The 137,333-nt window shown below is 43.8% G+C and overlaps 4 protein-coding genes across 5 annotated transcripts in view; 3 read left to right on the forward strand and 1 right to left on the reverse strand.

Moving 5' to 3' along the window:
- scarb2c (scavenger receptor class B, member 2c) overlaps positions 1 to 7,485 on the forward strand; it is a 43,336-nt gene extending 35,851 nt beyond the window's left edge. Inside the window, exons 11-12 of the mRNA XM_031826079.1 lie at positions 2,524 to 2,676; positions 4,620 to 7,485. Coding sequence (XP_031681939.1) covers positions 2,524 to 2,676; positions 4,620 to 4,658 — 192 coding nt within the window. The 3' untranslated portion in view covers positions 4,659 to 7,485. The remainder of the gene's footprint in view (positions 1 to 2,523; positions 2,677 to 4,619) is intronic.
- An 8,397-nt stretch (positions 7,486 to 15,882) lies between these two features.
- Positions 15,883 to 78,368, forward strand: LOC109892292 (lysosome membrane protein 2). 2 transcript variants are annotated; one of them, XR_004210172.1, is made up of 13 exons: positions 15,883 to 16,442; positions 38,241 to 38,398; positions 46,017 to 46,164; positions 46,264 to 46,455; positions 46,929 to 47,020; positions 51,803 to 51,922; positions 57,260 to 57,438; positions 68,338 to 68,456; positions 68,835 to 68,908; positions 69,150 to 69,201; positions 69,325 to 69,477; positions 73,789 to 76,246; positions 76,283 to 78,368. XR_004210172.1 is itself a non-coding variant. In XM_031826078.1 (12 exons), the coding sequence occupies exons 1-12, from the start codon at positions 16,320 to 16,322 to the stop codon at positions 73,894 to 73,896; spliced, it is 1,518 nt and encodes a 505-aa protein (XP_031681938.1). In that variant the 5' UTR covers positions 15,883 to 16,319; the 3' UTR covers positions 73,897 to 78,368. The 2 variants fall into 2 exon arrangements, 1 of the variants encoding a protein (XP_031681938.1); XM_031826078.1 differs by having other exon boundaries at positions 73,789 to 78,368.
- A 5,042-nt stretch (positions 78,369 to 83,410) lies between these two features.
- Positions 83,411 to 85,765, reverse strand: LOC109892293 (tubulin alpha-8 chain-like). The gene is made up of 4 exons (XM_031826080.1): positions 85,618 to 85,765; positions 85,082 to 85,304; positions 84,660 to 84,808; positions 83,411 to 84,459 (listed from the first exon to the last, which is right to left on the reverse strand). Exons 1-4 carry the CDS (start codon positions 85,618 to 85,620, stop codon positions 83,485 to 83,487), a joined length of 1,350 nt encoding a protein of 449 aa, XP_031681940.1. The 5' UTR covers positions 85,621 to 85,765; the 3' UTR covers positions 83,411 to 83,484.
- Positions 85,766 to 108,953: 23,188 nt separating this feature from the next.
- On the forward strand, positions 108,954 to 124,272 carry sdad1 (SDA1 domain containing 1). Its single transcript, XM_020484742.2, has 19 exons — positions 108,954 to 109,252; positions 112,038 to 112,142; positions 112,444 to 112,542; positions 112,647 to 112,757; positions 112,871 to 113,043; positions 113,136 to 113,268; positions 113,403 to 113,504; positions 113,612 to 113,681; positions 113,796 to 113,899; positions 113,998 to 114,055; positions 114,459 to 114,594; positions 114,944 to 115,041; positions 115,203 to 115,279; positions 116,684 to 116,813; positions 117,016 to 117,119; positions 117,397 to 117,581; positions 123,361 to 123,445; positions 123,777 to 123,941; positions 124,043 to 124,272. The coding sequence occupies exons 1-19, from the start codon at positions 109,151 to 109,153 to the stop codon at positions 124,088 to 124,090; spliced, it is 2,085 nt and encodes a 694-aa protein (XP_020340331.1). The 5' UTR covers positions 108,954 to 109,150; the 3' UTR covers positions 124,091 to 124,272.
- The last annotated feature ends 13,061 nt before the right edge of the window (positions 124,273 to 137,333 follow it).

Consider the following 137,333-nt stretch of genomic DNA (forward strand, 5'->3'; position numbering starts at 1 on the left):
TAGGGGTGCGACTGCATCTAGGGTATTACGCAAGGTTACATTTAGATCCTAGGTCTGATCAGATTATTTGTTGTGATTGCAAAAGTATTAAAATGGTGGTCCGATAGTCTAGGATTATGATGAGAAACACACAGATCCACAATATTTATTCCACGGGTAAAAACTAGATCCAGGGTGGCAATGACTTGGTCCGGAGACATATTAGACAAAACCCACTGAGTCAATGATTGTTCCAAAATCCTTTTGGAGTGGGTCTGTGGGTCTGTGGACTTTTCCATGTGAATATTGAAATCACCAAAAATTAGAATATTATCTGCCATGACTACAAGGTCCAATAGGAATTCAGGGAACTCGGTGAGGAACGCTGTATACGGCCCAGGAGTTCTGTAAACAGTAGCTATGAAAAGTGTTTGAGTATGCTGCATAGATTTCATGACTATTTTTGCGTTAAGTACGGGGGATATTGTAACTAGTGTAAACAGGAGGAGAGGCCTCATTTAAACACAGTAAATTCATCAGGCTTGAGCCATGTTTCAGTCAGGCCAATCACATCAAGATTTTGATCAGTGATTAGTTCATTGACTATAACTGCCTTTGAAGTGAGGGATCTAACAGTAAGGGGCCCTTTTTTTTGAGATGTGAGAGATCACAATCTCTTTCAATAATGACAGGAATGCAGGGTCTTTATTCCAGTGAGATTGCTAAGGCGAACAGCGTCATGTTTAGTTTTGCTCAACCTAGATTACGGCGCAGACAGTCTCAATGGGGATAGCTGAGCTGATCTCACTGACTGTGCTAGTGGCAGACTTCACTGGCTGTCTCATTGTGGTGGTAGAGGAATTTGAGCCCTGTCTATGTTGATAAGATGAGAGCACCACTCCAGCTAGGACGGAGTCTGTCACTCCTCAGCAGGCCAGGCTTGGTCCTGTTTGTGGGTGAGTCCCAGAAAGAGGGCCAATTATCTTCAAGTGCTATATTGAGGGGCAAAAAAGTTTTCAACCAGCGATTGAGTTGTGAAACTGCTGTAGAGCTCATCACTCTCCTTAACTGGAAGGGGGCCAGAGACAATTACTCGATGTCGATACATAGTTCTAGCTAATTTACGCACTGAAACTGTGTTGCGCTTGGTGACCTCTGACTGTTTCATCCGAACATCGTTGGTGCCGACATGGATAACAATATCTCTATACTCTCTACACTCACTAGTTTTATCTTTAGCCATCACCATCTTCAGATTAGCCTTAACGTCGGTTGCCCTGCCCCCTGGTAAACAGTGTTTGATCGCTGGATGATTCTTTTAAAGTCTTAACACTGGCGGGTAATAGAGTTGCCAATGACTAGGGTTTTCAATTTGTCCGAGCTAATAGTGGGAGGCTTCGGCAGCTCAGACGCTGTAACGGTTGGAGGAGAGACCTGAGAAGGCTCAGACCCCGTAACGGGTGGAGGAGAGACCTGAGAAGGCTCAGACCCCGTAACGGGTGGAGGAGAGACCAGAGAAGGCTCAGACCCCGTAACGGTTGGAGGAGAGACCAGAGAAGGCTCAGACCCCGTAACGGTTGGAGGAGAGGCCAGAGAAGGCTCAGACCCCGTAACAGTTGGAGGAGAGACCAGAGAAGGCTCAGACCCCGTAACGGTTGGAGGAGAGACCAGAGAAGGCTCAGACCCCGTAACGGTTGGAGGAGAGACCAGAGAAGGCTCGGCCTCTGACTCCGACTCGTTGCTTCATGGGGAGAACCGGTTGAAAGTTTCTGTCGGCTGAATGAACGTCACCGGTTGAACAGCATTTCTTTCCAGAAGCCTTGAGAAAGTTGTCTGGCTGCGGGGACCGTGCGAGGGGATTTATACTACTATCTGTAGTTACTGGTGGCACAGTCACCGTTTCATTCTTTCCTACACTGAAATTACCCTTGCCTAGCGATTGCGTCTGAAGCTGGGCTTGCAACACGGCTATCCTCACCATAAGGCGATAGTTCTCCTGTATATGAGTACAGCGACAATTCGATGGCAAAGTGTTAATGTTACTACTTAGCTTCGGCTGGTGGGGGTCCTGTAGAACCTTGTCCACATAAAGTGTCCGGGGTGAAAAGGTTGAATGACAAAAGTTGGGGGGGGGGGCAAAGATGTTGGTAAATGTGTTAAATCTATATTTTTATTAAAAGTACAAAATAAAATAAAAGTTTTGCAAGTATCAACAAACAGCCTTAGCAGCACGGAGACAAGTCCGGAAGTCATGACTTTGTCACCACGATCTGGTTTTGTCAACAGAACATCACAGGTTATCTTGCACACAGACACACTTGATTATGTTGTTGTTAGCACATCGCCTGACCAGTTATAACTCAACTCTGCCTCAATATAAGAGAACAGAGTTGAGCGTTCCTCAGCTATTTAACTCTTTACCTGTTACCTCTTACGTGTTACATTTTAGCCTGCAGGTATAATGCATTATGATCCAGTTATAATGCATGGTATGACTTGACATAAGCATGTATGACCCCCTTATGTCTTCTCTTCTCCCCACAGAGTGTTGTGATCGATGAGGTATCGGCCAAACAGCTGCAGGTGATCGTGGCGGAGGGCAACATAGTGGTCAACATACCCTTTATGCTGATTGGCTTAGGCATCCTCCTGGGCGTGATCTTCATGGTGGCCCAGTGTCGTCAACGGATCCCAGAGGTGAGAGGTCATAGGTCATTCATGTGTCGTAGGGCTCAGGTCCAAAGTAGTGCACTTTTTTTATTTTTTATTTATTTAACTAGGTAAGTCAGTTAATAAATAAAACGTATTTATAATGACGGCCTAGGAACAGTGGGTTAACTGGTCTAGGAACAGTGGGTTAACTGGCCTAGGAACAGTGGGTTAACTGGTCTAGGAACAGTGGGTTAACTGGTCTAGGAACAGTGGGTTAACTGGTCTAGGAACAGTGGGTTAACTGGTCTAGGAACAGTGGGTTAACTGGTCTAGGAACAGTGGGTTAACTGGTCTAGGAACAGTGGGTTAACTGGTCTAGGAACAGTGGGTTAACTGGTCTAGGAACAGTGGGTTAACTGGTCTAGGAACAGTGGGTTAACTGGTCTAGGAACAGTGGGTTAACTGGTCTAGGAACAGTGGGTTAACTGGTCTAGGAACAGTGGGTTAACTGGTCTAGGAACAGTGGGTTAACTGGTCTAGGAACAGTGGGTTAACTGGTCTAGGAACAGTGGGTTAACTGGTCTAGGAACAGTGGGTTAACTGGTCTAGGAACAGTGGGTTAACTGGTCTAGGAACAGTGGGTTAACTGGTCTAGGAACAGTGGGTTAACTGGTCTAGGAACAGTGGGCTAACTGGTCTAGGAACAGTGGGCTAACTGGTCTAGGAACAGTGGGCTAACTGGTCTAGGAACAGTGGGTTAACTGGTCTAGGAACAGTGGGTTAACTGGTCTAGGAACAGTGGGCTAACTGGTCTAGGAACAGTGGGTTAACTGGTCTAGGAACAGTGGGTTAACTGGTCTAGGAACAGTGGGTTAACTGGTCTAGGAACAGTGGGTTAACTGGTCTAGGAACAGTGGGCTAACTGGTCTAGGAACAGTGGGCTAACTGGTCTAGGAACAGTGGGTTAACTGGTCTAGGAACAGTGGGTTAACTGGTCTAGGAACAGTGGGCTAACTGGTCTAGGAACAGTGGGCTAACTGGTCTAGGAACAGTGGGCTAACTGGTCTAGGAACAGTGGGCTAACTGGTCTAGGAACAGTGGGCTAACTGGTCTAGGAACAGTGGGTTAACGGCCCACAGGTGACATCTTCATGAAGTCATAGGCTACGTCAAGGTTTCCCAAACTCTGTCCTGGCCCCCCCCCCCCCTCCGGGTGCACGTTTTGGTTTTGCCCTAGCACTACACAGCTGATTCCAGTAACCAACTCCTTATCAAGGTTCATTATTTGAATCAGCTGTGTAGTGCTACGGCAAAAACCAAAACGTGGCCCCGGGGGGGGCCCCAGGACAGAGTTTGGGAAACCTATGACTTCATGAAGATGTCATCTGTTCCATTTTGGGAGTAGTTATGTAAGTCATAAACAACTCCACCCTGTAGCTACATGTTAGTGTAATAATACCAGGAAACTGGAGGAAGAGAAGGCTCCCGACACGTTATCAGGGGCGGTTCCCACAAAGAACTGTATTCAGCCAATCAGAATCGAGTATTCAATAATGTTTTGGTATAAAAAAAAATGTAAAGTAACCTTGGCAGCATCCGGAGAACTCCCACACAGCTTTCTATGATGGATGCATGTTCCCCACTCAGGATGTTATCAAAACAATATGTGCTTAAAGAGAGTCATTACTAGGTATAGCTGGCTGGCTGTTGGTCTGTTTTTTCTTATCTAACGATGTACAAGGGCGAAATCAACCATCAAGAACACATGTAGGTCTCGTCAGTCAAACTTCTAAGTCAGAGTTGAGTCCCTAGACCCTTGCGTAAAACTCAGCCCTTCATACTCAAGTCCTTTTTTCTCGAGCCAAGTCCTTTTATACTTTATACTTGAGTCCTGGGGTACACAACATGTAAGGCTCGTTATCTGAAAACAGATCTGAAATCAGATCGGACTAAATATTGATTTTTTTTTTCTTAAAATGTTCTCCTCAGAGCTCTTCTGCCGAACGCCAGCCCCTTCTGAAGTCCTAGTCCCACAAGAAGTAGAATTCGCTCCACCGGATATAGTGGTATCCTGGGAGGACAGGATTAGGATTGCCATCCATGTTTTTGTTAACAATATCAAGGGTTCTGACTGTGTACTATCTCCACTTTACCAGATTGAATCAGCTTCTACCCTGTAACCATAACCTCACTATTGACTCTACTGTAAGGCTAGATCAGGAACCGGATTGAGAATGTTTTTTAATCTTTGAAAATGAATAGTTAAAATTATTTCTAAAGTCTGACATTTTAATCTGTTTTTTATTTTTATCCAAAATTGTGTTGTTTTTTTTTTACATGAATTACACGGAAGCTGACTGTACATTTTATTTAATATTTTTTCTTGCTTTTAAATGTTGTGTTTTAGGGTCATCCAGAGAGATGGAACACTGATAGTAGGGAATGGGAGAGGATAGAAGCTCGGGCAGATTGCCAAGATCATGTCAGCCATTGAGAGGCTGTTGAAAAGAATTGCAATATTATTATAATCTATCACTGTCATTATTAGGGTTCGGAATGTTGTAAAACTTCAATTAATAGCCTGGGTGTTTATTTGCTTAAATCACTTAACACAACAGATGTATATTAGAGACAGGCTTCTATTTGAGCCAGGCGTCTATTTCCTTAATGCACACAACTTTTTGTTAATTTCCATAGTTAATTGTTTAATTCCAGCATTCACTTCCAGCATTCTAATCATTTACATACTGTCAAGTTTATTTTCTGTTAGTATGCCTTTTATTTAGAGAAAAAAAATGTTTCCTTGACAGAATAATGATTCTCTTCTTTGACTGTGCATTTTCGGAAGATCTTACTTTCACCACTAACTAGAGGGCGATCTGACCGGGGCTCTGTACTCCCGAAGTTGTTGACTGTTTTTGTGCTAGCCAGTTAGTTAGCAGTTCTCAGCTGTTAGCAGCCAAATGCTAGAGGTTTCTTTTAATGACGATTAAAGACGGATGATTGCTATAATTTGAGTCGTTACCGAATTGTTTAATGTAACAAGTCAAACCTCGTAAACAATTCATGTCAACCTCGTAAAATAATTCATTTATAGCCCAGCCGTTTATTTGAAATGGCCGTTTATTTGCTGAAATATGTGCCGTCGCCTGGCTATTAAAAGGGACAGGTGGCTATATGAGACTTTTAATTGAAGATTTACAGTGTATCAAAACATCCCCCAATTGGACTGCTGGCGTCAGCGCAGGGAAGTTATTCTTATATTACACACCCCGGTGACATTGTCACTTATATATGTTTTTATACTGCTTGTCAGCCTATGAGGAATGATCTGTCTGGTCGGCCTATGAGAAATGATCTGTCTGGTCGGCCTATGAGAAATGATCTGTCTGGTCGGCCTATGAGGAATGATCTGTCTGGTCGGCCTATGAGGAATGATCTGTCTGGTCGGCCTATGAGGAATGATCTGTCTGGTCGGCCTATGAGGAATGATCTGTCTGGTCGGCCTATGAGGAATGATCTGTCTGGTCGGCCTATGAGGAATGATCTGTCTGGTCGGCCTATGAGGAATGATCTGTCTGGTCGGCCTATGAGGAATGATCTGTCTGGTCGGCCTATGAGGAATGATCTGTCTGGTCGGCCTATGAGGAATGATCTGGTCGGCCTATGAGGAATGATCTGGTCGGCCTATGAGGAATGATCTGTCTGGTCGGCCTATGAGGAATGATCTGTCTGGTCGGCCTAAGAGGAATGATCTGTCCGGTTTGTGTGAAATAAGAGCTACAGGGTAGGGGTCAATTCCATTTAAATTCAGGTGGTTAACTTATTTTTTTTTATTTATCCTGGGTTGACTGAATTGAAATGGAATTTTCACCACTTCTGATTATAACTACATACCTACATACGTATAGGGGGATGTTATCAACATTTTATCAAACATCAGTGAATCTGTACATACATTAGGACATGTATTTAGTCAGCAGGCATTAGAATCCACTGTTAAATATATCATTGCTAATTGATACCGTGTCAAAACAGTACTAAGTAAGAGTGTAGACGCATGAGAAAATACTGGACAACAATGTTCTGCTGCCTGGGCTTGTGATCACTGAGAGAAGTGGCAAATCATATGCTGATATTCCTGCTTCTGGGAATCTGCATTTGAAAACGTTGTTTCCAATTTCTTTATTTTTGTGATGAACCAATTTCACAACGGACAGGCATGTGTATTCTGGTCTATTTTAGCGTGATAAAAGAGTATCGGTTAACATTCAACTAGCAATCTACTAACCCTAAACTTTATCCTTACCCTAAACGTAACCCTTACCCTAACCTCTTAGTCTAAAACTAGTTAGTTAACACTAACCTTAGCAAGCAGTTATAACCTTAGCAAGCAGTTGCTTATCAACAGATGGTATATCAACAGGTACTTTGTTGATAGTATGACCATCTGTGGAGCATCCAAGTAATGTTCACAACTCTATGTTCCGATCACTGGTATGCATAAGTTGCAGACTACTTTTTTTCGTATTCATTTTTCTGTCCTTCATCTGAACTAGTATGAGTTATAATTGTTATTGGACATGTGTGGTATTATGTTTGCTCTATAAGAGAGAGAACCTGCATATGGGTTTTTTGTTGTTGTTGTAAGAAACAATAAAATACTTTCACTACCATGTCACAAAAAAATGCAATAATATATTTTAACATTATTTACATTGTGTGTGTACAATCTTGACAATTATATACAAATAAATAATTTACAAATAAATAATGTCTCCATGGCATCGTCACAGTTTTAAACATATCTTCCGCAGACATTCTTTTTTTCTTGTCAATAAACTGCTTCATGTTGGTTTGAGTGCATTGTCTGTATTTAGTTTTAAAACATTTTGTTGATTGGATAGATGAAGTATCTCCAATGGGAATGCTATTATCTGATTGGACATACTGACACAGGGTTCACGTAACTTTACAACATTTACAGCTTACTGTTAGACTGTACCTGGTACATTATTATTAAATTTTTTTATCAGTTAGGAAGTGGTTATCGAGCTATTCAAATTAGTTGGTTAGCTGTTTTTACCAAATATTTGGCGAGCCAATTAAAATCCTGTGACATCAGTTTGTACAGTTAGGCATTCCATTGACAGGCTCCATTGATTGTTGCTTCTCCATTGATTGTTGCTTCTCCATTGATTGTTGTTCTGGCTGTGTCCAGAGTTATATATTTCAGTTCAAGAAATAAAAACCTGGAACGAACAGATCTTTTTCCTGTAAACAAATGGGTCAAAAATATCCAAAGATTAGAAAATGTGTTAAAAATGGAAAGAATTGTTTTGAATAGGAGCATAGCACTGGAAATTAGTATAAGCTAGTGTTCTGGTTTGATTTATAGCTCTCCCTATTCAAATCCAGTACCTGCAGTATTTGGTCCCGCACTCGTCGTGCTCTCTGCAGCTTGTGCCAACGGGCTTCAGAGTATTCCATCGCCAAAGGAGAGAGCGCTTGGCTCGGGTGATCAGGCCCGTCCAATCCTCAGGCACAGGAGCGGTTTGCACCTTAGGAAGGTGGAGGAAGGCGTAACGTCATTCTCCTTTATAAACAAATGCAGTGTGCATGATTTTATTTTCAGTCTCATTGAAACATGGTTCGTTCACTGAAACAGCCTGACGGAAGTCATTCTATAGATAGTCTGTTACAACACAGACAGACACTGAAGTTACAACCTGCAGTAATCTGAACCTGCAGCAATGCTAGCAAATTTCCCAATACAATTTTAGACCTTGATCCAAAAGGCAAAGGACTAAATAAACTTCATGTTAATGCCAAGCTGATATATCATCAGATCAGATATAGGCTAACCTCTTCCCAGGCTCCATTGTGTATTGCATAGAGTGAACCGGCTGGTGGACAAGATCAAAGACCTAGCATCCTACCTGGATTGGGCAGAGCAGAGTCAGGAACATGAAGAGGGCAATGTACTGTGCTGTCCTCATGTTGAAGAGAGCAGAGACTAGACTCCTGAATTCTGTGTAAATGAGACTAGAGGAGCCTCGACCGGCCACTTATACTAGAGGTGCTAATCTATCTGATAAGGGTTGCCAAGGGCAACGATCATCGGTGGGGTGGGGGGGGGGGGCGTGTTCTAAGAACACTTTACCCGGGGTCAAAATGAGGGCATCTCCACGTCTGCAAGGTAGGTCACTGACACCTTTTTACCATGCTATGGCTCCTATCCTCTCGGAGTTGGGTGGGTCAGACTTCGGTTCAAATAGTATTTGGAGTTTTTTTTTCTCCCATCGAATTTGTTGCTTTACTGAGTCTGCCTGGAGTTCCAGATAGATGGTGTTTGTACTTTTAGGACTAGACTATTCCATTGCACCAGACAACCTCCGTCAATAGCAGCTAAATTATTTGCAACAAATCAATTACTATTTGAACCCAGAACTGGTGTAGACAGAGCTGGTGTAGACTCTCACATATGCAGAGTTCAGGAGCACAGTGGTCTCACATATGCAGAGTTCAGGAGCACAGTGGTCTCACATATGCAGAGTTCAGGAGCACAGTGGTCTCACATATGCAGAGTTCAGGAGCACAGTGGTCTCACATATGCAGAGTTCAGGAGCACAGTGGTCTCACATATGCAGAGTTCAGGAGCACAGTGGTCTCACATATGCAGAGTTCAGGAGCACAGTGGTCTCACATATGCAGAGTTCAGGAGCACAGTGGTCTCACATATGCAAGGTTCAGGAGCACAGTGGTCTCACATATGTAGAGTTCAGGAGCTCAGTGGTCTCACATATGCAGAGTTCAGGAGCACAGTGGTCTCACATATGCAGGGTTCAGGAGCACAGTGGTCTCACATATGCAGGGCTCAGGAGCACAGTGGTCTCATATATGCAGGGTTCAGGAGCACAGTGGTCTCACGTATGCAGAGTTCAGGAGCACAGTGGTCTCACATGAATTCAGCAGCAGTAGTTCAGTGGGGGTGGTTCAGTTTATAGTCTGGTGTGTTAGTGGAAGATCCAACCATGCAGAGATATATGATTATGGTCAGTCCCAGATAAAAGTCCATGGTTCTGTGCTAGGGGTTTGGTCTAGTTCTGCCAAACATAGACTATATTCCATTCTTCGTCCATTGGTGTGATTTTAGCAGACAATCCTACAAGTGTAGGAGGTTTTTTTATTTTTTTTAAATGTAACCTAGGCAAGTCAGTTAAAGAACCAATTCTTATTTACAATGACTGCCTACCCTGGCCAATTATCTGTCACCCTATAGGACTTCTAATCACGGACGGATTTGATATTTTTTATTTAAATGTTCCCTTTATTTAACTAGTCAAGTCAGTTAAGAACAAATTCTTATTTTCAATGACGGCCTAGTGGGTTAACTGTGTTGTTCAGGGGCAGAATGACAGATTTGTACCTTGTCAACTCGGGGATTTGAACTTGCAACCTTCCGGTTACTAGTCCAACACTCTAACCACTAGGCTACCCTACCGCCCCTGGAGTTGAAGAATTAAGAGGTTTCATTGTAACACAGAGAAAGGAAAAGTCCCTGAATCAACACCTTCTGTTGCAGTATAATAGATTAGGGGTCAAGACGGGGGTCATGGTCTGGTGCAACAGCTCTAGTCCTCTCTCATCATCCCCATCCTGTTATTCACATACAGTACAGTAAACCAACCTATGCGGTCATCTAGCCTGGTCCTAAGCCTGATTGTGCTCTTGCCAACTCCATCGCTGTCATTTGTCATCGCTGCCAAACATGGCGGCCTGGTTAGTAGTCATCCGTGTCAGCCACAGAAGGTGAGCCAAGACTTGGAGCTTGGGGTCTGACTAACAATATGAACTAGTGAATGGAGCATTCCTCAACACTGTGGGAAAACTATCACCCCCAACCTCGTCTTTTGTTAATCACACCATTTGTGACATACGGTGCATTCGGAAAGTATTCAGACCCCTAGACTTTTTTTCACATTTAGTGATGACTCCCATCAATCTACACACAATAACCCATAACGACAACGCAAAAACAGGTATTTGGACATTTTGCTCATTTATTAAAAAGATCACATTTACATAAGTATTCAGACCCTTTACTCAGTACTTTGTTGAATCACCTTTGACAGAGATTATAGCATTGAGTCTTCTTGGGTATGACGCTACAATCATGGCACACCTGTATTTGGGGAGTTTCTCCCATTTGACTCTGCAGATCCTCTCAAGCTCTGTCAGAATGATGGGGAGAGTCGCTGCACAGCTATTATCAGGTCTGTCTAGAGATGTTAAATCAGGTTCAAGTCCAGGCTCTGGCTGGGCCACTCAAGGACAATCAGAGACTTGTCCCAGAGCAACTCCTGCGTTATCTTGGCTGTGTGCTTAGGGTTGTTGTCCTGTTGGGAGGTGAACCTTTTACCCAGTCTGAAGTCCTGAGCAGGTTGTCATCAATCTCTCTGTACTTTGCTATGTTCATCTTTGCCTTGATCCTGACTAGTCTCTCAGGCCCTTCCGCTGAAAAACCTCTCCACAACATGATGCTGCCCCAGCATGCTTCCCTGTAGGGATGGTGCCAGGTTTCCTCTAGAAGTGACACTTGGCATTCAGGCCAAAGAGTTCAATCTTGGTTTCATCAGATCAGAGAATCTTGTTTATCATGGTCTGATAGTCTTTAGGTGACTTTTGGAAAACTCTAAATAGCCTGTAAAAAAAAATAAAAAAATCCCCCAGATCTGTGCCTCGACACAATCCTGTCTCGGCGCGCTACAGACACATCCTTTGACCTCATGGCTTGGTTTTTGCTCTGACATGTACTGTCAACTGTAGGACCTTATATAAACAGGTGTGTGCCTTTCCAAATCATGTCCAATCAATTGAATTTACCACAGGCGGAATCCAATCAAGTTGTAGAAACATCTTAAGGATGATCAATGGAAACAGGATGCACCTGAGCTCATTTTTGAGTCTCATAGCAAAGGGTCTTAATACTTATGTAAATAAGGTATTTCTGTTATTTATTCATTTTCAGACATGTCTAAAAACCTGTTTTCACTTTGTCGTTATGAGATATTGTGTGTAAATTGCTGAGGATTTAAAAAAAATCAATTTTAGAATAAGGCTGTGATGTAACAAAATGTGGGACAGTATGTGTGTTTGGAGTTCCATCGTTGTCGGGGGAGATAGGACAGTGGTTCTGTTCCAAATAACAACCTATTCCCTATGTAGTGCACTACTTTCACTAAGGATCCCAGGGCTCTGGTCAAAAGTAGTGCACTATATAGGGGATAGGGTGCCATTTGGGACACTGAGAGTGGTTGTTGACAGAGATAGCAGGGTGGTTAGGTACCTGTAATAACAACATCTCCAGACTTCTTTTAGCCATGTTCCAAAAACCACACGAGGATGCATATGTAGTCCTACCGGGGAACAGTGGGTTAACTGCCTTGTTCAGGGTCAGAACAACATTTTTTTTTTTTTACCCTGTCAGCTCTGGGATTCAATCCAGCAACCTTTTGGTAACTGGCCCAACGACCTAACCACTAGGCTACCTGCCATCCCTACATATTTTGGCTGATTTTGTTATGGTCAGGATACAAATCAATCAATTTAAGAAATTGTGAAAAAAATAATAATCCGTAAAGAAAAGTCAGCAGCAGATATGTGGTGATACCAGGAATTTCACACCTGCCCTGTTTTGCTACACAGTAGGTATCACTAGCTACTGTAGTGTGTAACATGTACCTCTTTTCGTCAGAAGACTGTCATGTGTTGTGCAGTCCACTAGATGGCGTTTACCTTGTTTTACTGTAGTCTCACTGACCAGACGTGTTGCTCCACACAGCAGCGGTGGGAAGAACACATCTTACCCTATTGGCCAGGACAGATCAGAGGCTCCTGTTAGCAGTGTTAAGGGATGGGGTCCATATTGATTAACCCTTTTTGCTGATACTCTCACTAACCACGAGGCTAATTTGACATTTATAAGAGTTCCCAGTTCCAACCCTAAATTTCCCCCTATAGTTTGATCCTTAACACTTCATTTCAAGACATCTTTATTACAGTGTAATGAATTTAGTGGAAACTTGCCCGTTGATGACGAGCATTGTAACAAGCATAAGTCGTCCAATTTAGTGTTTAGTTTCTTCTCAGCTGCATCCGATTTAGTAATAACTGTCACAAGGTTCTAATGTCTTGTGGACAGATTTGCTGGGTGTCCGAGATCAAAGTTTAGAGGCTCAAAAGGATCTAACTGCCTACCCGTGAATGCCCACTCTTCATAATCTCCACTCAATGTTGTTGCTAGCACTTGTGCCCCAAAAAGTCTTCCATTTGGGTTAACCTGGTTTAATTTACAAAAACAGATCAGATATAGGTTAACCTCACTGACAGGGGTCTACCATACGGGTGCCATCACAGATTTTATTTTTTTAAACATAGGATTAATGTATACGTTACCCATTAGGACAACCTGAACCTCGTTGACATCCAAGTGAAAGGCTAAACCCGCTATAGGGGGGGGGGGGGGGGGGGGGGCTTCCTTAATCGACATTCATGTCTTCAGTGCATGGGGAACAGTGGGTTAACTGCCTTGCTCAGGGGCTGAACGATAGATTTTTACCTTGTCAACTTGGGCATTCTATCCAGCAACCTTTCGGTTACTGGCCCAACGCTCTAACCACTAGGCTACCTGCCGCCTCTACACTCAAACCACTAGGCTACCTGCTGCCTCTACACTCTACCCACTAGACTACCTGCCACCTCTACACTCTAACCACTAGGCTACCTGCCGCCTCTACACTCTACCCACTAGGCTACCTGCCACCTCTACACTCTAACCACTAGACTACCTGCCACCTCAACACTCTACCCACTAGGCTACCTGCCGCCTCTACACTCTAACCACTAGGCTACCTGCCGCCTCTACACTCTAACCACTAGGCTACCTGCCACCTCTACACTCTACCCACTAGGCTACCTGCCGCCTCTACACTCTACCCACTAGACTACCTGCCACCTCTACACTCTAACCACTAGGCTACCCTGCCGCCTCTACACTCTACCCACTAGACTACCTGCCGCCTCTACACTCTACCCACTCGGCTACTTGCCGCCAAAAACAGAGCCATAAACACAGTAATACACCACAGAGTACATATTTGTAATATCTGCATAAGTACAAGGTTGTCACTACTTGTTGCACAGGATTTATGACTATGAAGACTATGAAGTACCTAGTTGGTACTGTAGGCCAGCTAACGTTTGCTACCTACAGTTAGCCAGCTAGCGAACACTAGGCTAGTTAACTACCAATGCTAAATCGTCCAGCAGAGTTCATGTATCCCAAAAAAAAGATAATAAAATTGCATGGAAAACTTACTTTCCCTCTCCTGTGTTGAAGTTTTTGATCTACAAGACTGTTTCTTTCACAGCAATCTTTCATGTCTGGATTTTTCACAATGACGTTCTTCTCGACCCCTTTCTTTTCTCCCTGTTTACATGGCGTCAGTGTAAACACACGGGCTTCTTCGAGGTCATCGTTATTTGGAGCAGATTATGACATGATGCCTTGCACCAATATATCCCATCCAAAAGTGAGGATGTTCCCTCGAAAGTGAAACCCTTGCAAGGTTACATTATGGAATAAGAGTTTGCCGTATGATCATTTTAGGTGCATTTATAAACCATCATTCAACCAAGCTTATTAGAATTTGGCAAGTACTAATGGCTATTTCACCATTTTTACCATCACTTTTTTATGTGTCAATATTTTTTAAATTGATGGTTAATGTAATTGATCCATTATCAAATGCATCGTAAATGTATTTAACAATTTAAAGTTTTTTTTTTCTTCATGCGAACAGTTTGTGAGCACGTTTTTGCCATTGAGCCTGGGCATCGGAATCCGGAGCTCTAGCTCTTTATTGCAGGGTCCGTGCTACCTGGAATCCTTGGGATGTCCCTACCAGAAACCCTAACCTTAATTTTTAGTCAAAAACAACTTTATATCGAAAGTAGTGCGTTTGTTTGACGGCCTGCACATGCGCAGTTCGGCACTAGATGACAGTTAGACCCCGATTACTTATTTCTACACATCAACTAAACTAGCCAATGTCACCATGACATCACCTACAAGTGTCATCTGAGATTTCTATAGAGCTCATTAGCTTGTAGTCTGGTTCGTCCAGCCATCCCTTTGCGAAAAATGTATGGGGAAAGAATAGGGTTTTGAAATGAACACAGAAAATAAGGTCTGAGGTTAACACAGGCTTAGGAGTTCTTATAAGTTTTGTTCTATGAAATAATAGCACTCAGTTAACACAACCTGTCATTTAGCAGACGCTCTTATCCAGAGCGACTTACAGTAGTGAGTTGATACATTTATTTTTGATCTATATGAATTATGAAGCCTTTCTGTTTCTTTATGTGATTTTAATATGACTCAAATTCTTCAGAATTCACAAAAATTGATGAAGATTAACTCATAGAACAACCCAAAGGTTGCGAGTTCGAATCTCATCACTGACAATTATAGCCAATTCATTTTCTTTAAACTTCATACTAGTTTTTTTTAGCTACTTTGCAAATAGCTACTTAGCATGTTAGCTAAACCTTGCCTTTAACCCTAACATTAACCCGTTTAGCTAAGCCATTCCCCTAACTTTAACCCTTTAACCTAACTCTTAAACTTAACCCTAACCACTAGCCTAGCTAACATTAGCTACCTAGACACCTAGCTAGAATTCGTAACGTATAGAATGTTTAGAAAATGTGTAACATATTGTATGTTTTTCTAATTCGTAACATATTATACGAAATGGGTGATGGACGTCCACAAGTGAAGACATTTCATTCAAAACGTAACATATAATGAATGGAGTGACTTGGATTGACAGAGCCTACAGAATAATACGACCACAGCCTCAGTTTAGCAAATTCATAAAATATAATTAGGCTACAATTTGTATTATATATTACGTATTGTAGACAAATTCGTAACATATTATATGCAATGGGTGATGGACATCCACAAAGTAATACATACCATAGGAAACGTCATACTAAATGGAGTGTCTCGGATGTATGTACAGAATAATACGACATGCTCTGAGACCACAGCCCCAGCCTGTAACAGCACTGACACACGTGTTGAGGGGAGACAACAGCCGTTAAGTTGTGACCAATCAACATTCGCTAACGCACGGAGGGCACAAGTGTGACCTTGTAGGACGCTACAAATATCCACTGGCATGTTTTATACAGCTTACTACACCTTCACCACCCCGGACTGCAGTCCAACTCCTTTTTGCTGTGAAATATCTGTTACACTATTAACCAGAAAGCGGATGGTTAATTAAAGTTAGCTTAATTCCCCTTTCTTGGACCGCCTATAAACTAAGAAGAATAAAGAAACGATTACCGTTATTATTCATTTTGTCGACTAAAAAACGGTCGCTCCTGCAGAATTAGAAGTTCTGTCACATCTTGCAGAAACAGAAAAACGGACCACAAAGATCAGTCAACAAGGTCAACTTTCAATAAGTTTCTTTGTTACCGTTTACACAGTGAAGGGAACTTGCAGATAAAACCACAGCAGGCTCAGTAGCCACGTTTCAACGGCATCATCCTCCGCTTCTTCTACGCAGTGGTCGAACTTTTACGCACTGTTGTCTCGGAGTCACCTTTATCATGACGCGAAGATCTTGTGCGATATATGGAGTCGGGATTGTTTGCGCCAGTCTACTGATCATCGGGATTGGCTTGGTTGTGACTCAAGTATTTCAAACTTTGATCCATAACCGGTTAAAAAAGGTAAATGTATTTATTATACAAAAGTTAAGTCATTTGTATTTTATATTTTATAGTGTTATAACAATGGTTTAAGTCACGAGATGTTTTCATTCATAGGCCTACACCTTCAGTGGAAATAATATTTGTAGAGACTGAAAAGCCTCTGGTCAGAGTAAAAACATTGATGAAAGTGTTGCTGTTCACACGGCTTCTGCATGAACTCGGGTCTGCCTCTCTCTCATATATCAGCCCAGGGTAGCTATGGTACATCAGCTCTGTACTAAAGAGCGAAAAATAGGCGTCAACATTTATCTCTGCAGGGAAGGAGCAGTACCCTATACTATTATTTACACAGATGATGTTGAAATTATACTGTATGTTGACAACTACTATGATTTTAGATATCATGGAGGGCACCTTGTTGTTGAACAAGAGGGTAGCTAGGTACATGCATGTGAATATGCATTATATACCCTTTATCATCATTACATTGTCCCAGTTTTCAGTCAATCTTGTCACAAAGGGTGTATAATTTGACACACTAAACTATCCAGGAAGCCTAACAAGCAAAACATTGACTTATCTAATTCAATAATACAGATTTGAGTCCTTTGTTTACAATAGCATTCAGTCCCTATTGATATGATAAACATTGTAAACCCCTATAAGATTACATGATATATCATCACTTTGTTGTTGTTGTTGTTGTTGTTGTTGTTGTTGTGATTAGTGCTACTGTTCAATGCTATCACGTTTCAATACCCAGATGCAGACAATGTCGAAGTATCAACAGTTTACTAATCCCACAAGGGCAGGCAAAAGACAGGTCAAGGGCAGGCAGGGGTCAGTAATCCAGATAGGTGGGGCAAAGGTACAGGACGGCAGACAGGGTCAGGGCAGGCTCAGGGTCAGGGCAGGGGCAGGGCAGGCTCAGGGTCAGGGCAGGCAGAAATGGTCAACACCGGGAAAACAGGAACAATCGAGAGACAGGAACAGAGGGGAAAACGCTGGTAGGCTTGACGAAACAAACTAACTGGCAACAGACAAACAGAGAACACAGGTATAAATACACAGGGGATAATGGGGAAGATGGGCGACACCTGGAGGGGGGTGGAGACAATCACAAAGACAGGTGAAACAGATCAGGGTGTGACAAATGCCACTGATATGCATTTTCCATGCTCTCATTGAAGAACCTCAGTCAGAAGCGTTTTCCTGAGCTGGATAAGGACGAGGCATCTTCTCTGTGCATCCCCAAATGGCACCCTGTTCCCTATATAGTGCACTACTTTAGACCAGAGCCCCTATGGAACCCTATTCCCTATATAGTGCACTACTTTAGACCAGAGCCCTATAGAACCCTATTCCCTATATAGTGCACTACTTTAGACCAGAGCCCTATAGAACCCTATTCCCTATATAGTGCACTACTTTAGACCAGAGCCCAATGGGGTCCTGTTTAAAAGTAGCACACTATGTAGGGAATAGGGTGCCATTTGGGAGGCAGACCTGTCTCACATGTGGCAAACAGCATGGCATTATATGTACAATTATCCACCTGTTGTGTGTGTGTGTGTGTGTGTGTGTGTGTGTGTGTGTGTGTGTGTGTGTGTGTGTGTGTGTGTGTGTGTGTGTGTGTGTGTGTGTGTGTGTGTGTGTGTGTGTGTGTGTGGTCAATCACATAATACTGCATGTTCCTTTTCACAATTCAACCTCTTGTAGTTGAAGAACTATACAATGACAACATTTAATATAACTTAGAATACGTTTACAGTAATGCCTTTTATTAAAACCATTTTCAGTTTTTAGTACGGGATGTAGAGAATGAGAGTGGACAGTTCTGTGTTCCAAATATTTATGATTCTAAGGTGATTTTGTTTAAATCTGTTCATACAACTTTCCCCATGTGTCAGAGGAGGTTCCTTGCAGTTGGTTGCAAAGGATTGATTCCACAGCTAAGAATAACTAACCGTGCCTTAGCCCATGCAGACAACCCTGTGGTGCTCCAACCCAGAGCTAGGCCACTGCCCAAACAAATTACTTTTAGGCAGAGGGAGGCAGTGGGAGGCAGAGGGAGGCAGTGGGAGGCAGAGGGAGGGAGTGGGAGGCAGTGGGAGGCAGAGGGAGGCTGTGGGAGGCAGAGGGAGGCAGTGGGAGGCAGAGGGGCAGTGGGAGGCAGAGGGAGGCAGTGGGAGGCAGAGGGAGGCAGTGGGAGGCAGAGGGAGGCAGTGGGAGGCAGAGGGAGGCAGTGGGAGGCAGAGGGAGGCAGTGGGAGGCAGAGGGAGGCTGTGGGAGGCAGAGGGAGGCAGTGGGAGGCAGAGGGGCAGTGGGAGGCAGAGGGAGGCAGTGGGAGGCAGAGGGAGGCAGTGGGAGGCAGAGGGAGGCAGAGGGAGGCTGAGGGAGGCAGAGGGAGGCCTTGAAGCAGAGAGAGGCAGAGGGAGGCAGTGGGCGGCAGAGGGGCAGTGGGAGGCAGAGGGAGGCAGTGGGAGGCAGAGGGAGGCAGTGGGAGGCAGAGGGAGGCAGTGGGAGGCAGAGGGAGGGAGTGGGAGGCAGAGGGAGGCAGTGGGAGGCAGAGGGAGGCTGTGGGAGGCAGAGGGAGGCAGTGGGAGGCAGAGGGGCAGTGGGAGGCAGAGGGAGGCAGAGGGAGGCAGAGGGAGGCAGTGGGAGGCAGAGGGAGGCAGTGGGAGGCAGAGGGAGGCTGAGGGAGGCAGAGGGAGGCCTTGAAGCAGAGAGAGGCAGAGGGAGGCAGTGGGAGGCAGAGGGAGGCAGTGGGAGGCAGAGGGCGGCAGTGGGAGGCAGAGGGAGGCCTTGAAGCAGAGGGAGGCAGAGGGAGGCAGTGGGAGGCAGAGGGGCAGTGGGAGGCAGAGGGAGGCAGAGGGAGGCAGAGGGAGGCAGAGGGGCAGTGGGAGGCAGAGAGAGGCAGAGGGAGGCAGAGTGAGGCAGAGGGAGGCAGAGGGAGGCAGAGGGAGGCAGTGGGAGGCTGAGGGAGGCAGAGGGAGGCAGAGGGAGGCAGTGGGAGGCAGAGTGAGGCAGAGGGAGGCAGAGGGAGGCAGTGGGAGGCAGAGGGAGGCCTTGAAGCAGAGGGAGGCAGAGGGAGACAGTGGGAGGCAGAGGGCGGCAGTGGGAGGCAGAGGGAGGCCTTGAAGCAGAGGGAGGCAGTGGGAGGCAGAGGGAGGCAGTGGGAGGCAGAGGGAGGCCTTGAAGCAGAGGGAGGCAGAGGGAGGCAGTGGGAGGCAGAGGGAGGCAGAGGGAGGCAGTGGGAGGCAGAGGGAGGCAGTGGGAGGCAGAGGGAGGCAGTGGGAGGCAGAGGGAGGCAGTGGGAGGCAGAGGGAGGCAGTGGGAGGCAGAGGGAGGCAGAGGGAGGTTGAGGGAGGCAAAGGGAGGCAGTGGGAGGCAGAGGGAGGCAGAGAGAGGCAAAGGGAAGCAGAGGGAGGCAGAGGGAGGCAGTGGGAGGCAGAGGGAGGCAGAGGGAGGGAGTGGGAGGCAGAGGGAGGCAGAGGGAGGCAGTGGGAGGCAGTGGGAGGCAGTGGGAGGCAGAGGGAGGCAGAGGGAGGGAGTGGGAGGCAGAGGGAGGGAGTGGGAGGCAGAGGGAGGGAGTGGGAGGCAGAGGGAGGGAGTGGGAGGCAGAGGGAGGCAGAGGGAGGGAGTGGGAGGCAGAGGGAGGCAGTGGGAGGCAGAGGGAGGCAGAGGGAGGGAGTGGGAGGCAGAGGGAGGCAGAGGGAGGGAGTGGGAGGCAGAGGGAGGCAGTGGGAGGGAGTGGGAGGCAGTGGGAGGCAGAGGGAGGCAGTGGGAGGCAGAGGGAGCGATCGAAGGGGGTAATACACCCCTTGGGTTAAGCAGCTGTTGATTGAATCAAGATGCTACACAGCCTGTGGGTTCAATGGCGGGAAGGACAGGATAGATAGTGTGACTGAAGCTAGGTTCATGGAACTATGGGTACATCTCAAATGGAAGCCTATTTCCTATATACTATAGTGCACTACTTTAGACCAGAGCCCTATGGGGTCCTGTTTAAAAGTAGTGCACTATATAGGGAATAGGGCTCCATTTGGGACACAAAATGCATAGTGTGACTGATGTTCAGATTCCACAGATACTTCCTGCCTGGTTTTGTGGATCGGGGTGTGGGGGTAGGCGACTAGATTCAGCCACGAGCCGTGATTTTTGTTGGAACAAATAGTCCAGGGGACTGGAAAATAATTGTAATAATTTGTACACTGCAAATTGACCGCAACTTAGATTGTATTAGAAAATAACAATAATTTCACACCTTGATTACATTGAGACACGATCACATCTCTTTTAATTTTATTTGTGGGAGTAGTTTTTTATTTTATTTTGTATTTATTTAACTGGGCATGTCAGCCTACCCCGGCCAAACCCGGACAACAGGTTTCCTCAATTATTTAGATTTTTTTGGCTGAATCCCTAGTGAATTTATACTTTTTTGACCAAAAACTATAATAAAAATAATAAAAAATAGATTACAAATTTTGGGGTAGGGGGCAAAAACAATCCCCCGCGGGGCAGTTTTGGCCCACGGACCCACCTGTTACCGACCCCTGGTGTAGAGGATTTCTTGGCCTTGTTACAGAAGTCATAAGTCAGTCACAGTTGTAAAACAGTGGATGTGCAAGGTCAAAGATAGCTTGTAACTGTACATAAATAAATGAATATGAGTATAACCTTTTGTGCTTTACTCACATACACAATGTCCTTCTCACTCCTTTAAGTGCCAAACCAGCTGGATGTGACAAGTGATTTGTAACAGTTAGGAAGCAAGTGAGGAAAGGTTCCTGGAAAATCTTTGGGTGAAAACTGTAGTGTAGGACGGGTTTAATAAATAATTGAATTCAGAGGTTAAATTGTAACATATTCCACTAATCTCTGCACACCTAATCTATTGAAATATACTATACTGTATATATGGTACAGAAAGGTTTAGCATAAACTATTTTGTTTTTTACTGTACAGAGTACCTTCATAAACTATTCATATTGTGTTAAATTCATGTCATCATTAATCACAGTAAGATAAATACAGTAACGTTCTCTCTTCAGGGCATCTCTGTTTGTTGGTGTTAGAAGCCCAGGAAATTCTGTTTCCAGTAACGTTCTCTCTTCAGGGCATCTCTGTTTGTTGGTGTTAGAAGCCCAGGAAATTCTGTTTCCAGTAACGTTCTCTCTTCAGGGCATCTCTGTTTGTTGGTGTTAGAAGCCCAGGAAATTCTGTTTCCAGTAACGTTCTCTCTTCAGGGCATCTCTGTTTGTTGGTGTTAGAAGCCCAGGAAATTCTGTTTCTAGTAACGTTCTCTCTTCAGGGCATCTCTGTTTGTTGGTGTTAGAAGCCCAGGAAATTCTGTTTCCAGTAACGTTCTCTCTTCAGGGCATCTCTGTTTGTTGGTGTTAGAAGCCCAGGAAATTCTGTTTCTAGTAATGTTCTCTCTTCAGGGCATCTCTGTTTGTTGGTGTTAGAAGCCCAGGAAATTCTGTTTCCAGTAACGTTCTCTCTTCAGGGCATCTCTGTTTGTTGGTGTTAGAAGCCCAGGAAATTCTGTTTCTAGTAACGTTCTCTCTTCAGGGCATCTCTGTTTGTTGGTGTTAGAAGCCCAGGAAATTCTGTTTCCAGTAACGTTCTCTCTTCAGGGCATCTCTGTTTGTTGGTGTTAGAAGCCCAGGAAATTCTGTTTCCAGTAACGTTCTCTCTTCAGGGCATCTCTGTTTGTTGGTGTTAGAAGCCCAGGAAATTCTGTTTCTAGTAACGTTCTCTCTTCAGGGCATCTCTGTTTGTTGGTGTTAGAAGCCCAGGAAATTCTGTTTCTAGTAACGTTCTCTCTTCAGGGCATCTCTGTTTGTTGGTGTTAGAAGCCCAAGAAATTCTGTTTCTAGTAACGTTCTCTCTTCAGGGCATCTCTGTTTGTTGGTGTTAGAAGCCCAGGAAATTCTGTTTCCAGTAACGTTCTCTCTTCAGGGCATCTCTGTTTGTTGGTGTTAGAAGCCCATGACTTCAGAAAACACAGTGCTTTTAACATACAATGTTTTCATTATACATATTTGACACACAGTGATGCTGTGCACGTTCATTTATACAGTAAATATCATTCTGCGCACCCTTACCTGGGATTTGGACTCACAACCACTTGGTTTACGGCATTCCGATCCTCCTGCCACACCACCATGCCCGGGTCAGTTATCAGTTATTCTGACAGTTTCCTCAGTTCCAAACTGCCTCTGCAAGCAACGTCAACAAAATAACTGTTTGTCGGGAGCTTCATGAAATGGGTTTTCATGCAGCCTAAGATTACCATACGCAATGCCAAGAGCTTGGCTGGAGTGGTGAAAAAGCTTGCCGCCATTGGACTCTGGGAGCAAGCATTTTGCTACACCCGCAATAACATCTGCTAAACACGTGTATGTGATCAATTGATTTGATTTGAGCAGTGGAAACGCGTTCCCTGGAGTGATGAATCACGCTTCACTACCTGGCAGCTCGACGGACTAACCTGGGTTTGGCGGATGCCAGGAGAACTCTTCCTGCCCCAATCCATAGTGGCAACTGGAAAGTTTGGTGGAGGAGGAATAATGGTCTGGGGCTGTTTTTTGTGGTTCGGGCTAGGCCCCTTAATTCCAGTGAAGGGAAATCTTAACGCTACAGCATACAATGACATTCTAGATGATTCCAACTTTGTGGCAACATTTTGTGGAAGGCTCTTTCCTGTTTCAGCATGACAATTCCCCCGTGCACAAAGCAAGGTCCATACAGAAATGGTTTGTCGAGATTGATGTGGAAGAACTTGACTGGCCTGCAACAGAGCCCTGACCTCAACCCCATTGAACACCTTTAGGATGAATTGGAACACCGACTGCGAGCCAGGCCTAATCGCCCAACATCAGTGCCCGACCTCACTTTATGCTCTTGTGGCTGAATGGAAGCAAGTCCCCGCAGCAATGTTCCAACATCTGAAGAGTGGAGGCTGTTATAGCAGCAAAGGGGGGACCAACTCCATATTAATACCCATGATTTTGGAATGAGATGTTTGACGAGCAAGTATCCACACACTATTGGTTATCTTGTGTATGTAGTTTGAAAATATTGTATGTTAAAAGCAGTGTGTGGGTGCTACTCACAACATTTTTAACTTCATTTTCTCAAGTTGGAGCTAAATTTGTGCCAACTAAACATTTAAAACAACAACAAAATGCCCGTGGAACCCATTACTAAATTAAACTTACTTGAATCAACCAGATCATTTTTGACAGTGTTTGTTGGTGTGAGAATCCCTTGAGATTCCATTCACAGTGGTGTTCTATCTTCATGGCACGGTTCTAGCCTGCATCATAAGATAACTACTTTGTTGCTTTTCTCACATTGAGATCACACTCAAGGTTGTGGTTATGGTCACATGCAGTGTGTAACAAGCCACATTGCCACAGTTCCCACCGAATGGAATTTCATCCCATTTAAACTGTCCTAGTACTGTGCCTTCCATATATGGAGAAAGAGTGCGAAAGAAAGACAGAGAGAGGGAGAGATCCTGAGAATTTAACACAATATGAATAGAATATAATGTATTAAAGGATGAAATACTGTTACGTGTCCAGCAGTACTAATCTGTCAGCTGTCCAGCAGTACTAATCTGTCAGCTGTCCAGCAGTACTAATCTGTCAGCTGTCCAGCAGTACTAATCTGTTGTGTCCAGCAGTACTAATCTGTCAGCTGTCCAGCAGTACTAATCTGTTATGTGTCCAGCAGTACTAATCTGTTGTGTCCAGCAGTACTAATCTGTTATGTGTCCAGCAGTACTAATCTGTTGTGTCCAGCAGTACTAATCTGTCAGATGTCCAGCAGTACTAATCTGTTGTGTCCAGCAGTACTAATCTGTTGTGTCCAGCAGTACTAATCTGTTATGTGTCCAGCAGTACTAATCTGTTATGTGTCCAGCAGTACTAATCTGTTACGTGTCCAGCAGTACTAATCTGTTACGTGTCCAGCAGTACTAATCTGTCAGCTGTCCAGCAGTACTAATCTGTTATGTGTCCAGCAGTACTAATCTGTTGTGTCCAGCAGTACTAATCTGTTATGTGTCCAGCAGTACTAATCTGTTACGTGTCCAGCAGTACTAATCTGTTACGTGTCCAGCAGTACTAATCTGTCAGCTGTCCAGCAGTACTAATCTGTTATGTGTCCAGCAGTACTAATCTGTTGTGTCCAGCAGTACTAATCTGTTGTGTCCAGCAGTACTAATCTGTTGTGTCCAGTAGTACTAATCTGTTGTGTCCAGCAGTACTAATCTGTTGTGTCCAGCAGTACTAATCTGTTGTGTCCAGCAGTACTAATCTGTTATGTGTCCAGCAGTACTAATCTGTTATGTGTCCAGCAGTACTAATCTGTTGTGTCCAGCAGTACTAATCTGTTGTGTCCAGCAGTACTAATCTGTTGTGTCCAGCAGTACTAATCTGTTATGTTTCCAGCAGTACTAATATGTTGTGTCCAGCAGTACTAATCTGTTGTGTCCAGCAGTACTAATCTGTTGTGTCCAGCAGTACTAATCTGTTGTGTCCAGCAGTACTAATCTGTTATGTGTCCAGCAGTACTAATCTGTTGTGTCCAGCAGTACTAATCTGTTGTGTCCAGCAGTACTAATCTGTTGTGTCCAGCAGTACTAATCTGTTATGTGTCCAGCAGTACTAATCTGTTATGTGTCCAGCAGTACTAATCTGTTGTGTCCAGCAGTACTAATCTGTTATGTGTCCAGCAGTACTAATCTGTTGTGTCCAGCAGTACTAATCTGTTGTGTCCAGCAGTACTAATCTGTTATGTGTCCAGCAGTACTAATCTGTTGTGTCCAGCAGTACTAATCTGTTGTGTGTCCAGCAGTACTAATCTGTTATGTGTCCAGCAGTACTAATCTGTTGTGTCCAGCAGTACTAATCTGTTATGTGTCCAGCAGTACTAATCTGTTGTGTCCAGCAGTACTAATCTGTTATGTGTCCAGCAGTACTAATCTGTTATGTGTCCAGCAGTACTAATCTGTTGTGTCCAGCAGTACTAATCTGTTGTGTCCAGCAGTACTAATCTGTTATGTGTCCAGCAGTACTAATCTGTTATGTGTCCAGCAGTACTAATCTGTTGTGTCCAGCAGTACTAATCTGTTGTGTCCAGCAGTACTAATCTGTTGTGTCCAGCAGTACTAATCTGTTGTGTGTCCAGCAGTACTAATCTGTTATGTGTCCAGCAGTACTAATCTGTTGTGTCCAGCAGTACTAATCTGTTATGTGTCCAGCAGTACTAATCTGTTGTGTCCAGCAGTACTAATCTGTTATGTGTCCAGCAGTACTAATCTGTTATGTGTCCAGCAGTACTAATCTGTTGTGTCCAGCAGTACTAATCTGTTATGTGTCCAGCAGTACTAATATGTTGTGTCCAGCAGTACTAATCTGTTATGTGTCCAGCAGTACTAATCTGTTATGTGTCCAGCAGTACTAATCTGTTGTGTCCAGCAGTACTAATATGTTATGTGTCCAGCAGTACTAATCTGTTGTGTCCAGCAGTACTAATCTGTTGTGTCCAGCAGTACTAATCTGTTGTGTCCAGCAGTACTAATCTGTTGTGTCCAGCAGTACTAATCTGTTGTGTCCAGCATTACTAATCTGTTATGTGTCCAGCAGTACTAATCTGTTGTGTCCAGCAGTACTAAAATGTTGTGTCCAGCAGTACTAATCTGTTATGTGTCCAGCAGTACTAATCTGTTATGTGTCCAGCAGTACTAATCTGTTGTGTCCAGCAGTACTAATCTGTTATGTGTCCAGCAGTACTAATCTGTTGTGTCCAGCAGTACTAATCTGTTGTGTCCAGCAGTACTAATCTGTTGTGTCCAGCAGTACTAATCTGTTGTGTCCAGCAGTACTAATCTGTTATGTGTCCAGCAGTACTAATCTGTTATGTGTCCAGCAGTACTAATCTGTTGTGTCCAGCAGTACTAATCTGTTGTGTCCAGCAGTACTAATCTGTTGTGTCCAGCAGTACTAATCTGTTGTGTCCAGCAGTACTAATCTGTTATGTGTCCAGCAGTACTAATCTGTTGTGTCCAGCAGTACTAATCTGTTAGCTCCACCACCTCTACCTTGTTTATCAGCTCTGAATACATTATAACCGTCAATATCCAAGTCCAGAATGTCAAGATTCCTCTGCATAGTCTAGCTCTTGATGTAGTCCAGTTTAGGAAGTGTGCTCCTAATATTCAGATACATCAACCCAAGTCCTTTATGATTTTTTAAAGTCACATGGAGTGTCCGTCTCAAACAAACTACGTTCAATATGCAGATGCTGGCCCTGTCTGATGGTTGATATTGATATACACTTGAAGTCAGAAGTTTACATACACCTTAGCCAAATACATTTAAACTCAGTTTTTCACAATTCCTGACATTTAATCCTAGTAAACAATTCCCTGTTTTGTGTCAGTTAGAAACACCACTTTATTTTAAGAGTGTTAAATGTCAGAATAATAGTAGAGAGAATTATTTATTTCAGCTTTTATTTCTTTCATCGCATTCCCAGTGGGTCAGACGTTTACATACACTCAATTACTATTTGGTAGCATTGCCTTTAAATTGTTTAACTTGGGTCAAACGTTTTGGGTAGCCTTCCACAAGCGTCCCACAATATGTTGGGTGAATTTTGGCCCATTCCTCCTGACAGCTGGTGTAACTGAGTCAGGTTTGTAGGCCTCCTTGCTTGCACACGCTTTTTTCAGTTCTGGCCACAAAGTTTCTATAGGATTGAGGTCAGGGCTTTGTGATGGCGACTCCAATACCTTGACTTTGTTGTCCTTAAGCCATTTTGCCACAACTTTGGAAGTATGCTTTGGGTCATTGTCCATTTGGAAGACCCATTTGCTACAAAGCTTTACCTTCCTGACTGATGTCTTGAGATGTTGCTTTAATATATCCACGTAATATTCTTCCTCATGATGCCATCTATTTTGTGAAGTGCAACAGTCCCTCCTGCAGCAAAGCACCCCCACAACATGATGCTGCCACCCCTGTGCTTCACGGTTGGGTTGCGAGTTCAAACCCCCGAGCTGACAAGGTACAAATATGTCATTCTGCCCCTGAACAGGCTGTTAACCCACTGTTCCTAGGCCGTCATTGAAAATAAGAATTTGTTCTTAACTGACTTGCCTGATTAAATAAAGATTAAATAAAGGTAAAACATTTATACATTTAAACAATAATAATAATAATGTGCAGTTGCAAACCATAGTCTGGCTTTTTTATGGCGGTTTTGGAGCAGTGTCTTCTTCCTTACTGAGCGGCCTTTCAGGTTATGTCGATATAGGACTTATTTTACTGTGGATATAGATACTTTTGTATCTGTTTCCTCCAGCATCTTCACAGGGTCCTTTGCTGTTGTTCTGGGATTGATTTGCGCTTTTCGCACCAAAGTAAGTCTAGGAGACAGAATGCGTCTCCTTCCTGAGCGGTATGGTTCCATGGTATTTATACTATACTATTATTTGTACAGATGAACGTGGCACCTTCAGGCGTTTGGAAAATGCTCCCAAGGATGAACCAGACTTGTGGAGGTTTTCAAATTTTTTTGATTTTCCCATGATGTCAAGCAAAGCTGCACTGAGTTTGAAGGTAGGCCTTGAAAACACATCCACAGGTACACCTCCAATTGACTGGAAATGGGATTAAATGGGTTGTGGTTGCAAAGATCTCAGAAACAACACCTTTCTCTTGCTGTTTCCCTAATGGGTAATTAGTCCTTCTGTAATTTGCCGTTATCAGCTTTGTGCTTTCTGTCAAAATATTTAAAAAACTCCTCAACTATAAACCTATAGGGAGGGAGGGTTTGGCCGGTAGGGATATCCTTGTCTCATCGCACACTAGCCACTCCTGTGGCGGGCCGGGTGCAGTGCACGCTAACCAGGTTGCCAGGTGCACGGTGTTTCCTCCGACACATTGGTGCGGCTGGCTTCCGGGTTGGATGCGTGCTGTGTTAAGAAGCGGTGTGGCTTGGTTGGGTTGTGTATCGGAGGACGCATGGCTTTCGACCTTCGTCTCTCCCGAGCCCGTACGGGAGTTGTAGCGATGAGACAAGATAGTAACTACTAACTATTGGATACCACGAAATTGGGGAGAAAACGGGGTAAAATCCATTTTTTATTTTATTTAAATAATGTCAAAAGTCACCTTTGAGATTGAGTTTTTAGATTGACCATAAGGATTGCCTCATGCCACCTGAGCAGAGCCACATTGTGACAATCAGCTAATACAGTCCATAATACAGTCAGCTAACACAGTCTACAATACAGTCCAGAATACAGTCAGATAAAAGAGTCCAGAATACAGTCAGATAAAAGAGTCCAGAATACAGTCCAGAATAGAGTCAGTTAATACAGTCCAGAATACAGTCAGATAATACAGTCCAGAATACAGCCAGTTAATACAGTCCAGAATACAGTCAGATAAAAGAGTCCAGAATACAGTCCAGAATAGAGTCAGTTAATACAGTCAGATAATACAGTCAGATAACACAGTCCAGAATACAGTCAGATAATACAGTCCAGAATACATTCTAATACGGTCCAGAATACAGTCAGATAATACAGTCAGACAATACAGTCAGTTAATACAGTCCAGAATACAGTCCGATAATACAGTCCAGAATACAGTCAGATAATACAGTCCAGAATACAGTCAGATAATACAGTCAGATAATACAGTCCAGAATACAGTCAATTAATACAGTCCAGAATACAGTCAGAAAAAAAAGTCCAGAATAGAGTCAGTTAAATACAGTCAGATAATACAGTCAGTTAATACAGTCCAGAATACAGTCAGATAATACAGTCCAGAATACAGTCAGATAATACAGTCCAGAATAGAGTCAGTTAATACAGTCAGATAACACAGTCCAGAATACAGTCAGATAATACAGTCCAGAATACAGTCAGATAATACAGTCCATAATACAGTCAGATAATACAGTCCAGAATACAGTCAGTTAATACAGTCAGATAATACAGTCCAGAATACAGTCAGATAATACAGTCCAGAACACAGTCAGATAATACAGTCCAGAATAGAGTCAGTTAATACAGTCAGATAACACAGTCCAGAATACAGTCAGATAATACAGTCAGATAATACAGTCCAGAATACATTCTAATACAGTCTAGAATACAGTCAGATAATACAGTCAGACAATATAGTCCAGAATACAGTCAGATAACACAGTCCAGAATACAGTCAGATAATACAGTCCAGAATACAGTCAGATAATACAGTCAGATAATACAGTCCAGAATACAGTCAGATAATACAGTCCCGAATACAGTCAGATAATACAGTCAGATAATACAGTCCAGAATACAGTCAATTAATACAGTCCAGAATACAGTCAAAAAAAAGTCCAGAATAGAGTCAGTTAAATACAGTCGGATAATACAGTCAGTTAATACAGTCCAGAATACAGTCAGATAATACAGTCCAGAATACAGTCAGATAATACAGTCCAGAATAGAGTCAGTTAATACAGTCAGATAACACAGTCCAGAATACAGTCAGATAATACAGTCCAGAATACAGTCAGATAATACAGTCCATAATACAGTCAGATAATACAGTCCAGAATACAGTCCAGAATACAGTCAGTTAATACAGTCAGATAATACAGTCCAGAATACAGTCAAATAATACAGTCCAGAACACAGTCAGATAATACAGTCCAGAATAGAGTCAGTTAATACAGTCAGATAATACAGTCAGATAACACAGTCCAGAATACAGTCAGATAATACAGTCAGATAATACAGTCCAGAATACATTCTAATACAGTCCAGAATACAGTCAGATAATACAGTCAGACAATATAGTCCAGAATACAGTCAGATAACACAGTCCAGAATACAGTCAGATAATACAGTCCAGAATACAGTCAGATAATACAGTCAGATAATACAGTCCAGAATACAGTCAGATAATACAGTCCCGAATACAGTCAGATAATACAGTCAGATAATACAGTCCAGAATACATTCTAATACAGTCCAGAATACAGTAAGCTAATACAGTCCAGAATACAGTAAGCTAATAGAATACAGTCCAGAATACAGTCAGACAATACAGTCAGATAATACAGTCCAGAATACAGTCCAGAATACAGTCAGATAATACAGTCCAGAATACAGTCAGATAATACAGTCCAGAATACAGTCAGACAATACAGTCAGATAATACAGTCCAGAATACAGTCCAGAATACAGTCAGATAATACAGTCCAGAATACAGTCAGATAATACAGTCCAGAATACAGTCAGATAATACAGTCAGATAATACAATCCAGAATACAGTCAGATAATACAATCAAGAATACATTCTAATACAGTCCAGAATACAGTCAGATAATGCAGTCCAGAATACAGTCAGATAATACAGTCCAGAATACAGTCGGATAATACAGTCCAGAATACAGTCAGATAACACAGTCCAGAATATAGTCAGATAATACAGTCCAGAATACAGTAAGCTAATACAGTCCAGAATACAGTCCAGAATACAGTCAGATAACACAGTCCAGAATACAGTCAGATAATACAGTCAGCAAATACAGTACAGAATACAGTACAGAATACAGTCAGACAATACAGTCCAGAATACAGTCAGATAATACAGTCCAGAATACAGTAAGCTAATACAGGCAGATAATTCAGTCCAGAATAGAGTCAGTTAATACAGTCCACAATACAGTCAGTTAATACAGTCCAGAATACAGTCAGCTAATACAGTCAGATAATACAGTCCAGAATACAGTAAGCTAATACAGTCCAGAATACAGTCAGATAATACAGTCCAGAATTGAGTCAGTTAATACAGTCCACAATACAGTCCAGAATACAGTCAGCTAATACAGTCAGATAATACAGTCAGCTATTACAGTCCAGAATACAGTCAGATAATACAGTCCAGATTACAGTCCAGAATACAGTCAGCTAATACAGTCCAGTGGCCTGATATGCTTCCACTCAAAGTAACCTGACCTTTCACCCCATGTTCCACGAGCTCTTTCAACGACCTAGGCCAAGTTGCTCAAACAAACCGACCCATAACCCACATTATCTGGAGTGGTGATGAAGTAGTGCTCCCCAGGGTTCTAGATCTCAAGAGTCAGCCAATGAGGCCACAGACAAGGGTTCTAGATCTCAGGAGTCAGCCAATGAGGCCACAGACAAGGGTTCTAGGACTTAGTAGTCCGCCAATTGTGAGACAAGCATGAAATAAACCAGATGTGACTAACTGGTAACGGTTGTGCCACCCTGACATCATGACATGCCATCCTAGGTGCATCTGTCTTTCCATAAACACACCAGTAGAACAGACTTGGGATCAGTGGTGTAAAGTACTTAAGTAAAAAATACTTTAAAGTAATTTTTTTATGTATCTGTACTTTACTTTACTGTTTATATTTGTTTTACAACTTTTACTTTTACTTCACTACATTCCTAAAGAAAATATTGTACTTATTACTCCATACAATTTTCCTTGACACCCAAAAGTACTCATTACATTTTGATTGCTTAGCAGGACAGAAAATAGTCAAATTCACACACTTAATATAAGGAATTTGAAATGATTTATACTTTTACTTTTACTTCACTACATTCCTAAAGAAAATATTGTACTTATTACTCCATACATTTTCCTTGACACCCAAAAGTACTCATTACATTTTGATTGCTTAGCAGGACAGAAAATAGTCAAATTCACACACTTAATATAAGGAATTTGAAATGATTTATACTTTTACTTTTACTTCACTACATTCCTAAAGAAAATATTGTACTTATTACTCCATACATTTTCCTTGACACCCAAAAGTACTCATTACATTTTGAATGCTTAGCAGGACAGAAAATAGTCAAATTCACACACTTAATATAAGGAATTTGAAATGATTTATACTTTTACTTTTGATAAACCAGATACTTTTACACTTATACTCAAGTATAATTTTACCGGGTGACTTTTACTTTTACTTGAGTCATTTTCTATTAAGGTATCTTTACTTTTACTCAAGTATGAGTAAAAACTTTTTCCACCACTGCTTGGGATATTTCCCAAATGGCACCCTATTCCCTATGGAGCCCTGGTCAAAAGTAGTGAGCTATGTAGGGAATAGGGTGCTATTTGGGAAACAGTATTGCCAAACTGTCTTCTGAGCAGACCGAGACAGTAGTGTTTAGTCTTCCTCGGGGTTACATGTTCTCTCATGGCTCCCTATACAAACGCTTTAGCCAGTAACTATATAAATATTGATAACTAAGAATAAATGCCAGCCAGGCAAACAAAGGTCCTTCCCTCACTATCCTGCTGTGAGACACAGAAACACACACACACACACACACACACACACACACACACACACACACACACACACACACACACACACACACACCCGCATGCACGCACGCACACACACACACACACACACACACACACACACACACACACACATAGAGACACACATACACACACACACACACAGACACACACACACACCCGCACGCGCACACACACACACACAAACACACACACACACACACACACACACACATAGAGATACACACACACACACATACATACATAGAGACACACACACACACACAGACAATCCTGATGTGACTGACCCGGTCCAAAAATAGAACACACAAATCAGCACTTATATGTCATGACAGTATCTTACAAAATATAGATGTTGAAACAACTGATCTTTATTTAGCCTAGTTTTAGTATTTGTTTAATTAGGTTACTTATTAAAGGTGGCTTCATCCCAAATGGCACCCTATTCCCTATATAGTACACTACTTTTGACCAGAGCCCTGTGTTTATGCACTAAAAGTGCACTATATAGGGAATAGGGTGCCATTTGGAATGCAGACAGTGTATCTTGTAACTGTGCGGCCCCCTTGTCCCATTTGTTGGACATGTATTACCTAACATGGGGTTTGAACTGATGAAAGACCCTGAGTTAACTTGATTTGAATGAGTTGTCTGCCATTACAGTGACAAGGCCATTACTCGCATCAGGGTTGATGTGGCCATAAAGTGAAGCGGGCAATTCCATGGTAACAGAATGACACTGAGACTCATATCTCTCGCTTTAAAATGTCTGTCAAACCCCCCCAAAAAACTATTATCGCAACGTTAAACAAACCGTACAACTCTATGAAGCAATGATTACTTTCAACTATTTACACAGAAAATGTTATAAAGACACATTGACTTGAAGAAGAGTGGACATGCAAAGTTTGTTTTCCACCATAATTTGCAAATAAATTCATTAAAAATCCTACAATGTGATTTTCTGGATTGTTTTTCTCATTTTGTCTGTCATAGTTGAAGGGTACCTATGATGAAAATTACAGGCCTCTCTCATCTTTTTAAGTGGGAGAACTTGCACAATTGGTGGCTGACTAAATACTTTTTTACTGTATATTTAAATATATAGATATAGATAGATAGATAGATAGATAGATAGATAGATAGATAGATAGATAGATAGATAGATAGATAGATAGATAGATAGATAGATAGATAGATAGATAGATAGATAGATAGATAGATAGATAGATAGATAGATAGATAGATAGATAGATAGATAGATAGATAGATAGATAGATAGACAGATAGATAGATAGACAGATATATATACAGTGTAAGTCGGAAGTTTACATACACTTAGGTTGGAGTCATTAAAACGTTTTTCAACCACTCCACAAATATCTTGTTAACAAACTATAGTTTTGGCAAGTCGGTTAGGACATCTACTTTGTGCATGACACAAGTAATATTTCCAACAATTGTTTCCAGACAGATTATTTCACTTATAATTCACTGTATCACAATTCCAGTGGGTCAGAAGTTTACATACACTAAGCTGACTGTGTTTTTAAACACCTTGGAAAATTCCAGAAAATTATGTAATGACTTTAGAAGCTTCTGATAGGCTAATTTACATAATTTGAGTCAATTGGAGGAGTACCTGTGGATGTATTTCAAGGCCTACCTTCAAACTCAGTGCAGCTTTGCTTGACATCATGGGAAAATGACAAGAAATCAGCCAAGATCTCAGAAACAAAATTGCAAACCTCCACAAGTCTGGTTCATCATTTTGAGCAATTTCCAAACCCCTGATGGCATCATGAGGATGGAAAATTATGTGGATATATTGAAGCAACATTTCAAGACATCAGTCAGTCAAGTTAGGCTTGGTCGCAAATGGGTCTTCCAAATGGACATTGACCCCAAGCATACTTCCAAAGTTGTGGCAAAATGGCTTAAGGACAACAAAGTCAAAGTATTGGAGTGGCCATCACAAAGCCCTGACCTCAATCCCATAGAAAATGTGTGGGCAGAACTGAAAAAGCGTGTGCGAGCAAGGAGGCCTACAAACCTGATTCAGTTACACCAGCTCTGTCAGGAGGAATGGGTCAAAATTCACCCAACTTATTGTGGGAAGTGTAACTGTATATATATAGATAGTTGTTAATCATATAGTAATACCAACTTTCAGGGCCAGTTTCCTGGACACAGATAAGCATAGTCTTGGACTAAAAAGGACTTTCAATGGAGATTCTCTGTTGAGCTTGCTTTGTAGTCCAGGACTAGGCTTAGTGTGTGTTCCGGGAAACTGGTCCTAAATGTGTAGAATATAGATTAACACAAGATTATTCTCAGCGTGCAAAACTGGTGGAAACATCATTAAAACCAGTTAGTTTACAACCAGAGCTGGTAGTAACCAGGTAGTAAACAGGTAGTAACTTGGTTGTAACCAGGTAGTAACTTGGTTGTAACAAGGTAGTAACTTGGTTGTAACCAGGTAGTAACCAGGCAGTAACCAGGTAGTAACTTGGTTGTAACCAGGTAGTAACCAGGTAGTAACTTGGTTGTAACCAGGTAGTAACTTGGTTGTAACCAGGTAGTAACTTGGTAGTAACCAGGTAGTAACTTGGTAGTAAGCAGGTAGTAACCAGGTTGTAACCAGGTAGTAACTTGGTTGTAACCAGGTTGTAACAAGGTAGTAACTTGGTAGTAACCAGGTAGTAACTTGGTTGTAACCAGGTAGTAACTTGGTTGTAACCAGGTAGTAACTTGGTAGTAACCAGGTAGTAACCAGGCAGTAACCATGTAGTAACTTGGTTGTAACCAGGTAGTAACTTGGTTGTAACCAGGTTGTAACAAGGTAGTAACTTGGTAGTAACCAGGCAGTAACCAGGTTGTAACCAGGTAGTAACTTGGTTGTAACCAGGTAGTAACCAGGCAGTAACCATGTAGTAACTTGGTTGTAACCAGGTAGTAACCAGGTAGTAACTTTGTTGTAACCAGGTTGTAACCAGGTAGTAACTTGGTTATAACCAGGTTGTAACGAGGTAGTAACCAGGTATTAACTTGGTTGTAACCAGGTAGTAACCAGGTAGTAACTTGGTTGTAACCAGGTAGTAACTTGGTTGTAACCAGGTAGTAACCAGGTTGTAACCAGGTAGTAACCAGGTTGTAACCAGGTAGTAACTTGGTTGTAACCAGGTAGTAACCATGTAGTAACTTGGTTGTAACCAGGTAGTAACTTGGTAGTAACCAGGTAGTAACTTGGTTATAACCAGGTAGTAACTTGCTTGTAACCAGGTAGTAACCAGGTTGTAACCAGGTAGTAACCAGGTAGTAACTTGGTTGTAACCAGGTAGTAACCAGGTTGTAACCAGGTAGTAACCAGGTAGTAACCAGGTTGTAACCAGGTAGTAACCAGGTTGTAACCAGGTAGTAACTTGGTTGTAACCAGGTAGTAACCAGGTAGTACCTTGGCGTCATTTCATCCTCTTTATCTGTCGGCGTGGGTTAAGATAAGGTGAGTGATAGCCATGACAACATGCTGGAAAACATTCAACAGGTGCACAGACACACACACACACACACACACACACACACACACACACACACACACACACACACACACACACACACACACACACACACACACACACACACACATGTATACACACACACACACACACACTTTTGTTATTGTCTCTGACCTCTCGGCATAGCAGAGTCAGACCATTCCTCACATCACCTCATGGCAGGACAGAGGGTTGTCTCTCAAATGGCATCCTATCCCTTACACTGTATGGTGTACTACATTTGACCATAGCCCACTGTCAAGGGAATAGTTTGCTATTTGGGACAGAGTCAAGCTCATTACTGAAACCACAGAACTCAGCAGCAGGCCCTCTTTGTGTGGTAAGCCTCAGAGCATGGCAGGCAGGCTTATTGGGTAACAGTGAGAGCTGGTCTGCATTCCAAATGGATCCCTATTCCCTATGTAGTACATTACTTTTGACCGGCGCTCATAGGGACCAGTGCATCCATAGGGCATCTGGACAAAAGTAATGTACTACATAGGGAATAGGGTTCCATTTGGAATGCAGCCCTGAAGTGTTTTGCAACTCCACCACTTCTATCTGGGTTACTGTAGTAAAGGGTCACCACAGGTGACCTTGGCCAGACCAGAACAATGCCTTCCAACACTTTAGAGACGGCTGTGTAGCAGCAGGACTGGCGTATGATATGAACAACCTTGGTTTCAACCTCTAGCAATGTGCCTGTGTAGAATAAGTATGTAGACGCAAATGAAAACATCAACGCCTCAATGTTTCCTCCTGCCCTTGCAAATGCTGTGTCTTTGTTGTTGTGGAAAGTGGTTTAGAAATAACAAAAGTGTAAGCATACTGGTATGCTATAGGTGGAGAGTTAACTTCTCATCTTCCACGCTGGAGGTCTCCAGTCTCTGTTCTCCTTCTATTTAAGATGACAGGCACATTGTCCCAAGCTACTCAGCTGGACATTTTGTCGTTGGAGAGGCTGAGAGACTGATCTCTTAACCCCTCACACGCCACCCCTTCCTCAGGCCCCCTGGTGGCTTGGGTCTTTGTCCCTGTGTTTGGGGTCTTTGTCCCTCTTTCTCCCCACCCCTTCTCTCTCTCTCTCCCTCTCTTTCTCTCTCATCTCTCTCTCTCTCTCTCTCTCTCTCGTTCTCTCTCTCCCCCTCTCTCTCTCTCTCTCTCTCTCTCCCTATGTGCTCAGCCCTGAGGAATGTGTTCTGATCATGAAGATCAGTGCCATGAATAACGGGTGGCCAATAAACTCACTAATCAATCACATGATCAGTCTCTACACACACACACACACACACACACACACACACACACACACACACACACACACACACACACACACACACACACACACACACACACACACACACACACACACACACACACACACACACACACACACACACACACACACACAGTTATTGTCTCAACAGGGTTGGAGAGCCTTGCCATAGACAAAGAGTGGGTCTTTCCTATTCATCTACGCCTTATGGTAGCCCCCTCATCCTTCCCTCTCCCTCTATCCACCCCCCCCCCCCCCCCCCTCCATCCCACATCCCCAACTCCCCAGGCAGGCATGTTTTTGTTCTCCTGTGAGAATTAATTGCATGCAATCCTAAACCCTCATTCACTATTTTCTATAGTATTCTTTTTGAGTGAATGTCTCTTGTAAATGCCGAGCACACACAAGATTTGGTTCTGGTGTCCGAGATCAAGAGAAATGGAATTTAGAACAGAAACCTGATCAACCAAACAATTCTAATCAACCTGAATGATGTCATAAAGAACACTAATGTCATCCACCAGCATGGGGGGGGGGACAAGTTGAAGAGAATACTAACTGATGTGGTTCTGTTTCTAGGAGATAACTCTGACAGAGGGTAGTCGTGTGTTTGAGACATGGAAAAACCCTCCTCCTCCCGTCTTCATGCAATACTTCTTCTTCAACGTTACCAACCCAGATGACTTCCTGGTTGGAGCCAAGCCTATCGTCTCTCAGGTCGGCCCTTACACATACAGGTAGGACTACGCACCTAACAGATACTTCCTGTATGGAGCCAAGCCTATCGTCTCTCAGGTCGGCCCTTACACATACAGGTAGGACTACGCACCTAACAGGTACTTCCTGGTTGGAGCGAAGCCTATCGTCTCCCAGGTTGGCCCTTACACATACAGGTAGAACTACGCACCTAACAGGTAGTTCCTGGATGGAGCCAAGCCTATCGTCTCTCAGGTCCGCCCTTACACATACAGGTAGGACTACGCACCTAACAGGTACTTCCTGTATGGAGCCAAGCCTATCGTCTCTCAGGTCGGCCCTTACACATACAGGTAGGACTACGCACCTAACAGGTACTTCCTGGTTGGAGCCAAGCCTATCGTCTCTCAGGTCGGCCCTTACACATACAGGTAGGACTACGCACCTAACAGGTACTTCCTGGTTGGAGCCAAGCCTGTCGTCTCTCAGGTCGGCCCTTACACATACAGGTAGGACTACGCACCTAACAGGTAGTTCCTGGATGGAGCCAAGCCTGTCGTCTCTCAGGTCGGCCCTTACACATACAGGTAGGACTACGCACCTAACAGGTACTTCCTGTATGGAGCCAAGCCTATCGTCTCTCAGGTCGGCCCTTACACATACAGGTAGGACTACGCACCTAACAGGTACTTCCTGTATGGAGCCAAGCCTATCGTCTCTCAGGTCGGCCCTTACACATACAGGTAGGACTACGCACCTAACAGGTACTTCCTGTATGGAGCCAAGCCTATCGTCTCTCAGGTCGGCCCTTACACATACAGGTAGGACTACGCACCTAACAGGTACTTCCTGTATGGAGCCACGCCTATCGTCTCTCAGGTCGGCCCTTACACATACAGGTAGGACTACGCACCTAACAGGTACTTCCTGTATGGAGCCAAGCCTATCGTCTCTCAGGTCGGCCCTTACACATACAGGTAGGACTACGCACCTAACAGGTACTTCCTGTATGGAGCCAAGCCTATCGTCTCTCAGGTCGGCCCTTACACATACAGGTAGGACTACGCACCTAACAGGTACTTCCTGTATGGAGCCACGCCTATCGTCTCTCAGGTCGGCCCTTACACATACAGGTAGGACTACGCACCTAACAGGTACTTCCTGGATGGAGCCAAGCCTGTCCTCTCAGGTGAAAAAAGTACCCAAATGGTAATACTTGAGTAAAAGTAAAGATACCTTAATAGAAAATGACTCAAGTAAAAGTGAAAGTCACCCAGTAAAATACTACTTTTACTGTGTATCTGTTTTTAAATATACTTAAGTATCAAAAGTAAAAGGGGCTGCAGTAGATATCTCAGACAGGGGGGAATGAGGCCTATGTGTCACGCGTGCTCCCTCTCCGGCCTCTAGGTCACCAGGCTGCTCGTTATGGCGCACACCTGTCACCATCATTACGAGCATCAGCGCATTATGACACTAACCTGGACTCCATCACCTTCTTGATTACCTGCCCCTATATAAACTCAGCAAAAATAAGAAACGTCCTCTCACTGTCAACTGTGTTTATTTTCAGCAAATTTAACATGTAAATATTTGTATGAACATAAGATTCAACAACTGAGACATAAACTGAACAAGATCCACAGACTTGTGACTAACATAAATGGAATAATGTGTCCCTGAACAATGGGGGGGTCAAAATCAAAAGTAACAGTCAGTATCTGGTGTGGCCACCAGCTGCATTAAGTACTGCAGTGCATCTCCTCCTCATGGACTGCATCAGATTTTCCAGTTCTTGCTGTGAGATGTTACCCCACTCTTCCACCAAGGCACCTGCAAGTTCCCGGACATTTCTGGGTACCCTCCGATCCAACAGGTCCCAGACGTGCTCAATGGTATTGAGATCCGGGCTCTTCGCTGGCCATGGCAGAACACTGACATTCCTGTCTTGCAGGAAATCACACACAGAACGAGCAGTATGGCTGGTGGCATTGTCATGCTGGAAGGTCATGTCAGGATGAGCCTGCAGGAAGGGTACCACATGAGGGAGGAGGATGTCGTCCCTGTAACGCACAGCGTTGAGATTGCCTGCAATGATAACAAGCTCAGCCCAATGATGCTGTGACACACCGCCCCAGACCATGACGGAACCTCCATATCGATCCCGATCCAGAGTACAGGCCTCGGCTCATTCCTTCAACGATAAACGCGAATCCGACCATCACCCCTGGTGAGACAAAACCGCGACTCATCAGTGAAGAGCACTTTTTGCCAGTCCTGTCTGGTCCAGCGACGGTGGGTTTTTGCCCATAGGCGATGTTGTTGCCTGTGATGTCTGGTGAGGACCTGCCTTACAACAGGCCTACAAGCCCTCAGTCCAGCCTCTCTCAGCCTATTGCGGACAGTCTGAGCACTGATGGAGAGATTGTGAGTTCCTGGTGTAACTCGGGCAGTTGTTGTTGCCATCCTCTTCCTGTCCACGCAGGTGTGATGTTCGGATGTACCGGATCCTGTGCAGGTGTTGTTACACGTGGTCTGCCACTGCGAGGACGATCAGCTGTCCGTCCTGTCTCCCTCTAGCGCTGTCTTAGGCATCTCACAGTATGGACATTGCAACTTATTGCCCTGACCACATCTGCAGTCCTCATGCCTCCTTGCAGCATGCCTAAGGCACGTTCACGCAGATGAGCAGGGACCCCGAGCACCTTTCTTTTGGTGTTTTTCAGAGTCAGTAGAAAGGCCTCTTTAGTGTCCTAAGTTTTCATAACTGTGACCTTAATTGCCTACCGTCTGTAAGCTGTTAGTGTCTTAACGACCGTTCCACAGGTGCATGTTCATTCATTCATTAAGCATGGGAAACAGTGTTCATACCCTTTACAATGAAGATCTGTGAAGTTATTTGGATTTTTACGAATTATCTTTGAAAGACAGGGTCCTGAAAAAGGGACATTTCTTTTTTTGCTGAGTTTGTCACTCCCTTTGGTTCCTTCCCCAGGCGTTCCTTTCCCAGGCGTTATTGCAAATATAATGGCCCGATCCGTAACTACAGAAAACATTTGGTTGAGGTTATTATGGGGTGGCAGGGTAGCCTAGTGGTTAGAGCGTTGGACTAGTAACCGAAAGGTTGCAAGTTCGAATCCCCGAGCTGACAAGGCACAAATCTGTCATTCTGCCCCAGGCAGTTAACCCACTGTTCCTAGGCCATAATTGAAAATAAGAATTTGTTCTTAACTGACTTGCCTGGTTAAATAAAGGTAAATAATTACTGCCAAAGGAGGGTCAACCAGTGGGGCTCACATACTTTTCCCACCCTGCACTGTGAATGTGTACACGGTGTGTTCAATAAAGACATGAAAACGGAAGTCGTGACAGTGTCTATTGTTGTGACTTAGATGAAGATCAGATCAAATACGATGACCAATTTTTACAGGACTCACAGGTAATTCCAAAGGGTTCACATACTTTTCCTTGCCAATGGACATTCCTCCCATCAAACCAGACTAATGCACTTCTCATGTCTCTAGTGTACCTGATGATTATTTCTATGTTTCGGCCTAGTATGGTTCTCAATCAGAGGCAGGTGTCATTAGTTGTCTCTGATTGAGAATCATACTTAGCTAGCCTGGTTTCCCTGTTTGTTTGTGGGTGATTGTCTATGTTAGTTGCTTGTGTTCAGCACAGTTCTCATTCTAGCTTCACGGTCGTTATTCGTTTGTTGTTTTGTATAGTTTGTATTCAGTGTTCAGGGCTTACTTTAATTAAAAACTTCATCATGAACACATACCACGCTGCATGTTGGTCCATTCCTTACGATGATCGTGACACAATGTTTAAAAGAACCCATCAGTCCCACTTCTTGAACATTAGCCTCCTACTGTTCAAGTTACATAAACTCGGAAATTACTTTTAAAAATGGACAAATGATAATAAAACATAAAACAAAAATAAACGTGATTTTAATTTTTTAATTTTATTTTCACAGTGAGGTTTACAAACGCAGAGACTTTATGGCCTCTGTTCTATAATCACAGACAGGAAACAACCACCCACAAAACCCAACACAAAACAGGCTACCTAAATATGGTTCCCAATCAGAAACAATGACTAACACCTGCCTCTGATTGAGAACCATATCAGGCCAAACATAGAAATAGACAAACCAGACACACAACATAGAATGCCCACCCAGCTCACGTCCTGACCAACACTAAAACAAGGAAAACACAAAAGAACTATGGTCAGAACGTGACAACAAGACTTGAAAAGCAAAGGAGAAACACAAAGCATAGCAATACTGTGTTAATAAGCTATGCATAATTATATATCAAATCAAATCAAATTTGTTTATATAGCCCTTCGTACATCAGCTGATATCTCAAAGTGCTGTACAGAAACCCAGCCTAAAACCCCAAACAGCAAGCAATGCAGGTGTAGAAGCTAGGAAAAACTCCCTAGAAAGGCCAAAACCTAGGAAGAAACCTAGAGAGGAACCAGGCTATGTGGGGTGGCCAGTCCTCTTCTGGCTGTGCCGGGTGGAGATTATAACAGAACATGGCCAAGATGTTCAAATGATCATAAATGACCAGCATGGTCAAATAATAGATCTGGGACAGGTAGCAAAGAACAACCAAAGTTTGATAACATGACAATTCCTACTCTCTCTTTGCCTGACTCTATGCTTTCAGGATACATTCCTGATGGATTCCACAAAAATGAAGGCCCTAAAAAAAAACTCCTGCTTTCACCCAGTCTTCTCCTTTCCGACCACAGGCTTCGAGAGGTGTTCCCAAGCCATGTCATTGTCACTTTGCTCCCATTCTCTATCATAGCCATCAGATATGCATTTACATTGGCCTATAGTAACTTTACCTCATCTCAATACGTTTCAACATCAATGCCCTCATAAAATGTATATCCCAATAATGCTACTAAAGAAACCACCCCTGCTACTACTGACACTGCCCATGACGCATACCTCAAAATCCCTCATTTGCAGCATAGTCCAATTCCACGCTGTTACTATTAGCCTCTTTCAGTTACCGTCCCTACAGCGACTACCGTCATAATAACTACTGCCTGGAATCTGTCTCCTGCTCTTCTATTGTCATGGTTCACTGACGTATCTATGACTGACCCTTTCAGATCCTCTTTACCAGTCTCACAACTCATACCCGGTCCCCATCGACCTCCTGTGTTCCGCTACAGTCGGAACCTGTGGATAATACTCTCTCAGTGTGCTCAGGTTAGAAACGGGGGAGAGAGACGTTGGAAGAGTATCCAATCGAACAAAACTCTTGGGTCACAGGTTTCTTGAAAGTTGACATTAGTGTCTGCTATGCCAACCCTATCTCTCCCTATCTCTCTCACCATGATCTGGGCCTGTGTTAACGTTCATAATAGTCTCTATATTGTGCACAGTTAGCTGTCCTCCCTCTCCTATGAGCTATCTCCTGTAACAATATACAGTGGGGCAAAAAAGTCTTTAGTCAGCCACCAATTGTGCAAAAAAATCCTACAATGTGATTTTCTGGAGAAAAAAAATCTCATTTTGTCTGTCATAGTAGAAGTGTACCTATGATGAAAATTACAGGCCTCTCTCATCTTTTTAAGTGGGAGAACTTGCACAATTGGTGGCTGACTAAATACTTTTTTGCCCTACTGTACATAGAGGAATGGTATCATCAAATCAAATTCTATTGGTCATTTTATTGGTAACGGCTGTTGGTGGAAGAAGGTGAGGACCAAGGTGCAGCGTGGTAAGTGTTCATGATATATTAGTCGAACTGAACACTGAATAACAAAAAACAACAAAGAGAACAACCAAAACAGTTCTGTCTAGTGCAGACACAAAAACAGAAAGCAACTATCCACAAAAACCCTGTGGGGAAAAGCTACCTAAGTATGGTTCTCAATCAGAGACAACGATAGTCAGCTCTCCCTGATTGAGAACCATACCCGGCCAAAAACAAAGAAATACAAAAACATAGAAAAAATAACATAGAATGCCCACCCTAGTCACACCCTGGCCTAACCAAAATAGAGAATAAAAGCTTATCTTTGGCCAGTGCGTGACACATACACATGGTTAGCAGATGTTATTGTGAGTGTAGCTTCTAGATCTAACAGTGTAGCATTATCTAACAGGTAATATCTAACTAATCCACCAAAAAACCTAATACACACAATCTAGTTAAGGAATGCGATAAGAATATATAAGTATAAAATATATGGATGAGCAGTGACAGAGCAGCTAAGATGCAATAGATAGTAAAGAATAGATAGTGAAGGGTACATTATACATATGAGATGAGTAATGCGAGACATGTAATCATTGTTAAAGTGGCGTTATTAAAGTGACAGGTGTTCCATTTATTAAAGTGGCCAATGATATCAAGTCTGTAGGTAGGCAGCCGCCTCTCTGTGCTAGTGATGGCTGTTAAACAATCAGATGGCCTTGAGATAGAAGCTGTTTTTCAATCTCTCTGTCCCAGCTTTGATGCACCTGTACTGACCACGCCTTCTGGATGGAAGAGGGGTGAACAGGCAGTGGCTCGGGTGGTTATTGATCTTTTTTCCTACCTGTGACATCGGGTGTTGTAGGTGTCCCCCAGAGAGGTCCCCCATAGGTATCATCCCCCAGAGACTATCACCCCAACCTTAATTTATGAGTCTTATGTAAACATTCTGTCTCAAAGACAGGCCTCGTATGTACCTCGTCTCCTGCTACAAATACATTTGCACATATAGCATTCCATCTAACCCATAACACAATAGTCTCTATTTAGTCCCTTTTTTAAAGTAGATCGTCATTTCATCGTCAATGATGAGAGAAGTGGGTTACTGCTGTTAATGCACCAAAGGACGCTCTCTTAAACAAATATCAACGTCCATGGCTAGAGCAAAAAACATCAGTTTTACAGCAGGCACACTTGATGTCAGGATAATCTGGTTTCTTAACCTAACCTAATGACCTAGTCAGGATAATCTGGTTTCTTAACCTAACCTAATTACCTGGTCAGGATAATCTGGGTTCTTAACCAAACCTAATTACCTAGTCTGGATAATCTGGCTTCTTGACCTAACCTAGTTACCTAGTCAGGATAATCTGGGTTCTTAACCTAACCTAATTACCTGGTCAGGATAATCTGGGTTCTTAACCAAACCTAATTACCTAGTCTGGATAATCTGGGTTCTTGACCTAACCTAATTACTTAGTCAGGATAATCTGGGTTCTTAACCTAACCTAATTACCTAGTCTGGATAATCTGGCTTCTTAACCTAACCTAATTACCTGGTCAGGATAATCTGGGTTCTTAACCAAACCTAATTACCTAGTCTGGATAATCTGGGTTCTTGACCTAACCTAATTACCTAGTCAGGATAATCTGGGTTCTTAACCTAACCTAATTACCTAGTCTGGATAATCTGGGTTCTTGACCTAACCTAATTACCTAGTCAGGATAATCTGGGTTCTTAACCTAACCTAATTACCTAGTCTGGTTTATTCGATTTGTGATGGAATATGTTGAAATAAGTATGCATTATATTGCAAAAAGTGGATGTTGGGTAAATTTGGCAGTTGCTTTGTCAAATTGTACAGGCCCAAAGAAAATGAGACATTTGTAGAGACTGACTTTCCCCTTGTCTGCTCTGTTCCAGGGAGTACAGGCCCAAAGAAAATGTGACGTTTGTAGATAATGGGACCAGAGTGTCTGCCTACCAACCCAAGACATTTGTGTTCCTGCCAGAGCGCTCTGTAGGTGATCCTGATTATGACATGATCACAACCATCAATATCCCAGCTGTGGTGAGTAACCGGGTTTTCAGGTTGTGCTGAGTAAACAGGGTTTTCAGGTTGTGCTGAGTAAACAGGGTTTTCAGGTTCAAATCTCCCCCCCTCCCTCAGGCGGTGATGAACAAGGTGAAGGATAGTTTCTGGAAGAGTTCGATGGTATCTATCTGGATGAACTCACTTCATGTCGGCATGTTAATGACACGCTCCGTCAACGAGCTGCTGTGGGGCTTCAAGGACCCTCTGTTGTCCCGCATCCATCCCATGAACCCAGAGATCGACGAGTACTTTGGCCTCATGTACAAGGTAGGTGTCCACGGAGTCAATACAAAATGAAGAATTTGACCTACTCAGTTCCTCACTAAGTTCTGTAAATACGTTTTTGGTTAAGTTTTCACCTACTGTAGCCTTGGGGCGGCAGGGTAGCCTAGTGGTTAGAGCGTTGGACCAGTAACCGGAAGGTTGCAAGTTCAAACACCCGAGCTGATAAGGTACAAATCTGTCGTTCTGCCCCTGAACATGGGAGTTAACCCACTGTTCCTAGGCCGTCATTGAAAATAAGAATCTGTTCTTAACTGATTTGCCTGGTTAAATAAAGGTCAAATAAAAAGGAGTTGTTGGACTTACAGAACATGATATATTGTCAATGGTCACTGCAACCTGTTGTGTCTGCTGGGGGTTGCCATGGCCACCTAAAGTCCTGTGTGGTGATGAAATAATAATTTGAGAAAATAAAATATGCGTTTTAAAAGGATTTCCATTCTTTTCCCACTCTGTAGAAAAATGGAAGCAATGATGGTGAATTTGTTTATCATACCGGGGAGGAGGACTTCATGAACTACGGCAGGGTAGCCACGTTTAAAGGAGAAAGGTACCGAAATATATTGGCCTACGATGACACACACGTTTCTGTGTTGTACATTAGATAATAGACAACGTGATGCTCACTCACAGATCATTCTTCCCCAAAAAAAAGTGGAGCGCTGGATCCTCTTAAGGAAGTGACCCCAAAAGATAGAGGATGTACAGGTTACAACACAGCACTAACTGTCTGCTACATTACATACTGTACCTGTACACCACAGAACACACCCTACATTAACACTTGTATTTGATGATGAGAAACCCATGATTGAGTAACTCTCTTGTGTAAAAGACTGGAACGGAACAGTCCACCGGTTTCCTAAGACCTTCTACATACTGCGAGAGAGGAACAGAGGACAGGGCTTACATCCCAAATGGCACACTATTCTCTATGTAGTGCACTACTTTTGACCGGAGCCCCTATTGGCCCTGTATAGGGAATAGGGTTCCATTTGGAATGTGGACCGGGAGTCTGCAGCACCAGAGCGAGAGAGACTCCCCAGAGGCCCCTAGCCAGAACACAGAGCCATGTGACTGCCACATTCTGATATTTGGCCCCCGTTAGAAAAGACTCAATGAGAACTCCTCGTTAGCTATCTTCTCACGTCCTGCTAGAGTGTCCATATCTACGCAGGCAGCATCTTTTCCATACCTCGCCTTCGATTAGATTGTTGGCTTCAGACTTCTAAACTTGAAATGTGAAATATCCTTGTTCATGGTACGGAGGGAGAGAGAGAGAGAGGGGAATGCAGAACTTTTACGTTCTGTCCGGAACATGTTATTGTTATGACAACGGGTATCGTATGGAAAGGAAAAGGGAACACAGCCATTAACGTCTGGTGTAGAAACCAGACTATCTGTAGGATGTTTGTATATCGTGAGGTCAATTCAGGTTGGATATGAACCAAGGGAATGTATTGAGTAAAGGAAAAGCATTCACATGGTTGCGGTCACTGATAATGGTGGAGAGCTGTGGAGTAGTGAGGCACAAGGTCAGGTCAGGTCAGGTCAGGTCACATGGTTGTGGTCACTGATAATGGTGGAGAGCTGTGGAGTAGTGAGGAATGAGGCACGAGGTCAGGTCAGGTCACATGGTTGCGGTCACTGATAATGGTGGAGAGCTGTGGAGTAGTGAGGCACGAGGTCAGGTCAGGTCAGGTCACATGGTTGCAGCCACTGATAATGGTGGAGAGCTGTGGAGTAGTGAGGCACGAGGTCAGGTCAGGTCAGGTCACATGGTTGTGGTCACTGATAATGGTGGAGAGCTGTGGAGTAGTGAGGCACGAGGTCAGGTCAGGTCAGGTCAGGTCACATGGTTGCGGTCACTGATAATGGTGGAGAGCTGTGGAGTAGTGAGGAATGAGGCACGAGGTCAGGTCAGGTCAGGTCAGGTCACATGGTTGTGGTCACTGATAATGGTGGAGAGCTGTGGAGTAGTGAGGCACGAGGTCAGGTCAGGTCAGGTCAGGTCACATGGTTGTGGTCACTGATAATGGTGGAGAGCTGTGGAGTAGTGAGGAATGAGGTCAGGTCAGGTCAGGTCAGGTCACATGGTTGTGGTCACTGATAATGGTGGAGAGCTGTGGAGTAGTGAGGCACGAGGTCAGGTCAGGTCAGGTCAGGTCAGGTCAGGTCACATGGTTGCAGCCACTGATAATGGTGGAGAGCTGTGGAGTAGTGAGGAATGAGGCACGAGGTCAGGTCAGGTCAGGTCACATGGTTGCAGCCACTGATAATGGTGGAGAGCTGTGGAGTAGTGAGGAATGAGGTCAGGTCAGGTCAGGTCACATGGTTGCAGCCACTGATAATGGTGGAGAGCTGTGGAGTAGTGAGGCACGAGGTCAGGTCAGGTCAGGTCACATGGTTGTGGTCACTGATAATGGTGGAGAGCTGTGGAGTAGTGAGGCACGAGGTCAGGTCAGGTCAGGTCACATGGTTGCAGCCACTGATAATGGTGGAGAGCTGTGGAGTAGTGAGGCACGAGGTCAGGTCAGGTCAGGTCACATGGTTGCGGTCACTGATAATGGTGGAGAGCTGTGGAGTAGTGAGGCACGAGGTCAGGTCAGGTCAGGTCACATGGTTGTGGTCACTGATAATGGTGGAGAGCTGTGGAATAGTGAGGAATGAGGCACGAGGTCAGGTCAGGTCAGGTCACATGGTTGCGGTCACTGATAATGGTGGAGAGCTGTGGAGTAGTGAGGCACGAGGTCAGGTCAGGTCAGGTCAGGTCAGGTCAGGTCAGGTCACATTAAGAGAGAAGGAATAGTTCACATCACTTAACATCCTGCCTATATATACCACACCTAAAGTGGGGTATATATAGTTGTGCTGGTGGAAACATGTCTTTGTCTGTTCAGCTGTCTGACCCATTGGGTGAATAAACTTGGTTCAAGCTTTCCCTAGTTGACCGTTAGGTTCTATTACAGAGTTTTAAAAAACTAACAACATAAAGCACAAACGCGTATTAACATTCTATCTCAAGGCCATCAGACTGTTCAATAGCCTTCAGACTGTTCAATAGCCTTCAGACTGTTCAATAGCCTTCAGACTGTTCAATAGCCTTCAGACTGTTCAATAGCCTTCAGACTGTTCAATAGCCATCAGACTGTTCAATAGCCTTCAGACTGTTCAATAGCCTTCAGACTGTTCAATAGCCATCAGACTGTTCAATAGCCATCAGACTGTTCAATAGCCTTCAGACTGTTCAATAGCCTTCAGACTGTTCAATAGCCATCAGACTGTTCAATAGCCATCAGACTGTTCAATAGCCATCAGACTGTTCAATAGCCTTCAGACTGTTCAATAGCCTTCAGACTGTTCAATAGCCTTCAGACTGTTCAATAGCCTTCAGACTGTTCAATAGCCATCAGACTGTTCAATAGCCTTCAGACTGTTCAATAGCCTTCAGACTGTTCAATAGCCATCAGACTGTTCAATAGCCTTCAGACTGTTCAATAGCCATCAGACTGTTCAATAGCCTTCAGACTGTTCAATAGCCTTCAGACTGTTCAATAGCCTTCAGACTGTTCAATAGCCTTCAGACTGTTCAATAGCCATCAGACTGTTCAATAGCCATCAGACTGTTCAATAGCCTTCAGACTGTTCAATAGCCTTCAGACTGTTCAATAGCCATCAGACTGTTCAATAGCCTTCAGACTGTTCAATAGCCTTCAGACTGTTCAATAGCCATCAGACTGTTCAATAGCCTTCAGACTGTTCAATAGCCATCAGACTGTTCAATAGCCTTCAGACTGTTCAATAGCCTTCAGACTGTTCAATAGCCTTCAGACTGTTCAATAGCCTCAGACTGTTCAATAGCCTCAGACTGTTCAATAGCCTTCAGACTGTTCAATAGCCTTCAGACTGTTCAATAGCCTTCAGACTGTTCAATAGCCTTCAGACTGTTCAATAGCCATCAGACTGTTCAATAGCCTTCAGACTGTTCAATAGCCATCAGACTGTTCAATAGCCTTCAGACTGTTCAATAGCCTTCAGACTGTTCAATAGCCATCAGACTGTTCAATAGCCATCAGACTGTTCAATAGCCTTCAGACTGTTCAATAGCCATCAGACTGTTCAATAGCCTTCAGACTGTTCAATAGCCTTCAGACTGTTCAATAGCCATCAGACTGTTCAATAGCCATCAGACTGTTCAATAGCCATCAGACTGTTCAATAGCCTTCAGACTGTTCAATAGCCTTCAGACTGTTCAATAGCCTTCAGACTGTTCAATAGCCATCAGACTGTTCAATAGCCATCAGACTGTTCAATAGCCTTCAGACTGTTCAATAGCCTTCAGACTGTTCAATAGCCATCAGACTGTTCAATAGCCATCAGACTGTTCAATAGCCTTCAGACTGTTCAATAGCCTTCAGACTGTTCAATAGCCATCAGACTGTTCAATAGCCATCAGACTGTTCAATAGCCATCAGACTGTTCAATAGCCATCATACTGTTCAATAGCCATCAGACTGTTCAATAGCCATCAGACTGTTCAATAGCCTTCAGACTGTTCAATAGCCATCAGACTGTTCAATAGCCTTCAGACTGTTCAATAGCCATCAGACTGTTCAATAGCCATCAGACTGTTCAATAGCCATCAGACTGTTCAATAGCCATCAGACTGTTCAATAGCCATCAGACTGTTCAATAGCCTTCAGACTGTTCAATAGCCTTCAGACTGTTCAATAGCCATCAGACTGTTCAATAGCCATCAGACTGTTCAATAGCCTTCAGACTGTTCAATAGCCATCAGACTGTTCAATAGCCTTCAGACTGTTCAATAGCCATCAGACTGTTCAATAGCCATCGCTAGCCGACTACCACCCAGCTACTCAGAGGCTGCTGCCCTCTATACATAGACTAACTGGTCACTATAATAATGGAACACTAGTCACTTTAATAATGTTTACATATACTGCTTTACTCATCTCATATGTATATACTGTATTCTATTCTACTGTATTTTAGTCAATGTCACTCCGACATTGTTCGTCTTAATATTTATATATTTATTATATTTCATTCTTTTACTTTTAGATGTGTGTGTATTGTTGTGAGTTGTTAGATATTACTGCACTGTTGGAACTAGGAACACAAGTATTTCACTACACCCGCAATAACATCTGCTAAATATGTGTACGTGACCAATAACATTTGATTTGATTTAATAAATTGTTGGATAAGTCATATAAACCTAAACAATCAAACATGGTGCAAGACGATGCTTAGACGGTATTAGATTCTTCCTTTAATTGAGTTACATTTAGAAATAAATATTGTGTTTCAGTAAACTGAGCCTGTGGACGTCTGAGCAGAGTAACATGATCAATGGTACAGATGGCAGTGCCTTCCACCCCCTGTTGTCCAAGACGGAGAGACTGTACATCTTCAGTCCTGACCTGTGCAGGTAGGCTACAGCGCAGAAAACACGGAGTACGCATCATGTCAGAACGAAACAGATGAAAACACGATGTGAAAGGTCACTAAAACGCACCCTTTTAAAACAGGAGTCGATTCCAGTTTTTGGGAGTCGATTCCATTTCAATTCAAGTCAATACAGGAAATACTGCTTTTATATAAGGAAGTAGAATTGCACCCCCCCCCCCCCCAAACTCTGCTAAATAATATCATAGGTCACTGGAACTTCCACGACACACAGTCTCCCTGTGGTAGAAGGATCCCACGAGAATATTGTCTCTCAGTCTCTCACCAATGGCCTGATAGAGCTCTTCTCATGGTTGACTTTTCAACTGGTTAGGAGGATGTGAGTGCTGATAAGGTTAGTGGGACATCAGAGCAGAGTAACCAGTGCCTTCCATCTCCTGTTGTTCAAGAGGGAACGAGTCTTCACCACTTACCTCTGCAGGAACAGTACAAAGTACAGAATTCAGATTACGTCTGAACAACGCTTAAACGTTAGGATTTGGATAAATTCAATTTCCCGATTTAATAAAAAACAAACAAAAGCTTATACATACTTCATTCATTGAAATGTTATTGACCCCAAAACAACTGTATAACAAAGGCCACTGAAAACAAATGCACCACTTTTAAGTTTACTGTTCAGTACAGTTTCGCTGTGTTAAAAGGATCTCTCTAGAACAGCGATGTTTCATATTGAGCAATGGCCTGTGTTCTTCTGACCTTTCACATAGTTAGGATGCGAGTGCTGATGAGGTAGCGGGTTATTCTGGGCCCTACAACCTCGCCTCAGCATAAGGGGAAGTAATATTTTATTAGTGTCAGGGGAATAATGTGTCTCACATGACAGGGATCTTGTGAGATGGTTATCATCATAACATCCTGGTAACTTGCACACTGCTACAGCTATCTTTACCTCCCTTTGGCCCTCGTCCAGCTAGCTTTACCTCCCTACGGCCCTCATCCAGCTAGCATTACCTCCCTACAGCCCTCGTCCAGCTAGCATTACCTCCCTACGGCCCTCGTCCAGCTAACATTACCTCCCTACGGCCCTTGTCCAGCTAGCATTACCTCCCTACGGCCCTCATCCAGCTAGCATTACCTCCCTACGGCCCTCGTCCAGCTATCTTTACCTCCCTACAGCCCTCGTCCAGCTAGCTTTACCTCCCTACAGCCCTCGTCCAGCTAGCTTTACCTCCCTACGGCCCTCGTCCAGCTAGCTTTACCTCCCTACGGCCCTCATCCAGCTAGCTTTACCTCCCTACGGCCCTCATCCAGCTAGCTTTACCTCCCTACGGCCCTCATCCAGCTAGCTTTACCTCCCTATAGCCCTCTTCCAGCTAGCTTTACCTCCCTACGGCCCTCGTCCAGCTAGCTTTACCTCCCTATGGCCCTCGTCCAGCTAGCTTTACCTCCCTACGGCCCTCATCCAGCTAGCTTTACCTCCCTATGGCCCTCGTCCAGCTAGCTTTACCTCCCTACGGCCCTCATCCAGCTAGCTTTACCTCCCTATGGCCCTCGTCCAGCTAGCTTTACGGCCCTCGTCCAGCTAGCTTTACGGCCCTCGTCCAGCTAGCTTTACGGCCCTCGTCCAGCTAGCATTACCTCCCTACGGCCCTCATCCAGCTAGCATTACCTCCCTACGGCCCTCATCCAGCTATCTTTACCTCCCTACAGCCCTCGTCCAGCTAGCTTTACCTCCCTACAGCCCTCGTCCAGCTATCTTTACCTCCCTACAGCCCTCGTCCAGCTAGCTTTACCTCCCTACAGCCCTCGTCCAGCTAGCTTTACCTCCCTACGGCCCTCGTCCAGCTAGCTTTACCTCTCTACGGCCCTCATCCAGCTAGCTTTACCTCCCTACGGCCCTCATCCAGCTAGCTTTACCTCCCTACGGCCCTCCTCCAGCTAGCTTTACCTCCCTATAGCCCTCGTCCAGCTAGCTTTACCTCCCTACGGCCCTCGTCCAGCTAGCTTTACCTCCCTATGGCCCTCGTCCAGCTAGCTTTACCTCCCTACGGCCCTCATCCAGCTAGCTTTACCTCCCTATGGCCCTCGTCCAGCTACCTTTACCTCCCTACGGCCCTCATCCAGCTAGCTTTACCTCCCTATGGCCCTCGTCCAGCTAGCTTTACCTCCCTACGGCCCTCGTCCAGCTAGCTTTACGGCCCTCGTCCAGCTAGCTTTACGGCCCTCGTCCAGCTAGCTTTACGGCCCTCGTCCAGCTAGCATTACCTCCCTACAGCCCTCATCCAGCTAGCATTACCTCCCTACGGCCCTCGTCCAGCTATCTTTACCTCCCCACAGCCCTCGTCCAGCTAGCTTTACCTCCCTACAGCCCTCGTCCAGCTAGCTTTACCTCCCTACGGCCCTCGTCCAGCTAGCTTTACCTCCCTACGGCCCTCATCCAGCTAGCTTTACCTCCCTACGGCCCTCATCCAGCTAGCTTTACCTCCCTACGGCCCTCATCCAGCTAGCTTTACCTCCCTATGGCCCTCGTCCAGCTAGCTTTACCTCCCTACGGCCCTCATCCAGCTAGCTTTACCTCCCTATGGCCCTCGTCCAGCTAGCTTTACCTCCCTACGGCCCTCATCCAGCTAGCATTACCTCCCTACGGCCCTCGTCCAGCTAGCTTTACCTCCCTACGGCCCTCGTCCAGCTAGCTTTACCTCCCTACGGCCCTCGTCCAGCTAGCTTTACCTCCCTACGGCCCTCGTCCAGCTAGCTTTACCTCCCTACGGCCCTTATCCAGCTAGCTTTACCTCCCTATGGCCCTCGTCCAGCTAGCTTTACCTCCCTACGGCCCTCGTCCAGCTAGCTTTACGGCCCTCGTCCAGCTAGCTTTACGGCCCTCGTCCAGCTAGCTTTACGGCCCTCATCCAGCTAGCTTTACCTCCCTACAGCCCTCGTCCAGCTAGCTTTACCTCCCTACAGCCCTCATCCAGCTAGCTTTACGGCCCTCGTCCAGCTAGCTTTACGGCCCTCGTCCAGCTAGCTTTACGGCCCTCATCCAGCTAGCTTTACGGCCCTCATCCAGCTAGCTTTACCTCCCTACAGCCCTCGTCCAGCTAGCTTTACCTCCCTACAGCCCTCGTCCAGCTAGCTTTACGGCCCTCGTCCAGCTAGCTTTACGGCCCTCATCCAGCTAGCTTTACCTCCCTACAGCCCTCGTCCAGCTAGCTTTACCTCCCTACGGCCCTCATCCAGCTAGCTTTACCTCCCTACGGCCCTCGTCCAGCTAGCATTACCTCCCTACGGCCCTCATCCAGCTAGCTTTACATCCCTACGGCCCTCGTCCAGCTAGCTTTACCTCCCTACGGCCCTCGTCCAGCTAGCATTACCTCCCTACGGCCCTCATCCAGCTAGCTTTACCTCCCTACAGCCCTCGTCCAGCTAGCTTTACCTCCCTACAGCCCTCATCCAGCTAAACTTTACCTCACTATGGTCTACTATAAATTTGTAGGATGAGTATTATTCTAGTGAGCTCCGCCCCGAAACAATACCCAGTTTTCTTTGCAGTTCATTTGTCATGTTCCATTTCACATCTACATTTTGTTAATTTAGTAGACATTCTTATCCAGAGTGACTCGCTCAACTAAGGTGTTAAACAACAACATATCACAGTCACAGCAAGTCAAAATGTTTTTGTAACTGTTACTGAGAACGCTGTTGGGCCAGCTACTTACAAATGTATTTTTTTTTGTATTTTAAAATACAAAGTACGTGTATTTTAATTAAATATATTATTTAATTAATATTATTTTGAAACATTGATCTTTATGGTATTTTTGATCTGTATATAGACGTTTTTACCATCCCTGAGTGTATGTTGACACACCCAATTAACCTCTTTGTATCTCTATATGACTTTTCACCTAAATATATGAGACTCTCCCCTTGTTGTTGATTGGTGGAGTATGTGGGTGTGGGGGGGGTCGGTCTATTTTAGCTGGGAACCTTGACCTAAAAAAACAGGGACATGGTGACTACTTGCGAACTTCCTCCCCCCTTTGTTTTCAGGACAGGCGGAAATAATCTGCTAGATTGGCATGTGCATCTGCCATTTTCATCAAGAGCAAAAGGTTTAACTCGTCAAAACCTCCAATGAATGTTTGGGGGAAAAAACCTTTCACCTTCTTACACACATAAGTAGCAGTGACCGAACGACTGGTCATCTGTGTTATTGTAGCCGAAGGGGACATCCCACCTTCCACTGGTTACATCCCAAATGGCATCCTATTTCCTACATAGTGCACTATTTGACCTTTGGGAAGCAGCCAGTGGCTCCCAGCCCACTTCCTGTTCTTTGTATCATACTTAAAATAGGAAGTTGTTGTTCCAGTCATTATTCATGTCCAACAACCTTTATAAACACATTGTTTATACACACATTGTTTATACATACATTGTTTATACATACATTGTTTATACATACATTGTTTATACATACATTGTTTTGAGTATTACAGAAGAGCTGATGCACATCGGCAGAAAGACCTTTGGCAATGATCCAAGGGGCAAGTCAACTGGAGGTACCAGTTTTGGTGTCAATTCCTTTTGCAATTTCACTTAACTTCCAAAATGTATGCACTATGTTCCACTGGGGGAATGTTAATCTCTTGAAAAAGGTGTAAACATATGTCAATTTACTTAAATAGCTAGCTAGTGCACAATTTGAGATGGTGGGTGGTGAGATTAGGGGATTCTGGGTTGTGAGAATAGGGGATTCTGGGTTGTGAGAATAGGGGATTCTGGGTTGTGAGAATAGGGGATTCTGGGTTGTGAGAATAGGGGATTCTAGGTTGTGAGATTAGGGGATTCTGGGTTGTAAGATTAGGGGATTCTGGGTTGTGAGAATAGGGGATTGTGGGTTGTGAGAATAGGGGATTCTGGGTTGTGAGATTAGGGGATTCCGGGTTGTGAGATTAGGGGATTCCGGGTTGTGAGATTAGGGGATTCCGGCTTGTGAGAATAGGGGATTCCGGGTTGTGAGAATAGGGGATTCTGGGTTGTGAGAATAGGGGATTCTGGGTTGTGAGATTAGGGAATTCTGGGATGTGAGATTAGGGGATTTTGGGTTGTGAAATGACATAATGATCAACTGGAGGTACCAGCAGGGTTTGGGTCAGTTCCATTCAGAATTTCAGTTTCCTTCCTGAATTGAAATGCAAAGAAGTAGTAACTGTATACAGTATGAACTGTGAAATATGAATCTAAAAACTGTAATATTTATCCGTTCTTTGTTTCTTTTCAGACAATAACATCATGGTTTGGTTATTTGGTTGGTTGGCAGATTATTTAATTGATTGTTTGTTGTGATCCTCAGGTCCATCTTCATGGAGTTTGAGAAAGATGTGAAGGTGAAGGGGCTCCCAGCGTATCGTTTCACCCCTCCTCGTGATGTCCTGGCAAGCAAGGAGGAGAACCCAGCCAACGAAGGATTCTGTGTCTCCCCCAAAGAGTGCCTGGGCACCGGCTTGCTCAAAGTCAGCGTATGCCGAAAAGGTAGGTGCACCTCCACTACACCCCTATCTACCTGCCTACCTCCAGGGGTAGTAGGGTCTACCTCCTCCTCCTCTCTCCTCTCCTCCAGGGGTAGTAGGGTCTACCTCCTCCTCTCTCCTCTCCTCCAGGTGTAGTAGGATCTACCTCCTCCTCTCTCCTCCAGGTGTAGTAGGGTCTACCTCCTCCTCTCTCCACTCCTCCAGGGGTATTAGGGTCTACCTCCTCCTCTCTCCTCTCCTCCAGGTGTAGTAGGGTCTACCTCCTCCTCTCTCCTCCCCTCCAGGGGTAGTAAGGGTCTACCTCCTCTCTCCTCCCCTCCAGGGGTAGTAGGGTCTACCTCCTCTCTCCTCTCCTCCAGGGGTAGTAGGGTCTACCTCCTCCTCTCTCCTCTCCTCCAGGTGTAGTAGGGTCTACCTCCTCTCTCCTCTCCTCCAGGTGTAGTAGGGTATACCTCCTCTCTCCTCTCCTCCAGGGGTAGTAGGGTATACCTCCTCTCTCCTCTCCTCCAGGTGTAGTAGGGTATACCTCCTCTCTCCTCTCCTCCAGGTGTAGTAGGGTATACCTCCTCTCTCCTCTCCTCCAGGGGTAGTAGGGTCTACCTCCTCCTCTCTCCTCTCCTCCAGGTGTAGTAGGGTCTACCTCCTCTCTCCTCTCCTCCAGGTGTAGTAGGGTATACCTCCTCTCTCCTCTCCTCCAGGGGTAGTAGGGTCTACCTCCTCCTCTCTCCTCTCCTCCAGGTGTAGTAGGGTCTACCTCCTCTCTCCTCTCCTCCAGGGGTAGTAGGGTCTACCTCCTCTCTCCTCTCCTCCAGGGGTAGTAGGGTCTACCTCCTCCTCTCTCCTCTCCTCCAGGGGTAGTAGGGTCTACCTCCTCCTCTCTCCTCTCCTCCAGGTGTAGTAGGGTCTACCTCCTCCTCTCTCCTCTCCTCCAGGTGTAGTAGGGTATACCTCCTCTCTCCTCTCCTCCAGGGGTAGTAGGGTCTACCTCCTCCTCTCCTCTCCTCCAGGTGTATTTGTATTTATTATGGAGCCCCATTAGATGCTGTCAAAGCAGCAGCTACTCTTCCTGGGGTCCAGCAAAATTAAGGCAGTTTATACAGTTTTAAAAATATTACAATACATTCACAGATTTCACAACACACTGGTGGCCCTCAGGCCCCTACTCCACCACTACCACATATCTACAACACACTGGTGGCCCTCAGGCCCCTACTCCACCACTACCACATATCTACAACACACTGTGTGCCCTCAGGCCCCTACTCCACCACTACCACATATCTACAACACACTGTGTGCCCTCAGGCCCCTACTCCACCACTACCACTTATATACAACACACTGGTGGCCCTCAGGCCCCTACTCCCCCACTACCACTTATATACAACACACTGGTGGCCCTCAGGCCCCTACTCCCCCACTACCACATATCTACAACACACTGGTGGCCCTCAGGCCCCTACTCCACCACTACCACATATCTACAACACACTGGTGGCCCTCAGGCCCCTACTCCACCACTACCACATATCTACAACACACTGGTGGCCCTCAGGCCCCTACTCCACCACTACCACATATCTACAACACACTGGTGGCCCTCAGGCCCCTACTCCCCCACTACCACTTATATACAACACACTGGTGGCCCTCAGGCCCTTACTCCCCCACTACCACATATCTACAACACACTGGTGGCCCTCAGGCCCCTACTCCACCACTACCACATATCTACAACACACTGGTGGCCCTCAGGCCCCTACTCCACCACTACCACATATCTACAACACACTGGTGGCCCTCAGGCCCCTACTCCACCACTACCACATATCTACAACACACTGGTGGCCCTCAGGCCCCTACTCCACCACTACCACATATCTACAACACACTGTGTGCCCTCAGGCCCCTACTCCACCACTACCACATATCTACAACACACTGTGTACCCTCAGGCCCCTACTCCACCACTACCACATATCTACAACACACTGTGTGCCCTCAGGCCCCTACTCCACCACTACCACTTATATACAGTGCTAAATCCGCGTGTGTGTGTGTGTGTGTGTGTGTGCCAATGTTTGTGTTGCTTCACAGTCCCCACTGTTCCATAAGGTTTTTTTTCATCTGTTTTTTAAATCCAATTTTACTGCTGCATCAGTCACTTGATGTGGAATAGAGTTCCATGTAGTCATGGCTCTATGTAGTACTGTGGAATAGAGTTCCATGTAGTCATGGCTCTATGTAGTACTGTGGAATAGAGTTCCATGTAGTCATGGCTCTATGTAGTACTGTGGAATAGAGTTCCATGTAGTCATGGCTCTATGTAGTACTGTGGAATAGAGTTCCATGTAGTCATGGCTCTATGTAGTGCTGTGGAATAGAGTTCCATGTAGTCATGGCTCTATGTAGTACTGTGGAATAGAGTTCCATGTAGTCATGGCTCTATGTAGTACTGTGGAATAGAGTTCCATGTAGTCATGGCTCTATGTAGTACTGTGGAATAGAGTTCCATGTAGTCATGGCTCTATGTAGTACTGTGGAATAGAGTTCCATGTAGTCATGGCTCTATGTAGTGCTGTGGAATAGAGTTCCATGTAGTCATGGCTCTATGTAGTACTGTGGAATAGAGTTCCATGTAGTCATGGCTCTATAGTACTGTGGAATAAAGTTCCATGTAGTCATGGCTCTATGTAGTGCTGTGGAATAGAGTTCCATATAGTCATGGCTCTATGTAGTACTGTGGAATAGAGTTCCATGTAGTCATGGCTCTATGTAGTACTGTGGAATAGAGTTCCATGTAGTCATGGCTCTATGTAGTACTGTGGAATAGAGTTACATGTAGTCATGGCTCTATGTAGTACTGTGGAATAGAGTTACATGTAGTCATGGCTCTATGTAGTACTGTGGAATAGAGTTCCATGTAGTCATGGCTCTATGTAGTACTGTGGAATAGAGTTCCATGTAGTCATGGCTCTATGTAGTACTGTGGAATAGAGTTCCATGTAGTCATGGCTCTATGTAGTACTGTGGAATAGAGTTCCATGTAGTCATGGCTCTATGTAGTACTGTATGCCTCCCACAGTCTGTTCTGGACTTGGGGACTGGGAAGAGACCTCTTGTGGCATGTCTTGTGGGGTATGCATGGGTGTCCGAGCTGTGTGCCAGTAGTTTAGACAGACAGCTCGGTGCATTCAACATGTCAATACCTCCCATAAATACAAGTTGTGATGAAGTTAATCTCTCCTCCACTTTGAGCCAGGAGAGATTGACATGCATATTATTAATATTAGCTCTCGGTGTACATCCAAGGGCCAGCCATACTGCCCTGTTCTGAGCCAAATGCAATTTTCCTAAGTCCTTTTTTGTGGCACCTGACCAGACGACTGAACAGTAGTCAAGGTGTGACAAAACTAGGGCCTGTAGGACCTGCCTTGTTGACAGTGTTGTTAAGAAGGCAGAGCATCACTTTATTATAGACAGACTTCTCCCCATCTTAGCTACTACTGCATCAATATGTTTTGACCATGACAGTTTACAATCTAGTGTTACTCCAAGCAGTTTAGTCATCTCAACTTGCTCAATTTCCACATTATTTATTATAACATTTGGTTGAGGTTTAGGGTTTAGTGAGTGTTTTGTTCCAAGTACAAGGCTTTTAGTTTTAGAAATATTTAGGACTAACCTATTCCTTGCCACCCACTCTGAAACTAACTGCAGCTCTTTGTAAGTGTTGCAGTCATTACAGTCGCTGTAGTAGCTGACGTGTACAGTGTTGAGTCATCTGCATACATAGACACTCTGGCTTTACTCAAAGTCAGTGGAATGACATTAGTAAAAATTGAAAAAGCAAGGGGCCTAAACAGCTACCCTGGGGAATTCCTGATTCTAACTGGATTATATTTGAGAGGCTTCCATTAAAGAACACAGAGGGTGTTCTGTTAGACAGGTAACTCTTTATCCACATTACAGCAGGGGATGTAAAGCCATAACACACACATTTTTCCAGCAGCAGACTATGATCGACAATGTCAAAAGCTGCACTGAAGTCTAACAAGACAGCCCCCACAATCATTTTGTCATCAATTTATCTCAGCCAATAGGGTCTACCTCCTCCTCTCTCCTCTCCCCCAGGTGTAGTAGGGTCCTCCTCTACTCTCCACTAGGTGTAGTAGGGCCTTTTCATTTGACTCCAGGTCAGTTCAGGAGACAAATTTAAATATGATCAATATATGGATTGGTTTAATATTTCATACGTATAAATACTCACTCATATCTCCCCCAATGTCTTCTGTTGTCCTCCCAAACCCCAGAACACACACACACACACGTGATTCAGCTCCCCTCTGACTCTACCCCCCCAAAACCACCTGACCAGGCCTGACCCACTAACTGAGTAGGCTGGTTGCTGGGCGGGACGGCGGTAAGCCCTGTCACCTGACTGTGGTTCGGGAAGGTGCAGTTAGCCCTTCTAATCTCCTAGGGTGCACTACTTTAGACCAGAGCCCAATGGAACCCTATTCCCTATATAATGCATTACTTTAGATCAGAGCCAATAGTAGTGCACTATGTAGGGAATAGGGTGTCATTTCAGACACAGGCCTCGTGTCCACGGTTGTGTCTGCCCAGTAAGTGTCTCGCAGGTGATTGACTGGATGCGTTGCCAAGGTTAATATGCCAAAGGAAACAAACACACTCACTCACTCATCCACGTTTAAGAGAGCATATTCTTTAATTGACCCGTGTGTGAATCGGCGTCCGTTCACCATCAGGCCTGGGTTCAAACATATACAAATACTTTATCTGAGCTTGATTGAGCTTGCCTGGCTTAAAGGGACACCTCAGATTTGATCTACAATTTTTATGTCACTGCATGGAATATGAAGGGGCGGCAGCATAGCCTAGTGGTTAGAGTCTTGGACTAGTAACCGAAAGGTTGCAAGTTCAAATCCCTGAGCTGACAAGGTAAAAATCTGTTGTTCTGCCCCTGAACAAGGCAGTTAACCCACTGTTCCTAGGCCGTCATTAAAAATAAGACTTTGTTTTTAACTGACTTGCCTAGTTAAATAAAGGTAAAAAATAAAAAATAAATAAAGGAAGTTGAAGGTAGTTTCGCGAGCCAATGCTAACTAGCGTTAGAGCACTGAGTAGAAGTCTATGGAATTTGCTAGCAACTTCTTTCAGAGACATGAAAAGGGTATCTACAATTTCATCTGACTCTGGGTAAGTAGATAATGGGCCTTGTTGTCAAAATCCCGAAGTATCTCTTTAATGGGACCAATAGAATAGTCTCAATTGCTGATCAGGCAAGCTAGAGCGAATGGTCAAGTATTTGAACGATTCCAAACCGTATTTGAACCCAGGTCTGTCCACCAAGTCTGTCAGCTTTCAAACCGTATTTGAACCCAGGTCTGTCCACCAAGTCTGTCAGCTTTCAAACCGTATTTGAACCCAGGTCTGTCCACCAAGTCTGTCAGCTTTCAAACCGTATTTGAACCCAGGTCTGTCCACCAAGTCTGTCAGCTTTCAAACCGTATTTGAACCCAGGTCTGTCCACCAAGTCTGTCAGCTTTCAAACCGTATTTGAACCCAGGTCTGTCCACCAAGTCTGTCAGCTTTCAAACCGTATTTGAACCCAGGTCTGTCCACCAAGTCTGTCAGCTTTCAAACTGTATTTGAACCCAGGTCTGTCCACCAAGTCTGTCAGCTTTCTCCTACTTGTGTTTAGTTCATATCATGATCACCGGGCAAGGACAGGGGAAGTGAGAGGGGCATAGGTATTTGACCTTGTCAGCGTCCCAAATGGCACCCTATTCTGTATGTAGTGCACTACTTTTGACCACCACCCATAGGGCTCTGATACAATGTCGTGCACTATAAAGACGAATAGGGTGTCATTTGGGACGCAGGTTGTATTATGAGGTTGAATGTTTGTTGCTGTGCTAACGCCATCTCTGTCAGGTGACTGTTGCCACAGCTTACCAAAACATCAACTTTGTTCTACTTGCCCCACACGTACTGTAACGTAAACACACAATCCACCTGGACTCTTCAAGTGGCCTCCTATTCCCTATATTGTGGCATAGGACTGGTTAAAAGTAGTGCACTATATAGGGAATAGGGTTCCATAGGGGTCTAGTCTAAAGTAGTGCACTATATAGGGAATAGGGTTCCATAGGGCTCTGGTCTAAAGTAGTGCACTATATAGGGAATAGGGTTCCATAGGCTCTGGTCTAAAGTAGTACACTATATAGGGAATAGGGTGCCATTTGGGAGGCAGTCCTATAGTACCACACAGTGGACTCATTGGAGGGAAAGTAGACTAGAGGAACTAGCTGTCCCCTGAGGGGAGAGGGACTAGCTGTCTTCTGAGGGGAGAGGGACTAGCTGTCTTCTGAGGGGAGAGGGACTAGCTGTCTTCTGAGGGGAGAGGGACTAGCTGTCTTCTGAGGGGAGAGGGACTAGCTGTCCCCTGAGGGGAGAGGGACTAGCTTTCCTCTGAGGGGAGAGGGACTAGCTGTGCCCTGAGGGGAGAGGGACTAGCTGTCCCCTGAGGGGAGAGGGACTAGCTGTCCCCTGAGGGGAGAGGGACTAGCTGTCCCCTGAGGGGAGATTGACTAGCTGTCCTCTGAGGGGAGTGGGACTAGCTGTCTTCTGAGGGGAGAGGGACTAGCTGTGTTCTGAGGGGAGAGGGACTAGCTGTCTTCTGATGTGAGAGGGACTATCTGTCTTCTGAGGGGAGAGGGACTAGCTGTCTTCTGAGGGGAGAGGGACTAGCTGTCATCTGAGGGGAGAGGGACTAGCTGTCTTCTGAAGGGAGAGGGACTAGCTGTCATCTGAGGGGAGGGGGACTAGCTGTCTTCTGAGGGGAGAGGGACTTGCTGTCTTCTGAGGGGAGAGGGACTAGCTGTCTTCTGAGGGGAGAGGGACTAGCTGATCTCTGAGGGAAGAGGGACTAGCTGTCCCCTGGGGGGAGAGGGACTAGCTGTCCCCTGAGGGGAGAGGGACTAGCTGTCCTCTGAGGGGAGAGGGACTAGCTGATCTCTGAGGGAAGAGGGACTAGCTGTCCCCTGGGGGGAGAGGGACTAGCTGTCCCCTGAGGGGAGAGGGACTAGCTGTCCCCTGAGGGGAGAGGGACTAGCTGTCTTCTGAGGGGAGAGGGACTAGCTGTCTTCTGAGGGGAGAGGGACTAGCTGTCTTCTGAGGGGAGAGGGACTAGCTGATCTCTGAGGGAAGAGGGACTAGCTGTCCCCTGGGGGGAGAGGGACTAGCTGTCCCCTGAGGGGAGAGGGACTAGCTGTCCCCTGAGGGGAGAGGGACTAGCTGTCTTCTGAGGGGAGAGGGACTAGCTGTCTTCTGAGGGGAGAGGGACTAGCTGTCTTCTGAGGGGAGAGGGACTAGCTGTCTTCTGAGGGGAGTGGGACTAGCTGTCTTCTGAGGGGAGAGGGACTAGCTGTCTTCTGAGGGGAGAGGGACTAGCTGTCATCTGAGGGGAGAGGGACTAGCTGTCTTCTGAGGGGAGAGGGACTAGCTGTGTTCTGAGGGGAGAGGGACTAGCTGTCTTCTGATGTGAGAGGGACTATCTGTCTTCTGAGGGGAGAGGGACTAGCTGTCTTCTGAGGGGAGAGGGACTAGCTGTCTTCTGAAGGGAGAGGGACTAGCTGTCATCTGAGGGGAGGGGGACTAGCTGTCTTCTGAGGGGAGAGGGACTAGCTGTCATCTGAGGGGAGAGGGACTAGCTGTCTTCTGATGGGAGAGGGACTTGCTGTCTTCTGAGGGGAGAGGGACTAGCTGTCTTCTGAGGGGAGAGGGACTAGCTGATCTCTGAGGGAAGAGGGACTAGCTGTCCCCTGGGGGGAGAGGGACTAGCTGTCCCCTGAGGGGAGAGGGACTAGCTGTCCTCTGAGGGGAGAGGGACTAGCTGATCTCTGAGGGAAGAGGGACTAGCTGTCCCCTGGGGGGAGAGGGACTAGCTGTCCCCTGAGGGGAGAGGGACTAGCTGTCTTCTGAGGGGAGAGGGACTAGCTGTCTTCTGAGGGGAGAGGGACTAGCTGTCTTCTGAGGGGAGAGGGACTAGCTGATCTCTGAGGGAAGAGGGACTAGCTGTCCCCTGGGGGGAGAGGGACTAGCTGTCCCCTGAGGGGAGAGGGACTAGCTGTCCCCTGAGGGGAGAGGGACTAGCTGTCTTCTGAGGGGAGAGGGACTAGCTGTCTTCTGAGGGGAGAGGGACTAGCTATCTTCTGAGGGGAGAGGGACTAGCTGTCTTCTGAGGGGAGTGGGACTAGCTGTCTTCTGAGGGGAGAGGGACTAGCTGTCTTCTGAGGGGAGAAGGACTAGCTGTCTTCTGAGGGAGAGGGACTAGCTGTCTTCTGAGGGGAGAGGGACTAGCTGTCCTCTGAGGGGAGAGGGACTAGCTGTCCTCTGAGGGGAGAGGGACTAGCTGTCATCTGAGGGGAGAGGGACTAGCTGTCTTCTGAGGGGAGAGGGACTAGCTGTCATCTGAGGGGAGAGGGACTAGCTGTCTTCTGAGGGGAGAGGGACTAGCTGTCCTCTGAGTGCAGAGGGATTATAACTTCTGCCGCCGACAGAGATGGCCGCCTCGCTTCGCGTTCCTAGGAAACTATGCAGTATTTTTTTTTAAATTTAAAAAAAATATATTTATTACATACAGTCGAGATTAACTACTGGATATAAGAACAATGTCAACTCACCATCATTACGACCAGGAATACGACTTTCCCGAAGCGGATCCTGTGTTTTGCCCACCACCCAAGACAATGGATCGGATCCCAGCCGGCGAACCAAAACAACGTCGCTGTAAAAGGGTCAGATGAAGCGGTCTTCTGGTCAGGGTCCGGAGACAGGCACTTCGCGCACTGCTCCCGAGCATACTACTCGCCAATGTCCAGTCTCTTGACAACAAGGTTCATGAAATCCGAGCAAGGGTAGCATTCCAGAGAGACATAAGAGACTGTAACGTTATTTACTTCATGGAAACATGGCTCACTCGAGACACGCTATCGGAGTCGGTACAGCCAGCTGCTTTCTCCACGCATCGCGCCAACAGAAACAACCATCTTTCTGGTAAGAAGAGGGGCGGGGGGGTATGCCTTATGATTAACGAGACGTGGTGTGATCATAACAAGATACAGGAACTCAAGTCCTTCTGTTCACCTGACTTAGAATTCCTCACAATCAAATGCTGACTGCATTATCTACCAAGAGAATTCTCTTCGATTATAATCATAGCCGCATATATTCCCCCCCAAGCAGACATAGACGGCCCTGAACAAACTTTATTTGACTCTATGTAAACTGGAAACCACATATCCTGAGGCTGCATTCATTGTAGCTGGGGATTTGAACTAATCTGAAAACAAGACTCTCTAAATTCTATCAGCATATTGATTGTGCTGCCAGGGCTGGTAAAACCCTGGATCATTGTTATTCTAACTTCCACGACGCATATAAGGCCCTCCCCCGCCCTCCTTTTGGAAAAGCTGACCATGACTCCACTTTGTTGCTCCCAGCCTACAGACAGAGACTAAAACAGGAAGCTCCCGCGCTCACGTCTGTTCAACGCTGGTCCGACCAATCTGATTCCACGCTTCAAGATTGCTTCGATCACGTGGATTGGGATATGTTCCGCACTGCGTCAAACAACAACATTGACAAATACGCTGATTCGGTGAGCGAGTTTATAAGCAAGTGCATCAGCGATGTACCCACAGCAACGATTAAAACATTTCCAAACCAGAAACCGCGGATTGATGGCAGCATTCGCTCGAAACTGAAAGCGCGAACCACTGCTTTTAACCTGGGCAAGGTGACCGGAAACCGAATACAAACAGTGTAGCCATTCCCTCCGCAAGGCACTCAAACAAGCTAAGCGTCAGTATAGAGACAAAGTAGAGTCGGAATTCAATGGCTCAGACACAAGAGGTATGTGGCAGGGTCTACAGTCAATCACGGATTACAAAAAGAAAACCAGCCCCGTCGCGGACCAGGATGTCTTGCTCCCAGACAGACTAAACAACTTCTTTGCTCGCTTTGAGGACAATACAGTGCCACTGACACGGCCCGCTACCAAAACCTGCGGGCTGTCCTTCACATTTAAACGTGTTAACCCTCGCAAGGATGCAGGCCCAGACGGCATCCTCAGCCGCGTCCTCAGAGCATGTGCTGACCAGCTGGCTGGTGTGTTTACAGACATATTCAATCAATCCTTCACCTCTAGTGAATCAACACTGCTGTGGGTATCTCTAGTGAATCAACACTGCTGTGGGTACCTCTAGTGAATCAACACTGCTGTGGGTACCTCTAGTGAATCAACACTGCTGTGGGTACCTCTAGTGAATAAAGACTACTGTGAGTACCTCTAGTGAAACAACACTGCTGTGAGTACCTCTAGTGAATCAACACTACTGTGAGTACCTCTAGTGAAGCAACACTGATGTGAGTATCTCTAGTGAATCAACACTACTGTGAGTACCTCTAGTGAATCAACACTGCTGTGAGTACCTCTAGTGAATCAACACTGCTGTGAGTACCTCTAGTGAATCAACACTGCTGTGAGTACCTCTAGTGAATCAACACGGCTGTGAGTACCTCTAGTGAATCAACACTGCTGTGATTATAGTGCTCTACCATTTGCTGAGAACTACCCAGGAGTCACCTGTGTGTTCTTGTAGTATTAGCTAATCCTCAAGGGGTTGTTTCTTTCTCTTTCTGCCCATTCACATTTGACATACTCAGCTCATATATTGCAAACAAGATGATCCAATCACATTCCATTTCTTCCTCTCTTAGCTTTGAACAGAGTTCAAATCCCTTAGCCTCTCGTCTTTCCCCGTCTTCACAGAGTTCCAGTCACATTAACTTCTCCTCACTGTCTCTCCAGGTGCTCCAGTTGTGATGTCCTTTCCTCATTTCTACCTGGGAGATGAGAAGTACTCTAACGCCATTGAAGGACTGGATCCTGTCAGAGAGCATCACCAGACCTACCTGGACCTGAACCCGGTACACAACCCTGTAGTGTTCACTTCTCCGGTCCAATAGATCATCCACTTTAATATTCCAATAGTGTTACATTTGTGTAATTGGGAATTGCACCAACTGCAAAGGATTATAATTACCAGGTTATAATTATTGATGTTTAACCTAGACATTACCAGGTTATAATTATTGATGTTTAACCTAGACATTACCAGGTTATAATTATTGATGTTTAACCTAGACATTACCAGGTTATAATTATTGATGTTTAACCTAGACATTACCAGGTTATAATTATTGATGTTTAACCTAGACATGAATCAAGTATCCAGTACATTGAGTGTTACATCTGCAGTTCACATGGCTCATCAAAACTGTGCCTGTGTTGTTCTACACTTCCAGACCACTGGTGTTCCTATCCGGGCCAGTAAGAGAGCTCAGATCAACATCCTCATCAACAGAATCTCTGGCTTTCCGTGAGTACATACAGTCTATTGTTTCTGTATGATTTCCATCTCACAACCAACACTCAAGTCCAGCTAGCTAAAGACATATAGTTTCCGTTTCTGAATGATTTCCATCTTTTGTTGAATTATTTCCGTCTCACAACCAACACCCAAGTTCAAGTAGCAATAATAAAGCTCATAATCTTTATGATATCTATATTATTTCCTTCCATTGTTTAATGATTTTCTTACAATCTATTTTCCTTCACAGGAAAACCAAATTCCTGAACGAGACTATCTTCCCTGTCATGTTTATCAATGAGGTGAGATAATCACCATTTCATTTGACTCCACGAAAATATACAACTTTTGTAGAATATGACATTTCAATTCAGAAAATGTTCATTTAAATCCGAGCGTTTAATCGCATTAAGTGTTTTGTTCAGACGGTAGTGATCGACGACGTGTCGGCGGCTAAGCTCCACAAACTGTTGCTGACGGCGATGCTGGTGTCCAACTCCCCTCTCGTCCTGGTTGGTCTGGGGGCCATCCTGCTGCCAGTGTTCATCGGCCTCATCGTCTGCGAATACAAACAGAAGGTTTGACCACGACTTTCTTCCCTTTTTCATCTGACCTTTATTTAACCAGGCAAGTCAGTTAAGAACACATTATTATTTACAATGATGGCCTAGGAACAGTGGGTTAACTGCCTTGTTCAGGGGGCAGAACGACAGATTTGTACCTTGTCAGCTCGGGGATTCGATCTAGCAAACCTTTCGGTTACTGGTCCGGCGCTCTAACCACTAGACTACCTTTCGCCTCTACACTCTAACCACTAGGCTACCTGCCGCCTCTACACTCTAACCACTAGACTACCTGCCACCCCTTTTCTTAGTTCCCCTTGCTTTTGTATATATATATTTTTTTTTTTATATAGAACAGTGAAAGACTGGTGGGAAAGTTCGGCAGGGAGGGGAGCGGGTGTGTTAGAATAACAGTGGGACTTAATCAAACCCACGCTCACACAGGCAGATATATTCTGTTGGCAGCAGATTAGACCTCCCCAGGCTACTGACCTGTGTTTCTCTGGGAAGATAGAGTGTTGAGGGCCTGTGTCAGGGAGGAGCAGGACAACAGTGTTTTTCTCTTTTTCAATAAACTATAGTTAGAGCCCAGAGCTGTTCCTGGTCAAGTCAAGAATAAGTCCTGGCCTGGCCCTCAACTATAAAGTACTTTAAAAAGGCAGCAAGAAATGACACAAATGGGGAACGTAAAAGTCATGTTGTAGACAGAATAGGTACGCCAACTAAATTTATAGAGATCCTATTAAAAGACGAGAGGCTAGGTCATGAACCCTAAAAGATGGCTGTTACTACGTTACCCGATGTCCATTCCAGTGTTCCTATATCTTTTTCTATGAGGAGGCACAGAAGAATAGAGAATACTGTAGAACTTAAGTGTAACGGGATTCTTCTGTTGAAGGAGAGGATGGACCAAAACACAGCGTGGTTATTGTGATACATCTTTAATAAAGATGAAAATAGAACAATATAAAAACACAAGAAACGTGAGAAACCAAAAACAGCCCTATCTGGTGTAACCAACACAAAGACAGGAACAATCACCCAACAAACCCCAACACCAAACAGGCTACCTAAATATGGTTCCCAATCAGAGACAATGACTAACACCTGCCTCTGATTGAGAACCATATCAGGCCCAAACACAGAAACAGACAAACTAGACACACAACATAGAATGCCCACTCAGATCACACCCTGACCAAACAAAACATAGAAACATACAAAGCAAACTATGGTCAGGGTGTGACATTAAGGCTGTGGTTTGGTTGGTCACAAGACACTTCTTCTCTCAACATGCGTCACATTTGTTGTAACGAGGAGACCAAGGCGCAGCGTGATGAGAATAATTTCCTCTTTATTAAAGGAAGACCACTTAAACAAACTAACATGATGCTATAACCACTAGTGCGGACACAGGCAACTTTACATAGACACTAACCCACAGATAAATCAAGGAATATGGCTACCTAAATATGGTCCCAAATCAGAGACAACGATAAACAGCTGCCTCTGATTGAGAACCAATCTAGGCAACCATAGACGTATATAAACCCCTAGACTAGATACCCCTACACAATACAAAAACCCCTAGACATATATAAACCCCTAGACATATATAAACACTAGACATATATAAACACTAGACATATATAAACCCCTAGACATATATAAACCCCTAGACATATATAAACCCCTAGACATATATAAACCCCTAGACATATATAAACCCCTAGACATATATAAACACTAGACATATATAAACACTAGACATATATAAACACTAGACATATATAAACCCCTAGACTAGACATATATAAACACTAGACATATATAAACCCCTAGACATATATAAACACTAGACATATATAAACCCCTAGACATATATAAACCCCTAGACATATATAAACACTAGACATATATAAACACTAGACATATATAAACCCCTAGACTAGACATATATAAACACTAGACATATATAAACCCCTAGACATATATAAACCCCTAGACATATATAAACCCCTAGACATATATAAACCCCTAGACATATATAAACACTAGACATATATAAACCCCTAGACATATATAAACCCCTAGACATATATAAACCCCTAGACATATATAAACCCCTAGACATATATAAACACTAGACATATATAAACCCCTAGACATATATAAACCCCTAGACATATATAAACCCCTAGACATATATAAACCCCTAGACTAGAAAACCCCCTAGACATATATAAACCCCTAGACATATATAAACCCCTAGACTAGACATATATAAACACTAGACATATATAAACCCCTAGACATATATAAACCCAGAGACTAGAAAACCCCCTAGACATATATAAACACTAGACATATATAAACCCCTAGACATATATAAACCCCTAGACATATATAAACCCCTAGACATATATAAACCCCTAGACATATATAAACCCCTAGACATATATAAACCCCTAGACATATATAAACCCAGAGACTAGAAACCCCCCTAGACATATATAAACCCCTAGACATATATAAACCCAGAGACTAGAAACCCCCCTAGACATATATAAACCCCTAGACATATATAAACCCCTAGACTAGACATATATAAACACTAGACATATATAAACCCCTAGACTAGACATATATAAACACTAGACATATATAAACACTAGACATATATAAACACTAGACATATATAAACACTAGACATATATAAACACTAGACATATATAAACCCCTAGACATATATAAACACTAGACATATATAAACACTAGACATATATAAACACTAGACATATATAAACACTAGACATATATAAACCCCTAGACATATATAAACCCCTAGACATATATAAACCCCCCTACATTGTTCTTTACTGTTCTCTTTCTGACCAGTTGTTAACATCTTTCTTTCACAACACGTTTTTTTTAATAAAGATCGTAGTGCGTTCTGCGTCACAACATTAAACTCAAATCTAATATTTGAAAATAAAATAGGTCTCAAATGGACTATTTTCTTAACTCTGATAAGACCATGATATAGTGACTGTATTAACCAGTGCATTTTAACCCATTCTAACAGTGCGGTATGAACAACTTCCTTTGTGTTTCTGTTCAGAATTAAGTTTCTTCTTTTAGCCTAGTCCTGAAGAGAAAGAAAAAAACATGCTCAATGGAAATTCTCCAGGACTAAACTTAATCTGTGTCCAACTGTTCCTTTATACAGTCCAATATGTCCCCGCTGATAGGACATGCATGACTGTACAACAAACACTGTATCTGAAAGATTATGATCCTGACAAGCTATTTTGTTCAATGTTTTGTTCGTTAGATTGGTACTACAACTAACCACTCTCTACCTCTCTCCCTCCACTGTCTCCATCCCTCTCTCCCTCCATTGTCTCTATCCCTCTCTCCCTCCACTGTCTCCATCCCTCTCTCCATCCATTGTCTCTATCCCTCTCTCCCTCCACTGTCTCTATCCCTCTCTCCCTCCACTGTCTCCATCCCTCTCTCCCTCCACTCCACTGTCTCCATCCCTCTCTCCCTCCACTGTCTCTATCCCTCTCTCCCTCCACTGTCTCTATCCCTCTCTCCCTCCACTGTCTCTATCCCTCTCTCCCTCCACTCTCTCCATCCCTCTCTCCCTCCACTGTCTCCATCCCTCTCTCCATCCACTGTCTACCCCCCTCCACTGGTTCCCTCCACTCTCTCCCTCACTCTCTCCCTCCCTCCACTGTCTCCATCCCTCTCTCACTCCACTGTCTCCCTCCCTCTCTCCCTCCATTTTCTACCTCCCTCTACTATCCCCTCTCTCTACTATCTCCCTCCACTCCATCATCTCTCTCTCACTCCACTATCTCTTGCCTCTCTCTCTCTACTCTTTCCCTCCACTCCCTCCCTCCACTCCCTCTTTCTCTCCACTCTCTCTGTCCCTCCACTCTCACTCCCTCCACTCTCTCTCTCCCTTCCTCCACTATCTCTCTCTCTCCCTCCACTCTCTCTCTCCACTCTGTTTCTCCCTCCACTCTCTCTCTCCCTCCACTCTCTGTCTCCTATATCGCTCTCCCTTTCTCTCTCCACTCTCTCTCTTTTGCCACTATCTCTCTTTCTCTCCCTCCACTCTTTCTCCCTTCACTCTCTCTCTCTCCCTGTCACTCTCTCACTCCACCCTCTCTCTTTCTCTCCACTCTCTCCTCTCTCGCTCTCGCTCTCTCATTCCACCTTCTCTCTCTCTCAAATTCTACTCTCTTTCTCTCACTCCACTCTTGCTCTCTACTCCATCCTCCATTCTCTCCATCCCTCCGCTGTCTTCATCTATAGAAGTCAACAAAGGAAGACACATCTTATTCCCCCGTGAGCAACAAGGAGGGTGACGAAAAAAATGGCAGCAGCTACGTTGCCTTGACTCCCGTTATTGACAAGTCTTGAGGAGGGAATGGGAAGGGTTTATGGAGAGACAGATGTAGGATCTTAATATGAACCAGTTTGCTACAGCAGTAAAATAATCCTGCTGCAACAGGAAATGTGAATTATGTGGATTATAATTAATGGACATTTTTGTAGGGTTTTTAAAAGTCAAAAACACTGCAAGTTTGCAATTCTCAGAAACAAAAGAGTGATCAAATTACGATCCTACATCTGTATATCATATATATCAGTGTGAGTTGCTGTTCAGGGCTGGATCGTTGTAAATCATTGTGGCACTAGTTAGACTACTTTGATATGTCTTCGTTTTTTTGTTTTGTTACTTTGTTTATTTGGATCTGGTTCAACCCACAAAATGGGGCTAATCTTCCCGAAGTCCCTGTTAACCCACAAAATGGGGCTAATCTTCCAGAAGTCCCTGTTAACCCACAAAATGGGGCTAATCTTCCAGAAGTCCCTGTTAACCCACAAAATGGGGCTAATCTTCCCGAAGTCCCTGTTAACCCACAAAATGGGGCTAATCTTCCCAAAGTCCCTGTTAACCCACAAAATGGGGCTAATCTTCCAGAAGTCCCTGTTAACCCACAAAATGGGGCTAATCTTCCAGAAGTCCCTGTTAACCCACAAAATGGGGCTAATCTTCCCGAAGTCCCTGTTAACCCACAAAATGGGGCTAATCTTCCCGAAGTCCCTGTTAACCCACAAAATGGGGCTAATCTTCCCGAAGTCCCTGTTAACCCACAAAATGGGGCTAATCTTCCTGAAGTCCCTGTTAACCCACAAAATGGGGCTAATCTTCCCGAAGTCCCTGTTAACCCACAAAATGGGGCTAATCTTCCAGAAGTCCCTGTTAACCCACAAAATGGGGCTAATCTTCCAGAAGTCCCTGTTAACCCACAAAATGGGGCTAATCTTCCCGAAGTCCCTGTTAACCCACAAAATGGGGCTAATCTTCCCCAAGTGTTGACATACAGTACATGGCCAATTTGACCAGCTGTTTCAAACATTATATAAAATATAAATTGTTTGATACCTGTTATTCAACATTTTGTAAAAAAAAAAGGCTTTATAAATACATTTGATTGATTGATTGATTGATTGACAGATCTAATGCAGTTCCACCCCCGACACCCTCAAAACAACTGCTATTAGGATGTTGACTAAAGTGGAGCTTATTGAATTGAACCCTTAATCTGTATCTGGGAAACCACCCCTGAGTTTGTGTCCTTAAGATATGTCCTAAAGATGTGTCCTAAAGATGTGTCCTTAAGATGTGTCCTTAAGATATGTCCTAAAGATGTGCCCTAAAGATGTGTCCTTAAAATGTGTCCTTAAGATATGTCCTAAAGATGTGCCATAAAGATGTGCCCTAAAGATGTGCCCTAAAGATGTGTCCTAAAGACGTGTGTACATTATTCAGGTATCATTCCATTCTCAGGGGCACTGTGCTAGAAACTACACACCTTGTGCATCACGAGATGGCTTCAAAAGTGATTATTATTATAAAACCGTAACGTGTCAAAGAAGGTCAAGGAAGTGGTGAGATGCTCTACTGACCAACGAAGGCTAAATATTTAATGTAATGAGTGTGTCTTCTTAATGAATTTGGATTCATATTAAAACTAACAACAACAAAAAATATATTTGTAACATTAGCTATAATCTTTACATTTCTACGTAATTTCATTTGTTCATGCACTGTTTAAATTTATTTTCAAACTTGGTTGATTGGTTGAATATGTTCAAATTAGTGAACAAAAATGCCATCTGACTATGTTTATGTTATTGAACATATCCACAATACCATCCATACCTAATTCATGGATCACCTTCACTTTGAACTTGCATGTGGTGATATTTTGCAAGTGAGCATTTTTAAGTGTTACTTATCTGATATTCCAAATGTGACATCTGCCTACATTCCTTAGGTGAGACGCCTGTGCCCCAGTTGGTACATTCATTAGGTGAGACGCCTGTGCCCAGTTGGCACATTCATTAGGTGAGACGCCTGTGCCCAGTTGGCACATTCATTAGGTGAGACGCCTGTGCCCAGTTGGCATATTCATTAGGTGAGACGCCTGTGCCCAGTTGGCACATTCATTAGGTGAGACTCCTGTGCCCCAGTTGGTACACTCATTAGGTGAGACTCCTGTGCCCAGTTGGTACATTCATTAGGTGAGACTCCTGTGCCCCAGTTGGTACATTCATTAGGTGAGACGCCTGTGCCCCAGTTGGCACATTCATTAGGTGAGACTCCTGTGCCCAGTTGGCACATTCATTAGGTGAGACTCCTCTGCCCAGTTGGCACATTCATTAGGTGAGACTCCTGTGCCCCAGTTGGTACATTCATTAGGTGAGACTCCTGTGCCCCAGTTGGTACATTCATTAGGTGAGTGTTGGTCTGTATTGGGCAGATCTATAAAAAAAATACCACATCCTTGGCTTATTGCTGCCATTGTGAACGAGCCAACAGACCTATGGCGCTCTGTATACTGCGTAAAGCAAGGACAGGTTTTTTTGACTGAATTGTTTCTGAGGCTTTTTGACACGTCAGACAATTGTCCTGTGCCCTATAGTGGGGGGGGGGGGGGGGGTTCTTGTCTGAAACAAACAAATTAAGGCAATGAAAATTTGTAATTTGAAGATCAGATCCCTTTAGAATGTATTTACAGAATAGTGTTTTTGTTTTTACTAATAGAATAGAGTGCGTACTAATGTGCATTTCTGTTATACAGGGAAGTCCATATGTCGTCGTGTTTTTTTTGGTTGATATTTTTTGACAGAAAAAAAATGGACTGAAACTTTTAACTCATGTATCAGGTTCTGAATGATCTAAATGTATTATCATCACTACATTATTCTCTACATTATCGCTGCATTACCATGGCTGCTGACGAAACCATAACTTCAGGTTTTGATGCAAGGTTGTCTTCCTAATGGCAAACATTTTGGGATCAAAGATAAACATTTAAATCGTATACCAAACTACTGGAATTGTAGACATTTTGCAGTGATGTTGAAAGCCAAATTTGTTTATTGCTTTGTATTGTGAGACATTAATAGGAGCACATTAGCAGACTGTCTCTCTAGAAAATGTATTGAGAGAAAAGGCTCCTTGGATATCTGCATATGTTTATTTTCAATGGCATCTCCTAATGACACTATATACATTTGTGTTATGTCTATAATAGCCTTTGTGCAACTGCTGTAGTTCCATGGCCTAGTAATGCTTGGTTAATTGTTGAAATTGAAGATTCTACAGGACTTGCTTGAATGATTATTGCACCATAATGACTGTCTGAACGTAGCCTGAGTGCCAATGTGTTTGTGTTCTTGCCTAGCAACAACAAACAAAAAAGAACATGACAATGAGTGACAAGGAGTTGGCATGTTAGCGCCAACAAACATGGCAATCAGGCTAGTCTGACACCTCAATGTTGAAATCAACGCGTCAGATCCCATTTCAGTGCTCTGAGCTTAACTATTGATGCATTACTTTGTAACCCAGCTGACTGTTCGTATTAATATGATATGCCAAACAAAAGTAGCAGAACTTTTGCTTTGTTAGATTACTTGTTGTGAATTTATTAGATAGTGTTTGACTTGTTACTCACTTGTTTATGAGATGCCATGCACTTACGTTACTCAGTATTAGTTATTCTTGTTGAAAAATAGAAAAGCAACAATAGAAATGTATCATTTGAAAAATGAGTAAATGTTAGCGTTTTCTTCTCTATTATAAGTCTAATCAGTCATTTCATATTTTGATGTTAATTTGTCTTTGGCCTCTGTATTTACTCTGTAGCAACCATGTGCCTTGGTCTGTAATGGAATTACAGAACATTGAATGAAGAGGGCCTCATTCACAGGAGGTTGGTTGGTGGCACCTTAATTGGTGAGGACAGGCTCCAGGTAATGACTGGAGCGGAATCCGTGGAATGGGATCAAATACATCAAAAACACGTGGTTTCCGTGGTTTCCATGTGTTTGATGCCATTCCATTTGCTCCGTTCTGGCCATTATTATGAGCCGTGCTCCCCTCAGCAGCCTCCGCTTGGTTTAAGTTCACTGTCAAGACTCTATGGTGCATTTTGTAAAACAGTCATTAGAAACAGGACAAAATTGGGATACAACAACTATCAGGAGAATTGCATAGGTAAATTATACACCATAAAAATCATAAAATCAAAACCATTCTACATGTACAGCCATAGACATCAGTGTACACACACAGCACTACTTGTTTTGTGCTTTGAGCACCATAGTAATTCAACTACTTTCCTCAGTCCCAAAGTCCTGTTTCCTGTAATACAGCTGAATGCTTTTCATTGCAGCAGTCAAACATAATCCTTATATTTATCATAGTTATCTTTATTTTTTGGAATGTAAAGACTGCAAAAAAAGTTACAATATTTTTTTGTAAAAAAAATAAAATGTTAAACTTATTTACAGTTAAATAAAAGCAACCATTTTGATTGGTTTGTCATTCTTCGGTTTTCTATTGTTATCAGTCAGCATGCTTTAAAATGGCAAATAAATGATCTTCAACTGTAGCCTTCACATTTATATTTTGGCAACACTGAGGGAGAAGAACAACTTGAAGAGCGTCAAAACTGTTGCAATTTGCAATATTTTGCTTAAAGAGTAAATGCTGCTGAAAAGCAACTAATCCCTTTGATGTGGCATCGATATGAGTCAGAAACACGTATTCTCGTGTCAAAAAAAATTCGCTACAGAGTGTAAATAGGACAATTTTGGTCTTGTCTAAAACAAAGTTTGAAACCTCAGTGCATTACAATGAGTAAATTAAAGTAAGGCTTGGATTACAATTATGTTAACAAATCATATTGACAAACTCCATCTTCAAAACACCCCTCCGCCCACTTCGCTTCCCTTCATTGAATGGGGCTCTGTTGTGGCATTGCCCCCAATGCATTCAAAGGAAGGCAGACCTATATTGATTGACCAAATCTAATCAAATCAAGTTTTGTTGCTCACATACACACGGTTAGCAGATGTTAATGCGAGTGTAGCCAAATGCTTGTGCTTCTAGTTCCAACCATGCAGTAATATCTAACAAGTAATCAAACAATTTCGCAACAACAAAGAATAAGAATATGTGCATATAAATATATGGATGAGCGATGGCCGAACGGCATAGGCAAGATGCAGTAGATGGTATAGAGTACAGTATATACACATATGAAATGAGTAATGTAGGGTATGTAAACATTATATAAAGTGGCATTGTTTAAAGGGACTAGTGATACATTTATTATATCCAATGTTTTATTATTAGAGTGGCTAGAGATTTGAGTCAGTATGTTGGCAGCAGCCACTCAATGTTAGTGGTGACTGTTTAACAGTCTGATGGCCTTGAGAAATAAGCAGTTTTTCAGTCTCTCGGTCCGAACTTTGATACACCTGTACTGACCTCGCCTTCTGGATGATAGCGGGGTGAACAGGCAGTAGCTTGGGTGTTGTCCTTGATGATCTTTTTGGCCTTCCTGTGACATCGGGTGGTGTAGGTGTCCTGGAGGGCAGGTAGTTTGTCCCCGGTGATGCGTTGTGCAGACCTCACTACCCTCTGGAGAGCCTTACGGTTGTGGGCGGAGCAGTTGCCGTACCAGGCTGCGATACAGACTGACAGGATGTTCTCAATTGTGCATCTGTAAAAGTTTGTGAGTGTTTTTGGTGACAAGCCGAATTTCTTCAGCCTCCTGAGGTTGAAAAGCGCTGCTGCGACCATGTCTCCACAACCAAAGTTATATCCTTTGAATGCCTTGCTGAAGGACCTTAGTTTGTGGAATAGGTGGTTGGAGTTCGTTGGTCCCAAAGTCTGCACCAGTAACACTAGCTTGGTGTGCAATGGCCAGTGGTGGTGGTTATAACCAGAGATGCTGGAATATAATGACCTCTCTTGTGTAATTTAGCTAACGACACTAGATAACATGTTGCTGGTTATGTAGGTAGCTATCTTTTGATAAAGCAAGGCAGGTTAGCTAACTTTAGCTAGCGAGGCAGATAACATTTTTAGCAAAGAAAGTACAGCTTAGCTAGCCTGCCTCGCTAGCTAACGTTAGCTAGACTGCTTCGCTAGCCAGTAGTGTAAAGTACTTAAGTAAAATATTTTAAAGTACTACTTAAGTCATTTTTTGTGGTACTTTACTTTACTATTTATTTGACAAATTTGACTTTTACTGACACCCAAAAGTACTCGTTACATTTTGAATGCTTCGCAAGACAGGAATATGGTCCAATTCACACACTTATCAAGAACACATCCCTGGTCATCCCCACTGCCTCTGATCTGGCTGGATGACTCACTAAACAGAGAACATCCCTGGTCATCCCCACTGCCTCTGATCTGGATGACTCACTAAACAGAGAACATCCCTGGTCATCCCTACTGCCTCTGATCTGGCAGACTCACTAAACAGAGAACATCCCTGCTTAACCCTACTGCCTCTGATCTGGCGGACTCACTAAACAGAGAACATCCCTGCTTAACCCTACTGCCTCTGATCTGGCGGACTCACTAAACACAAATGCTTAGTTTGTAAATTATGTCTGAGTGTTAGAGCATCTCTCTGGCTATCGATAAATACATTTATTTAAATTGTCTCACCTGGTTTGCTTAATATAAGTCATTTTAAATGTTTGATACTTGAGTATATTTTTGAAATTACATTAACTTTTGGTACTTAAGTATATTTAAAACCAAATACTTTTAGACTTTTACTCAAGTAGTATTTTACTTGAGTTATTTTAGTTATTAAGTCATCTTTACTTTTACTAAATTATGACAATTGGGTACTTTTTCCACCACTGTCGTTAGCTAACTCTAGCTAGCTACCTCATTACAACTTAGTTAGGTCATAGCTTATACACATTTATTGTGTATTGTCTAGATACTTCTGGTTATGTAATGTTGTCATTTGAAAATGCTAGCTGCAGGCTAGCTAACCTTAGCTAGGTATCTAACTTTACTAGCCAAAGTTACAAATCGGATTTGCTAATTAGTTTGTAGCAAATGTATTCTGTATTGTCTAGGACAGGGGGTATTCAACTCTTACCCTATGAGGTCCGGAGCCTGCTGTTTTTTGTTGTTCTACCTGATAATTAATTGCACTCACCTGGTGTCCCAGGTCTAAACCAGTCAATGATAACACCGTCACCAGTCTACACCTGTAAAGCATTGAATTAGAGTTTCCACTAGTTACAACAGCCACAAAGTCAAAATGGCTTTATCGTAAAAATGAACGAAAACGTAATTTTTGGTCTTAATTCAAGGTTAGGAATAAGGTTAGCAGTGTGGTTAGGTTTTAAATCACATTTTAAGAAGATAAATTGTAGAAATAGGCAGGGTTTATGACTTTAAGGCTGTGGTAACTAGTGACGACCTAAAATTTATTTTAACTGAGTTTCTGCCCTGACGGCTTCATCAACGCTAATGTCTTATGTGTAAAGTTGTATTAAAAATATCCGGTTTGATAAACTAGTAGGTTAAGTACCCAGCTAAGCAAAACAAATGAATATACATTTTATTTGTCACATGCGCCGAATACAACCTTATCGTGAAATACTTACTTACAAGCCCTTAACCAACAATGCAGTTTAAGAAATAGAGTTAAGAAAATATTTACTAAATAAATGTACTAAATAAACTAAAGTAAAAATAAAAAGTAACACAATAAAATGACATACAATAACGAAGCTATATACAGGGTTTACCAGTATCGAGTCAATGTACGGGGGTACAGGTTATTCAAGGTAGTTTGTACAGTAGGGGTGAAGTGACTATGCATAGATAATAAACAGGGAGCAACAGCAGTGTAAAAACAAAGGGCGGGGACAATGTAAATAGTCTGGGTGGCCTGACAAGCTTGATACCGTTATATTTGAATGGAGAGAGACCTGGCACTGTGTCAAACATTTTTAGACAACTTTTACGTGTAGTGTTTTATTGAACTGTATCGGGCAAACTGGAGGGAGAAACCCTGTGTATTCTGCACCAGGATCAGGGAACTACTGTTGTATACGGGACACCACACAGGAAGACATGTTTGCTAAGGTAGCACAGTATCTGTAGAGGCTGGGAATGACACAAGGTGAAAAATTGTTAGCAGAATACTTATTTGGAATTATGTAAAGGGAATATTCTACATGGGCCAGTTACATTTGGAAGTTATCAAAACTGTTCATAATATCTACATAAATTCAACAATTGCATTCTCATTTTACGATGTAGGCTACCAACTTCTTGAAAGCTTCCACCTGCATCTCGCCACACATCTTCCTGTAATTCAGCTCAACCTACAGGAAGTTTAAGTGAGAGGAAACTGCTGTTGGGCAAGGTTTTAACAGATGGCACAGCTTGGTGATAAGGACACACCCAAGCCAACTCACACTTGGCTTCAGTCATGACCAATGTTCCCTTTAATTGTTTTCGAAACTGAGCAAATTTCACATCTCCTGAGTGCAAAAAAAATTGTATATTCTGGCTCGCGTTTAGTGTGAATAGAGTCTGTACCCACTTTAAGTTAGTTTTAAGTGGCCATGTAGGCTACGTGATCATAATGTAGGCCTTTAACGTGGAAATAGCGGTTCTATCATTCAGCCTACAGTAGCAGAAAGTGTGATTCTCTATGTAGGTCAACAAGCCATGAGACTTGAAAACATGTAGGGTATGACATTAACCAGTTACACGTATCCTTCAGACAAGGTGACTGAAAAAAAAAAAAGCTACCACTTTACGAAATATTCCCAAACCATTAGCGGATCAGACATGCTACCCTCTGCCAAGTGGGTACTTAAATAAGCTAAGTCTCAAAAATACAAAACTGGCACTTTAAGACGGACTAGAAATTAGCTATAACTGGGCTGATAACTCAAACTAGCAAAGAATTTAAACAAATGTGCACAGGTGGCTACATGCAGCTCTCGATTTGATCTGAAACCAAGCACATCTAAGTACGACCGCTTATGCTGTAAAAATCAGTCCACTTCAAAGTGAATGGTACAGAGCCATATGGCAATTTGCGTATAGGCCTACTGCAGCTCAGTTTACTGTGTGTCAAACATGCGGGTGCGCTGGTCTGTAGAGTACTGCCGGAGTCACGCAATAGAATCCTACACCAATGCCTTCAAGTTTGTACACCAAGTCTGCCAAAGTTAATTGTGTCGGTATGTTACATTGACAATTCCCACAGCAGAGAAAAACATTGCTAGAGTTGTTTTTTTTAAAGGGGGGGAAACTAGAAAGTTGAGTAGAGTGCAGTCTCGTGCGTGCTGATATTTATCAGTGTAGGCAGTCTGAGGGGAGCTGCATGCCTGCGCACAGCTTGGAGGGAACATTTGTTATGACCGCTAGCATGATCAGCAAGGCAAAAAAAAAAATAGGACCAATCAGCATCTCCCACAAAAAAATTAACCCATCATGTGACCCTTCAACCTAGTTACAACCAGATGCCAACCAAGCAATCTTTTAAAATGAACTCTAAATGACACAGCGATGTATGGAAAGTACAACTCAAAACATTTGTTTTTATTAGACTTTACTGAAGACCAAAAAGGACTGTCAAACAGGATTTAGTATTCATCATCCTCCTCACAGGCATCCCCAGAGTCTGCCCCCACCTCCTCATAGTCCTTCTCCAGAGCAGCCATGTCCTCTCTGGCCTCAGAGAACTCTCCCTCCTCCATGCCCTCACCCACATACCAGTGCACGAAGGCTCTCTTGGCATACATCAGGTCAAACTTGTGGTCCAGACGACTCCAAGCCTCAGCGATGGCTGTGGTGTTACTCAGCATACACACAGCCCTCTGGACCTTGGCCTGGTCTCCTCCAGGAACCGCCGTAGGGGGTTGGTAGTTGATCCCCACCTTGAACCCAGTGGGACACCAATCTACAAACTGGATGCTGCGCCGGGTCTTGATACTGGCGATGGCTGCGTTGACATCTTTGGGAACCACATCGCCGCGGTACAGCAAGCAGCAGGCCATGTACTTGCCGCGTCTGGGATCACACTTCACCATCTGGTTAGCCGGCTCAAAGCAGGCGTTGGTGATCTCAGGGACAGAGAGCTGCTCGTGGTAGGCCTTCTCTGCAGAGATGATGGGGGCATAGGTGACCAGGGGAAAGTGGATACGGGGGTAAGGCACAAGGTTGGTCTGGAACTCTGTCAGGTCTACGTTGAGAGCTCCATCAAAGCGCAGGGAGGCTGTGATGGAGGAGACAATCTGGGCGATGAGGCGGTTCAGGTTGGTGTAAGATGGCCGCTCCACTCCCAGGTTACGCTTGCAGATGTCAAAGATGGCCTCGTTGTCCACCATGAAAGAGCAGTCCGAGTGCTCCAGGGTGGTGTGGGTGGTCAGGATGGAGTTGTAGGGCTCCACCACTGCCGTGGACACCTGGGGAGCAGGGTAGACTGAGAATTCTAGTTTGGACTTCTTGCCGTAATCCACAGACAGGCATTCCATCAACAAGGCCCCAAAACCAGAGCCGGTCCCTCCTCCAAAACTATGGAAGATGAGGAACCCTTGTAGTCCAGTGCATTGGTCAGCCTGATGACAGAAGACATGGGATCATTAGTAATTAGTAATTCACCCAAAAGATTTTAAACTAAACATTCAGCAGTTAAACAATCTTATTTTTTGTGGGGTTATGATATAGTTGAGCCAAGCTAACCAGGCAATGATATCAATTTAAATGATCTAAACTGGATGGTAAACAGCAGTGGCCCTTTAAACATTCAGCAGCGCACCATTTTACGCATCCTGTCCATGACAGAGTCCACAATCTCCTTGCCGATGGTGTAATGGCCACGAGCGTAGTTATTGGCAGCGTCCTCCTTGCCACTGATGAGTTGTTCAGGGTGATACAGCTGACGGTAGTGGCCATTCCTGATCTCATCTACAACAAATCATGGACATACATATGAACAATGTTATACCACACAGGACAGAACAGCATCAAAGGCTACAAACACTGAATCATTACAAAGCGCATACCATGAACTGTTTGCCAATTTGGAGCAGACAGAGCCGGCTCCCAGATCTGTTTGTGCAGTCTTCAAAACTCTTTAAAGTCATTCAATGACAATGAACGTAGGTGTAAGCAAAACCACAAAACAGATCTGAGACCAGGTTAAGGCCACCACTATACATGCAGCTTCCTCGTCCTCACCCACAACAGTAGGCTCCAGATCTAAGAAGATGGCCCTGGGAACATATTTCCCAGCCCCAGTCTCACTGAAGAAAGTGCCAAACGATGAGTCAGTCAATTGAGGAGCAGTGTTCTCATGGATGGTCCCATCTGGCTGGAAACCATGCTCCAGACAATACAACTCCCAGCATGCATTGCCCATCTGGACTCCTGCTTGGCCGATGTGGACAGAAATGCACTCCCTCTGTCAATTTAAGAAATAAACTCCTTTAGGACAACAATAATCATTTTGAAAAGTCAAAGAGAGAATGGTGTGAACTGTTATGAAGTTGAGGGATTGTGAGCCCAGTCTCTGGAGAACAGAAATCATACAGTCCCAATACAGCACAAGCTGGGAGGAGAAGGAACATTGGCTGCCAACACCCATTTTGAGCCAACTCCTTGGCTACTTTAATTAAATGTAGCTTCTACAGTAACTGTTTAGAGTATAGGGGGGGGGGGGGGGGGGGGGTACAATTTCAAAGAAACACCCAATCAGCTAATGAAAACGTACTTACCATTTTCTTTGCAGTCCTGGGATAGGTGTCTTTTTTGAGGAGTTAAAGCTGTTAAACAGTTTCACACATAGTTAATGTAAGTCCAAAGAGGGTCTACCTACATTTTCCACATCAACTTAACCAACACACTCACCTTTGAACACATTCAATGTCAAGTTCCCTCCTGTGATCAGTTTATATAGCATCAGGTATAGTAGGTGTGGCTTTCAATTGACCTTTGAAAGGGGAAGTGTCTGTTTTTTTTATAACGATCTCGGCCTAGTAGTTTTCAAATCATTCTAAAATGTAGAAATTACAATGTTGTGGTGCATTGTTGTCAGGGTTTTTAAATGAAGCCATAAATACACTTTGTCGTCATGTTAACAGAACATGATGAAACTATAGAACCAATCAAACATTTTTTCTCCACGGACCCAATTTACCGTGAACAGGAGCGATGATCCTGTAATATTGACAAGATAGCCGAGTTATCACTCTTACAATGGAAATACAAGTCCTCAATGATTGAAGGCATGCGAGATCATGTGGGGCCATTCTAGCTAATGAGAGGGCAGATTGCTGTGTGAATAACAAAGTTATTTTTCTCAAAGTTTACGGAATGCCACGTGCATCCACTTATATCAGTACATTTGTAACAGCATAAAGATTACAAAACTTCTATTGGATCAAATAAGCCTCACTTAATTCGACAGTCTCTCATAGACCTCCATACGAAAAGGTCTTATCTCACGCATACAGATTTTGGACGAGTAAAATCTCTCGTTTCCCCTCTTCCTCTCTGACTTTGGTCGTTGCTATCGGTTGTGACTAATGAGTTCATATATACACTAAATGGGGTGGCAGGGTAGCCTAGTGGTTAGAGTGTTGGACTAGTAACCGGAAGGTTGCAAGTTCAAACCCCCGAGCTGACAAGGTTTTTCTACCCCTGAACAGGGGGCTGTCATTGAAACATTTGTTCTTAACTCACTTGCCTAGTAAAATGACTGCTCTTGACACTCCCCCACCATTGCAACAAATATTCTGGAAGCTAATAGAAATCTATTTATTAATGTGTACATTAGTTTTTGCCACGTGTATTAAATTACAGACACCTTAATGAATGTGTATTGTTGTCTCTACCTTCTTGCCCTTTGTGCTGTTGTCTGTGCCCAATAATGTTTGTACCATGTTTTGTGCTGCTACCATGGTGTGTTGCTACCATGTTGTTGTTATGTTGTTATGCTACCATGCTGTGTTGTCATGTGTTGCTCTTCATGTAGTGTTGTCTCTCTTGTCGGGATGTGTGTTTTTTCCTATATTTATATTGTATTTATTTAACCTTTTTAGTCTCAGGCCCCTGTCCCCGCAGGAAGCCTTTTGTCTTTTGTTCGGCAGGTCAATGTAAATAAGAATTTAAAATAAATAAATAAATACAAATTCAATGTAAAATACCTTATAAGCCTCAGTCTACAATGCCTTTGCATTCCTTTTTAGAAGCACGAGTTTGGCCAGAGTCTGTGGCTTCAGGCTCATGCGATGGTGCTTGGTTAGCAGTCCAGCTGTGGAGAATATCCTCTCCGCCTTGCAGAGCCACTGGGGATGCTAAACACACAGAGCCACTGGGGATGCTCAACACACAGAGCCACTGGGGATGCTAAACACACAGAGCCACTGGGGATGCTCAACACACAGAGCCACTGGGGATGCTAAACACACAGAGCCACTGGGGATGCTAAACACACAGAGCCACTGGGGATGCTAAACACACAGAGCCACTGGGGATGCTAAACACACAGAACCACTGGGGATGCTAAACACACTGGGGATGCTAAACACACAGAGACACTGGGGATGCTAAACACACAGAGCCACTGGGGATGCTAAACACACAGAGCCACTGGGGATGCTAAACACACAGAGCCACTGGGGATGCTAAACACACAGAGACACTGGGGATGCTAAACACACAGAGACACTGGGGATGCTAAACACACTGGGGTTGCTAAACACACAGAGCCACTGGGGATGCTAAACACACAGAGCCACTGGGGATGCTAAACACACAGAGCCACTGGGGATGCTAAAACACACAGAGCCACTGGGGATGCTAAACACACAGAGCCACTGGGGATGCTAAACACACTGGGGATGCTAAACACACAGAGCCACTGGGGATGCTAAACACACTGGGGATGCTAAAACACACAGAGCCACTGGGGATGCTCAACACACAGAGCCACTGGGGATGCTAAACACACAGAGCCACTGGGGATGCTCAACACACAGAGCCACTGGGGATGCTAAACACACTTTGGGCTACTCTTGCCAGGCTGGGCAGAGATGCAGAGTAGTTGTTTTTGAATTTTTCTATAGGTAGGCCTAAAGGTGTTTAAAGGCAACTAACCTGCCATGTTAATTATCCTAACCTGCTGAGTAAATTCTCCTAACTTACTACAAAAAAGTAACTTCCAGTCGTAGCTGTACTCCTCTAATCAGAACCCTTGCTATCTGGGATCCTATCTGGGATCCCCATTGAAGTAGAAATGTACAATGGTAAAGGTAAGGGTTATAGGTAAGGGAAGGGGAAGGTTTAAGATTAGGGTTTAGGGTAGGGACGCCCCAAGGATACCGACTAGCACTAACCGATTAACCTTTGGGGTGGTCATTAGTTACCAGAGCCACAAAATCAAAATGATCAATATTGTAAAAATTCATGAAAACAAAATTGTGCTTTTTGGTCTTAATTTAAGGTTAGTGTTAGCATAAGGTTAGCAGTGTGACTAGGGTTAAGGTTAGGGTTAGGTTTAAATCAGATTTTAAGAAGAGAAATTGTAGAGCCATAATTATGACAGTTCAAAGCGATTTTTCAGAGTGAGTTTTTTTTTACTCCCCAGATGTTTTGAACACACCGAAGTCATGGGTAGAAGATTTCCGAGTTCTGAGTTGTTTTGAACACGGCATAACCTTAATCAAAGATGGTGGATAAATGAAGATAGTTCACTCAGGCCATTTACTACTGAAAAAAAATAGATCAGTTCCGGTCTACTTAACTAGGTGTCTCCCATAGACACCAATGCAATAGCTGCTGGATATGGTCTACTTAGTTAATTGGGGGACTCTCAATTGTATACTCCTTGCATTCTCTCTCCTTGCCTCCTTCTGAAAATCCAATGGAGGAGAAGGTCAGAGGGGAGGGACCTCTGGCTTTTTCATCCAATGGGTTTTGAGAACAAGGTGAGTAGAGAGGACACAAAGATTATGCAATTGAAATTCTCACATTGACTTTCATTGATCCCCCAAAAATTTAAAACATTAGCGAGTGGGGCGTCTCGCTTCCTCTTCTGTCTCGTTCACATCATGTTGGAAACTTTGAAATTTCCAACTTGCTAACCTAGGAGGAAGAGTCAGATTCCAAATTTCCCACTTGGGAGGTACCAGAATCAACCAATAGGTCTAGGTAAATAACTGAGGTTCATTTTAATTCAGAGGTCTGTAGACATGGCATTAACCCTTCTCTTTTTTAACTGCTTGTGAGTCAGGTGAAGATAATAGCACACAGAGGGAGAATTTATTTAACTAGGCAAGTCAGTTAAGAACAAAATCTTATTTACAATGACGGCCTACACCGGCCAATCTCAGACAACACTGGGCCAATTGTGCACCGCCCTATGGGACTCCCAATCACAGCCGGCTGTGATACAGTCTGGATTTGAACCAGGTTGTCTGTAGTGACGTCTCTAATACTGAGATGTAGTGTCTTAGACCACTGCACCACTTGGGAGGCCAGAGAAGGAGTGGGTTACCGTGGTGAAGAAGGGAAACAAGAGATGTCAAGTTGTGGTGGGAACTAGGAGACCCTTAGACTCGTTCTTTTGTCAGAATGAGGGTTTTGGACAAATGCTACCTGGAAAATTTGTTTAATGTCTCAAGGAAAATCTATGGAAATGGTGGAGTCGGTGAGAGTTACAAGAAGTGGTCTTATTTAGATTTTGTGTGTGTGTCTGCGGAGAAGAAGAAGTATGTTTTAAGCCTCCAAAATGATGTAAAAGCGGAATGTTTCCTGTTTCCTGTTTCCTGTATGGATTTTTCGAAGCAAAGGGGGCTTATTTCTGTGGTGGCACAAGATGTAAAGGCAGATGATATAGCTGAAGACTTCGATGGAGTGGTTGGCTCACGTCGACTGACCTGTATGGTGGATGGAGAAAAGAACATTCACATCATCCATTACTGTTGTTCTTTGATTAAAGAGTCTCTCCCTTCTCATATAAAGTTAGGATTCATGAGTTAGCCTGTAAGAGTTAATGTGCACAAACCCCTGCAGCGTCATAAATGCAAAAGATTTGTACAAATGTCCAGTGTGTCCAGGCGAGAAGAGTAATCATATGCCAGATGAAGTGAAAATACTGTAATTGTGTAAGCGAACATGCGCCTGAATTCCTGAAGTGCCATGTTAGGGTGAAGGGGGCCAGTGTGTCCCCTATCTGGAGAGCCATGTTAGGGTGAAGGGGGCCAGTGTGTCTCCTATCTGGTGAGCCATGTTAGGGTGAATGGGACCAGTGTGTCTCCTATCTGGAGAGCCATGTTAGGGTGAAGGGGGCCAGTGTGTCTCCTATCTGGAGACGACGAGAAGAGTGGCAGAGTAGTAGAGCAGTGAAGTTTCTCAGCAGTCGAGGGGTTGATGAAATGTTACATGTTAAAAATGTGGACTTTTGTATGATTTTTTGCAATGGTCATGAACTGTACAGCACAAGTGGAGAAGAGGTCTGAGAAACTTGGAATCAAGTGAATGCAGCTGAAAGTTTGGGGCGTTTCGTAATATCACAGCTGTGGTCTTGCTAGGAATTCTGGCAGTAAATGTTCCGCTCTCACAGTCCCCTGAGCCTGTATAGGGATGTATTTTAGAATGGACTATGATTAAAGGCAATGGAATGCAACCATTAACATTGGACGCAAACCGCCATTAAACCCCATCGAAGAAGAAGAAGAAGACAGGCTGTGGTCTATCTTGGGTTAGTAATAAAAAATCATCTTTGGTACTGTCTTTTCTGCTACCATTGGTGCACCCGATTAGACTACAATCATCCCATTAGACTACAATCACCCAATTAGACTACAATCACCCGATTAGACTACAATCAACCGATTAGACTACAATCACCCGATTAGACTACAATCATCCCATTAGACTACAATCATCCCATTAGACTACAATCACCCCATTAGACTACAATCACCCCATTAGACTACAATCATCCAATTAGACTACAATCACCCGATTAGACTACAATCATCCCATTAGACTACAATCATCCCATTAGACTACAATCATCCCATTAGACTACAATCATCCCATCAGACTACAATCACCCAATTAGACTACAATCATCCCATTAGACTACAATCATCCCATTAGACTACAATCACCCAATTAGACTACAATCACCCGACTAGACTACAATCATCCCATTAGACTACAATCATCCCATTATACTTAGACTACAATCATCCCATTAGACTACAATCACCTGATTAGACTACAATCACCCAATTAGGCTACAATCATCCCATTAGACTACAATCACCCAATTAGACTACAATCACCCGACTAGACTACAATCATCCCATTAGACTACAATCATCCCATTATACTTAGACTACAATCATCCCATTAGACTACAATCACCCGATTAGACTACAATCACCCAATTAGACTACAATCACCCGATTAGACTACAATCACCCAATTAGACTACAATCATCCCAATTAGACTACAATCATCCCATTAGACTACAATCACCCCATTAGACTACAATCATCCCATTATACTTAGACTACAATCATCCCATTAGACTACAATCACCCGATTAGACTACAACCACCCAATTAGACTACAATCATCCCATTAGACTACAATCACCCGATTAGACTACAATCATCCCATTAGACTACAATCACCCGATTAGACTACAATCACCCAATTAGACTACAATCACCCGATTAGACTACAATCACCAGATTAGACTACAATCATCCCATTAGACTACAATCACCCGATTAGACTACAATCACCCAATTAGACTACAATCATCCCATTAGACTACAATCACCCGATTAGACTACAATCACCAGATTAGACTACAATCATCCCATTAGACTACAATCACCCAATTAGACTACAATCACCTGACTAGACTACAATCATCCCATTAGACTACAATCATCCCATTATACTTAGACTACAATCATCCCATTAGACTACAATCATCCCATTAGACTACAATCACCCAATTAAACTACAATCATCCCATTAGACTACAATCACCCAATTAGACTACAATCACCCGACTAGACTAAATCATCCCATTAGACTACAATCATCCCATTATACTTAGACTACAATCATCCCATTAGACTACAATCACCAGATTAGACTACAATCACCCAATTAAACTACAATCATCCCATTAGACTACAATCACCCAATTAGACTACAATCACCCGACTAGACTAAATCATCCCATTAGACTACAATCATCCCATTATACTTAGACTACAATCATCCCATTAGACTAGAATCACCCGATTAGACTACAATCACCCAATTAGACTACAATCATCCCATTAGACTACAATCACCCAATTAGACTACAATCACCCGACTAGACTAAATCATCCCATTAGACTACAATCATCCCATTATACTTAGACTACAATCATCCCATTAGACTACAATCAACCGATTAGACTACAATCACCCAATTAGACTACAATCACCCAATTAGACTACAATCATCCCAATTAGACTACAATCATCCCATTATACTTAGACTACAATCACCCGATTAGACTACAATCACCCGATTAGACTACAATCACCCCATTAGACTACAATCACCCCATTAGACTACAATCATCCAATTAGACTACAATCACCCGATTAGACTACAATCACCCGATTAGACTACAATCATCCCATTAGACTACAATCATCCCATTAGACTACAATCATCCCATTAGACTACAATCACCCGATTAGACTACAATCACCTGATTAGACTACAATCATCCAATTAGACTACAATCACCCGATTAGACTACAATCATCCCATTAGACTACAATCATCCCATCAGACTACAATCACCCAATTAGACTACAATCATCCCATTAGACTACAATCACCCAATTAGACTACAATCACCCGACTAGACTACAATCATCCCATTAGACTACAATCATCCCATTATACTTAGACTACAATCATCCCATTAGACTACAATCACCTGATTAGACTACAATCACCCAATTAGGCTACAATCATCCCATTAGACTACAATCACCCAATTAGACTACAATCACCCGACTAGACTACAATCATCCCATTAGACTACAATCATCCCATTATACTTAGACTACAATCATCCCATTAGACTACAATCACCCGATTAGACTACAATCGCCCAATTAGACTACAATCATCCGATTAGACTACAATCACCCAATTAGACTACAATCATCCCAATTAGACTACAATCATCCCATTAGACTACAATCACCCCATTAGACTACAATCATCCCATTATACTTAGACTACAATCATCCCATTAGACTACAATCACCCGATTAGACTACAATCACCCAATTAGACTACAATCATCCCATTAGACTACAATCACCCAATTAGACTACAATCATCCCATTAGACTACAATCACCCGATTAGACTACAATCACCAGATTAGACTACAATCATCCCATTAGACTACAATCACCCGATTAGACTACAATCACCCAATTAGACTACAATCACCCGATTAGACTACAATCACCAGATTAGACTACAATCATCCCATTAGACTACAATCACCCGATTAGACTACAATCACCCAGTTAGACTACAATCATCCCATTAGACTACAATTACCCGATTAGACTACAATCACCAGATTAGACTACAATCATCCCATTAGACTACAATCACCCAATTAGACTACAATCACCTGACTAGACTACAATCATCCCATTAGACTACAATCATCCCATTATACTTAGACTACAATCATCCCATTAGACTACAATCATCCCATTAGACTACAATCACCCAATTAAACTACAATCATCCCATTAGACTACAATCACCCAATTAGACTACAATCACCCGACTAGACTAAATCATCCCATTAGACTACAATCATCCCATTATACTTAGACTACAATCATCCCATTAGACTACAATCACCAGATTAGACTACAATCACCCAATTAAACTACAATCATCCCATTAGACTACAATCACCCAATTAGACTACAATCACCCGACTAGACTAAATCATCCCATTAGACTACAATCATCCCATTATACTTAGACTACAATCATCCCATTAGACTACAATCACCCGATTAGACTACAATCACCCAATTAGACTACAATCGTCCCATTAGACTACAATCACCCAATTAGACTACAATCACCCGACTAGACTAAATCATCCCATTAGACTACAATCATCCCATTATACTTAGACTACAATCATCCCATTAGACTACAATCACCCGATTAGACTACAATCACCCAATTAGACTACAATCACCCGATTAGACTACAATCATCCCAATTAGACTACAATCATCCCATTATACTTAGACTACAATCATCCCATTAGACTACAATCACCCGATTAGACTACAATCACCCAATTAGACTACAATCATCCCGTTAGACTACAATCACCCGATTAGACTACAATCACGCAATTAGACTACAATCACCCAATTAGACTACAATCACCCGATTAGACTACAATCACCAGATTAGACTACAATCATCCCATTAGACTACAATCACCCGATTAGACTACAATCATCCCATCAGACTACAATCACCCGATTAGACTACAATCACCAGATTAGACTACAATCATCCCATTAGACTACAATCACCCAATTAGACTACAATCACCTGACTAGACTACAATCATCCCATTAGACTACAATCATCCCATTATACTTAGACTACAATAATCCCATTAGACTACAATCATCCCATTAGACTACAATCATCCCATTAGACTACAATCACCCAATTAGACTACAATCATTCCATTAGACTACAATCACCCAATTAGACTACAATCACCCGATTAGACTACAATCACCCGATTAGACTACAATCACCCAATTAGACTACAATCACCCGATTAGACTACAATCACCAGATTAGACTACAATCACCCGATTAGACTACAATCATCCCATTAGACTACAATCACCCGATTAGACTACAATCATCCCATTAGACTACAATCACCCGATTAGACTACAATCACCCCATTAGACTACAATCACCCGATTAGACTACAATCACCCGATTAGACTACAATCACCCGATTAGACTACAATCACCCGATTAGACTACAATCACCCGATTAGACTACAATCACCCGATTAGACTACAATCACCCGATTAGACTACAATCACCCGATTAGACTACAATCACCCGATTAGACTACAATCATCCCATTAGACTACAATCATCCCATTAGACTACAATCATCCCATTAGACTACAATCATCCCATTAGACTACAATCACCCGATTAGACTACAATCATCCCATTAGACTACAATCACCCGATTAGACTACAATCACCCCATTAGACTACAATCACCCGATTAGACTACAATCACCCGATTAGACTACAATCACCCGATTAGACTACAATCACCAGATTAGACTACAATCATCCCATTAGACTACAATCACCCGATTAGACTACAATCATCCCATTAGACTACAATCATCCCATTAGACTACAATCATCCCATTAGACTACAATCACCCAATTTTATTTATTTATTATGGAAATAATCTTACCAATCACAACATTTATATGGTGATATGTGGCGTGGGATGCAAAAAAAGGCAAACAATCAAAGGTTGACTTGGTTCGGCTTTGGCATGCTGTGACTGGGTCAGAGATGGTAGGAGATAGAGATAGTGATGGAGAAGAAAGTGAGAAGAGGTACAAATAAACAGGGGGAATATGGAAGAGAAAGCAGGGGGAGACAAAAAGGGAGCAGGGGTTTGAAGAGGACTCAAATCAAATCAAATTTATTTATATAGCCCTTCGTACATCAGCTGATATCTCAAAGTGCTGTACAGAAACCCAGCCTAAAACCCCCAAACAGCAAGCAATGCAGGTGTAGAAGCACGGTGGCTAGGAAAAAGTCCCCAGAAAGGGAGGACTGAGAGGTTTATGGAGGTAGAGAAGTATAAAAGACAGCTTGAGGAGAGCAATGTCATTTCCATCTCCAGCTCAGAGCGAGGAGGAGGAGGAGGAGGAAGGCCTGTGGTGTAAAGTACTTAAGTAAAAATACTTTAAAGTATTACTTTGGTAGTTTTTTGGGGGGGGGTTACTATCTATTTTTGTCAACTTTTACTTTGCTTACATTCCTAAAGAAAATGATGTACTTTTTAAATCCTAACATTTCCCCTGAAACCAAAAAAAGTACACATCACATTTTGAATGCGTAGCAGGACAGGAAAATTGATGTCTGAGTGTTGAAATGGACCCCTGGCTATCCATACATTTTAAAAAGAAGAAAATGGCGCCATCTGGTTTGCATAAGATATGGAATTTGAAATGATTATACTTTTATACTTTTGATTGTTAAATATATTTTCGCAATTACATTTACTTTTGATAATTAAGTATATTTAAAGCCAAATAATTATTAGATGTCAATTCTAAAGTGTTAAGATATGGGAGCTTAACTAAGACACAGTAGAATAGAATACAGTATATACATACAGTTGAAGTCGGAAGTTTACATACACCTTAACCAAATACATTTAAACAATTCCTGATATTTAATTCTTGTAAAAATGCTCGGTCTTAGATCAGTTAGGATCACCACTTTATTTTAAGAATGTGAAATGTCAGAATAATAGTAGAGAGAATGATTTATTTAATCTTTTATTTCTTTCATCACATTCCCAGTGGGTCAGAAGTTTACATACACTCAATTAGTGTTTGGTAGCATTGCCTTTAAATTGTTTAACTTGGGTCAAACGTTTTGGGTAGCCTCCCACAAGCTTCCCACAATAAATTGGGTGAATTTTGGCCCATTCCTCCTGACAGAGCTGGTGTAACTGAGTCAAGTTAAATCCCTGTGGATTGATTAGGAATTGAAAAATTGCATGGTTAAGAGGGATGAGGCAAAAGGAATGGCAAATAATTCTGGCCTCACAGCCAATTGGCAAACATACTGCAAATTGAGAAATGATGTGACTGAACTGAAAAAAAGAAGAAGAAACTGTACTATGAAACAAGATACATTATATGATTGTAATAAGCTTTTTTTAAACTTTTAAATGAACTTTTTCCAAAAATTGCAAACTCGGATCCATCAGATGGCTCATTCATCACAAACCCATTGCCATTGCCAATTACTTTAATGTGTTTTCATTGGCAAGATTAGCAAATTTGGCATGACGTGCCAACAACAAATTCTGAACCTACATCTCCATGCATAACTGACCAAATTATGAAAGACAAGCATTTTAAATGTCAATTCCGTAAAGTGGTAGTAGAGTAGTGGCCTGAAGCCACACACTTAATGTGTTGTGAAATCTGTTGTGAAATGTATTATGTTTTTCAAATTGTATATACAGTAACTGCCTTAATTTTGCTGGACCCCAGGAAAAGTAGCTGCTGCCTTGGCAGGAACTAATGGAGATCCATAATAAATACAAATAGTTCAGCTAATCTGTCAGATGGGGAGAAAGAGAATGAGAAAGGAGCAACCTGGACTGGTGCCGATCCGGAAGCCAGGGCAGGACCAAACGAGGCCAATAGCCCTAACATCTCATATATGTAAGATTATGGAACATTTGATCACGGAGAGACTAACCTACTTTTTGGATAGCAAGGGGTTAGTATCGCCACATCAGAGTGGGTTGAGGAAGGGGAGAGGAACTATAGACCCAGTGCCCCGTGTAGAAGAAGAGGTCAGGAAGGTGAGAGGAACTATAGACCCAGTGCCCCGTGTAGAAGAAGAGGTCAGGAAGGGGAGAGGAACTATAGACCCAGTGTCCCGTGTTGAAGAACAGGTCAGGAAGGGGAGAGGAACTATAGACCCAGTGCCCCGTGTAGAAGAAGAGGTCAGGAAGGGGAGAGGAACTATAGACCCAGTGCTCCGTGTAGAAGAAGAGATCAGGAAGGTGAGAGGAACTATAGACCCAGTGCCCCGTGTAGAAGAACAGGTCAGGAAGGGGAGAGGAACTACAGACCCAGTGCCCCGTGTAGAAGAAGAGGTCAGGAAGGTGAGAGGAACTATAGACCCAGTGCTCTGTGTAGAAGAAGAGGTCAGGAAGGTGAGAGGAACTATAGACCCAGTGCTCCGTGTAGAAGAAGAGGTCGGGAAGGTGAGAGGAACTATAGACCCAGTGCTCCGTGTAGAAGAAGAGGTCAGGAAGGCCCTGGTGAACAAGGAGACGGTTGTGGCTGTCTTTTTTTTACGTGGACAAGGTGTACGATATGATTTGGACGGAGGGGTTGCTAATCAAGCTTGATGTTTTGGGAGTGGGAGGAAGAATGTACAACTGGATAAAGGACTTCCTGTTTGGAAGGTCTTTCCAGGTGATGGTGGGGAAGTCTATTAGGCAGTTACTTGGTGGATAACGGTACAAGGCAGGGGAGCGTGATTAGTCCTCTTTTGTGCTCAATCATGATCAATGATGTTTACTCTCAGGTACGGACATAAATTGGAAGATCTCTATTTGCAGAAAAGGGTGTCTTATGGAAGAGAAGAAATATACCATTAATGTCATTATTATGTGTTCATGTCCAGGGCTGTCCTGTTCCATGTCTGTGGCCTATTCAATGTTCACACTTGCTTCTCGTCTACCAGCGTCAAACCTTACATAACTAGGGTGTACATCGTTTTTTTAAGATCTAAAACCAGTCAGGATATTGACATAAGCATGTGTGTTTTTGACAGTCATTTAGAAACTACTTACATTTTGCATTGGCGGCTAGCTAACGTTTGATGTGCATTTCTCTGTTTCAAAATCAAATCAAATTCAATTTTATTGGTCACATACACATGGTTAACAGATGTTATTTAGAGTGTAGCGAAATGCTTGTGTTTCTTGTTCCGACAGTGCAGCAATATCAACAAGTAATCTAACAATTCCACAGCAACTACATAATACACACAACTCTAAGTAAAGGGATGGAATAAGAATATGTACATATAAATGTATGGATGAATACTGACCGAGTGGCATAGGCAAGATGCAATAGATGGTATAAAAATAATATATACATATGGGATGAGTAATGCAAGATATGTCAACATCATTATTAAAGTGGCATTAATAAAGTGACTAGTAATCCATTTGTTATAGTGGCCAATGATTTCAAGTCTGTATGTAGGCAGCAGCCTCTAATGTTAGTGATGGCTGTTTAGCAGTCGAATGGCCTTGAGATAGAAGCTATTTATCAGTCACTCGGTCCCAGCTTTGATGCACCTAACACGGTGAACAGGCAGTGGCTCAGGTGGTTGTTGCCTTGATGATATTTTTGGCCTTCCTGGGACATCGGGTGCTGTAGGTGTCCTGGAGTAGTTGCCCTCTGTGATGCGTTGTGCAGGCGTTGATACATTCCGACAGGATGCTCTCAGTTGTGCATCTGTAAAAGTTTGTGAGGGTTTTAGGTGACAAGCCAAATTTCATCAGCCTCCTGAGGTTGAAAAGGCGCTATTGCATCTTCTTCACCACACTGTCTGTGTGGGTGGACCATTTCAGTTTGTCCGTGATGTGTACGGAGAGGAACTTAAAACTTTCCACCTTCTCCACTACTGTCCGGTCTCTGTGCATAGGAGCGTGCTCCCTCTGATGTTTCCTGAAGTCCACGATCATCTCCTTTGTTTTGTTGTTTGAGAGTGAAAGAATTGTATTGGCGCTCGGCAGTACACTGCGTGCATAATTATTTGGCAAATTATATTCCTCAGGATTAATTTTATTGTTGAACAAACACAATGCTCTCAGTCAATCCAAAATGTCATTGAACCTCAAACCTGAATGTTTAACAAAGGAAAAGTGAGTTTTGTCTTTCTCAGGGGAATATATAAGTGTGCACAATTATTAGGCAACTAAATTACAAAAATAATTTCTCCCAGCTCACTTGTTTATTCTCAATTTTTAGAGTAAGTGTAACAAATAAGTAACACAAAATGACAACTAAATAACATTTTTCAGTGATATTCAGTGACCAATATAGCCACCCTTTTTTCAATAACTGCCATGGCGTCTGTCAGTTTCTTGATCTGTTCATAATCAACTTTCGCTGAAGAGCCTCCCAAATGCAGTTCAAAGAGGTGTATTGTCTTCCCTCAACTGTAAATCTCACATTTGAGAAGGGCCCACAAGTTCTCAAAAGGATTTAAGTCAGGTGAGGAACCGGGCCAGGTCATAATTGGGGCGTCTTTGAGGCCCTTGCTGGCTAGCCAAGCAGTGGAGTACTTGGATGCATGTGATGGAGCATTGTCCTGCATAAAGATCATAGCCTTCTTGAATGCTGAGGACTTCTTCCTGTACCACTGATTGAAGAAAGATTCTTCCAGAAACTGGCAGTAAGTTTGGGAGTTGAGTTTCAGTCCATCTTCAACCCGAAAAGGTCCAACTGCCTCATCCTTAATGATAGCATCCCATACCAGTACCCCTCCTCCACCTTGCTGGTGCCTGACTCAAAGTGGTGCCCCTTTGTCCATTACTGATCCAGCCACAGGTTCATCCATCTGGTCCATCAAGAGTCACTCTCATTTCATCTGTCCATATAACCTTTGAAAAATCTGTCTTTGGCTATTTCTTTGCCCAATCTTGACGCTTCAACTTGTGAATCTTATTCAGTGGTGGTTGTGTTTCAGCCTTCTTGACCTTGGCCATGTCTCTGAGCACTTGACACCTTGTACCTCAGGACACTTCAGGTAGGTTGTACCTCAGGACACTCCAGGCAGGTTGTACTTCAGGAAACTCCAGGCAGGTTGTACTTCAGGAAACTCCAGGCAGGTTGTACCTCAGGACACTCCAGGTAGGTTGTACTTCAGGACACTCCAGGCAGGTTGTACCTCAGGACACTCCAGGTAGGTTGTACTTCAGGACACTCCAGGATGGTTGTACTTCAGGACACATCCAGGTAGGTTGTACCTCAGGGCACTCCAGGTAGGTTGTACCTCAGGACACTCCAGGCAGGTTGTACTTCAGGACACTCCAGTAGGTTGTACCTCAGGACACTCCAGGTAGGTTGTACCTCAAGACACTGGAGGATAATGGGTGACACTGGAGGATAATGGGTGATACGGGAGGATAATGGGTAACACGGGAGGATAATGGGTGACACTGGGGATAATGGCGGATGATGGGTGACACTGGAGGATAATGGGTGACACTGGAGGATAACGGGTGACACGGGAGGATAATGGAGGATAGTGGGTGACACTGGAGGATAATGAGTGACACGGGAGGATAATGGGTGACACTGGGGATCATGGAGGATAATGGGTGACATCGGAGGATAATGGGTGACCCACGAGGATAATGGGTGACACAGGAGGATAATGGGTGACACTGGAGGATAATGGGTGACACTGGAGGATAATGGGTGACACGGGAGGATAATGTGTGACACTGGAGGATAATGGGTGACACTGGAGGATAATGGGTGACACTGGAGGATAATGGGTTCCTGTTAGCTTGACGTTTAATTCTTCTCAAGTCTTTTGCAGTTAATTTGCCCCTTTTCTTCTCCGTGCATTGTTTTTTGCGCCCCCCCAGTTGACTATTCGCAAAACAAAACGTTTGATTGTCCGGCGGTCACGCATCAATAGTTTAGCTATTTCAAGAGCCGTCTAAAAGGCATTTAGCAATTTTTGACTTTTCAGTGTCAGTTATATCTCTTTTTTGGCTCATTTTACCTGAGGTAATGAAGCTGCCTAGTAATTAGGAACACCTTGATATAAGGTGTTATTCACTTTCGCCACACCCTCCCTCATTACACAAATACATATCACCTGAAAATGATTCAATCCAATAAGCATTCAAGTTTATATGGTTTGGAGTTGGAAAATGTGCATAGAAATAATGATGAGATCAGAATACTCACGTGCCTAATAATTGTGCACACCGTGTATAGTTGCCTCGCCTTTTTGAGACTTCGAAGTGACTAACGTCATTACAGAACATTACTGAAACAATGTAAGCTAGCTAGCTAACTAGCTAACTAGCTTCGTAGAGAGTTGACAAGCAAGCTCACTAGCTAGATTTTGTGTGACATTCAGTACCAGTCAAAAGTTTGGACACAACTACTCAAGGGTTCACGTTTTCTTATTTTTTGTATTACTATTTTTACATTGTAGAATAATAGTGAAGACATCAAAACTATGAAATAACACATTAGAGTGCATTAGGATAATGGTTAGGGAACCCTGCATTAGGATAATGGTTAGGGAACCCTGCATTAGGATAATGGTTAGGGAACCCTGCATTAGGATAATGGTTAGGTAACCCTGCATTATGATGATGGTTAGATAACCCTGCATTAGGATAATGGTTAGGGAACCCTGCATTAGGATAATGGTTAGGGAACCCTGCATTAGGATAATGGTTAGGGAACCCTGCATTAGGATAATGGTTAGGGAACCCTGCATTAGGATAATGGTTAGGTAACCCTGCATTAGGATAATGGCTAGGGAACCCTGCATTAGGATAATGGTTAGGGAACCCTGCATTAGGATAATGGTTAGGGAACCCTGCATTAGGATAATGGTTAGGGAACCCTGCATTGGGATAATGGTTAGGGAACCCTGCATTAGGATAATGGTTAGGGAACCCTGCATTAGGATAATGGTTAGGGAACCCTGCATTAGGATAATGGTTAGGGAACCCTGCATTAGGATAATGGTTAGGGAACCCTGCATTATGATAATGGTTAGGGAACCCTGCATTAGGGTGATGGTTAGGTAACCCTGCATTAGGATAATGGTTAGGGAACCCTGCATTAGGATAATGGTTAGGGAACCCTGCATTAGGATAATGGTTAGGGAACCCTGCATTAGGGTGATGGTTGGAACCCTGCATTAGAGTGATGGTTGGGGAACCCTGTATTAGGGTGATGGAGGGGGAACCCTGCATTAGGGTGAGGGTTGGAACCCTGCATTAGAGTGATGGTTGGGGAACCCTGTATTAGGGTGATGGAGGGGGAACCCTGCATTAGGGTGATGGAGGGGGAACCCTGCATTAGGGTGATGGAGGGGGAACCCTGCATTAGGATAATGGTTAGGGAACCCTGCATTAGGGTGATGGTTGGGGAACCCTGCATTAGGGTGATGGAGGGGGAACCCTGCATTAGGGTGATGGTTGACATGCACACAGCCAAAGGAAGATTTATTTAGTTGATTTCATGGACTCATTCATTATGACTTGTTTTTAGATCAACAGCTGATCTTGATTCCTAGCAGAACCATATTCTGATGTACACCAGCAAGCGTTTTTCCTTTTCACCACTAGTCTTTGAGGCCAGAACACTGCTGGCAGCACTAGACTACAACTTCCACAAGGACAGAGCAGCCAGGCAGAACACAGAGGGAACCAAGACGTAAGCCCCCACTCTATTTGAAGTCAATAGGCTAGAGGAGTTTTGAGCAACAGAACTTCAAGTCTGCTCCACGCATCTGTTTTTTTTAAACTCACACGTTGACCAAACACATGGTCTTTCTAAGTGAATATTTCCCAAATTGCTTACATTCTCTCTCCTTGCCTCCTTTTCAAAACCTATTGGAGAAGAGGGTCAGAGGGGGGAGTGACTCTGGACCTTCTTCTACCATAGGATTGAGGAGTAGGCAAGGACATGGGATGCAATAAATATTTAGTCATTGAATATACATTCTGGACCTCCAATGCAAGATTTTGAGGAAGTGGTTGGCATCTGGTGGCGGGATGCCAAGGAGAAGAACCCTAAGGCCCGAAGACCCTAGAAGACCTGGACTCCTACCCCCCCTATTCCTCCACCAACAGCTGAGGAACTTGTGCAATCACAAGTGAGAAGAGGCCTAGGTAAGTGAAAAACTGATGGCAGGAATATCAGGTAGAATTGCATCTGACCTCAAAGTGAGTTATAACAAAGTCTGTAGGAGATGGATCCTATGCAGTCAATGAATAGTTGTCTTTTTATAATTTCATGGTATCGGTACACTAAACCTCCACATTCCTCATTCTTACTCTCCCCCCTGGCGTTGGGTGAACCTCGAGACCATGCAGGAGCTCCAGAAACCTCCCTCAGCTCAGCAACCTTGTGAGAAACCCAGGTAATGACCCACATACATACAAACCTTTTTACACCAAAATCAAATCAAATTTATTTATATAGCCCTTCGTACATCAGCTAATAAAAGTGTTGTACAGAAACCCAGCCTAAAACCCCAAACAGCAAGCAATGCAGGTGTAGAAGCATGATGGCTAGGAAAAACTCCCTAGAAAGGCCAAAACCAGGAACCAGGCTATGAGGGGTGGCCAGTCCTCTTCTGGCTGTGCCGGGTGGAGATTACAATACAATGACAGAATTTGAAAGAAACAGTTTCATTTAGTTTTTACACTACATAATTCTTTGCCCCTCATAGTAACAATTATATTTATCTGTTGAAATACATCTCAAGATTGACAGTAAAGGCCCTGATGGACCAAGACCCCTGCTGCTGGACCTCTCTAAAGACCCTTCTAAAGCCTCCACTATAAAGCAACAAGGGGGAGACTTCCTGCCTGCCTGCCTGCCTTCCTCCCAGTCCCAACCCCAAAACTGATGGAGCACTTTCTCAATTTACCAGGCCCCACACACACACACACACACACACACACACACACAGACTGATGACAGGAACACACACACAGACTGATGAGAGGAACACACACATGGACAGATAAAGGTCTATGTCTGGCTGGCATAGTGAAGGGATGAATTAATCTACTGAGGGCCTATACTGCCAGACCATTTTCATAGGTTAATTTTGCTCTGTAAACATGGCTTTCCTTTTGAGAGTACATTTTTTCACCTTTATTCAACCAGGTAGGCTAGTTATGAACAAGTTCTCATTTACAACTGTGACCTGGCCAAGATCAAGCAAAGCAGTTTGACACGTACAACAACACAGAGTTACACATGGAGTAAAACAAACATACAGTCAATAATACAGTAGAAAAAGTATATATACACTGTGTGCAAATGAGGTAGGATAAGGGAGGTAAAGGCAATAAATAGGCCATGGTGGTGAAGTAATTACAATATAGCAATTAAACACTGGAATGGTTGATGTGCAGAAGATGAATGTGCAGGTAGAGATACTGGGGTGCAAAGGAGCAAGATAAATAAATAAATACTGTATGGGGATGAGGTAGTTGGATGGGCTATTTACAGATAGGCTATGTACAGGTGCAGTGATCTGTGAGCTGCTCTGACAGCTGGTGCTTAAAGCTAGTAAGTGAGATAAGTGTTTCCAGCTTCAGAGATTTTTGTAGTTCGTTCCAGTCATTGGCAGCAGAGAACTGGAAGGAAAGGTGGCCAAAGGACGAATTGGTTTTGGGGGTGACCAGAGAGATATACCTGCTGGAGCTACATTACTTCATTAAAGGCCCACCGTCATCACATTATCACCACATTTAATTTGCCACTCAGCTCCTCCTAAAAGGCTCTTCACAAAAACATGACATCACACATCCCAACTTGCAAACAAAATAACAGTGACAACGTGATTCTAGCCTGTTGAAAAAGACTAAGCAGACCACCCCCCTCCCCAAACTCCTGAACCTAAATTTAGATTTGGATTGTGGTCGGTGATGTACACGTGAGGTCATTAGAATAGGTTGATCAAATCTATATCTAATTTCATTTGACACGTGCGCCGAATACAACAGGTGTAGAGCAACAAATCAAATCAAATTTTATTTGTCACATACACATAGTGGGCAGATGTTAATGCGAGTGTAGAGAAATGCTTGTGCTTCTAGTTCCGGCAATGCAGTAATAACCAACGAGTAATCTAACCTAACAGCAGCAGTGTAAAAACAAAGAGGGGTCTGGGTAACCATTGATTAACTGTTCCATTTCCTAATAATTGCTCCCACAGTTGATTTCTTCAAAACAAGCTGCTTACCTATTGCAGATTCAGTCTTCCCAGCCTGGTGCAGGGCTACAATTTTGTTTCTGGTGTCCTTTGACAGCTCTTTGGTCTTGGCCATAGTGGAGTTTGGAGTGTGACTGTTTGAGGTTGTGGAGAGGTGTCTTTTATACTGATAACAAGTTCAAACAGGTGCCATTAATACAGGTAACGAGTGGAGGACAGAGGAGCCTCTTAAGAAGAAGTTACAGGTCTGTGAGAGCCAGAAATCTTGCTTGTTTGTAGGTGACCAAATACTTATTTTCCACCATAATTTGCAAATAAATTCATAAAAAATCCTACAATGTGATTTTTTTTCTCATTTGTCTGTCATAGTTGAAGTGTACCTATGATGAAAATTACAGGCCTCTCTCATCTTTTTAAGTGGGAGAACTTGAACAATTGGTGGCTGACTAAATACTTTTTTGCCCCACTGTATGGATAGCCAGGGTCACACTCCAACACTCAGGCATCTTTTACAAACAAAGCATTTGTGAATTTAGTGAGCATTTAGTGAGGCAGTAGAGATGACCAGGGATATTCTCTGTTTAGTGAGTCCTCCAGATCAGAGGCAGTAGAGATGACCAGGGGTGTTCGCTTGATAAGTGTGTGAATTGGACCGTTTCTGTCCTGCTAAGCATTCAAAATAAAGTACTTGTTACATTTTGAATGCTTAGCAGGACAGAAAATAGTCCAATTCACACACTTATCAAGAGAACATCTCTGGTCATCCCTACTGCCTCTGATCTGGAGGACTCACTAAACAGAGAACATCCCTGGTCATCCCTACTGCCTCTGATCTGGAGGACTCACTAAACAGAGAACATCCCTGGTCATCCCTACTGCCTCTGATCTGGCAGACTCACTAAACAGAGAACATCCCTGGTCATCCCTACTGCCTCTGATCTGGAGGACTCACTAAACAGAGAACATCCCTGGTCATCCCTACTGCCTCTGATCTGGAGGACTCACTAAACAGAGAACATCCCTGGTCATCCCTACTGCCTCTGATCTGGAGGACTCACTAAACAGAGAACGTCCCTGGTCATCCCTACTGCCTCTGATCTGGAGGACTCACTAAACAGAGAACATCCCTGGTCATCCCTACTGCTGAGTGTCAGGGAAAATGTATGGAGTAAAAAATACATTGTTTTCTTTGGGAATATAGTGAAGTAACAGTTGTTAAAAATATAATTAGTAAAGTAAAGATACCCAAATAAACGACTTAAATTGTACTTTCAAATATTTACATAAGTACTTTACACCACTGCACACACACTAGACTCAATGTAAATAAATGTTAATAACTAGTTTATTTTATGTATGCTGCATTTTCTTTGAGGATTGTGTGAAATAAAGTACATTCACAGATAAAGCAACGTCTTTGGTTTATTGGATATTTCTCTGATTAAAATGAGTCACCAAAAGGAAGTCGGCAGACCTGCAACCCTCTGGACGTGTGTGCAGGTTTGGTCATCTAGAGCAGAAACAGGGCCCCAACAGCCCTCACATAATTACATGGTTCCCAGGAGTGGCAGGCAAATATATTTATTGTCCTGCAAACAGATTTTTTTTACGTACCAAGGCCATTTCCTGGCTACACCATTCACATTGCTCCAACCAAACGGGGACGTTTCTTCCCCACAATTAATTTATGTCGTGATTGATAGAGCAGAGATATTCAATTCAGGGTGAGTCTTCAGGCAACCAAGAGCAATGAATGGAGAGGGATGACCTGAAGGGAATTCCAGACCTCAGCTTTATGTGAAGCAGAAAAGCAGAGATGGGTGGCCAACGAGGAAAAATTAAACAACATGCACACACACATTATGTAACTAAATTGTACTTGTTTGTTTTATGTATGCTTTTAGGATTGGCGATATCTAGGCCGACAATGCTAGAGTGAAAATAAACATGAATAAACTGATAATTCTATAATAAATACATATCAGAATAATAATCCATAATAGCGACCAATAGTTATTGTATTGTGATTGTTTAGAGTTTTAATTAGTCAAGAAGTAGTGCCCAGGGGTTGGGATTGAACCGTGTCTCAAAAGCAGCAGAAAAGGTTAAATAAGGTTACAAAAAATGTCCGTTATGGTTATACACGTCTGGCTCGCGCAAGGAGCTGGACAAAAGCAACACTTAAGTGTGTATTATGATGTGATATGAAAGTAGGAGGCTTTATATTTCTAGGACCATGTTGTAATTGAGAATTGATTCCTCTACCTACATGTACAAATGACCTCGACTAACCTGTACCCCTGCACATTGACTCGGTACCAGTACACCCAGTATATAGCCTCGTTATTGATATTTTCTACTTTAGTTTATTTAGTCAATATTTTCTTAACTATTTCTTGAACTGCATTGTTGGTTAAGGGCCTGTAAGTAATGTTAGCAAATTATGTTATTCTTCAATAACACAAACTCCAAAGCAAATCAGGTGGAGAAAAATAGGTTTATTTGAGAAGGACAAATCAAGATGTTATGCTGGGAGGTAGATGTTCAGTCTCCCCTGTCCTCAGCTTTTCTCAACCGAACAAAGGAATAGGATTCCATTTAACCCCCCACCCTAGCCTGGGGTTGACCAATCACAGGTCCTTGCAGTACAACTGGCCAATGGCCAAATAACAAGTATCCTGCTCCCGACTCAATGTACAGAGCATAGCACACGTCGCTCTGAGTTCAGGAGTGGCATTCCACAGATTCTAAACAGATGTTGAACTGAAACACAACTCCTATTTACAATTCCCTATTGACCATTAGTACTCTAGTTTTCAGTCCTCTCATCCTCTCAATTGTGTATTTATCTTCAAAATATTCTTATAGTATTTGGCAGATGTAACAAATAAAATTAGATAAGATCAACCTATTCAAATGACCTCACATGTACATCACCGACCACATTCCAAATCTAAATAAGGTTCAGGTGTGCAGCAGGGGGGTTTGGGGAGGGGGGGGGGTGTCTGCTCTGTCTGTTTCAATAGGCTAGAACAATCGGTTATAAATTTGATTTGGGTGTGGCTTATGATGATTTCCTATCTAGATGTTCTAAACAGTTCTGTATTGAAAATGGTTCTACATCATAATGTAACATTTTTTAAGTGGGTTATGTAAGGACCTTGATTTCAATATTCTTCTTTGCACAACACTAGTGCCTACTGTCGGCGATATTTGATTTCCTCCGAATTCACTGGCTTTTGGCAACGCGTTTCACTGCCACTTCGTTTGTCCCTCGTTTACGTTCCGTTCTGAGTCTGGAAAAAATGGCGATCTACCAGTGAGCCACGTTGGTATTTTGATAACATATTTATAATATAGACATTTCTTTTTATACCGAAAATGAATAAAATAATGTCCGGTCGACACAACAACAAATTGCCAACCAATCTGCCGCAATTGCAGAACCTGATCAAGAGAGATCCACAGTCGTACACGGAAGAAGTGAGTGTATAAAACGTAGCTAGGTAACGCATGCCAACTAGCTAACGTTAGTTTGACTAGTAAACAAACTAGTTGGCTAACTTGCTAGTTATCTGCTTTACATTGAACTAACATTAGCAAGTAAACTATGTTGTGGGATCAATTAATGAAGTAATGAATCATATACCTATATTGCTAACGTTAATTAGCTAGAAATTACTATATTTGATCGCATTACTATATAGCTAACGCTAGCTAGCCAGCTATCTAGTTCTATCTTAGGCCAGTTTTAGACAGCCTTTATTCATTATCTAATGTATTAATAAACTGTGCCTTAATGGCAGTCAATAACGACACAGCTTGCGAGACATCGCCCGACCCGTTGTTGTACATCTTTTAGCAGCACGTGTTGGACCGTATGTTTTCCGTAGACGGTTTTGACGTAGCCTCTAGATCTCTCATGTCTTTGATTGATGTGCATTCCGGATAATACACTCGTCCTCCATGAACCGGCTCGTACATAACGCATCCTCCATTCAAGCTTTAAAGACATAGCTTTAATGGCGACCCGCCGGGGGGGTGTGGAGTGTGCACGATCTTAATAAAACACAATTTTCCATCACATTTTCGGAAAACTTAAGTTGCACACCCGTGGCTGGATGCGGCAAAAGTGTGCAACTGCAGTCTGGAATTCGGGGTGTTCCTACAGTCGTGGCCAAAAGTTATGAGAACGACACAAATATTAATTTTCACAAAGTCTGCTACCTCAGTGTCTTTATATATTTTTGTCTGATGTTACTATGGAATACATAAGTATAATTACACGCATTTCACAAGTGTCAAAGGCTTTTATTGACAATTACATGTTGATGCAAAGAGTCATTCTTTGAAGTGTTGACCCTTCTTTTTCAAGACCTCTGCAATCTGCCCTGGCATGCTGTCAATTAACTTCTGGGCCACATCAGAATTTGTGGGGTTTTGTTTGTCCACAAGTTCTCAGTGGGATTAAGGTCTGGGGAGTTCAGTTCATTTGCATGGCAAAGAGGGACTTTGCTATTAATTGCAATTCATCGAATCAATCTTCATAACATTCTGGAGTATATGCAAATTGCCATCATACAAACTGAGGCAGCAGACTTTGTGAAAATTAATATTTGTGTCATTATCAAAATTTTGGCCACGACTGTACATATGGACATTCCAGGAACAGCCCCTCAGGAACGACTCTTCAAAAGACACTGTAATTTGCTCCCACCTGTGGAACACATGCCCTCTGTTTTTAACAGACCTGTGGGGAAACAGTTCCCTACAGGCGGGGGCGTCAGGGTAGCCCAGTGGTTAGAGTGTAGAGGCGGTAGGTAGCCTAGTGGTTAGAGTGTAGAGGCGGCAGGGTAGCCTAGTGGTCAGAGCATTGGACTAGTAACCGAAAGGTTGCAAGTTCGAATCCCAGAACTGACAAACACTTCTAGCTGATTGTGAGGAAACGCGATTCGGTTGACATTTGGATACATTCGGCTATTGTTAACATATTGTGCATCACGTGAATGAAAATATTCACTGGATTTACAAGCCGACACAGCCATATACTTACCTGCGCACCAAAATTTTGGGCTAATAATACTTTCCTGTGGACATTTTTATCTTCACTTCCTACCGCCAAAAGAACCAACAGCACAGACAACCGTCAAAGTTGATCGTTTTATTCAACATTCTGGCTTGTAGAGACTAATGCGTCTTTTTTTTTTTTTTACAAGCGGCTTCTTTCAGACTGATGTCGTGGAGTAACCATGGTAACATACTGATGTTTAGAAAAGTAGTTCACATGAGGCAGTTGTGGGCGACGCGAATGGCTGATAACTGTATGGAGCAGGCAGAATCCCGCCTGAAATTTGAGAGCTGAGGTTAGGTTTAAAATGAGATTTTAACGAGATAAATTGTAGAAATAGGCAGGGTTTATGACTTTGTGGCTGTGGTAACTAGTGACGACCAGTGCCTAGGCTAGTTCTAATGGAAACATTGTCCTTTGCATTGCCAACCAGTGCCAAAGAAAGTATTAAATCCAATTATTTAATGCTTACCACCCCCTTCAAATCAAAACAAACAGATTCTAATCACACACCTGTTGTTGTTTCACACCTGTTTGCCTGTCTAATGCAATACATTCAGCAACATGCTGCTGTAGACAGGAAGTAGAATGGAGCGTGTGAGCTGCAAACATTGACATCCATGTTTGTTTTGATTTGGAGTGGGGGGGGGGTGTTGGCATCAAACAATTGGATTTAATGTTGTCTTGGGAACTGCTCGGCGACGCAAACGACAATGTTTCCATCGGAACTATCTACCGATTTACGGATACAACGTCCAACGTGCTGACAAGACAGCTACAGCAACGAGTCGGGCAAAATACTCACAAGCTATCGCTATGGAACGAGCGAAGACTGAACATTAATGTTAAAATAACTGAACTTACTGTTTAACTGTATACGTGACGAAGAGCTTCGTAGGCCTGGTTACATATTTTATACAGTCAGTGACTATTTAGCTAGCTAGCTATGTCATAGTAGTAATACATCAGACTGTAATACCGCGCTGGTTATAAGGACGAAATCAGCGGACAACAGATGGAGTAAATTCAGATTAAGTTTACTCAACATTCTTCTGATTTATAAAAGGACTGTTCAAAAGTTTGGACCCTATATATTAGAGACGAGAGTGGACGCTTATCCAGTGCAAACTCTGAATCGGGAGAGGCTAGCTATGTCAATTCCTGCTGACTTGAGTACATGTTTTAATTTCTAATCTACAGTTCCTGCAACAATATCGACACTACCAGTCCAATGTCCAGATCTTCAAACTCCAGCCTGACAAACCCAACAAGGAGCTGGCAGATCTGGTCATGTTCCTTGCTCAGGTACGATCATCACTCTCAAATCTAGTTCTATAAATAGTATGCCAAATTCATTATATTAATAATCATTTGGATATATATATAAAAACAGAAACGTAAATATAAATGTCACATGATTACCCTAGTTGGGGGTCGAAGCTATCTCAAATCAGGAAATGTCTGTAGGCCTGCTGTATTTGTGGGTCTTATTGGAAACCATAAACTGTCCATTATTTATAGATCACCAACTGTAGACACAAGTACACTGCTGATGTTAGTCCTGAAGGGAAGCTATCAAACTAAATCCATTATTGTCCTGTTCCAGGTTGGACACTGCTATCTGCAGCAACTTGCCTCCTTCCCTCAGGAGTTGACTGAGATCCTTATGAATCATCATACAGTCCTCGAGCCTGATCTACGGATGGTAAAGAGAACAAATCATCAACAGATATTTTCTCACCCTTGTCAGCTGTTAAAAATAAGTGTATTTAATGTGTTGTTTTATTTGCGTGTTTCTCACTCGCTCAGACATTCTGCAAAGCCCTGATTCTGCTGAGGAACAAAGATCTGATTAACCCCACCGGTCTTCTGGAGCTGTTCTTTGAGTTGCTGCGCTGTCACGACAAGCTCCTCAGGAAGGTGAGCCCGGAGTGTCTCTGTCTCTCTGCACACCGATATTGTTATTCCATGTCTATGGTCTGTCTTCAGTCACAGTCTGCCTCTCGCTTAGTCTCCTGTTCATCTCTTCCCAGACGCTGTACTCGCACATTGTCCATGACATAAAAAACATCAACTCCAAACACAAGAACAACAAAGTCAACACAACATTACAGAACTTCATGTACACCATGCTGAGAGACAGCAATCCTCTAGCAGCCAAGATCTCGCTAGATGTCATGATTGAGTTGTACAAGAGGAACATCTGGTAAGTTACATGCCTTGGCTCGTGCTAAAGTATCTTCAAAAACACGTCGCTTGATATACATCTTTTTTTTATTTCCTTGTTTTCCGTCACAGGAATGACGCCAAAACTGTTAACGTGATCACGACAGCATGTTTCTCCAAAGTCACAAAGATCCTCGTGGCAGGCATGAAGTTCTTCCTGGGCAAAGATGAAGATGAGAAGAGGGAGAGTGATTCAGAATCGGAGGCATGTGTTCACCACACCACATAGTGGAGGGGGGGGGGGGGGGTTGGTTGGTTGGTTGGTTGGTTAACATTTTGATTTGATTGGAGGAGAGACCTCCTTGCTCTGTCGGGTCTAAGCCAGTCTCTTATCTCCAGGAGGAAGGTCCGTCGGCTAGAGACCTGATGGTGAGGTACTCTACAGGGAGGAAGACGTCCAAGAACAAGAAGAAGATGGAGAAGGCCATGAAGGTCCTTAAGGTACGCTGAGAGTCCTGTGTTTTTTTTTTTTTTACTGAAGATAGACTTTAACTGGCAATTGTTTTTGTTTGGTTGGTTGTTAGTTAATAAATCTTGATGATTCACAGAAACATAAGAAGAAGAAGAAGGTAGAGGTTTTCAATTTCTCTGCCATCCACTTGATTCATGATCCTCAAGGTATGTATGATCACCCTCAAAAGCACACGCTTATAAACTAAACAAGATCTGGAACTTATTTTATGTCGCTCTATTCTGGTTTTTTTTCTAAGAAATGTAAAATATTTGGCACAGACTTTTCAGAGAAGCTACTAAAGCAGTTGGAAGACTCTAATGAGCGTTTTGAGGTGAAGATCATGATGATGGAACTAATATCCCGACTAGTTGGGATTCATGAGGTAAGAAAATGATATGAACAGTGCAATTATTTGACAATGTAAAAAAAAATATTTAAAAAAATTTGACATTCGCGTTGTTGTTTCTATTCTTCCCACAGCTCTTTCTCTTCAACTACTACCCCTTCGTACAGCGGTTCATTCAGCCCCATCAAAGAGGTAAGCTCTAATCAACCGCAGGAATTGGAGTGGGTCTAGTGTTTCCAGGATGATGGTGTTGATGTGAGCCATAACCAGCTTTTCAAAACACTGCATGGCTACCGACGAGAGTGCTACTGGGGCCGGTAGTCATTTAGGCAGGTTACCTTCGCTTTATTGGGTACAGGGACTTATGGGGGTCTGCTTGAAACGTGTAGCTATTACAGACTCGGTCAGGGAGAGGTTGAAAATGTCAGTGAAGACTGTACAGTGTTTTTTTTTTTTTTTCTCCCAGCCCCATCAAAGAGGTATGTTCTAAGAAAGGGCTCAGCTCAGTCATTGAAAACAAGCGTGCAATTAGTCATGTTGAGTTTTAATAGAACTCCCGAGTTGAAAATAATATTTGTTTTTCTTTCTTCTCCAGAGGTCACCAAGATACTACTGTGTGCTGCCCAGTCCTCCCATCAACTAGTTCCACCTGAGATCATCCAGCCGGTCATCATGACCATAGCCAATAACTTTGTGACTGACAGGAACTCGGGAGAGGTGATGTGTGTTGGGTAAGGGAGTCCCTCTCACCTATGATTCCTCTGTAACCTGGTTGGATGGCCATTGTAAACTCACTCACACCTATGATTCCTCTAACCTGGTTGGATGGCCATTGTAAACTCACTCACACCTATGATTCCTCTAACCTGGTTGGATGGCCATTGTAAACTCACTCACACCTATGATTCCTCTGTAACCTGGTTGGATGGCCATTGTAAAGCCACTCACCTTCTGCATGTGATTGTTACCATGGATACTGTATATAACACTGTTGTATACAGTTGAGATTTGTACAGCATCAGTTATTGGTTAATAACATGGATATATGGAGTAACAGAGTGTGCGACTTGCTTTGTACAGCATCAATGCCATCAAGGAGGTGGCAGCTCGTTGTCCTCTAGCCATCACAGAAGAGCTGCTTCAAGACCTGGCTCAGTACAAGATGCACAAAGACAAGAGTAAGTAGTCTATACTTACAGGAAGTAGGCTAACATGTCTGTTTTGAATCTTTTTCTCTTTAACCATGTGGCTACAAGAGATTATTCATCACGTGTCATAATTAAAACAATTTAAAGGGTTTCAATGAGGGTTATTTAAATGTTTTTAAAATATTTTTTAGATGTGATGATGTCTGCCAGAGGACTCATTCAGCTCTTCAGAAGCCTGGATCCAAAGATGCTGCATAAGAGAGACCGGGTATGTTGCTGAGACCAATGTAATATACATTTAGAATGATCTCAACATCGTCATGTTTCTCCCTCCCTCGCCCATATGTTAGGCTCCTCCTCTGTGTGGAAGTCCTCTCAGGGTTGAGGTATGCTAGGTGGTTCCTCTGTGTGGAAGTCCTCTCAGGGCTGAGGTATGCTAGGCTCCTCCTCCTCTATGTGGAAGTCCTCTCAGGGTTGAGGTATGCTAGGCTCCTCCTCTGTGTGGAAGTCCTCTCAGGGTTGAGGTATGTTAGGCTCCTCCTCTGTGTGGAAGTCCTCTCAGGGCTGAGGTATGCTAGGCTCCTCCTCCTCTATGTGGAAGTCCTCTCAGGGTTGAGGTATGCTAGGCTCCTCCTCTGTGTGGAAGTCCTCTCAGGGTTGAGGTATGCTAGGTGGTTCCTCTGTGTGGAAGTCCTCTCAGGGTTGAGGTATGCTAGGTGGTTCCTCTGTGTGGAAGTCCTCTCAGGGCTGAGGTATGCTAGGCTCCTCCTCTGTGTGGAAGTCCTCTCAGGGCTGAGGTATGCTAGGTGGTTCCTCTGTGTGGAAGTCCTCTCAGGGTTGAGGTATGCTAGGTGGTTCCTCTGTGTGGAAGTCCTCTCAGGGCTGAGGTATGCTAGGCTCCTCCTCTGTGTGGAAGTCCTCTCAGGGCTGAGGTATGCTAGGCTCCTCCTCCTCTATGTGGAAGTCCTCTCAGGGTTGAGGTATGCTAGGCTCCTCCTCTGTGTGGAAGTCCTCTCAGGGTTGAGGTATGCTAGGTGGTTCCTCTGTGTGGAAGTCCTCTCAGGGTTGAGGTATGCTAGGTGGTTCCTCTGTGTGGAAGTCCTCTCAGGGCTGAGGTATGCTAGGCTCCTCCTCTGTGTGGAAGTCCTCTCAGGGCTGAGGTATGCTAGGTGGTTCCTCTGTGTGGAAGTCCTCTCAGGGTTGAGGTATGCTAGGTGGTTCCTCTGTGTGGAAGTCCTCTCAGGGCTGAGGTATGCTAGGCTCCTCCTCTGTGTGGAAGTCCTCTCAGGGCTGAGGTATGCTAGGTGGTTCCTCTGTGTGGAAGTCCTCTCAGGGTTGAGGTATGCTAGGCTCCTCCTCTGTGTGGAAGTCCTCTCAGGGTTGAGGTATGCTAGGTGGTTCCTCTGTGTGGAAGTCCTCTCAGGGTTGAGGTATGCTAGGTGGTTCCTCTGTGTGGTAGTCCTCTCAGGGCTGAGGTATGCTAGGCTCCTCCTCTGTGTGGTAGTCCTCTCAGGGTTGAGGTATGCTAGGTGGTTCCTCTGTGTGGAAGTCCTCTCAGGGCTGAGGTATGCTAGGTGTTTCCTCTGTGTGAAAGTCCCCCCAGGGCTGAGGTGCTGTGAAATGTCATGGAGGCTGCGCTAACTGATAACTTAACCATTGCGTTGTTTACTAGGGCCGACCCACAGAGTTGTCTACCGAGGCTAAGATCCAGGACTATGGCGAGATGGGGGCCAAGACCTACATCCCTGGAGCAGAGGTTCTGGAGGTGGAGGAGAAAGAGGAGGGAGAAGAGGGGGACGGTGGTAAGGATTGGATCGTGTATAGTCATTATTATACAACTGGAAACGTTTTACTTGTTTGGTTTTTGCTGCAAGGACTCTCATTTTGGATTTATCAAGGACTGTATTTCCAAGATGCAATAGATGATGTTTTGTGTGGAAAAAAATAGGTTTAAATATTGATTATTTGATAATTTCTTCCTCTGCGTTTCCTTTTCATCTCTAGATGGCTGGGAGAGTGCCAGCAGTATCAGTGGTGGTGATGATGATGATGAGGACGGAGAATGGATCAATGTTCACCACTCCTCTGATGAAGACACGGCGGAAATGGTAGGGTTCTGCATCAACCCCATGTCCGTTAGGTGTTCTGGGTTGGTGACCTGATTTTGAAAATCTGGGCTGGCTCGCGTTCAATTGAGCACACCGTAGCAAAACAATTTGTATCAGAAAACTAAAATGAGCACTTATTATTGGACAGGTTAAGGTTGTCTCTCCCTGTTTCTGTCCGTTTTCTGCCATTTAGTTCCGAATGAACACTACCCTGGTGATTAGTGTTCTTATTGGTGAATAACGTCTTCTCATTGGCCATTGTATGTGTCTCGCCCAGGCTGAGAAGCTGAAGACTATGGATCCAGAGGAGAGGAAGGCCAAGGCAGCAGCGGTCAGCTCCAGTCGACTCCTCACTCAGGACGACTTCAAGAAGATCCGTCTGGCTCAGATGGCTAAAGAGGTCAACGCTGCCCCGGGCAAGGGACAGAAGAGGAAGATCGTTGAAGATGATGACGGTGAAAGGTCAGTCTTGTTTTCTTGTTATTCTACCTCCGGTCCTATGATTTATATAATTCAAAACAGGGCCAACTTTTGTTACAATGATGATTGTGGATCCATGTTTTACCTGATGGGAATATCTTATTTAAAATGTGTTGATGCTGCGTTTAGACGAAGGACGCAAAAACCATCATACCAGTTGGTATAACGGGACAAGGAAGCAAGGAAGAAGGTGACGACAAAAAAGCGCGACGGTATGCGTTGCTATGGTGATATCCGTAAAACAAACAGTGTAAATGAACATCCGGTAGAAAACAACGCTACGGCAAACAGTTGTAATATTTGAACTCTGGCGGCAAGTCCCGTATACCGTGGCGGCCAGGGAGAACCCCGTTTAGTCGACCGGAACCCCGTTTAGTCGACCGGAACCCCGTTTAGTCGACCGGAACCCCGTTTAGTCGACCGGAACCCCGTTTAGTCGACCGGAACCCCGTTTAGTCGACCGGTCGATTGTTTGGTCGACCAAGATTTCTTGAGTCGAGCGGTAGCAAAAAAATGTGGCGTACGAGACCTGTCTGATCGGCTCCTGTCTGACTGATCCAGGCCGTGGGGATGGCACTGTCCATCACTCTCAAGACATTTTCTACTGAAATTGTACATGGTTATATTACATAAGATCAATGGTGCAACACTAATAAAAACAATATTATTTTATGGCAAATGAGCTTTCTCCCGCTTTGGATAGGGGTTGCTGTCCGCGGTTCTGAAACATCAGTACGCTGTGGATTTGGAGCCTTTTTCCTAGACCCATGTTGCTATGTGCGTAATAGCAAAGTTACCCGGCATATTGGTGTTGAGAACAATGTAGTGGAGGCAGCAGCGGAGTTAGGAGACGAGAAAACAGCCTTTGCCTTAATTGTCTAAGAAAAGAGTGGAGAGAGGAAACCCCAGCTTTAATTAGGTCTATAATCAATAGCCCAACTGTTAGGTGTGCCTGGCTTTATAAATCATCCACATCTACAGCGCATTGTGAAAGTATTCAGACCACTTCACTTTTTCCACATTTTGTTACGTAACAGACTTATTCTAACATTGATCAAATAAATGTCTCCTCAATCTACACACAATACCCCATAATAACATCACAATACCTCATAATAACTTCACAATACCCCATAACGACATCACAATACACCATAACGACATCACAATACCCCATAACGACATCACAATACCCCATAATGACATCACTATACCCCATCATGACATCACAATACCCCATAATAACATCACAATACCCCATAATAACATCACAATACCCCATAATAACATCACAATACCCCATAATAACATCACAATACCTCATAACATCACAATACCTCATAACAAAGCAAAAACAGGTTTTTAGAAATGTTTGCCAATGTATTACAAATAAATTACATATCGTATTTAGTCCCTTTACTCAGTACTTTGTTGAAGCACCTTTGGCAGCGATTATAGCCTTGGGTATGACGTTACAAGCTTGGCATGCCTGTATTTGGGGAGTTTCTCCTATTCTTCTCTGCAGAGCCTCTCAAGCTCTCAGGTTTGGATGTGGAGTGTCCCTGCACAGCTATTTTCAGGTCTCTCCAGAGATGTTCGATCGGGTTCAAGTCCGGGTTCTGGCTAGGTCACTTGAGGACATTCAGAGACTTGTCCCAAAGCCACTCCTGCATTGTCTTGGCTGTGTGCTTAGGGTTGTTGTCCTGTTGGAAGGTAACGCTCCTGAGGTCCTGAGCACTCTGGAGCAGTTTTTCATCAAGGATCTCTGCTCTGTTCATCTGTCCGTCAATCCTGACTACTCTCCCTGCCGCTGAAAAACATCCCTATAGCATGATGCTGCCACCACTATGCTTCACTGTATGGATGGTGGTCAGGTGATGAGCGGTGCCTGTTTTCCTCCAGACGTGACAAGTTAAATCTTGGTTTCATCAGACCAGAGAATCTTATTTCTCAGAGTCCTTTAGATGCCTTTTGCCAAACTCTAAGCGGGCTGTCATGTGCCTTTTTACTGAGAAGTGACTTCTACCATAAATGCCTGATTGGTGGAGTGCTGCAGAGATGGTTGTCCTTCTGGAAGGTTCTCCCATCTCCACAGAGGAACTCTGGAGCTCTGTCGGAGTGACCATCGGGTTCTTGGTCACCTCCCTGACCAAGGCCCTTCCCCCAATTGCTCAGTTTGACCAGCCAGCCAGCTCTAGGAAGAGTCTTGGTGGTTCCAAACTTCTTCCATTTAAGAATGATGGAGGCCACTGTGTTCTTGAATACTGCAGACATTTTTTGGTACCTTTCCCCAGATCTGCGCCTTGGCGCACAGTCATGTCTCGGCGCTCTACAGACAATTCCTTTGACCTCATGCTTTGGTTTTTGCTCTGACATGCACTGTCAACTGTGGGACAATAGCAATTACTATTTATAATTAATCACATCACGTGTGAGCTCATCATTGATCAAAATTATTGAGTAAAACACTTTCTAGAAATCGAAAGTAATGATGGGTAGTTTGTACGCGCCGCCTTGCTTGTATTTTTCCGCATCAGCCAAAGACGAGATGAGTTTGGTCTGTATGTTGAAGGGGGTGTGTCGTCTACGATCGTCCACTTCCCTTCATTCACTTCCTTAAGTTTACCCGAAAAATGAGTGAACCATTCCTTCATCTCCATTAAAAACATCTTTGGTCTGACAGACGTTTACGTGACACCCAGAATGCATTGTATAATGTCAACAAACATGGCACCACACACAGCTGGCAAATAGCTTAGCATTAGCTCATTATAATCAGTACAACCTTCAAAAAAGTATTTTTACAAACATCATAGGTGTCCATTACAATATATGCAATAATCAGAATGCGTTATCTGTCACCAATAATTGAAAACGTGAATACAACTGTAAAAACATTAGGCTCATATACTGTATGCGCCTACAGTAGAAACGACAACACGATATACAGAAAATAAGGAACATACTTTGATAGGAACGCACACTTGTCCAAAGTAGTTGTGTGTAAGGAAAACAACAAGGAAGGCAAAGCCAGCGGCAGCAAGAAAATGTTCAAGACTGAGCAAATATATACATACTTCATCTGTGCAAACATGAGTGAAGTACGGTGGGTTCTCCTGGAAGAGAGAAGTTTATTCTGGCTCATGTAAATCCTCAAACATAAATTGTTCGCAACGCTGAAATGGACTACTTCTATGTGAATTAATGAGGAGGCGGAACACACCTCAATTCAAACTGTTGGAAAATAATTTGAAATTGACAAGTTGAAACACACGCTATAGATAATTAACACGCACTGCCTGCTAACTGTCCTGTTGCGGAATAATCACATTTTGGAAAAGTGAGTGCATTATGACATCACGTGCATAAAACCACTCACTCTGGGGTGGAACTCACTCTGGGGAGACCGTTAGAGATGTTTGGAACTCACTCTGGGGAGGAACTCACTCTGGGGAGACCGTTAGAGATATATGGAACTCACTCTGGGGAGACCGTTAGAGATGTTTGGAACTCACTCTGTGGAGACCGTTAGAGATGTTTGGAACTCACGCTGGGGAGACCGTTAGAGATGTTTGGAACTCACTCTGGGGAGGAACTCACTCTGGGGTGACCGTTAGAGATGTTTGGAACTCACTCTGGGGAGGAACTCACTCTGGGGTGACCGTTAGAGATGTTTGGAACTCACGCTGGGGAGACCGTTAGAGATGTTAAGAACTCACGCTGGGGAGGAACTCACTCTGGGGAGACCGTTAGAGATATATGGAACTCACTCTGGGGAGACCGTTAGAGATGTTTGGAACTCACTCTGGGGAGACTGTTAGAGATGTTTGGAACTCACTCTGGGGAGACCGTTAGAGATGTTTGGAACTCACGCTGGGGAGACCGTTAGAGATGTTTGGAACTCACGCTGGGGAGACCGTTAGAGATGTTTGGAACTCACTCTGGGGAGACCGTTAGAGATGTTTGGAACTCACTCTGGGGTGACCGTTAGAGATGTTTGGAACTCACTCTGGGGAGACCGTTAGAGATATATGGAACTCACTCTGGGGAGACCGTTAGAGATGTTTGGAACTCACGCTGGGGAGACCGTTAGAGATATTTGGAACTCACTGGTGAAAGGTTAATAAAGTTAATTGTGGAGAAGGCTGATTCACAGCTGTATGTGGGGCGAAACATGATCAGGATGTACCGTGCTGGTTTCTTGAGAACAGGGACATCGGCTGCAGGCACCATCTTTCCCCCAGAAAGTGACTGGGTCACAATCACCAGCCTGCTCCTTCACACCTATTTGAATCAACTCCATTTGTGGTGATGCAACATCTACCCATCTGAAGATCTGTTTTGCTTCTTCCGGTCCGGATTAACCCTTCTCTGGGTCTGGGCCAGGATTGACCCTTCTCTGGGTCTGGGCCAGGATTGACCCTTCTCTGGGTCTGGGCAAGGATTGACCCTTCTCTGGGTCTGGGCAAGGATTGACCCTTCTCTGGGTCTGGGCCAGGATTGACCCTTCTCTGGGTCTGGGCCAGGATTGACCCTTCTCTGGGTCTGGGCCAGGATTGACCCTTCTCTGGGTCTGGGCCAGGACCGACCCTTCTCTGGGTCTGGGCCCGGACCGACCCTTCTCTGGGTCTGGGCCAGGATTGACCCTTCTCTGGGTCTGGGCCAGGATTGACCCTTCTCTGGGTCTGGGCCAGGACCGACCCTTCTCTGGGTCTGGGCCAGGACCGACCCTTCTCTGGGTCTGGGCCCGGACCGACCCTTCTCTGGGTCTGGGCCCGGACCGACCCTTCTCTGGGTCTGGGCCAGGACCGACCCTTCTCTGGGTCTGGGCCAGGACCGACCCTTCTCTGGGTCTGGGCCCGGACCGACCCTTCTCTGGGTCTGGGCCCGGACCGACCCTTCTCTGGGTCTGGGCCAGGACCGACCCTTCTCTGGGTCTGGGCCCGGACCGACCCTTCTCTGGGTCTGGGCCCGGACCGACCCTTCTCTGGGTCTGGGCCAGGACCGACCCTTCTCTGGGTCTGGACCCGGACCACCAGTTGAGTTCTTTTCATGTGTCACGTAAAGAGAACCAGGTTTTTAGAGAATGTGGTTTTTTTCCCCTAAACAAATGAGGGATTTCGCTAACACAACTTTTCAGTCAGAAATGGTTGTAATTATGTTGCAGCTTCGGCCAGCGCGATAAACACTGTTCTCTGGTGGACGCTGCAGCAGAGAGGAGAGAAGGACAACGGGTGCATGTGACACAGTCACTCGTTGTCTTTTTTTTTTACACAGCACAGCAAGTCTGAGCCCAGCCTGGCACAAATCAGTTACGGTCGGATTCCCTTTAGTCTTCTGTGTGTCTTTAATTATTTCATCAAACCGTGTGCTTTAAAGCAAAAGACAAGCTCAGTGCATATAGTTTCATTTGATTAAAACACAGGATGTGTCAATATAGGGAAAAATACACGTTTTAGAATTTGGGCGAAAGAACGGATGACTCTCGGTCAACCAAGATTTTTATTCAGTCGAGGACAGCCCTAGTGGAGGCTGAAAGCATTCACTGCCTGCCTCAATGGCATTTACCGTTGTGCTCTCATTGAAAACAATGACATCCGGTTCGCTGTCTACCTCGTACCAGCTAAACGAAGAATAAGTGTGATAAACACTCATGCAAATAGTTTAACTGCCATTTTGTGTGTGTGTTTGTTTGTGTGTTTGTTTGTGTGTGTGTGTGTGTGCGCGCATCTTAACTAATAACATGTCAAATCGTTTTCAGAGGGGAAATCCTTACCTTGAGAGACATTGAAAAGCTGCACAAGAAACCCAAGGCAGACAAGGAATCAAGACTTGCCACTGCACAGGTGACCATCTCAATCAAGAATGTGCTGAATTCTAATTATCGTATTCTTTTTTATTTTCTTTTTTAACCGTATTTTTTATTGGATTTTCACCATTTTCACCCATATTAAGAGATACAACAACAGAGACAAAGCACACAAAAAAAGCACTCACTTACACATACCTGCGTATATATATATATATATATATATACACACACACACACACACACACACACACACACACACACACACCCATACATACACCATTTTCCTCTTCCCGCTCGGTGCTTCTCTCACTAATTATCGTATTCTTAGGATTTCAGCAGATCATGTGGTTTTGTTTTGATGGTAGGCTGGCCGCTCAGATAGGAAGGAGTTTGTGAAGAAGAGGAAGGAGAAGCTGAACCCGTTCGCTTCTACCAGCAACAAGGACAAGAAGAGGAACAAAGACTTCAGGATGATGAGACACAGTCGAAACGTACGGACCAAGAACAAGAGATCCTTCAGAGATAAACAGGTACATGAAGTTTTTTTTTTTTGTGTTCAGCATAATTGGAAAATGTATTTTTTGTCAGTATTATTTATCTCTGTTGCATCTCTCTCTCTCTCTCCATACAGATTGCTCTAAGAGATGCACTCATTAAGAGAAAGAAGCAATACAAATAGCAATGTCACTGTGGACTCTGGTTCCTAAGGAAATGATGGCTTCCTTGAGCTTGTGCTGTTAAAGGAAGATGGGGAATGGTTCATTTTAACGTGTTAAATCTTGCTGTCTTTTTTTTTTTCTTCTTAGGTAGTAGGCTGTAATCACACTGCCTTCTATTAAAATATTTACTGTCTATCGTTTACTCCTTCTCCTATTTGCATTTTTGTGCAGTTTGCTCCATATTTCCATACACCTTTTGATGTGAAGATTATGCTCCTGCCAACAAATGAAATGTAACTCATGATAACTGACATGATAGACAATAAATAAATGCAGACAGGATTTAAATGTCAAGATTTCCAGGACACAAACGCATATAATATACGGACAGATCAGTCCACTTCATTACGATGCCTCCTTCAACCCCTACAGGTAAGGACAGGTTTGAGTTGTTGTAATGCTTCTCTCAGCTGGAATTCATTCACACTTAACTGGTATTTAGAATTCAATCAAACATTCCTGTCTGTATATTATGATGCACTTGCCCCAGAGACTCGGAAGTCCCCCAGTTGGACAGAGACTCAGAAGTCCCCCAGTTGGACAGAGACTCAGAAGTCCCCCAGTTGGACAGAGACTCAGAAGTCCCCCAGTTGGACAGAGACTCAGAAGTCCCCCAGTTGGACAGAGACTCAGAAGTCCCCCAGTTGGACAGAGACTCAGAAGTCCCCCAGTTGGACAGAGACTCAGAAGTCCCCCAGATGGACAGAGACTCATAGAAGTCCCCCAGTTGGACAGAGACTCATAGAAGTCCCCCAGTTGGACAGAGACTCATAGAAGTCCCCCAGTTGGACAGAGACTCATAGAAGTCCCCCAGTTGGACAGAGACTCATAGAAGTCCCCCAGTTGGACAGAGACTCATAGAAGTCCCCCAGTTGGACAGAGACTCATAGAAGTCCCCCAGTTGGACAGAGACTCATAGAAGTCCCCCAGTTGGACAGAGACTCATAGAAGTCCCCCAGTTGGACAGAGACTCATAGAAGTCCCCCAGTTGGACAGAGACTCATAGAAGTCCCCCAGTTGGACAGAGACTCATAGAAGTCCCCCAGTTGGACAGAGACTCATAGAAGTCCCCCAGTTGGACAGAGACTCATAGAAGTCCCCCAGTTGGACAGAGACTCATAGAAGTCCCCCAGTTGGACAGAGACTCATAGAAGTCCCCCAGTTGGACAGAGACTCATAGAAGTCCCCCAGTTGGACAGAGACTCATAGAAGTCCCCCAGTTGGACAGACTCAGAAGTCCCCCAGTTGGACAGAGACTCATAGAAGTCCCCCAGTTGGACAGAGACTCATAGAAGTCCCCCAGTTGGACAGACTCAGAAGTCCCCCAGTTGGACAGACTCAGAAGTCCCCCAGTTGGACAGACTCAGAAGTCCCCCAGTTGGACAGACTCAGAAGTCCCCCAGTTGGACAGAGACTCATAGAAGTCCCCCAGTTGGACAGAGACTCATAGAAGTCCCCCAGTTGGACAGAGACTCATAGAAGTCCCCCAGTTGGACAGAGACTCATAGAAGTCCCCCAGTTGGACAGAGACTCATAGAAGTCCCCCAGTTGGACAGAGACTCATAGAAGTCCCCCAGTTGGACAGAGACTCATAGAAGTCCCCCAGTTGGACAGAGACTCATAGAAGTCCCCCAGTTGGACAGAGACTCATAGAAGTCCCCCAGTTGGACAGAGACTCATAGAAGTCCCCCAGTTGGACAGACTCAGAAGTCCCCCAGTTGGACAGACTCAGAAGTCCCCCAGTTGGACAGAGACTCATAGAAGTCCCCCAGTTGGACAGAGACTCATAGAAGTCCCCCAGTTGGACAGACTCAGAAGTCCCCCAGTTGGACAGACTCAGAAGTCCCCCAGTTGGACAGACTCAGAAGTCCCCCAGTTGGACAGAGACTCATAGAAGTCCCCCAGTTGGACAGAGACTCATAGAAGTCCCCCAGTTGGACAGAGACTCATAGAAGTCCCCCAGTTGGACAGAGACTCATAGAAGTCCCCCAGTTGGACAGAGACTCAGAAGTTCCCCAGTTCTTCAAACCCCCAGATGGTTCTTGCTGACCCAGGTCGTCTTGCCTCTGGGCTGCACCGTCGAGGCCATGGGCGATCCTGGTAGGGCTGCTGTACCAGTTTGGCATCATGCCCCCTCACGGCCTACCTGCTGGTCCTGGGCTTCTCTGTACAGGCAGGCGGTGGCTATAATCATCACGGGCCGCTGTCTTGGAGGAGTCATTGCCAACGTCATCAAATACTGGATAGATGGGGACATGGACCTCCGGTGGTTGGGTTGACTTAGGCCATTTCCCAAATGGCACCCTTGTGAATTCTCAAATCAACAGGTAACAATACCTTGGTTCTACGTCACATACACCCCCACGATCCTCTAGTTCTCTGTGTACATGTCTCGTCATTACAGGGTCATGGGCCGGTCATCCTGCTAGGCTAATCCATCCGTTTGTTGTTTTGGGTGTGTTGTCTGTAGCATCACCATGACGAGTATCCACAGTGCTCGGTATGGGCATGATGCCTCTGTGTCAGTACGTCTACACACACACCCGGCGTGGAGGCAGGCACGATCACAACACCATACTTTAATATAGGTAATGACCGTTTCTGTTTTCCATTCTGTTTCATGATGTTTTGAATCTTCTCTGTCTTCGGTCTCACTCGCTCCCTTTTTCCTCTCTCTCACTACTCAACCTTTTCCCTCGGAGAGAGTTGTTTGATCAACTCTGAAGGTCAGTGACTGTAATAAGAATCTTCAAATGCACTGGAATGGAATGAATGTTTTACCAGTAGTCTAGGAGGAAAATAACCTCTCCCTCAACGTCAACGAAACGAAGGAGCCGATTGTGGACGACAGGAGACGGTAGCGAAAGCACGCCTACATCCACATTGACAGGGTAGCAGTGAATAGGGTGAAAAGCTCAAAGTTCCTCAGCCTGCACATCACTGACAAGCTGAAATGGCCCATCCACACAGATAGTGTGGTGAAGAAGGTGCAACAGCGCCTCTTCAACCTCAGGAGTCTGAATAAATTTGGCTTGGCCCTTAACACCCTCACAAACTTTTACAGGTGCACCATTGAGAGCATCCTGTCGGGCTGTATCACCGCCTGGTACAGCAATTGCACCATCCGTGAACGCAGGGCTCTACAGAGGGTGGTGCAGTCTGCACAACACATAATTGAGGGCACACTGCCTGCCCTCCAGGAAATCTACAACACCTGGGGTCACAGGAAGGACCTCAGCCCCCCGAACCACGGCCTGCTCACCCCTCTACCATCTAGAAGGCAGAGACTGTACAGGTGCATCAACGCTGGGACCGAGAGACTGAAAAACAGTTATCTTCAGGCTATAATAGTCACCATAAACCGGCCTCCACCCAGTACCCTGCCCTGAACCTTAGTCAATGTCACTAGCCGGCTACCACCCGGTACTCTACCCTGCACCTTAGAGACTGCTGCCGTATGTACATAGTAACATAGTGAACACTAGTCACTTTAATAATGTTTCCATACTGTTTTTAACCACTTCATATGTATAAATGGTATGGTGTCAGTTGTCTATGTGCGCAGAGGGTCCCTGGTTCGAGCCCGGGTAAGGGCAAGGGGACGGACTAAAGTTATACTGTTACACATAGTCAGTGTTTTTATTAGGCTACAAATAGCAGCCTTGTGGTTTCTGCGACGCTAAATTTCAATGCTCGTTTAGATTGATCAATATAAGCTGCCCCGCAGATGCATTTGAACATGTATATGACATTTGTGGTGCTACAATTATTGAAGATTTGAATGTTGTATTGTTTAACTGTTCTCGGGTGGTAAACAACGTTAGTATTGGTCGTATTGTCGCAATGTACACAGTGGCCGGACTTTGTAATTTCCATTGGGCGGGCCTGGGAGCCAAGTGTCACGCTTCTTGGGTAGCTGCTTGCTGTGTGTAACGGAATCGGCTAGACGCTAGGGGGCAATGTTGTGAACTCAATTTTGGCCAGTTTTGAGGATGTATTGTCGTATTGTCGCAATGTACACAGTGGCCGGACTTTGTAATTTCCATTGGGCGGGCCTGGGAGCCAAGTGTCACGCTTCTTGGGTAGCTGCTTGCTGTGTGTAACGGAATCGGCTAGACGCTAGGGGGCAATGTTGTGAACTCAATTTTGGCCAGTTTTGAGGATGTTCAAGTGTTTTCAATACAATGAATTTGACGCGACCTGAACATGGGCTGTACTCCGTGGAAAAACAAACGTTGCGGCTTTGACGTTCAGTCTCCCTAGCACGGGAATAGACCTGTTAAACGACCATCTGTCACGTATCATACCCGAGTTACAGGAACCTGGTGTACTAAATCTACGTCTGTACTACTGTTCCGTCAGTTTTAGGAATTTACCCATCGGTATGTTCCGCTTGAAGGTGTACGGGGTGGTTACTGTCTGCGCGTGAACGTTTATTCCTACTCTGCGATTTGCAGAAGATTGTAGACTCGAAATTGTTTTCTTTATTTTTGTGGATTGTAAGATCCAAGAAGTATATTTTCTCCCAAATCAAATGACAATGCAGCAATATCAACAAGTAATCTAACAATTCCACAATAACTACCTTATACACACACATCTAAATGGATGGAATGAGAATATGTACATGTAAATATATTTACGAGCGATGGCCGAGCAGCATAGGCAAGATGCAATAGATTGTATAAGGTACAGTATATACACATGAGATGAGTAATGTAAGATATGTAAACATTCTTAAAGTGCCATTGTTTAAAGTGTCTAGTGATCCATTTATTAAAGTGGCCAATGATTTGAGTCCCTATGTAGGCAGCAGCCTCTCTGTGCTAGTGATGGCTGTTTAGAAGTCTGATGGCCTTGATTGAGATAGAAGCTGTTTTTCAGTCTCTCTGTCCCTGCTTTGATGCACCTGCACTGACCTCGCCTTCTGGATGATAGCGGGGTGAACAGGCAGTGGCTCGGGTGGTTGTTGTCCTCAATTATCTTTTTGGCCTTCCTGTGACATCGGGTGGTGTAGGTGTCCTGGAGAGCAGGTAGTTTTCCCCTGGTGATGTGTTGTGTAGACCTCACTACCCTCTGGAGAGCCTCGCGGTTCAGGGCGGTGCAGTTGCCGTACCAGGCGGTGATACATCCTGACTTCTCTCTGCTGTGAATTTGAGTTTGGCGTCAGATAAGTTAATTTAAGAAATTAACTAGTACCATTCCATACCATTAGGATGTTGTCTATGTAGCTTTTCCAAAGGGCTACATTCTGGAAAATTCCTCAGTTTCCACCTCATTTTGTGGGTAGTGCGCACATAGCCTGTCTTCTCTTGAAAGCCAGGTCTGCCTACAGCGGCCTTTCTCAATAGCAAGGCCATGCTCACTGAGTCTGTACATAATCAAAGCTTTCCTTAAGTTCGGGTCAGTCACAGTGGTTAGGTATTCTGCCACTGTGTATTCTCTGTTTGGGGCCAAATAGCATTCTAGTTTGCTAAGTTTTTATTGTTAATGCTTTCCAATGTGTCAAGTAATTATCTTTTTGTTTTCTCATGATTTAGTTGGGTCTAATTGTGTTGCTGTCCTGGGGCTCTGTAGGGAGTGTTTGTGTTTGTGAACAGAGCCCCAGGACCAGCTTGCTTAGGGGACTCTTCTCCGGGTTCATCTCTCTGTGGATGATGGCTTTGTTATGGAAGGTTTGGGAATTGCTTCCTTTTAGGTGGTTGTAGAATTTAACAGCTTTTTTTTATGGATTCTGATCATTAGCGGGTATCGGCCTAATTCTGCTCTGCATTATTTGGTGTTTCATGTTGTACACAGAGGATATTTTTTTGCACAATTCTGCATGCAGAGTCTCAATTTGGTGTTTGTCCCATTTTGTGAATTATTGGTTGGTGAGCAGACCCCAGACCTCACAACCATAAAGGGTAATTGGTTTAAAAACCCATTTAAAAATATCTCTCTCTCTCTCTCTCTCTCTCTAGGTGGGTGGGTACTGTGGTGGGAGGGCTTCTCTTGATGTTAATAGGGGTTACCATTGCTGTTCTCTACCGAGGTTCCTGGCACAGTGCTGTTCTCTGCCGAGGTTCTTGGCACACAGACACCTCTATCATGGTCATCGTAGGAGCCATTGAAGGTATATCAGGGTAATCAATGAAGGTATCAGGGTAATCAATGAAGGTATCAGGGTAATCAATGAAGGTATCAGGGTAATCATTGAAGGTATCAGGGTAATCATTGAAGGTATCAGGGTAATCAATGAAGGTATCAGGGTAATCATTGAAGGTATCAGGGTAATCAATGAAGGTATCAGGGTAATCAATAATGAAGAGAGATTAGGATGTCATCCAGAGTATGTGATGTTTTATTGACAAAAACGAGCACAGACATGACAGGAGCCTGGGAGAGAACTCTCGTACCGCTCTCAAGTACATTTTCTCAAAGCCTTACTTCCTTGTTCATCTCTGCTTATACCTGGTTTTGCATTATAATGTGTCTTGCAATAATCAAAGTATCACAACAGCGTGAGTTTCAATAAACCGGTAGACCATATTTGGCTACGCTTTCCTGTGATAAACTTAACCATGACATTTTTTTTAACCCGGTAAGTTGACTGAGAACACTCTCATTTACAGAAACAACCTGGAGAATGGTTACAAGGGAGAGGAGATGAATGAGCCAATTATAAGCTGGGGATGATGGTACAGTATGAAGACCAGATTGGGAATTTAGCCAGGACACCAGGGTTAACACCCCTACTCTTACAATAAGTGCCAAAGACTACACCCTACACAGGGCAATGTCCCCAATCACTGCCCTGAGGGCAATGGGATATTTCTTTTTAGACCAGAGGAAAGGGTGCCTTCTACTGGCCCTCCCAAAACCACTTCCAGCAGCAGCATCTGGTCTCCCATCCAGGACCAACCCTGCTTAGCTTCAGAAGCAAGCCAGCAGCAGTATGCAGGGTGGTATGCTGCTGATATCAGTGCTGTTGCCATGAAACCACAGCTACAAGAAAGCTTGTTAGCAGTTGGAGTGTACAACAGGGCTTTCTCTCTCGACCTTGGGTAGGAAACACTCCCTAACTTAGACTTTAAGATGTAATCCGTTTCAGAAACCACCTGCAGGATGAGCCCATATTATATGATAAGTCAGAGAAAGTATTTCGTTTTTTCAAAGGCCCGTTGGACATCACTGCTCATTGTCCATTTGAGCTTACAAACAAAACACAATGAGGCATATTTCTATATGTTGAGAATGACAAATCATTGTGGTCTATTGCTATATGTCTAGTGCAAGTCACTATGACCCCACCTCTATTATATTCAATGGCACGGGTCAACAAACAATGACCTTTGACTTTTCCAGACCCTTCACCATCTTCCCCCTGATAGGCTACAGCGCCCAGTTCATCACCGCTGTCATCATCAGGCAGCCGTGGCAGAAATCAGAATATCAAACCAAACACCCCGTCGTCTTTCACACGAAGATGATGAGTTATTCGATAATGGTGACGTAACAGCCATGACAAGACGTCAGAAAATATTCATCCTATCATTGTATTTGAATGACTCTGTTATGGTCAACCCTTCTCATTATCCCCAAGGCAGTGAACTATGACAAGGCCACATGTCAAAAGGACCTGAAAACAACAACAGACATCAGCTTCTCCTTCTCCTCTCCTGCCAACTGATTGGATTTGAAAAGAGTAATCAACGTCAGGGAATTTCGTATTTTTTTCACCCAACCTTTTAACCTAAATACAATGAATGTGAAATGTTTTATTTGATTTATTTCATGTTTAATTCACGCTAGTTTACAACTCAACCAAATGTAAATTAAAACTTAGACGTTTGAACTGACGTCTGTGACCAGTGGACTTCCTGTTATGAACTATTTAATGAACCAACTAATACATAATATTACTACTACACTGTTTTGTTCATTGTATTTCACTACGTGATACAGATGACCAGCGCTACGTGATACAGATGGCCAGCGCTGTGTGATACAGATGGCCAGCGCTGTGTGATACAGATGGCCAGCGCTGTGTGATACAGATGACCAGCGCTACGTGATACAGATGGGAGGCGCTGTGTGATACAGATGGCCAGCGCTGCGTGATACAGATGGCCAGCTGTGTGTGATACAGATGGCCAGCTCTTCGTGATACAGATGGCCAGCTCTTCGCGATACAGATGACCAGCGCTACGTGATACAGATGGACGGCGCTACGTGATACAGATGGCCAGCTCTGCGTGATACAGATGGCCAGCTCTGCAAGATACAGATGGCCAGCTCTGCGTGATACAGATGGCCAGCGCTGCGTGATACAGATGACCAGCGCTGTGTGATACAGATGGCCAGCTCTGCAAGATACAGATGGCCAGCCCTGTGTGATACAGATGGCCAGCGCTGCGTGATACAGATGACCAGCGCTGTGTGATACAGATGGCCAGCTCTGCGTGATACAGATGACCAGCTCTGCGTGATACAGATGGCCAGCGCTTCGTGATACAGATGACCAGCGCTACGTGATACAGATGGCCAGCTCTGTGTGATACAGATGGCCAGCTCTGCGTGATACAGATGGCCAGCGCTTCGTGATACAGATGACCAGCGCTACGTGATACAGATGGCCAGCTCTGTGTGATACAGATGGCCAGCTCTGTGTGATACAGATGGCCAGCGTTTAAATGTATTTGGCTAAGGTCTATGTAAACTTCCGACTGTATTGTATGTCAGAGACATGTTTGTCAGAGACTAAATATTCATATGAAAATATAACATCAACATAGGGGGCAGAGCTTTTTTCCTCTACCCTACAGAGATAAGATGTTCATAATTTGTTGCATGATTTTATTGGCTTAGATAGTTAAAGTGAATGGCTTTCATATGACACTATAGAGTATATCTTTAATTGCCTACATCGCACATTTTTCTGTAATGGGCCTCAGAGTAGATTGTATAACACTATATTTTATACTTTTAACTGATGCACAACATTCTGTTATACAACTACTGTGCAATAAACAGACATGAGCATCACTGATTGTAATGGCTTCCATGACATTTGATTGACTCAGCATACCAGTTTGTAGGTGGACACATAAGATCATATATTTTATTGATTCCCCCTAAGGGGATCTGTATCACACAGCAGTGCCGCATGTTTTATTTTACCTTTATTTAACCAGGCAAGTCAGTTAAGAACAAATTCTTATTTTCAATGATGGCCTAGGAACAGTGGGTTAACTGCCTGTTCAGGGGCAGAATGACAGATTAGTACCTTGTCAGCTCGGGGATTTGAACTTGCAACCTTCCAGTTACTAGTCCAACGCTCTAACCACTAGGTTACCCTGTGCATAAGACAACATTAACCAGTCAGCATATTACCAATGAATACTAATGTAGTCTGAGAAGTCTATGGGTAACATACTCTGGTCCCCAGAACAACTCCACAGAAACTGGGCTCCAACTCACTAAGGGCTTCACCTCTCTGGGACTGTCCTGTCATTGGCTTCGGCACCTCTCTGTGTCCCATCAAACACAACTGCTTATTACGTTTATGAGTTCCAGCGTATCTAGCGTGCACTTTGAAAACATCACAGGCCCATCTCAGTACCTCACGTTTAACTGTTTAATTTTGAGTTCATTTGTCAACATCCTGGAGTATTTTGAACAAGTGTGAGCAGATTCACACTGCATCTATGTGTTATTATTCTGTATCCCATGTCTGCCGTTATAGATTGCTTTCTGTGTGTGTTTTCTAAGGCATGGTCTTTCAGTTGGTGTTCACCAACACTCTCCAGCTAGGGTCTCCGATGGTCTAAATGACCCAGGGCTGCCCAACCATCTGGATGCTCAGCTTACTTGGTGGATTCGGGGTGGAAGGGTAGCCTAGTGGTTAGAGCGTTGGACTAGTAACCAAAAGGTTGCAAGTTCAAATCCCCGAGCTGACAAGGTACAAATCTCTCATTCTGCCCATGAACAGGCAGTTGTTCCTAGGCTGTCATTGAAAATAAAAATGTGTTCTTAACTTGCCTAGTTAAATAAAGGTAAACTAAAAATAAATCCTGTTCAGCGAGACCAGACCAGGGGGTCATTTAACAAGTTAATAATAACACCACAAACACATAACAAAAGCAGTGTGTGTCATGTGACAGGCCTGATTGCGTGTTTTGTAGAGAATCTCACCACTATACCGATCATAAAAACAATCGGACTTCCTCATTCATATGGCATGTGCCGGCGCAAGGTGATGTGTATTTCATTACAAATCTGAGGTAAAAATACAGGTAATTGAGGTCTGATTTGTTTAATTTGACCTCATCAATCACATCAATGTGTTTAAAATTCGTTTTTATTTTACAATATGTAAAATTGATTGAGTTCTTTGATCTGCTGGAATCTGCCAACTGCAGTTATTTTATGCTTATGATTACCGTTACATAATTCTTGACACATTAACATTATTTTATGGGATTCCATTTTTTTAAAACTTCACATCAGACTTGGTTCTGACTGGATCAGCAAGATGTACCAATCGCCAGATTGAATTAACATTGGAACTGGGCTTGCTACTGTGAGGTACATGCTTTATGATACAGTAAATGTTGAAGAGGGTGAAACCTCTGATATGTATTACTGGTGTGTGTAGGCAAAGATATGGAGATTGTGCTCCTGGTGGTAGGTTTAACATAAACGTCAGGCTTCTGTGCCATCCTTAAACTGTAATTATCCAATGTGTGTCCATACACTGTCGTCTGAAAGTCAAACAATAAATTAGAATTGCAACAATACAATGGCTTGGCATCTTAGAATAAAGGACATATTCGTTAGCAAATAACAAATCGGACAAACTGTTGTCATTTGCTATAACAGTGACTCAAAAAACGAGATACAACTTAGCTAGCTAACCAGTCAATATTTTGACAGGCAACATGTGGTTACTTAGGCTCGTGCCCTAAATGTTACAATAATGACAACTTCGTCATGCGGAAACAATATACTGTACTCGCAGTAATTACATTCACGCACAGTGAATGTGAATAATTAACAGCTAGAAATAATAATGTTTGAAACTGGAGCTGCCTCTCCACAGCCGCCGGCAGCCAGCTGATCCTGGAATGAATGAACCGCCTGGGAGCCCGTTCTAGCTGTGATCTCATCAGTCACTCTTAAAGGGACAGTAACACATTAAACGTTGAGCCTCAAACAGCCGCGTGTCGCATTTAAATGCACTGGGACACATTTGGGCAAATAAAAGCCAATTAGTTGTTCCCTAGCTTACCATGGACATAGATGTGAAGTTTGAAATCTGGGGTGTATGATAGGACGGCCTAGTCTTTGCAAGTCTGATCTGTGATGGATTTGTCACAAGTAGGCCGTCATTTTAAATAAGAATTTGTTCTTAATAACTGACTTGCCTAGTTAAATAAAGGTTAAATAAGAAAATTACACCATTATTTAACATGACTGCATGTCAGCCACGTCAACAATGTGTGAATTGACTGGAAACCCGGGTGGTATTCGCTCCAAATTGAGACGCTAGTGGACAATGGTACAGATGAGTGGCCGAGACCGAGGCTGCCATGGACAACTGTGGATAAATCAATTCAGGCTACAAGTTTATGCCTTATGACAATCGCAGAATGTCATTACAATACACCTAGGTGTTTTATAGCAGATTTCTCCTTTTATTCTTCAAATGTAGGGTGCACTGTTGGGGTTTGGATGCTGAAATTATTTTGTGAGTGAACTAATGTTTCTTCAAGTGGCTGCTCACTTGCTGCATTTGCAGGGCCAGTGTATGGATGTTCCTACACCACAATCATCTGCAGAAATAACATGAGGCGGCAGGGTAGCCTAGTGGTTAGAGCGTTGGACTAGTAACCGGAAGGTTGCAAGTTCAAACCCCAGACCTGATAAGGTACAAATCTGTCCTTCTGCCCCTGAACAGGCTGTTCACACTGTTCCTAGGCTGTCATTGAAAATAAGAATTTGTTCTTAACTGACTTGCCTGGTAAAATAAATAACATGAGGAATGGTACAGCATCTCCAGGAGCCAGCCAGTATGGTACCATTGTCAGCAACTGCATAACTATTATATCAAATGAAAACATTCAGACTGAAAAAGGGTATCAACATTAGTAAAATCTTCATCACCCGTTGACCATTTGACACAAGTTTGACCATTTGACACAAGTTGTGATTGTCTATTTGTTGTTTCCCCTCCAGATTTTGATTTCCCTTTTCCCTTTCATGGCCGGGATTAATGTTACCACCTCCATAGTATTCTTTGGGTATTGTACACTGATGAAGAACAGGCCGTTTCTCCCATCAAAGTGTGTATTACCAGCCACATCCTTATTCCAATGTCCTTAATAGCCCACGGCTAAACCACTCCACCAAGAGCATCCTTCAATGTGTGTTTCTCAGGGGTGTGTGTAGAAAGCAGAAAATACCTAGAATACGTGGACATCTATAAGTACCTAGGTGTCTGGCTAGACTGCAAACTCTCCTTCCAGACTCATATCAAACATCTCCAATCTAAAATCAAATCTAGAGTCGGCTTTCTATTTCGCAACAAAGCCTCCTTCACTCACGCCGCCAAACTTACCCTAGTAAAACTGACTATCCCACCGATCATCGACTTCGGCGATGTCATCTACAAAATAACTTCCAATACTCTACTCAGCAAACTGGATGCAGTTTATCACAGTGCCATCCGTTTTGTTACTAAAGCACCTTATACCACCCACCACTGCGACCTGTATGCTCTAGTCGGCTGGCCCTCGCTACATATTCGTCGCCAGACCCACTGGCTCCAGGTCATCTACAAGTCCATGCTAGATAAAGCTCCACCTTATCTCAGTTCACTGGTCACAATGGCAACACCCACCCATAGCACGCGCTCCAGCAGGTGTATCTCACTGATCATCCCTAAAGCCAACACCTCATTTGGCCGACCTTTCCTTCCACTTCTCTGCTGCCTGTGACTAGAACGAATTGCAAAAATCACTGAAGTTGGAGACTTTTATCTCCCTCACCAACTTTAAACATCTGCTATCTGAGCAGCTAACCGATCGCTGCAGCTGTACATAGTCCATCGGTAACTAGCCCACACAATTTACCTACCTCATCCCCATACTATTTTAATTTATTTACTTTTTTGCTCTTTTGCACACCAGTATCTCTACCTGCACATGACCATCTGATCAT

This window comes from Oncorhynchus kisutch, linkage group LG6, assembly GCF_002021735.2.
Source record: "Oncorhynchus kisutch isolate 150728-3 linkage group LG6, Okis_V2, whole genome shotgun sequence".
Taxonomy (NCBI): domain Eukaryota; kingdom Metazoa; phylum Chordata; class Actinopteri; order Salmoniformes; family Salmonidae; genus Oncorhynchus; species Oncorhynchus kisutch.

Coding starts and splice junctions, on each gene's coding strand:
- LOC109892292 (XM_031826078.1), top strand. CDS start 16,320: ATGACGCGAAGATCTTGTGCGATATATGGAGTCGGGATTGTTTGCGCC. Junction 46,456..46,928: donor ACTTTGGCCTCATGTACAAG/GTAGGTGTCCAC, acceptor CCCACTCTGTAG/AAAAATGGAAGCAATGATGG. Junction 47,021..51,802: donor GCCACGTTTAAAGGAGAAAG/GTACCGAAATAT, acceptor ATTGTGTTTCAG/TAAACTGAGCCTGTGGACGT.
- LOC109892293 (XM_031826080.1), bottom strand. Junction 84,809..85,081: donor TCTGGAGCCTACTGTTGTGG/GTGAGGACGAGG, acceptor GATTTGTTGTAG/ATGAGATCAGGAATGGCCAC. Junction 84,460..84,659: donor TGGACAGGATGCGTAAAATG/GTGCGCTGCTGA, acceptor TTCTGTCATCAG/GCTGACCAATGCACTGGACT.
- sdad1 (XM_020484742.2), top strand. CDS start 109,151: ATGAATAAAATAATGTCCGGTCGACACAACAACAAATTGCCAACCAAT. Junction 117,120..117,396: donor ATGAAGACACGGCGGAAATG/GTAGGGTTCTGC, acceptor TGTCTCGCCCAG/GCTGAGAAGCTGAAGACTAT. Junction 123,446..123,776: donor CAAGACTTGCCACTGCACAG/GTGACCATCTCA, acceptor TTTTGATGGTAG/GCTGGCCGCTCAGATAGGAA.